This window comes from Delphinapterus leucas, chromosome 1 (assembly GCF_059928025.1).
Source record: "Delphinapterus leucas isolate spDelLeu-1000000601 "Yukka" chromosome 1, BTC_Dleu_Yukka2, whole genome shotgun sequence".
Classification (NCBI taxonomy): Eukaryota; Metazoa; Chordata; class Mammalia; order Artiodactyla; family Monodontidae; genus Delphinapterus; species Delphinapterus leucas.
Genome location: NC_143129.1, coordinates 172,422,320 through 172,546,211, shown reverse-complemented (window position 1 = coordinate 172,546,211; position 123,892 = coordinate 172,422,320). Strand labels below are relative to the sequence as shown.

Below are 123,892 nucleotides of genomic sequence, written 5' to 3'. Positions count from 1 at the left end.
ATGTTGAAATACAATCAGGAAATACATTTTTTTTGTGTGTGTGTGGTACGCGGGCTTCTCACTGTTGTGGCCTCTCCCGTTGCGGAGCACAGGCTCCGGACGCGCAGGCTCAGCGGCCATGGCTCACAGGCCCAGCCGCTCCGCGGCATGTAGGGATCTTCCTGGACTGGGGCACGAACCCGTGTCCCCTGCCTCGGCAGGCGGACTCTCAACCACTGCGCCACCAGGAAAGCCCGGTAATACATTTTAAAAACTCTTGTGACATAGTAATCTTTTTCTTTAAATATTAAATATCAAGATCGTGAAGCAGGTCAAACAACTACTGAAATGTAAGCAATGAGGAGATATTTCAAGAAATCCCGCAACTATAATGTGTATGAAAATATCTGTGATTCCTATTGGTGACAGAGTGAAAAGTACTGCTAATTCTCTGGTTTGTTGCCTACATTCACAATGGGGAAAAATGCTTAATTTTGGCAGTATATTAGTGAGAATAAAGTTATTTCATTCCCTTCCAAGTTGAAGGGCCAGTGAATTCCATTCAGAGATTCTTTTAAGTCCATTTAACACAGGATAAGAACCCCTGGACTGGATACTGTAATTAAAGTGATTCTATCATCCAATATTTTCTGAGATAATATTTCAAATATTCACCCATATGGTCCTCCTAAGTATTGTAAGGAACGGCACCAAGAAATGGAGGAGAGCTTAAACAAGCTTTATTTGGGAACGCTCCCGGGCGAGGTTCACTGGTCCGAGTGAAAGGGGCCAGAGAAGTCGCGCCCGGGCGAGGGTTTGGGCAGAATTTATAGGGGAAAAAGGGAAAGGGGTGTGGTGAATCCGGGAGGGCGCAGGGTATTCCTTATTTGGTGGTCTTTTCGGGTATCGTGGCAATATCTGGTGCCGGTCGCATCAGTCTTGGGACCGTTAGTCCCGCCCCTCGAAAGGCGGGAAGGCTGGGCCGGGTGGAAAGTCTCCAGGTCAGTTTCTGGAACTGGGTGGTCCGGAAAGTTTCGGTCTGATGCAACCTGTGAGTCTAATTGCGTTCCCCTGCCTCGGGCCAGTTGGCCTTACAAGTATACTACACCTTTTCAGACCATATATCTTGATTTTTTTGAATTGGAAAATATGGTCATCTGAGCTTTGCATTTCAAAAACAACTGTGTGTGTGTGTGTGTGCATTCGTGAATGCAGTATTATACAGATATTTGTTGTACGCCCTCTACATATAAATCACTGTGTTGAAAGTAGGAAATATAAAATGAATAAAACAATCTCTGTCCTCTGAGAGCTTACATTCTAGCTGACAAGTCAGGACAAGTATACAAATAGATATAATAAAAATGAGTTGCTAGGGAGAGCTCCAGCTATATCTCTTAACCTTTTTTTTTTAAAACTAGCTGTATTTTTTAGTAGATGTTCTTTTATTTTATTTTATTTGTCTGTGCTGGGTCTTAGTTGCGACATGTGGGATCTAGTTCCCTGACCAGGGATTGAACCCAGGCCCCCTGCATTGGGAGCGCAGTCCTAGCCACTGGACTACCAGGGAAGTCCCAGTAGATGTTCTTTATTACTTTGAAGAAGTTCCGTTTTATTCCTAATTTGTTGAGAGTTTTTTAGAATGGATGTTGGATTTTCCCAAATGTTTTTTGTCTATTGATCATGTGGTTTTTGTCCTTTATTAGTACAGTAAATGATTTTGGATTTTAAACAAATCTTGTATCCAATTTGTTTTTGAGCTTCTCAGATGTGTAGATTAGTGTTTTCTATTAATTTGGGGATTTTTTTGGCAATTCTTTCTTTCCTTATTTCTTCTTTTTTTTTATACAGCAGGTTCTTATTAGTCATCAATTTTATACACATCAGTGTATACATGTCAATCCCAATTGCCCAATTCATCACACCCCCCACCCCCACCCCCCCGCAGCTTTCCCCCCTTGGTGTCCATACGTTTGTTCTCTACATCTGTGTCTCAATTTCTGCCCTGCAAACCGGTTCATCTGTACCATTTTTCTAGGTTCCACATATATGCATTAATATACGATATTTTTCTCCTCTGACTTACTTCACTCTGTATGACAGTCTCTAGATCCATCCACGTCTCAACAAATGACCCAATTTCATTCCTTTTTATGGCTGAGCAATATTCCATTGTATATATGTACCACATCTTCTTTATCCATTCGTCTGTCGATGGGCATTTAGGTTACTTCCATGACCTGGCTATTGTAAATAGTGCTGCAGTGATCATTGGGGTGCATGTGTCTTTTTGAATTGTGGTTTTCTCTGGGTATATGCCCAGTAGTGGGATTGATGGATCATCTGGTAATTCTATTCTTAGTTTTTTAAGGAACCTCCATACTGTTCTCCATGGTGGCTGTATCAGTTTACATTCCCACCAACAGTGCAAGAGGGTTCCCTTTTCTCCACACCCTCTCCAGCATTTGTTGTTTGTAGATTTTCTGATGAAGCCCATTCTAACTGGTGTGAGGTGATATCCTCATTGTAGTTTTGATTTGCAGTTCTCTAATAATTAGTGATGTTGAGTAGCCTTTCATGTGCTTCTTGGCCATCTGTATGTCTTCTTTGGAGAAATATCTATTTAGGTCTTCTGCCCATTTTTGGATTGGGTTGTTTGCTTTTTCAATATTGAGCTGCATGAGCTGTTTTTATATTTTGGAGATTAATCCTTTGTCCATTGATTTGTTTGCAAATACTTTCTCCCGTTCTAAGGGTTGTCTTTTCGTCTTGTTTATGGTTTCCTTTGCTGTGCAAAAGGTTTTAAGTTTCATTAGGTCCCATTTGTTTATTTTTGTTTTTATTTCCACTACTCTAGGAGGTGGATCAAAAAAGATCTTGCTGTGATTTGTGTCAGAGCGTTCTTCCTATGTTTTCCTCTAAGAGTTTTATAGTGTCCAGTCTTACATTTAGGTCTCTAATCCATTTTGAGTTCATTTTTGTGTATGGTGTTAGGGAGTGTTCTAATTTCATTCTTTTACATGTAGCTGTCCAGTTTTCCCAGCACCACTTATTGAAGAGACTGTCTTTTCTCCATTGTATATCCTTGCCTCCTTTGTCATAGATTAGTTGACAATAGGTACGTAGGTTTACTTCTGGGCTTTCTATCTTGTTCCATTGATCTATGTTTCTATTTTTGTGCCAGTACCATATTGTCTTGATTACTGTAGCTTTGTAGTATAGTCTGAAGTCAGGGAGTCTGATTCCTCCAGCTCCGTTTTTTTTCCCTCAAGACTGCTTTGGCTATTCGGGGTCTTTTGTGTCTCCATACAAATTTTAAGATTTTTTGTTCTAGTTCTGTAAAAAGTGCCATTGGTAATTTGATAGGGATTGCATTGAATCTGTAGATTGCTTTGGGTAGTATAGTCATTTTCACAATATTGATTCTTCCAATCCAAGAACATGGTATATCTCTCCATCTGTTGGTATCATCTTTAATTTCTTTCATCAGTGTCTTATAGTTGTCATTGTCATTTGTCTCTAGGTATTTTTTGATTTCCTCTTCAATTTCTTCAGTGATCTCTTGGTTATTTAGCAACGTAGTGTTTAGCCTCCATGTGTTTGTGTTTTTTACGTTTTTTTCCCTGTAATTCATTTCTAATTTCATAGTGTTGTGGTCAGAAAAGATGCTTGATATGATTTCACTTTTCTTAAATTTACTGAGGCTTGATTTGTGACCCAAGATGTGATCTATCCTGGAGAATGTTCCATGTGCACTTGAGAAGAAAGTGTAATCTGCTGGTTTTGGATGGAATGTCCTATAAATATCAATTAAATCTATCTGGTCTATTGTGTCATTTAAAGCTTCTGTTTCCTTATTTATTTTCATTTTGGATGATCTGTCCATTGATGTAAGTGAGGTGTTAAAGTCCCCCACTATTATTGTGTTACTGTCGATTTCCACTTTTACAGCTGTTAGCAGTTGCCTTATGTATTGAGGTGCTCCTATGTTGGGTGCATGTATATTTATAATTGTTATATCTTCTTCTTGGGTTGATCCCTTGATCATTATGTACTGTCCTTCCTTGTCTCTTGTAACATTATTTTAAAGTCTATTTTATCTGATATGAGTATTGCTATTCCAGCTTTCTTTTGATTTCCATTTGCATGGAATATCTTTCTCCATCCCCTCACTTTCAGTCTATATGTGTCCCTAGGTCTGAAGTGGGTCTCTTGTAGACAGTATATATATGGGTTTTGTTTTTGTATCCATTCAGCAAGCCTGTGTCTTTTTGTTCGAGCATTTAATCCATTCACGTTTATGGTAATTATCGATGTGTATGTTCCTATGACCATTTTCTTAATTGTTTTGGGTTTGTTGTTGTAGGTCCTTTTCTTCTCTTGTGTTTCCACTTAGAGAAGTTCCTTTAGCATTTGTTGTAGAGCTGGTTTGGTGGTGCTGAATTCTCTTAGCTTTTGCTTGTCTGTAAAGCTTCTGATTTCTCCATCGAATCTGAAAGAGATCCTTGCCGGGTAGAGTAATCTTGGTTGTAGGTTCTTCCCTTTCATCACTTTAAATATGTCATGCCACTCCCTTCTGGTTTGTAGAGTTTCTGCTGAGAAATCAGCTGTTAACCTTATGAGAGTTCCCTTGTATGTTATTTGTCATTTTTCCCTTGCTGCTTTCAATAATTTTTCTTTGTCTTTAATCTTTGCCAACTTGATTACTATGTGTCTCGGTGTGTTTCTCCTTGGGTTTATCCTGTATGGGACTTGCTGCACTTCCTGGACTTGGGTGGCTATTTCCTTTCCCATGTTAGGGAAGTTTTCGACTATAATCTCTTCAAATATTTTCTCGGGTCCTTTCTCTTTCTCTTCTCCTTCTGGGACCCCTGTAATACGAATGTTGTTCCGTTTAATGCTATCCCAGAGATCTCTTAGGCTGTCTTCATTTCTTTTCATTTTTTTTTCTTTATTCTGTTCTGCAGCAGTGAATTCCACCATTCTGTCTTCCAGGTCACTTATCCGTTCTTCTGCCTCAGTTATTCTGCTATTGATTCCTTCTAGTGTTGTTTTCATTTCAGTTATTGTATTGTTCATCTCTGTTTGTTTGTTCTTTAATTCTTCTAGGTCTTTGTTAAACATTTCTTGCATCTTCTCGATCTTTGCCTCCATTCTTTTACTGAGGTCCTGGATCATCTTCACTATCATTATTCTGAATTCTTTTTCTGGAAGGTTGCCCATCTCCACTTCATTTAGTTGTTTTCCTGGGGTTTTATCTTGTTCCTTCATCTGGTACATAGCTCTCTGCCTTTTCATCTTGTCTATCTTTCTTTGAATGTGGTTTTTGTTCCACAGCCAGCAGGATTGTAGCTCTTCTTGCTTCTGCTGTCTGCCCTCTGGTGGATGAGGCTATCTAAGAGACTTGTGCAGGTTTCCTGATGGGAGGGACTGTTGGTGGGTAGCTATCTCTAACCTTTTAAGATGAGGTAACACAGCACGGCGAGATGAGTCCACAGCCCTGCCCCGTGACAGACCAAATCTGTGGTCTGACTGGTATGTCAATGAACAACATGCTTTTGCTTCTTAAAACAATTACAGGGCACCAGAATATTCAAACTGAAGCTTTGACTTTTACCACTTACAACCTGAAATAACAAAGAATGTTTAAAATTACCACACCTTTTATTGGATCCTTAGATTAATCTTCATCTTGCTTGTCCCTTTCATGATTCTAAAAGAAACAGTCTATTCCTCAGACTCCAAACAAGATTACATCAATTCAGCCTCTTCAAAATGCCTTCATTTGCTACTAACAAGGTTAAGCCATCCCAGACACAGTTTGAAGTCACACACAGGGGAAAGGAAAAAAGAAATAATATAGAGGGACTTACCTGGTGGTACAGTGGTAAAGGATCCGCCTTACAATGCAGGGGACGTGGGTTCGATCCCTGGTCAGGGGACTAAGATTCCACATGCTGTGGGCCAATTAAGCCCACATGTGACAACTACTGAGCTCACACGCCTCAACTAGAGCCCGCGTGAGGTAAACTACAGAGCCCACGTGCTCTGGAACCCATGCGCCACAACTAGAGAAGAGGAAACCTGCACGCCGCAAGTAGAAGCCCACGCTGCAAGGAAAGATCCTGCATGCCTCAGCGAAGATCCCATGTGCTGCACCTAAGACCCAACGCAGCCAAAAATAAAATAAATAAATTATAAATGTCTGTATTTACCATTTTCCAAAATGATAGTGCTCCAATCAAGACTGGCCAGAGCTGAACACTGTCTCTCATTTTTACCTCCTAGGATTATGCTTCTTTTAAAAAATAAATTGCCATATGGGTGGCTTGCAATAGCTTGTAGTCAACTTACCCCAAGGCCTGCTTTATCACCATTTTTGTGTGCCTGCTTTATCATCATTTTTGCATTTGTTCTTTTGAAGATTATCCTAGCTGGCCCAATGGGTTCCCTTCTAATTCTCAAATTCATCAAGCTGTTTTAAAGTGGAAAGAGTGTTTCTTCATCTCAGTGACACAACGTTTTAAACAATAATCACTACCATTTATGGAGCTCTTACTGTGTTCCAGTGTTTTACAAATACTGTTGCTGATCCTCTCATGAAATTTTAAAGGCTAGTAATATTACCCCATTTTATTGAAGAAACAAGGCTCAGGGAGGTTAAAACATTTGCTCAAAGCCACACAGCTGAACAAAGACTCAAACCGAGTTGTTGTGTTTTTTTTTGCAGTACTAGGGCCTCTCACTGTTGTGGCCTCTCCCGTTGCGGAGCCCAGGCTCCGGACGCGCAGGCTCAGCGGCCATGGCTCACGGGCCCAGCCGCTCCGTGGCATGTGGGATCTTCCCGGACCGGGACACGAACCCATGTCCTCTGCATCGGCAGGCTGACTCTCAACCACTGCGCCACCAGGGAAGCCCTCAAACTGAGTTTTGAGCTACTTCATCAAGCTCCTTTTCAATTAAAGTCTTATTGTTGGCAGATTCTTCATTTGTAGAGGTAGACATTTTTATCAGTCAAAAACCCATCATTGTCAATCTGATGAATAAGTTAGAAAATACTATTTAGAGCCCAAAGCAAACTGTGATATAAGATAATGAGAACATTTTCCTTATGTGCTTTGCAAATTGGCTCTGCAATGCAGTTTGAACATGTTCTGAGAAATGACAGTATCTAAGAACAAAACTGTGGACTCACAAGGTCTCAATATTGAGGAGCAACAACCGTTTGGGTAGCTTTGCTAGAAAAGAAAACATCCCATGGAGATTATACCTACATAGACTTCATGATACTAGTTAGCATTTTAAAGCATTTGCCATGCTATCTCATTTAATTCTCACAATATATGAGGCAAGTACCAAAAGGTATCATCTCCCTTTTGCAGATGAAGAAACTAATTCCCAGGTCAGAGTTGAGACTCAGACTCTGATGTAACTCCAAATTCCAGTCTCATAATCATTATCGTACACAGCCAGAAGAGATGAATGAAACCCAGTAAAGTTAAACCTTTGTCTTTTTAAGCCTTCATATTTCCAAACCTGAAGTTGGTAGTCTCTGATTTTGAAATTATTTTTGTCCTTCTTTTTAAAATGAATTCTCTGCTCTCCTTGGGTTCTGTTGAGGGAATATAGAAAAAGTGGGGGAAAAAAGTGAAAAAGAAAGTTAGCAAAATGAGCTCTCCTTTCCAACCTTCCATTTCATCAATCAAACTCAGGAAAACAAGAATTGGACTTCCCTCGTGGTGCAGTGGTTAAGAATCCGCCTGCCAATACAGGGGATAGGGGTTCGAGCCCTGGTACGGGAAGATCCCACATGCTGAGGAGCAACTAAGCCCGTGAGCCACAACTACTGAGCCTGCACTCTAGAGCCCATGTGTCACAACAACTGAAGCCTGCAAGCCTAGAGCCTATGCTTCACAATGAAAAGCCACCGAAATGAGAAGCCCGCTCACTGCAACTAGAGAAAGCCCAGGCGCAGCAACGGAGACCCAATGCAGCCAAAAATAAATAAATTTATTTAAAAAAAAAAAAAGAAGAAAACAAAAATCAGGAATTCCCTGGTGGTCCAGTGATTAGGACTCCGCGCTTCCACTGCAGGGGGCACGGGTTTGATCCCTGGTTGGGGAACTAAGATCCCGCATACCACGTGGTGTGGCAAAAAAAAAAAAAAAAAGAATCAACTTTCAAGTTCAATTAGGTTTGTTAAGTCCAATTTAAGAGTGATGAACACTTGGTCTTTGGAAGAATTTAACACCACATTTTCCCGCTTAGCAACAGCAGGATTCCCTGGAGACTCACCATCAGCACCTTGGTGCATCTACCCGCTAACACTGAACTCTGCAGCCGTTAAAGAGACTGGCACAGGCGGTGGCAGCAGCTGCCACCTAAAGTCCAGAAGTCAAATTCTAGGAGACTGTTGAACATAATATTTGGTCCACTGAGTTTTAATTATTTTAAGGCTTCCCTATAGGCAGACAGAAGAGTTATGTGTGACAAACCTTAGGAAGTGTTACTGTAAGCTTTTAACCAAAATCCAGTAGAAATCTACGATTATTACCCATATACCAATATACGTTATACTGTTACACAAATCAGATTTAACAGGGATTGTGAGTCCTGCTCCCTCAGTATAACTTACTTATGTTTGTTTTGTTTTGAAAGTGCAATAAAATAGTAAGGATTGATTATAAATAGACTACGTGTGTATAACTAAACTTTCATTACCTTTAAGTTAAAATAACCATTAGAGGAAGGGGGAAAGTGCTCTCTAATTATCATTAATACTAACAGTAATATAATACCTATGCTTGCGTGGAGTTTTTCCGTTTACAAAGAGTTTCAAATATAGTATCTCACTAGACATCTGCTACATTTGGACATCTTGAAATGTGTCATGTCCTTTGCCCTCTGACCCTCCTCTCTGGATTTTTCTCTGGGTTCTGTAATACTCCTCTCCTCTGCCCATAATTACCTATTGGTGCTCCCAGGATTCCATCCTTGATGCTGCTCTCACACTCAATCAGGGCCACCCCATCCACTTGCATGGTTTTCACTGCTCATTTCCATACTCACTATTCCCATTTCTTTATCTACAAGCCCATTTGGGCTCCTGAGCTCTGGACTCATATTTTCAACTACCTGCTGGGCATATGAACATGTGTTTGGATGTAACAGGTGCTTCAAACTCCTCAACAAGTCTCTAAGGATGGTTTTTATCTCCCACTATTTGCCCCCTTCCTCCCTGACCTCCACCCACCCCAGTCTGGTTCCTCCAGTATGCCAACCGCTGCCTAGCACCTTACATTTGCTCTTTGGTAAACTAAGTACTTAGAACACTTTCCTCCAGATATCCTGACAGCTCCTTCAGAACTCTGCTCTAATGTCACCCCTTTAGAGAGTCTTGACCATCCTGTCTAAAATAGCAGTCCCCCTTCACTCCCCTTCCCTTACTCTATTTTTCTTTATTGTACTTGTTACCACCTGATGTTATATATACCTTTGTTGATTGTCCATCTCCCCCACAGAATACAAGTTCAACAAGGGCAGAGTCTTTGCCTCATTCATTCCTATGCCAGGTACATTGTTGGTGCTCAACAAATTTTTGTTAAATGACTTAATTAATTTCTATTCTTTATACCCACCCCAGATTCCTCCTCTTTGTGTGTTCTGGTTCCATCCATAGCATACTCGTCCATCCAACAAATTACTCACCTCAGGAATCTGGATATCATAGGTTCTGACTCCTTATAAGTCACTGGTAAAAACAGTTGATAGTATGCCTGGAGGCTAGGACGAGGAGTTGAACAAGAGTACAAATAAGGGACTTCCCTGGTGGTACAGTGTTGAAGACTCCACGCTTCCAATGCAGGGGTGTAGGTTTGATCCCTGGTCTGGAAACTAACATCCCACATGCAGCATGGCCAAAAACAAAAGCAGATGAAGGCTTGCCCCCTTCTTTTCCTGTTCTGGCTTTGTCCTATTCCAGGAGGGCCCTCAGGTTCACGTGTGGCTGCAGGTCCAATCTCTGTCCATCCTCCCAAACCAAGGGCTATGGGTACACACATGGAGATTGGTTTGCCCTCAAGAGAACAAACTTGGGGAAGAGGCTTGAAGTGGGCTGTCTGGGCAAAGAATTCCAAGGTCCTAGATAGTTGAGGTTTGTGATCTAGAAGGGGAGGGGGGACAATGAGCTCTAGATGGGCACATCCCCTTGGCCTAGTGGGGAAAGGTGCAACGTTAAAGTGCAGGGCTCAGGGAGATGGCCCTGTTGCTCTGGTATAATGGCAGTACTACCTGGGCTAAAATCCAAACTCCAATAGAGTGGACATAACCAAATGAGGGTGAAGTCTAGAAAGCATTCTTCTTCCCTCCCTTGCCTAAACACCAAAGATTGAAGTCTTGTAACTCAAGAACTATCAGTATGGAGATTTAGAAAAGGAAATCTTGGGTAAAAATCCTATTAGAAAACAGGACTTCATCAAAATTTAAAACTTTGGTTCTTTGGGTTTTTCTTTTTTAATATAAATGTACTTATTTATTTATCTTTGGCTGCGTTGGGTCTTTGTTGCTGCGCATGGGCTTCCTCTAGTTGCGGGGAGTGGGGGCTACTCTTCGTTGTGGTGCGCAGGCTTCTCATTGCGGTGGCTTCTCTTGTTGCAGAGCATAGGCTCTAGGTGCACGGGCTTCAGTAGTTGTGGCACGTGGGCTCAGTAGTTGTGGCTCACAGGCTCTAGAGCTCAGGCTCCGTAGTTGTGGCACATGGGCTTAGTTGCTCCGCAGCATGTGGGATCTTCCTGGATCAGGGCTCGAACCCTGGCGGTTCAGAATCAGGCGGATTCTGAACCACTGTGCCAAGAGGGAAGTCCCAAAACGTTGGTTCTTTGAAAGGCACTGTTAAGGGAATGGAAAGCCAAAGACTAGGAAAAATATTTGCAAATCATATCTGATAAAGGACTTGTAAGCAAAATAAAGAACTCTCAAACAAAAGATCCAAAACTTTCATTAGATTCTCAAAGGAATCTGAATCCTCCTGAAAATATTAACAACTATTGGCTTATGTGCTCAGCTTGGAGAATTTCAGAGGTTGACCAACAGCCAAACCTGCAGCTGGGAACTTAGAATCCTGCCCAAGCTTCCTGTATTGAGAGCTTGCCTTGTAACATGTCACCAAAGTTGCCATGATGTCTAATCTTAGATAACTCTCCAAAGATGACAATGATTCAAGTACTGGAGCGTGAGGGGCCGGTGACTTTATCCCAGCTTTACCTTGGGAGGAGGTGTCTTAGTTGGGCCACATTGCCTTTAGGTGCCTTTTTTCTCTTGCATTAGGCCTCACCAGATATGCAATGAGAGAATATCTACCGTTTCTACAGAATTTCTTTTACAAATAGCTTGTGCAGTGACAAATCAGAAATAAAGTCACCAGTCCTGAAGAAGGGAATGAAGTTTATATATATTCTCCTCTCATTTATCCAAGAAATATTTGTTGCCTGCCTACTCTAAGTCAAATATGTTGCTAGGGGCTGAAGATACAATGATGAGCAAGACAGTGATTTCTTCAAGGATATCAAAGTCTAATGGAGGAGATGAAAAAGTGAACAGGCAATTACAAAATGAATAAAGTACTTTCAGTGGGATAATCCCAGGGAACACTGAACAGGAACACCTGATCCAGTCTCATGGGATCGGGAAAGGTTCCCTAGAAAAAGTTAAGTATGAGACCTGAAGGATGAAGAGGAGTTGACCAGAAGAGTGGAGAGAAAGAGATGCAGCTTGAAGAGCGTTGCAAGTACAGGGAAAGTGCAGAGAACTGAAGCTGACGAGGGCAGCAGAGGCCAGATCTTGATGACCTACAACACACTGTATGCTGCTGGCAATGGAAAGCATGAGAAAGTTTTGCACAGAAGAGTGGCATGAAGGGATTTGCCCTTCAGAAAGATCATTCTAGCTGCAGCAAGGGAGAATAGATGGAAGGGGGTTGAAAATAGATGAGACTCATTAAGAGGTTGTTTCAGTAAGCAGGATGTGGCTTGGTGATGGTCTGAATAACTGCAGCTAATATTTTGAGCCCCATTATTTAATTTAATCTTTGCAACTCTGTGAGATGGATATAATTACCATTTTACAGATGGGCAATCCAAGGAACAAAGAAGCTAAGTAACTTGCCCAAGGTCACAGGATAAGTGGTGGCAGTACATAGAGCAGGTAGACAGATTTGAGAACTACTTAGGAGGTGGTATGTCATAAGACTAATTATTGAAGACTAATTATTCAACTAATTTTCATTATTGATTTTGGGAAGGTGGCTAAGGGAGAAGTTTTCAAGTATGATATGCAAGTTTCTAGCTTGGGTGACTATGCCATGACTGAGTTAGGAAATAACATGAGAAGCAGGTGAGGGGGGATGGTGATAGAACAAAGTGGTAAATTCAGTTTGGGGTCTGCCTGGGTAATTTCCAAGTGGAGACCTCTACAGAGCAGCCTCAGGGGCTGGTGTGAAATTCAAAGTGAGATTTTGATGTTATCAGCCTCAGTCTCTGCCAGAGGGAAAAAAAGCACCTTTGAAGAAGCTGAAAATGATACAAACTTCGAATATGAAGCATTTAGGAAAACAGATAATACAATGGGATTCACCATGAAACCGTTTTAGGTCATTACAGGGTAATTTTCTTCTATTCATTTTACTCAACTGTTTTTCACTAACAACTTTTTATTTTCTCCAGTCCTTTTCTCTCCACTAATTTTCTCCCCTTTGCCTATTCACATATCACAGTGTTCTCTGTCCTTAAATGAAAACCTTTTCCATTGCTTTATTTCCAGGGACTTATTCCTTACTTCTTTTCATACAGTCTTATCTCTCATCTTCACAAAAAGTTTGAAGTAATTTCAACTGGCTGCTTCTGATTCCTTATCTTCCATTTATTTTTTTTTTACATCTTTATTGGAGTATAACTGCTTTACAATGTTTTTTTTAAGATTTTTTTTTTGATGTGGACCATTTTTTAAAATCTTTATTGAATTTGTTACAATATTGCTCCTGTTTTATGTTTTGGTGTTTTGGCCGCGAGGCATGTAGGATCTTAGTTCCCCGACCAGGGCTCGGGCCCACACCCCCTGCATTGGAAGGCAAAGTCTTAACCACCTGACCACCAGGGAAGTCCCACACTAACAACTTTTTATCTTGAAGTCTCCTATAGATAAGCAGGTCCCAGTCGGCTACTCCATTACAGAGTTAGGTATCTAACCAATGCTTCAAAGAGGTGCATTTCTCCCAGGGCATAGGAACTCCTTTTTCAGCAGGAACACTAACCTTTGAAACACTAGGGAACCATTTAACAAATTATCATTTCAGTAGACTCAGCGGGGTCCTAATGGGCTGGAAGCACAGCCATAACAAAGGGCTAGCCTCCTAGAGAAAATTCAAAGAGGGAAATCTGCCCCTACTATAATAATGGCGAAACATTAACATGTTAAATGCCCTGAAGGAGAGGTTCCTGGTGAATTTCTCCAGCATTTTCCTTAAACTTTCCTACCCAGAAATAAAAAATGCTGAACATGTTGAAAGGAGAAAAGGAGTTTTAAAAAATGTTTACAGGAGCTCCCTGGAGGTCCAGTGGTTAGGACTCCCCGCTTTCACTGCCAAGGGCACGGGTTCGATCCCTGGTCGGGGAACTAAGATCCCGCAAGCCATGCGGTGCAGCCAAAAAAAAAAAAAAAAAAAAAAGGTTTGATAAAATCTCTTTCTTTTTCCAGTCTTGGCGATAGGGTTAATTAAAACTTTTCTTTCATATTTGTATTTTTCCCCGATTTAAAGCACTTCCACTCCCTACCTCTGCCTAGACTGGCTTTCCATTTAAAAAAATGTTTCGGAAGATAAACTTATGTGTAAGTAATTTGAAAATCATAGCCACACCATAGCAGAACATAACCACAGCCTTAGGCAGACTGCACAGTCATGTCATGAATATAGAGCCTTTGTTTCTAAGACGTATCTCTGTTCTGGGATCCTAATACTAATTTAATAGAAATTATTTTAGTATCCTTAACAGATACTCAAAAATATCTCCTTAAAGCAATATGGCCTCCTCTCATTTTTCCGTTAGGATTTTTGTTTGTTTGTTTCTGTTTCCCTTCTCCAAAGCTAATGAGTTACCCATAACAAATATTTCCATGTTGCTTTGCCACCAGCCTAATCTTCATAGGGAACTGTCCAGGTTTTTGCACTTGCCAAATTTTGGCAATATCCAGAGGGCTCACCAATATGTGAAGACACGGCATTCCCAAATTCCCACAAGAACATCTGTACAAATGCATCAATATAAAAACAATTGTGCCCAATTTTAATAAATCTGATGAAAAGCCGTTTTATGAACTGGTACTGGATTACTAAAATAATTCTCAGCTTTTTGATTTTAAAAGTTATACTTTTAATTACAGGATATTGTTAGAATAATACAGATACAGATAGACACAAGATAACTGTGACCAATACCATAAGGAAAACTGCTGTACATACTTACTTGTTCACTCACTCTCCACAACCATAGAAAACAGGCACAATGTGTTCAGGGTGTGTGCAGAAGCAGCCAGAGACTTGGGAGCAGAAGGCATGCAAAAAGCTTTAGCAAAGAGAGACTGAGGCATAACTTCACACAGAGTTCAACACAGCAAATGGGCAACAATTGGCAGGAAGAGAGGAGACAGAGCTGGTCCGGCCCTTGCCCTTTTAACTTCCCAACTGAAGTGTACATGTCTGGAGAGATGGCTGGGGCACTCAGAAGCCAAAAGCAGCAGAAAGAACAGCTTGGGGGTGGGGCAGGGGAGTAGGGAAGGAAAAGGGGGTGAAATAGGTCATGGAGATGCTGTCTTCTTCTACAGCCACTCTGAAGCTGATGCCCCTAGTGGCTCACAGAAACAACAGGAGAACTTTGATATTCATTAAAACCACCAGCAACAATGATACGGGAAAAAGACATTTGAGTTTAGTCATCAAGAACATGTAAGTCATTCAACAATTAAAATATGAATATCCAAAGTCAGCTAAATTTTGTATAGAACAAAAAACATGCTCCCTGCCCAAGTTTGTATTTAAATAAGAGTGACAACATAAAGACATCTACTTGGTGGAGTGGTTTTTCATTGTTACTTTCGAGGTTGTGTCATTTGCAAGGGATGCAGACCCACGTGGTTGTGGGTCATAGTAAATCACTATAGTACACTACCCAAGGGAGACCACTGGCTCCTTTAACGCCAAGTCCCAAAGAGCTATGGCAAAAGTTTTTCAAATGTTACAACACTCACAATACAGTAGAAAAAACGTGGGGCAGGCTCAAAAAATATATATTCCTCACTCTAGTCCCATCTCCTGGGCATCAGTTCCCTCCCACTCCCACCCCCAAATGCTTGGATAAGCATCAACATTTGGGATATTTCTTAGTTCCTATTTGGGCTGAGATAAGGAGAACTGACAGTACTGGGCTTAAATTGGGTCAACTCTTACATTAACCACTTAAATCTGTAGGCTGGGAGAATGGAAACACATTCCTATCTAGTTTTATTAATTCCCTGTGACTAGGCCAAAGAGAAGATAATTCAGTCTGAGAACAGGACAATCAACCTATTTGTCTGGTAATAATCTCCAACTGACCGATACATATAAGCAAGTGCTTCGTTCTGTACAAAGACAGATCTTACAGGAGAGTACACATTACAGCACTAGTGTTTCAATTTTTTTTCATAAAGAATGAAAAAAAGGACATTTCTCACATTGGAGTTATGTCTGTAGTTCTGTCACATGATCAATATCACCCAAGAACATGCTAATTCAGTGTGAATTCAGTTTCTATTGGAAAAACAATACGAATACACATTTTACATGTACATACACATGCCCTTATGTAAGCTAAGATAAACACTGGGATGTGGCCCTTATCAAATCCTAGAGTTAGCAGTATAGGGAGAATTGATTTTAAAGGGTAGAGGGGAAAGAACAGAGAAATGACCTGCATTCCTTGGGAAGGGACTCTGTGTTTCCTTCCCTGAAGTGGTCAATTCCACTTGCTCCTTACACTCCACCATCACTTACGGTCCTATCTTTCCTTGAAGATATTTTCCCTACAATATTCCCTACAGTGATCCCCGAAGAAAATTAATACATTCTGATTAATGGCAATAACAGTGGGCATCTCTTGCTAAAGTCACCACTGTTGATGAGTCCTTGGTCCCCAAACCTGTGTCTCATTTTTCCTTTTAATCTGTATCTTCAGTTAGCTTCCACAAACATGAAAGCTTTAAAAAAGTTAATTAGAAACAATGAGGCAAAAAATTATGATCATTGCCTTCATCATGCAGAATCCTGCTCTTAGGAAGACAGAAAGATACAAATGCATGAGCAACTCTAGGAGAAAGCCCTTTGAAGGGAAGATGTGTGTGCCCAGCTACCATGGTGAGTGAATAGGTGTGGCAATTCAAGCAAAGTCTCTGGTTGTCTTTTACCAAAGTAGCTGTGACCACCCTATCACAGGTCAATATTTCCCCTAGCATAGTTCTTTGGGCCAAGGATGGGAGAAATTACTTTTAAAGATTTACTCCATTTCCAGGCCTGAGCATTTATCAGCATTTAGCACCTGGTCTTCAGATTTCCAGTTACTTGTGGGGCTGATTTTGATGAAATAATTCATTAATATTGGGTGAATAAAAATCACTATTTTGGAGGAAGGAATACCATTCCCAAAGCCATGGATCAGAATTTCAAGTGGCTTGTCTTCTTCGATGTTCTAAACTGTGGCCCACAACAAGGAAATTCAGTACAGTAAAAGCAGCTCAGTCTTGAGAGAGCTCTTTGATATCAAATAAAATTGTACCTTCAAATGAATCATTTCTCAGTCGTAATTACAGGACTTAGTCAGTGTGAACTCTCTTATGTTTAATGAGAGCTGAGCTCCGGCTGAAACTCTTCTCACATTCGGTACATTCATAAGGCTTCTCTCCCGTATGAACTCTTTGATGTGTGATGAGGTTGGAGCTCTGGGTGAAACCTTTTCCACACTGCACACACTCATAGGGTTTCTCTCCTGTGTGGGTTCTCTGGTGTTTAATTAGGTCTGACCTTTCACCAAAGCTTCTCCAACACTCGTTGCACTCATAGGGCTTCTCTCCAGTGTGAATTTTCTGGTGTGTGATAAGATGAGAGCTCCGGCTGAAGCTTTTCCCACAGGCGTTACATTCATATGGCTTTTCCCCAGTATGGGTTCTCTGGTGCTGAACCAAGTGTGAGATGCGGCTGAAATTCTCCCCACATTCATTACAGTGGTACGGCTTTTCCCCTGTGTGGGCTCTGCGATGGCGCACAAGGTCGGAGTTCTGACTGAAATTCTTCCCACACTCATCACACTTGTAGGGCCTTTCCCCCGTGTGGACACGATAGTGTTTGATCAGATCAGATCTCTCACTGAAGCCTCTCCCACATTCGTTACATTCGTAAGGCTTCTCACCTGTGTGGGTCCTCTGGTGCTGAGCTAGGTGAGAGCTCCGGCTGAAGCTTTTCCCACACTCCTCACACTCATAGGGTTTTTCCCCACTGTGGGTCCTTTGGTGCTGGATTAGGTGAGAGAGCCGGCAGAAACTTTTTCCACACTCGTTACATTTGTGGGGCTTTTCTCCAGTGTGGATTGTCTGATGCTGAATGAGGTGAGAGCTTCTTCCAAAACTTTTCCCACACTCATTACAGTCATAGGGCCTCTCTCCAGTGTGTGTTCTTTGATGCTGAATAAGGTGGGAACTCCGACTGAAGCCCTTTCCACATTCATAACACTTATAGGGTCTGTCACCGGTGTGGGTCTTCTGATGTCGATTAAGGTCTGAGATCTGACTAAAGGCCTTTCCACAATGAGAACATATATGATATCGGATGCTTGTATGGACTTCTTTGTGGACAAGCAGATCAGTGACTTGTTGGAGAGGATAGCTTACCCACTCTTCTGCTGTTAGATCTCCCCATTGTCTTTCTGATCTATCCCTGTTTTCAAAGGCCTCTTCACTTTCAGGACTGTCCTCAGTATTACCAACAGGTCTTTCAGATGCAGTCCCAAATTCCACATCTTCACTAATCTCTTGCTTTGGATTCACCTCGTTTTCACTCCTGATTTCAAAATCTGTAATAAAAGGTGAAGAATAATACTGGTAAACACACACAAAAATTATCTACTGTGTGCTGGGCACTGTGCTAAGTTCTTTTTTTTTTCTTTTTTATTAATTAATTTATTTTGGGCTGTGTTGGGTCTTCGTTTCTGTGCGAGGGCTTTCTCTAGTTGTGGCAAGCGGGGGCCACTCTTCATCGCGATGCGCGGGCCTCACTATCGCAGCCTCTCTTGTTGCAGAGCACAGGCTCCAGACGCGCAGGCTCAGTAGTTGTGGCTCATGGGCCTAGTTGCTCCGCAGCAATGTGGGATCTTCCCAGACCAGGGCGCGAACCTGTGTCCCCTGCATTAGCAGGCAGATTCTCAACCACTGCACCACCAGGGAAGCCCCATGTTTTAAGTTCTTTATGTGAATTACCTCAGCCACCCTGAGAGCCAGGCATTATGATGATTTCTACTTTATGAATGAGAGATTCAAGGCCCACAGAAGTGACTCGCAAAAGGTCATAACAGTAGTAAATGGTGAAACTAAGATTCAAATCCAGTTCTGTCTGATAAATGTTCATGCTCTGTATCACTACAGTTAATAGTTCCTTATGAATATTGTATATGTTCCTGGTGTTTCAAAAGAAGAAAACCATAAACAGAAAATATAAAAGACTCTAAATTAGAATTTCTAAAAGCCAAAAGCCTAGATATTTTATATGTGAATGAATGTGTGTGTATGTGTATGTTCTTGTCAAGCCTTCTTCATTACCATTATATAATATTTACTAAGAACCTACTGGGTTAGCATGGAGAAAAACAAATTTTTATCAATCTATATCAAGTCTCGGTTGACAAGAAAAATGACTGCCGAATGTTACCTGCTACTTTTCAGTGGCTTTTTTTTTTTTGGCCGCGCTACGTGGCTTGCGGGGAACTCCACCAGGGATCAAACCCAGGCCCAGCGCAGTGAAAGTGCAGAGTCCTAACCACGGGACCGCCAGGGAAATCCCTCAGTGGCCTTTTAATGAAAATAGAGGTGGGAAGGTTGGAGAAGGCAAAAGAGATGCCTGGCTCAGAATATTCTTGGCATTGAGTAAGTAAAGACTTTAAATGAAAATCAAAATATACAAAGTCACTGTCTACAAGAAACTTTCTACCAGACACTGCTTTTTCCAAGTTGTGTTTCTTGGTACACTCTTCAGAAAGAGATTACTAGGTATGCTGGGAGAAAAGGGTCCAGGGATAAATTAGTTTGGTAAATGGTGCATACAACATCATCTTCTTAGAAATTAAAAATGCCTGATATCACATTAAAGGTTCTGAAGAGTCTTGAGGTAAAGAAGCCTTGTAAACATTATCTAACCCACTCCCAAACTTATATGGGCAAGAAATATATATATATATATATATATATATATATATATTTGTGTGTGTGTGTGTGTGTGTGTGCTTCCATCCTTCCAAAATGTGCTCCTTGGGCTGGACCACTGACATATAAATTCACATTTCTTTAAGATTCTCATTTCTTGCTTTTGTTGGATTAAGTGGAATATTTGGGTTACTGACTACAATAGATCTGGGTAGATAACTTCACTTCTGGCTGCATTTTGAAAGGAAGGATCCAAGAAAGTTGGGACATCAGAGAGAGCCCAATTTAAAAAGGAAACCCTTCACAGTTTGCCTTTTGTTTGTTAAAAGCTATAGGAATAAAGATTTCAATAAAAAGGAATAATCCCAATGAATGGCAGATGTCCTAGTCAACCATACATGATTGCTAACTTCTGTCAAGTCCTAACAGGAGACAAAGTGAGTCAAAAGGCTTTCAGCTCAAGAATACACTGTTTATTCTAGTTACACCCAGACCAAAGGATATCTAAGAGAAAAGACAGGTTTGCAGACCATCAAAAAAATTAGCTTCCCTCTCTAATAGAATTTGTGATCTCACTTAGTTCAGGATTCTTCTGGAACAGCATCATCTGACACACTCAAAACCCATGATCAACTCTGAAATGTCTCTAGACAAGTACCTGCTCTGGATAAATAAAGGACCTGAGTCAAAGCTACAGCTCTGAAGCCAAAGCAAACACAAAAAGGTGGCTTTTGCCTTCCCATGAACCTGGGTCAGAACCCCTTTATCTTCTAGTAAAAGCACCATTTACAGGGGCATTTATATCCTGGCAAGCACCATTATGTCAGACCTGTTTGGTCAGTGATCTGTACAGACAGGCTGGAGAATGGCAAATGACTCAGGGCGCAAGAAATCTGAGTGTTTCTAAAATGTGCAGGAACGATCTTTCATTTTAGACCATATGACCTTGATATTCCCGCATTCAAAGATCTGCCTGAGGACTCAACTCAAGCCAAAATCCAATTAAGAGCTTTAAGAATCAACTAACTAGGTTGTGTTGACAGAGCTAAGGCATTTTTGACAGTCTCAAAAACGTGGGGTGGAGAAAGATAGAGAATACTTACCTAATGAGACAACATTTCCATAATTCTCCTGCATAACATCCCTGTAAAGGTCCCTTTGTGTAGGGTCCAGAGGTCTCCATTCTTCCCGGGTGAGATACATGGCCATATCTTCAAATGTCACAGGTGCCTGAAATCACATATCGCTTCCTCAATACTTGGTATCTAGGAGGTTAGTACCAGTTTTTCTTCTCGAAATTAGAGACATGGCTAGAATTGTTGAGGAGGCAAAAGGTATTAGGTCTGATATGTAGAGTCCAAAGGAGAAATAAACAAGCAACAAAGAGATGTGGTAAAGGAGAGAGCAATTTATGAGCTGATTGCTTTGGTCCCATGGCCAGATAACCCTGCCCCACTCCGAACCTTACCCTCTAGCAGTACTTTTCTCAATACAACTAGCACCTACATCATTCCATACCTTTACCCACAATGTTCCTATTTTCTTGGAATATCTTTCTCAGGGTAGTGAAATCCTACTGTTCCTTAAGGCCCTGTTCCAGCACCGACTGTTCTTCAATGCGCCCCATCTCGCTGCTCTGCTCCACCCTTACCTCCCTCCCACACCTCAGATAGAATTAATACTCCCACTTCTTGGTCCCCACAGCATGTTGCTCCTACAGAAAATAGTGCTCTTATCATGTAGTTTCATGGTTAACCGGGTGCATCTGTCTTCCTACTGATTGTGAGCAGGCAGGGAGGGCATGCCTCATGCATCTTTTGTCTCCCCAGTATTTAAAGGCAAACAGCAGGTGTTCAGTAAATGCTTGTTTGTGGCTATACTGTTCTGATACTGGGTCTCTGGAGGCAGAATACCGAAGCAAGCGAATTACTAATCTCAGGGAATTTCCCACAGAGATTCGCGGAGCAAAGAAACGCAGGAACGAGGCGGGTAAGCACAGGCAGGGTCCGAGAAGCCACCCCCGGCTTACCTGGGACCCAGCCATGAGCAGGGTGGCTGCCATCTCGGGCTCAAGGATTCGCCTCCCAGGAGAGAGAAAGCAGGAAAAGCAGCTAGCAGACAGCGCTAAAGGAGGCGAAAAGCAGGGCGTGAGGCACAGAAACAGGCCCTGCCCACTCCCGGGGTCTGGAGTTCTGGCCGCCAGGCGACTGGGGAGGGCCCTGAATCCGGGCCGGGTCACTCTCCTCCCTGACCCTCGAGCGCGACCCGCCCTCCGTGTCTCCGCCACCAAGGGGTGGAGGCTCCCGGAATTACTAAGACAGCCCCCTGGCTCGGTCCCTCCCGGGCCGGGGGTCAAGCCGACGCTGTCTCAGGGAGGAGGCTCTCAGCCCAGCCCACAGAACGCCTCTGCTCTTCCATGTCGAGGCTGGGCCCTTTCCGGCAGCTGCCTCAGCCAATCAGCGAGCGAAACGAATACAAGGCCCGCCTCTTGTAGCACGGCCGAGCACCTTTATCACGCCTGAGCCCGCCCCCGTGGCCTGTCGGGAGTTGGAGTTCCATTCGGGCGTACAAAGGCCAGTAAGAGGCCAAGAGCCACGGAGGGAAAAGAACAAAAGGGTGAAGAAAAAAGCACGTCCTCCTAGCCAGGGCGGAGTATCTTCCGCTCTCCTCTCTTGGAGACCACAGCCGGCTTAAGCCAGGGAGGTTGCCTTGCTTCTCTTCACGTCCCTACAAGCTTATCTTGAGTCGGATCTTAACTGCGACGTCGAGCCTAATTTAGGCGCTGGCCTGTGTTGAGTTCAGCTGGGATTAGCTCTCACTTGACATCCTAGGCCTGAGAGGAAAGCAGCAGCCGCCCACTCCCCAGGGGAGACTCAGCGGGCGCGCTGGAACTTTGAGCTCCACCCACGCACTACATCACCCAGCAGCGACTGCGGCATTCTCACACTGCTACGCAGACTACAACTCCTAGGGGGCAACGCGCCGCCCGTCTGCCAGCAAGTGTGGTCCGCGGCTGGGCCAGGCTTGTGTGCCGGCTCCATCGCTGTTAACCCTGTAGGGGCGTCCTTCTAAGGAGGGCGCTCCGTGAGGGGCAGGCTGAGTTGCGCCTAGCGGAGGGGACGCAAAAGCCGGAGGGAAATCAGAAGCGAGGGTGGGGTATAGGGGCGCGTAAGGTGGAGCGAGCCAGACCCCAGGGTTGGGAAGGACAGTCCTTATCATCCCTGAGGACTTGCCTGCTAAAAGGGTTCCTGGCGGCCTCCCGCATCGATGGGATCGTGGGCCTCTAATGGCCCACGCCCGGCGGACCCTTAGGTTGTTAGCAGTCCCTGACCAACTGAAGGTGGGAAGCCGAAAACCCGAACTGGGAACGAACAGACCTACCTCCTGGCCCACAAAAGATCCGCTAGGTCGCCGGCTCCAAGATCCAAGAGGCCTCAAACAGATTTCAAATCCGCAGGCAGAGTTCTCTGAGACTACAGACGTTCGGAAAGATTCTGGGGGTCACTGGCAGATCCTGTCTATCTCAGATCTGCAGGTAGATCTCGAATCCGTAGACGTGCAGGCAAAGCCCAGAGATCGTAGGCGGATCCCAAAGACTCACAGATTCCCGAGACCTCAGACTCTCAGACAGCTCAGAGAAACCACAGGCTCATAGGCAGATTCCTGAGACCACAGCAGCTAGCCAAGAAACACCACCAGCAGCTAAGCTACATTCAACTGGAGTTCTTCCGAACGGAAGGACTTGCAGCCTTCCCTTTCCCCAGCCAGGATGAGAAAATTAGACAATGGAAGCCGAGCACTAGGGAAAGCAGGCATTCTGTGCGGGGAAGAGCTCTGAGCTCGCTGTAGCCTTGGAGAGGGAAGTGATGGAAAAAGAATATAGCAGCTTATTAGGGACTCCCACCCTCTTCAAGTTATAAATATCCCCAGAACCTTGGCTACGTGCCCAGAAGCCTGTTGTCTCTAACTGTACAGGAGACTTCTCTGCCTGGGCTGGGAAAGGGGCTTTTCTTTTGTTTTGCAGATATGTCCACCCACTCAGTGACTTGAATTTTTTTCTTCAAACGTGACTCTAGGCCATGCTTTTATTAGTGAGTGTCCTGTTCCCAGTGCCCAGTTATTTATGGTTAAATTACTCAAGTGTCTAAAAAGAACTAAGACCCTACCCAGCCATGAGGCAGACTCTCCCACGCCCGCTCCTCTTCTCACTCCCAACTGTGAGGCAAGGGATTTTTTTAGATACCACAGAATTGTACCATCCTACCCCATCTAAAATTAATATGGGAACCACAAAAAGTAGAATCGCAGAGGGTCCCCAAGAGGCAGTGTCCTGAGTGGGAAGTGTGTGGGCACCAAGGTCAGAGAGACCTGGGTTGGAATCCAGGCTGTGTATCCCTTGGAAAGACATTTACTCTCTCCAGGCCTATTTCCCCTTCTGTGAAATTGGGTAATCATACCTAAGGTGGTGGTGAGCAGTAAGTGAGATGACTTAAAGCATTCGACACAGAGTGAGCACTCAGGTGATAGTCGGTATTATTATTAATCCTGCCTTTGGTGGCAGGAGAGACTTTCAGAAAGGCCTGTGGATATTTTCACTGGCTCAGAACGTCTGGGCAGTCAGAGTAGCTGGATAGCTTTGAGGATCTGCTGATGACTGTATTATCCATAGTGTTTCTGCTGAAAATCCAGAGGGAACTGGAAGTTGGGCCAGTTAGTCGGGTTCAAGAAAACTGGCGTATTGAGCCGAGTAGAGCAGAGGTACTTGGGGCTGCCAAAACCCCAGCAAGGTGAGGCCTTGCACTCCCAGGGAAACCTCTGGGACAAGGAAGAGGGAGATCGGTTCAGACTTTGGCCAAGTAATTGCAGGTTTCTAACTGGGCCGAAGGTGAGGTGAGTGCCTGAGCCCCTCAGCTCAGTGGGGCTCCCTTTTCATCCCTTCTCTGACAGATTGCTTTGTAAACTTTCTTAGGCCTTTTCTTTCCCCTTGTTCCAGAGCTTTAAGTCCTTCTTTGTCCTCTTGCTGTTCCTTTTATTCCTCAGGCCTGCCTGGGGGCAGGACGACTCTCCAAGCCCAGCTTGGCTGCTTGCCTCCTTCTGTGAGTAAGTGCTTTTCTCTTTCTTCACCTGGGACCCTCCAGAGGCTAGAGGAGAAGAGGGGCGGAGAGCAGATGGAAAGCATGAGTGCATTTGGTGCCCCTGGGTGGGGGTGGCCCCTGAGTGGGGAAGAGAGGGAGGAAAGACAGTGGGTGAGGGATTTCCTGTTGCAGCCTTCAGCTGGACTCAGAGTTGGGGGTCACTGGAGGAGGAGGTGGCTTCCTGCCCCATTGTTCAGGACTTCATTGTTTCCCAGGAATACTTATTGTGTGTGGGTTTTCAATAACCAACTTGGAAAGCTGTGTTTGTTACCATTATTCAGCAAACAATGCGCACCTACTGTGTGTAGAGGCAGCAGTACAGCCTACCACTGGGGAAAGGGGCCAGGAGTACCATTTCATCAGGGTCTCCAATTTAGGCTTTTGACATTATCTCCAAATGGGGTTTTACATTATGTCAGATCCACTGACCAATTTGATCAAAGAGCCTCCTTGTATATCCTGAAGCTTTTTTCTTATTAACAGACCACTGTGCCTGGGGAGCACTATTAATTATTATATTTTAATAAATCCTATAATTATCTTGTGAGCAGCACAGTTATAATTTTTTGTATTGGAAGCATTCATTTGCTAGACATTGAAAAATATGCCTCAGTATTTGAGATCTTGTTTTGTTATCTCCTCATTTTCAAATATACCAGGAACACTGAAAAAGAAAAAATCAGGGCTTCTCTTTACCCCTGCTCAGAGCCTCATCTCAGCACAAGGAGCTGGGGACATGGGGGGCACCCTGACTTAAAAACAGTTATTGCAGTCCAACTGCTAGAGCATTTGGAGGAGCTAGCTAGTGGGCTTCGAGGAGGGGCAGGCTCACAGCTGCGGGGGCGGGTAGGGGAGGAGTCTTCACAGAGGAGGTAACTTCGGAGCTCGCTTGCAAAGACTGTAGGAGTCTCGGAGGTGGAGAACGAGGCGAAGGAAAGCATTCCAGGCTTCGAGAACAGCATGTGCAAAGTCACGGAGGCGTGAAAGGACAGAGCGTGTTCCAGAATGGTCAGGATTGGGTATGGTTAGAGGGAAGAGTATGGGGGTGGAGAGGCAGGGGGAGGAAGCAGAGCGGGGACAGTCTCTTATGTCCCTTTGCCTGCCTGCCTGTTTGTCTCTGGCTTTGGCTGTGGATCAGCAATGCTGGTGATGAAGTGCAGATTGGGGGGGGTGGCCTGGGGTGAGAAGAGCAGATTGACTCTGCAGGAGGAGAGGGGAGTGGCCAGGATTGGGACGCTCTTTATGACCTCATGCATTTCAGCTGGTTTTCTCCTTAGAGAGTCAACATTTTCAATAATGTAAACAATTGCATTAAAAATGCACAACAAACTTATTTAGTATTGTTTAACCTATTTAAAGGCATCAAATAGGCCTGTATTCACTGAACATATTTACTGTCTCTGTCCTGTACTGGCACTGTGCTGGGAGTTAGGATACTGCCCCCTCATAGTGACTACAGGGCTGCTGTGAGGATTAAATGTGAGAATGGCTGCAAAACGTAAAATGCACGGGCACAGAGGAGGGCCTTGTCACACAGTGGCCATCATGGTTGTAGGAGAGGTAAAATGCATTACAGATGATTTTTCACCTCCCATCTGTGAGGTGAAATCATGTTTCAAAGTGCATGAACGGAGGCCCAGGTTCAAGTCCAGATTCTGTCTCATAGAAGCAAATTACTCTCTGAGCCTCGGTTTTTTTGGTTTGTAAAAAGAATATAATAATACAGTTCATAGAGACAGAAAGTAAAATAGTGCTTGCCAGGGGCGGGGGAAGGGGGAAATGGGGAATTGTTTAATAGGAATAGAAGTTCAAGGTTTTTTTTAAAATATTCATTTTATTTACTTATTTACTTGGTTACATTTTATTTATTTGGTTGCGCTGGGTCTTAGTTGCAGCAGGTGGGCTCCTTAGTTCTGGCTCGCCGGCTCCTTAGTTGTGGCATGGGGACTGTTAGTTGCGGCATGCACGTGGGACCTAGTTCCCTGACCAAGGATCGAACCTGGGCCCCCTGCATTGGGAACGTGGAGTGTTAACCATTGCTCCACCAGGGAAGCCCCAGAAGTTCAGTTTTGCGAAATGAAAAGAGTTCCTGGAGATTGGCTGCACAACACTGTGGGTGTACTTAACACTACTGGACTTTATGTACACTTAAAAATGGTTAAGATGGTAAAGTTTTTGTTATGTATATTTTCTCACAATTTAAAATTTTTATTTTTTTTTTAAATAAATTTCTTTTATTTATTTTTGGCTGTATTGGGTCTTCGTTGCTGTGCGCAGACTTTCTCTAGCTGCGGTGAGCGGGGGCTACTCTTCGTTGTGGTGCGTGGGCTTCTCATTGTGGTGGCTTTTCTTGTTGTGGAGCACGGGCTCTAGGCGCATGGGCTTCAGTAGTTGCATCACATGGGCTCAGTAGTTGTGGCGCACGGGCTTAGTTGCTCCGTGGTGTGTGGGATCTTCCCGGACCAGGGCTTGAACCCGTGTCCCCTGCATTGGCAGGCGGATTCTTAACCACTGCACCACCAGGGAAGCCCTCCCACAATTTTTTTTGCACACAAGTTCATTTAATCTAAAACTCACCAGTTCTCAACCCACAAATTTTTTTAAAAAGAACCTAGTTCAGGGGGTCTGAGGATTAGTTGAGACAATATAAAGTACCCCTATACTCATAACAATAGCTAATGTTCACTAGTCAGGTACTTTGTGTCAGGTATGATTCTAATGAATCCTCACAACAGCCCTATGAGCTATGTGCTATTATTACCATCATTTTACAGATGAAAGACGAAGGCATGGATTTACATAATGTGCCCAAGATACCCAGATAGTAAATGCTCAAAAATTAATAGATATTATTTTTTTAATTAATATTTATTTTGGCTGCGCTGCGCCAGGTCTTCGTTGCAGCACGTGGGATCTTCACTGCAGAATGTGGGATCTTTAGTTGCGGCATGCGGACTCTTAGTTGCAATATCCATGTGGGATCTAGCTCCCCGACCAGGGATTGAACCCAGGCCCCCTGCGTTGGGAGTGTGGAGTCTTACCCACTGGACCACCAGGGAAGTCCCCTTAATAGATATTATTGACACTGTCATAGAAAGGAATTATTATCATTATCATGGTAGAATGCACTGTAATTATTGGCATTTCACAGTGCTGTGGGAGTTCTGAGGAACCATCTCTTGTGGCCAGGGTTATCAGAGAAGACTTCGTAGAAGACGTGTATCTGAGGTGAGCCTTGAAGAATGGGTAAGATTTGGACTGGGGTGGAAGAGGGGGAATCGGAATAGGCAGTCACAGTTGGGAAGGGCCATCAGGTTTTCAAGAACAGGACAAATACCTCCCTTAGGCTGGAGCATGAGGGGCAGCAGGGGTGGAAGATAAATCACTAAAGACAGGCAGATGGAAGGGAACTTTGAAAGTCAGACCAGGTATAGCTGGCGAAAATCCACTGAAAATGATTGGGGGAATGATGCTCAGAGCCATGCATGGCTCATGCAGGTAAGGTAGGGACTGTTTTTGTTTGCTTTGTTTATTTGTTTTTGTTTTTTGGCTGCACCACGTGGCATGTGGTTTCTTAGTTCCGAGACCAGGGACGGAACCTGCGCCCCCTGCATTGGAAGCGTGGAGTCTTAACCACTGGACGGCCAGGGAGGTCCCGGTAGGGAGTGTTTCGAGTTGGGAGACCAATAGAAGGCCTTGGCATCAGCTGGAGAAAAAAGAAGACCTGAGAGAAAATGTTGATGGTGATGGCAATGGAGAGAAGGATTGGGTAAGGGAGAGACTATAAAATGATAAAATGAAGAGGGCAAGGGAAAAGGCTCAAAGATGGTTCTAAGTAATGAACTAGTTGACAAATAGAAAAGACAGAAGAGGGGATTTAAGAAAGAGAAGATGTGAATTCAGTTTGTGATTAATTGTATTGAGAGGGCCAGTGGGGTACTTGGAGTAGATATCCAGATAGGCACTTGGTGACTGAGGTCTCAAGCTCAAAAAAATAAAAAACCTCAGAGCTAAAGACAGAAATTTGGTAGTCTGGATGAGACTACTAAGAAAGACTTCTCTGTAGTATTTCAGGTTTCTGTAACATTTGAAATCCTCTTTTAAACTGGTCATAGGATCTTTTTTTTTCTTTACATCTTTATTGGAGTATAATTGCTTTACAATGGTGTGTTAGTTTCTGCTTTATAACAAAGTGAATCAGTTATACATATACATGGTCATAGGATCTTGACTCTGGTTTTCAAGGTCATTTGGCCCTAACATTCCTGGTGAGACCTTCTTTCCTCCATCCCAACCATGTTGCTTCTCTGTTTCACCTAATGTCGTCTTTTTCCTCCTGTAAAGTAGCAGCAATCTCCCTCCCCCTAGGAAGCCTTTCAGGGAGGTAGAGTTAACACTAACTCCCTTGAAGCTCGCACCCTCTTCATCTTTTTTTTTTTTTTTTTTTTCCTCTTCATCTTTGATATTAGGGAGGCGATGGGGTTAAACCATGTATTCTGGCCAACAGCATGTGCAAAGCCTGTGTGACGAGGAGGAACACAGCACGGCCAGTGTGGCTGGAGCATAAAGTGTCGGGGAGAGGCAGAGGCCAGCCCTGCAGGGCCTTATAGGCCCTGCCAAGAGTAGCGGGAAAAAATGGAAGGTTGCAAATGGGGGTGATGGAGTGGTGGGGCAGGGGCTGTAACATGATCAGACTCGCCGTTTTGAAAAGCCTATTCTGGTCAGCGCAGTGGACAGCATGAACTGGAGGGGGTCCTGGGTGGACACAGGAAGACCAGTGGGGAGGTACTGACGCCTGCTGATGTGAACACAGTCTGAGGCCTAGTCACGCTTTCTGTGTCCTTTTGCGAATGTAGATGTGTACTGTATAGATGTGCGAACTGGAGCCGACTTGTTCTTCTGCTGTTTAATCTGAGTCATCTCCTTTGTAAACAGTAAGGTTATTGAGTTTTGTATTTTTTCCTATGCTGTAAATCCTTGTGACACCGGGAGCACAATGGACATTTAGACTGTGACTATTGAAGATCGCCCCAGAGTGGCATATTTAAAAAGCCCAAAAGTAACATTTATTGATATTATTATATTAATAGTGGTTGCTATTTTGTTCTGCTTTTGATCTCTAGACGTTTGGATGGAGGATTAGATAATGCAGAGAAAAATCTGGATGTCTCAGACAGTACTCCTCAAGTGTGGTCTGTGGACCAGCCGCATTGGCATCACCTGGGAGCTCGTTAGAAAAGAAGAAAATCTCAGGCCCCACCCCAGACCCACTGAATCAGAATCTGCGTTTTAAGATGATCCCCAGGGGATTCCCACCTATATTACAGTTTAAAAAGCACCTAGGTATCTAAGCAACATCCTTCTATACTTCTGTGGGTAATATTCATACCTCAGGCTTTATCACACCCCATCTGGTGTGGAAGTCTCTACCTGTGGCTTCTTCCCCTGCCAGGCTGGGAGCTCCTGGAAGGTAGAGGCCGAGCACTGTGTATGGCCCTGGATTTCTCATAGCATAAAGCACAATGACAGGAGGCAGGAGACCTGGGTTTCCGTCCTGGATCTGCCATTTATGAGCTGTGTGTGTTGTATCTTCTGTGAGAGGATTTTCAGTCCTTCCAAAGGACCCACCCCAAATCTGACCGCTGAAAACCTGGAGATGGTGGCAGGTTTCTGTACACAGTTTATTTACAGGCTTCATCTACAGGAGGAGGCACTTGGGTAGAAGGAAGAAAGTGATAACCAATTCCGCCAGGGCACGTAAGAAACTTGGGCTGAAGTTACCCCAACAGCTACCCTAAGTGTGAACCAAGGCAGATGGAAACTCTATGAAGCAGGCACTAGTACCACTCCCATTTTTGATGGGTAAGGAAATGGCTCAGAGAGGTTAAGTGACTTGCCCAAGCTCCCAGGAGTTCACAAGCTCTTACGCGTTAGTTATTTTAGAAAACACAGTCCAGGAGCCTCAGCCTGGGGCTGCTGGAAGGCCAGGGACAGTCAGCGACTGAGACCCAGGACAGACCCACCAGACCCGCCCCCAAGGCTTTTCCAGAAGGTTCCAGATTTGCCTAAAATTCCTATCAGCTTAAAAAGCAAGCCAATTTCATCACGGGAGAAACACAACAAGGGCCCTTGTGCACTGCAGACTTCCTCTGTAGCTCAGGCCACAGTAGAGCTGTGAGGAACGCATTGCCTGGGCCTGGATGGGTTCCAAGGCTCAGGACCTCCCAGGGGCCACCAAACTTGGCGACCACTGTACACTTCACTCAGAAACCCTCAGCTCAAGATGATGTGTCCCCTGCCTAGAGGGACCAGGTCTGGAGTCCTCAAAGGCCCCCAAACAAGCTAGGAACAGGGAATAGCAGAGAGTCTGGGAAGAGATGAGGAGTGGGGAAGAAATCTTTCTACACGATGTGGAAGTCCTATCTGCCTAAGCCAAACCATGAGCGAACTGTTCTGCACGTGTGATTCACGGTGGGGTGGGTAAGATTTGAGTCGGTCTGGTGGTTTCCAACTCAGAAAAGGCCAAGAGGTTCAGATGTGAAGGAAGGGACTCAAAGCAAAGGTCTACCAGTCACTGTCAAAGATACGGCACCTCAGCTCTGAGGCTCTGAGTTTCTACAAGAGGTCTGTCAACAGGGACTAAGCATTGTACCCCAATTAGCCTCCCCCTATTAGTCAATCACTATTAATAACTGATTATTAATTTGTAAAAGAATTCTCCCTCTGATCCCTAATGCCCCATTCAGAGTTAAGTACTTTTCTTCGTTTTAATTTTTATTTTTCTCCAGTTACGATGGCTTAGTGCTTTCTCTTTGTTCTTCCTCACCTTGTTCACTGAAATCCTGGCTGGTGGTTCTATCAGCAGAACTACAAAACCAAAAAGGCAACAGTGTTTTAGAACTTTCCTTGCCGTGACTCAGGGAGGCTAGAGGCAGGTGGAGGGACATGCAAAGGAAGGTGGGGTCTGGAGCCACACAGACCAGAGTCCGGATCCCAGCTCTGCCATCATTAGCAGTGTGACCCCGAACAAGTCACTCATCTGCATAATGGGATCATAATGCCGATCAATGCAGAAAAGCATATCAAGTAATGAATGGAAATTCGATGGCGGACATGCAGTAGGCTCTCAATTTATGGTCAGAAATAACACCGTGATTATGACTAATAGCTTGGTTAGACTTTAGATCTCCCACATGGCAATGGACACTACCTGAAAATTTTGTCAGAAGCCATGTAGCTGCCACCTCTAGTGGGACCTGCCTCTCCAACTTCCAAATTCCAGTTTCTCTCCAGGAATCAGGGAGGAGGAGCTGGGTTTGGAGCTTTTGCCCAATAGTAACACAATAGCTACAATTGATTGAGCACTTACTCTGGGCTAGGCGGCATTAACGTATATTAACTCATTTCATCCTCACAGCCACCCTGTGAGATAGGCACCGTCATATCTCTTCCATTTTCGCAGGTAAAGAAGCAATTCAGACAGGTTAAATGACTTGCCGAAGCTCCCATAATACTAATAGGTAACAAACTCACAATAATAAGAATGGTGGTTTCTATGTACCAGGCACGTATGTGCTCAGGGCTTTTTTGTATGGCTGTACAGCTTGTTCACTGCACAAGAGAGCTTGGCCAAAGGGGCAGGTTGGGGCTGAAACTCAGCCCCTGCTCATTGCCAAGCTCTGTACCCTGGTGCAAGGCTGTGTCTACATGGAGGCAAGGACACTTCTTTCTAATTTGACAAAGATACCACATGAGCTATCAGAGGCCCTGTTAATTCTTTATGTGTATTACCTTCTCAATCCTCAAAACGGCTCTGTGGGCTAAGTATTCCCACCCTTATTTTATAGATGAGGAAATCCAGGCCTAGAGAGTTCAGGTCATTTAGCAAAGTCACCTTGTAAGTCATAAAGCTAGGATTTGAGCCTGATACCAAAGCCCATGCTCTAAACCAGTAGGCCATTATACTGGCCCCATCCCTAAGTGCTCAATAAGTGAATAAAAGAAAAATACATAATTGTCTGACTTTTACCCTAAAATACATGGCAGTTCTTATGAGGCCCCATGGCTGTTGAGGCCCTACATAAAGTTGTAGAAAACTCAATCGATCAGGAATGTGGAGTACTGTCTTTCGGTGCTCGAAACTCTGTGACTTTATGCTTGTTAACCATTTCAGTAGCTCAATTTCCTCATCTGAAAATGAGAGTAATATTATAAAGGAACATTTCTCTTAGTTGTTGCAAAGTGTGTGTGCATATGTAATAATCGTCACATCAACCATGGGAGGAGAGTGACACGCTCAGGGTCACCCAGCGAGTAGGGCAGAGCGGAGACCTGAAACCAGGGCTCCTGACTCCCAGTCCCATGCTCAGTCCTTGCTAAGTACCTTACAATTTTAGGAGCACCTGCAGCCTGCCCGGTGGCCCAGACATTACACAGCACACATGCAAGTCAGATGGTACTGTAACCGTACATTAACCATGTGACCACACTCAGTTGTTTCAGAAGACGAGGCAGGAAGGAGCACTGTGAAGGGAGTCTTTGCTTGGCTCCCATGCCTGAAAACAAAACCGCTGCCTTTGCAGGGGCTGGGGCCCACCTGGGTTACAGCCTTGGGTAATGTAAGGCTTTTCCAGAGCTGTTCTAGGAGGGGAGGATGACCTGGGAGCGTCTGGGGGCAACGCTGTCTCCTCATCCCTGGCTGTGACCAGGTCCAAAGGAAAGACCATCTGTGGAACCACTTTGCAGAGAGGCGTGGTCCAAATGCAGAGTGCTATTGTTTTTCCTCCCCTCTGTGGATCCCAGGAGGCTGATTCCATCTGTGTTCGAATGACAGACTTGCCCTTCCTGTGATAAAATGCGGCCTGCTGTCCCCACCCCAGCTGGGTGCTTTCCAAAAAAAAACATGCACATACACATGTACAGTGTCCCCACCTCCCCAAAACAACCCACCACTATCTCCAGCTCTGCAGGCCTGCTCTGTGGAGGCTGGCAAGCCCCCCGTGTATGAGGCCCCTTTTGGGCTGTGGGCATCCTACTCCTTATGTGGGCAGCATCTGTGGATGACAGGGAAGGAAGAAAGATACAGATACAGATAATACAGACCTTCCAGCGATTGCCACATTCATTGCATAAGACAAAGGTAGTCATGGGCTCATCAGCACTGCGTGTCTGCACCTGAGAGAAAAAGAGAGCAGGGACCACTCATGAAGTCACTTTCCTGCTCTAGGACCTGCTATGGCTCCCACTGTCTGTAGAAGGAGGTCCAAATCCCAGAGGCTGGCACCATTACTCCCACTCCACTTTGGCAATTCCCTTATCACTAAGAATTCCATTGTGTATTCATATGTTTTCCATCAGCTCACTTCCAGTATCTCCCTGGCTCAACCTGACCTTTGCACTCTCACTCTTTGTTGTTGATTCTTCCGAACTGATCTGTCTTCTCTTGCTTCAAGACTCATCTCCTACTGGAAAAATGAACACATCCTATTGGATGTACCTCTCTGATCAGAACTGAGTGAGCTGGAAGCAACCTTAGGGATCATCCAGTTTGTTGTTTATTTTACAGGTGGAAGAACTGAGACCCAGAGAGGAAAAGGGATTTGAAGATCATTGGGGATATTTAATATTGTTTTCTAGTTTCTCATCCCCTTAACCAGACCATTCAGGCGCAGAAACCAGGTTTCCCACAGCAAATCCCTGGTATTTCCAGATTTAACAATTGCTGTTCTGATTTTCTGCAGCCAACCCTGGATGGCCATGACATGTAGCAAGTTGTTGCTTTGTGGACACTCAGCTATGAACATGTCAGCTGGAGTCTGTGGAGCGGGGGGAAATCCCCCTGCTAATGGGTGAGTCCAGCAGTGGGCCAGGAGGACACAGCCTAGCACAGCCTTGTCACTGCAGAGCAATGACACCTGAGGAAGGATACCACTGGGGTCTCTCTGTGGAGAGAGAACTTTGCGAATGGGCATTTGACTTCTGGTGGGAGGCGATGCACAGGAGGCATGTCACTCCACAGGGAAACGTGCTTGGAAGGGAGCAGGAACTTGCACACACATCTCCAGATTCCTGAACTAGAATTCTCCAAGAGACTCCTGAAGGGCAAGGCTCACTATTTCTGCTGTAGCCACAGATCCCCAAGGGCAAGGTGCTCTGATAAATCTTGCTTGAGAGCAGATGGGGGAACGAACAGAGTTCTAGAGTGACAAAGCACCAGTTAGAATCCAAGAATATTGGTGCCCCAAGGGCATAACACATACAACCCAGAAACAGCTTTTAAGTCTCAAAGAAGAGGCCTCCACAGCCTCCCACGGCTCCCCATGCCAGGGCAGTGGTCTTCACCCTTACCTTACGACTCGGGGCTAAATCCCTTAGGCTTCACTACCAAGTTGGCTGTATTGCAGGCAGAAAGGTCTGGATCTGGGTTTATTAACATCTCTGCCACTGTCTTTGCCACTTTAGACAAAGCCGCAAAACTTGTCCCCGTCTGGACCTTGGCTTCCTTGTGTGTAAACTGAGCGAGCAGAGTTTTTATTGCTAAGTTCCCTTCCAACCACTTGTGACTGTACAGTTGTTCTGTGCCCTGTGAGTCTGGTCCCTCTTATTCTTGCTTCAGGGCAGGCCAGAACACGCTGGCCAAGCCTCACAGACTCAGATCTGGGTGCTTCTGCATGCATCTTTTCTAGAAGCCACAGATGTATCATGTTGGTGTACCAAGACTTGCCCTTCTCTCTGCAGCCAGGGTTTTAGCCCTTTCTCCCCGCTGGCTTGTCCCTAAGCTTCTCCTGGCCCCTGTCACCTCCTCCCCCACTGGCCCCTCCCCCACCCCATACCTGGTTATAGGTGCAGTTCTTCTTCTTGCATTTGCTGCACTGGAAGAGGTCGGTGGTGGTGCCGCCTGTCTTGGCCATCTGGTGCTCACGGATGGCCTCTTGGGTCATGGCGTTCCTCAACTCCCTCAGCTCATCACTGGCCATTTCCTGGAGAGAAATGAGTCTGCCCTTCAGGGCCAGGGAGCCCCAGGAGCCCTGGCCCTGTCCCAGCTGGGAAAAGCCTTTATCAGAAGAGTCCCCATTCTGCCTTTGGGTGGAAGGTCAAACTCGGGTGCTCCAACTGGGCCAAGTACAGTAGGGCACATATAGGAGGGTACAAGGCAAACAGCTTCCCCCAGGATCAACACTCTTGTGTACATCTCCTCAGGTACTCTTGTGTACCTTCCTGCTTAATCTGACTTGATTACTGACCACCTGATCTATGATGTTCCCCTTGTCCTTCCAGTCTGGACTTGACCCACTGCCCCTCTGAGCTGGGATCCCTGCCCGGCCAGGCCATTCTGCCTGGTGGGAACCTTGGTCTCGACTATTCATGACTTACTGCTGTTAACCCCACCCAAGCAGGACCTGAAGCTCCTGGGTTCACACAACTAACTGCTCACCTGTGATTGCATCATGGAATATCTTCTTCTATAAGTTCCTACAGAACAGAGCCTCCTGTCTCTCGTCAGCTCACTGTAGGCACTTAGTGTCTGCATTATCCAGGTCCTCCCCTTTTCTGTCCCTCCCCTGGCCATTTGACTTGCCTTGAACGTCTTCCAGAAGAGAGCAGAGAGGGAGACACTCAAACTGGAGAGAGCTCTAGTTAGTGTTGGTTTGGGGGGAGGAAGATGGCTGAAGCTAATTTTTTTCCTTTTTAAGATTTTTTTGATGTGGACCATTTCTAAAGTCTTTAATGAATCTGTCACAACACTGCCTCCACTTTTATGCTTTGGTTTTTCGGCCGAGAGGCGTGGGGGATCCCAGCTCCCCAGCCAGGGATGGAACACACACCCCTTGCACTGGAAGGCAAAGTCCCAGCCACTGGACCGCTGGGGAAGTCCCGAAGCTAATGTTAAAAGATTTGGGGAGTTCCCTGGTGGTCTACTGGTTAGGATTCAGTGCTTTCACTGCTGTGGCCTGGGTTCAATCCCCGGTCAGGGAACTAAGATCCCGCAAGCCATGAGGCACGGCCAAAAAAAAAAAAAAAAAAAAACAACGAAACTTTTTTTTTTTTAAAGAGGATCTGGCACTGGCTAAACATTTTAATTATTGCCATCTAGCATGACCCCTTGAACTGTGGAGAACAGAGTTGGTACAAAGGTCAAACGAATTTAGTATGCTGACTGCTACATTATAACCACTTGGGTTTCTTGACAAAATGCAGATTCCTATGAATCCAAAACTCTAAGGGCAGGTCCAGGAATATGCATTTTTATTAGTGCCCCCAAATTATCCTAGTACACACACGAATGTCCTACTGTGTCAAATTCAAGGACTAGGTCCTAACCAATGGCAGGGGTATATACAAAAACAAGTCAACCCCAGGCCATATAAGCAAAAAGCAGCTGACTTTAATGTTGGGGGACTTTCCAGAGCATAATACATTTATTCATTCAAAATGTATTGGATGTCAATTTCTTGAATGCCTTTCACTGCACTGGTGTGCTGGTAAACTGGCTTTGGCTGCAGTGGTGGCTAATTTGTAGCATTTACCGATTTCCACGGTGTAAACACTCCCACCATGGCCATCTTCAAGCTACTAATGTGATATAACTGAATGCAGAGTTGGGAAGAGCTACACATAATCATCTCTCTTGAGCTGGTAGGAGCTGGCTCCAGCCTACCACTGCCTCTAAGCCCTAAGGATTCAGACCTGATTTGGTTCCTGTCCCCAGGTAATGCTAATCTAGTAGAACAGCCAAACATTTAAGCAAGATTGCAAGATAGTGTAGGAGGTACTAAAGCAAAGGTATACAAAGTGTAGGGAAAGCCCATATGGGGGCAGGTAGGCTCATTAAAGAAGCTGACACCTTCACCAGTCTTGAAAGATAAGCAGGACTTCCTGAGGGGGATGGCACAAGAGAATGATAGGTGCCAGAGATCAGAGGACAAGAATAACATGTTTGGGGGAGGGTACTCAGTGTGGGTCAAGGTGAGCAGTGTGGGAGACGTGGCTGTGGGTCAGACTGTGCCAGCTGAGAAATAAACAGGAAATCAACTACGCTTCAATTAAAAAAAAAAAAGAAAAGAAAAGAAATAGAGATCAGGAGAACTCTATCCACTTACCAATCCATTTACCTAATTCTTCCTGCCTCATTTAGGAGGCAGCATCAAAGACACACGGGGTCAGTACAGTAATATAGAAAATAAGGTCGAAAATGAGGAAAATAAGTGTAGAGATGACACTGGATCTTCACGTCATGTACAATGTGAATTTGCTAAATATTTGTTGAGTACTTATTGACACACCAGGCACTGGCTTTGACGCTGGGAACAAAACCCCTCTCCTTGTGGGCTGCCAGTATGTCCACTCAACAGCTCTAATGGGTATCTCAGAATCTGCCCCATTCTTTGAATCATCTGGGTTTGAGAGAAAAAGAGAGGAGGAAGAATGAGGGAATCAGGTGGACCAGGAAAGAGACATAAAAAGGGAGTTGGGGAGACACAGGCGGCAGAGAGGGACGTCTACTCACTCACACAGGCATCAGCTGCCCCAGGCTCTGCCTGACGGGAGCCTCTGGCCTCTGAGCCACCGCATAGCAGGCAGCCCAACCCCAAGCTATTATTTTTCTTTTTTCTTTTTTTTTTCTTTTTTTTTGCAGTACGCGGGCTTCTCACTGTTGTGGCCTCTCCCGTTGCGGAGCACAGGCTCCGGACGCGCAGGCTCAGCGGCCATGGCCCACGGCTCACGGGCCCGGCCACTCCGCGGCACGTGGGATCCCCCCCAGACCGGGGCACGAACCCGTGCCCCCCGCATCGGCAGGCGGACTCCCAACCACTGTGCCACCAGGGAAGCCCCATCTTTTTAAAAATATTTATTTATTTGGCTGTGTCGGGTCTTCGTTGCGGTACACGGGATCTTCATTGCGGCACGTGGGATCATGCACTCGTGGTGCACGGGCTTCTCTCTAGTTGTGGCGCATGGGCTTAGCTGCTCTGCAGCATGTGGAATCTTAGTTCCCTGACCAGGGATCGCACCTGCACCCCCTTCATTGGAAGGCGGATTCTTTACCACTGGACCACCAGGGAAGTCCCTGTTATTTTTCTTCCTGGAGCAAAAATGGTCCTATATTTCTTTTTTTTTTTTTTTTAAGAAATTTATTTATTTGGCTGCACCAAGTCTTAGCTGCGGCATGTGGGATCTTTTAGTTGCAGCACGCGGGATCTAGTTCCCTGACCAGGGATCGAACCTGGGCCCCCTGCATTGGGAGCACAGAGTCTTAACCACTGGACCACCAGGGAAGTCCGATCCTCTATTTCTTATAAAAGCTTCCTGCCTAGAGCAAAAGTTGACCCCAGGAAGGAGGGCTCCTGGGCCTCCGTTGCCTGGGTTGCGGGCAGGGGGCTCCTCAGCGGCTGGCATTGGCAGTCCCTGTGGAGGGCGTGATGCAGTCCTGGCTTGCTGCCTTTGGCCTGGTCAGCCTCTTCTTGGGCCTGTGTTGATCACCCGATTCTCTTGCCCTGTTCTAGTGAATAGTCCTTGGATGGGGCCAGACTTGGCCGGTTCCTTTGCTGAGACTTCTGGGGCCTGTCTTTGTCCTAATTCAGTCACCCAGCTCTGTTCTGGCCTCCAGCTTCTGGGAACTTGCTGGGTTTGGCTCACACCTGTGCCTACACCTTGCTCTTGGTTCTCCAGGGCCTGGTTTCCCAATGTTTCTGGAACTGCCTGTAAGACAGTCTCTTGATAGCATTCCCACGACACACACACAAAGAGAAGCAGAGGGACCCCAGAGCCACAGGGTGAGGGCCAGAGAGAAGGAAATGCAGGCTGGATTCCCATCCAAGTCACAGCTTCACCTCACAGGGAAGGATAATACTCTGTTAAGCCAAGTTGCAATTTGTAACTCTGGGTATATGTTGTTATTTGCCTAAAAAGAGCATATATTTTAGATTAAGCCAAAAGATATCCCTGTCCACCTGTGCCAAGTTCCCCATTTTATCCTAAAGCCAGGGCTCTTTGTAAAATTTTGGGTATTTGAGGAAAGCAGCAAACCCTCTTCTCAGAAAAATGTACACGTACATATTACATAACACACACAGCACGCACCTGCATACACTAACCACAGACACCACACACACACACGCTACATCACACAAACCACACGTACATACACATCATGCACACCATAAACACACAGAGGCACACTCTTGACAATAGTTTCAGAGGGTTCCCAGACACCCCAAGGCACACCCAGACTCCAGGACGTCAGTGCGTTTCCCCTCCCCTTCTCTGGGCCGCTTGGATTTAGTAGCGCTTTAGCAGTGCCATTGCCACGTGCTTGCGGGGAATCCCCTGAGTTAGCTCTGGCAGCAAAGAGCCACTCATACCTGAGGGTGTACAAAGGTCTTTCCAAGACAGAGACTCTGAAATAAACAGATCTGGGATCAAATCCTCATCATCACTTATGAGCTGAGGGTGGCCTCAGTTTTCTCAACCACAAAATGGGGATAATATTTCCTCTTTGATAGCACTGTGATGAAATGGCCAGTGAATGGGCCTAACATATACTAATTCCTGGGAGGGCTTTACTTGCCTTAACCTTCTAAACACTTCACATGTGTTAACTCATTCAATCCTTCATGGGATAGCTGTTATTACTTCCACTTTACGGACGAGAAAACTGAGACACAAAGGGGTTAACTGGCTGGTCTAAGATCACACAGCTAAGTGGCACAGGCAGAAGTCAAACCCGGGCAGTTCGGCCCAGGCCCCGAGCTTCTAACCACTGCACATACTTCCTCAAACAGGCTTGTTCCCTTTACCTTCCCTTACTGACCCCTTCAAACTGGGTCAATCCTTCCCTCCTGTAAGCTCCCGTGGTGGCTCTGTCATGGCAGCCACCACCTCTGTATCATATGTATTTGTATACATGTCTGTCCCCGCACCTTGGGCTGTGCTCCATGGAGTCAGGGACTCCGATTCTGGCTTTGGCCCAGAGCTGAGTAATGGGATATAGGACTGAACGAGGCAGAAGAGGGAGGCAGATCACAAGGCAGGGAGGAGAGGGTGCTCCGGGGCCAGACAGCTTGGCTCCTGGCATCGACCTTTTCTAGCTGTGTGCACGGGCAGGTCACTTAAGTCCTCTGAGCCTCAGTATCCTCGCCCATAAGATGGAGATGATAAACATTTCTGTCTCGGTTGGTGTGAAGCTAGAACTGGCCAACACACCGAAGCGATTAGCACAGTGCTGAAGACATGGTAGCTGTGTTCACTGTCCTGATGGTCCAGGGGCCCTGAGGGATGGGGAGTCTTAGATGGTCCGGCTAGGGAAGCCCCTGGTTCATCACTGAGTTACAAGCCACTGCCTCTCAGACTTGGGCAAGGCTGGAGGGGCCCGGCCCCTTGTCCCACCACACAGAGGTCCCGGCCCCTACTCTCACCTCTGCCGTCATCTTGGCAATGAGCCCAGAGGAGATGGCCCCGCTGAGCACGTTCCGCCTCAGGCCGGGGTTCCTGGGGTCCTTGAGGTTGCTGATGCGGCTGCGCACGCGGTTCCGGTACTTCATATCTGTGCTCTTGAGCTCCTGGTAGATACGTGACATAGTCAAGGGCCGGCCAGCCACTTGCAGAGGAGCGCAGAAGGACGGGGAGCCTGTCCCTGAAGGCCGAGGAGCTGCAAGGCCACCTCTTCCTTTCCTTGGACTTTTACAAGTGGTCAGGCACCTTTGTGGCCTCTGACTCCCCAAGTAGGGGGTCTCACTTGGGCATTTGGGGGCTGCATATCAAGGAAAGGAAATAGCCTCCAAGGTGACAGCAGGTCATCTCAAGCACTGTGGTGTCAGGGACCCCAGGAATGGGCAGCCTGGGTTTGTCTGAGCCTCTTGTGTGACCTCAGGTGAGTCCCATGACCTCTTTTGGGCCTCGGCTTCCTTATTTATAAATAAAAGGCCGTTATGAGGATTCCGTGAGCTAAGCTGCATGAGGCACTAGCGTGGTGTCTGGGGCATGTCAAGTGCTCAACATTTAGGGGCTAAGATGATAGTGATGACGATAGCCTCTAGTTTGAAAGGGCCTCTGGAAGTTGTTAAGTCCAGCCATCAGAGGAAAACATAAGATAAGATTAGGGGCCACGTGTCTAAGGCTCCAGGCAGTATTGCAATAAAGAAATCGTTGAGTTTTGTTTACTCTGGTGTTGCCAACATATTAGAGCATAGACCCACCTGCCTGCCCCTCCTCCCTTTTCTCTGGGAATACCTATCGTGGAACCCACTTTGGGAATTGCTGGTCAGAGTTACTTTGCTCATTAATAGATGAAGAAGATGAGGCTTAGAAAGGGTGCAGGCCCTTGCTCAAGGTCACAGGGCACATTCCCAGCAGAGCCAAGGCTGGAAGCCAGACCCCCTCCTAACCGTAATGCTCTCTCCACTCACCCCGCAGGAAGTTGCCCCTGGCCACCGACCACAGTGAGTTATCTGTCCAGACACTGCATCCCAGACAGGCCTCCCCACCCCCCTTCTCCATCCTCTGGAGGACCTCAGGGAACAAAGCCACATTTTCTTGGTCTCCTAAGCCAAGAAGAATCAGGAAGATGAAGCCTTTGCTGGGAAAAACCATATACAAGAAAGAGAACGTGGGGAATGTGGGAAAATGGACACAGCTGGCTTTCTCAAAGTGGCGGGAGGGAAGGTGGTATTATTTATGTTTTCCTTGATTGTTGTTTGCACAATACAACGATGAAAAGAAAGAATATGCCCTAATCCATTTGAAAGCCAAAATATTTGTTTAAAAATCCGTGTTTGAGATTCTTGGAGGTGGGGATTTGCTTGATATGTGGGGACAGCAGGGCTGGCAATCCTTTCATCAGCCTCTTCCTGAGTCTGCCTCCATTTCCTGAGGTCACAGAGGGGGATGAGGTGGAGTGCAGACCTAGGGATCATAGGCCCCCACCCCCAAGACGAGCATATGTGAGCCCCACGGCTGCCATGTTAGTCCTGGGTTGCTCCAAAGAGGTCAGATCTTTTTTAGGACATAGAGCTTTCAAGCCCCCAAATTTATCCTTCCCCTGACTTCCCACCGCCTAAGAACAAAGAGCTAAAGCGTTGGTGCAGCTTTGATTTCCTGTCCTTCAGAAGAGGGTCGTTCAGAGGAGGGAAGGCCAGCAGTGGAACTATGGACTGGATCATCCACCTTTGTCTCAACTGGGCTTGAAGGTGGAGGGACCTGCTTGGAGGGACAACTGTTTGGGAGAAAACAAAGATGAAGCTCCTGAGAGTTCTGATACCTCATGTTCTGTGTTACTGAATTAACTGGAAATTATGAAAATGTACTTGGAGAGGTGTTAGATTAGCTCAAGAAGTGCTGGTTAATAACTAAATGATGGCGGAGGGAAACTCCCAGATATGTTGAAAGATGATAGGGTGGTTCTCAGGCAGGAGATGGAAGCAGGAAGTTTGTTTTCTGAGATGGCCCCTGTACCTTCCCAACCCCAGCTGAGCCCCTAGGTAGAGCCCAGAAGGCCAGAAAAGGGCCTTAATGGGACACTCAGACCCCTGTTCCCTGGGGATTCTGTTCCCACCCTCCATACCTTTTTGATATGCAAAGCTTTGTCTCCAGTAAAAGGAATTCCATGCATTCATTCAGTGGGGCACAGTGTGGAGGGATTCCCCCTCCAAAACAGAAATCTTGGGAATTCCCCAGTGGTCCAGTGGTTAGGACTCCACGCTACCACTGCAGGGGGCCCGGGTTTGATACCTGGTCAGGGGACTAAGATCCCTGAATGCTGTGTGGTGCGACCAAAAAAAAAAATCTTTCGGTGCAATCGGCCATATCACATGGTAGTCACCTCCTCTGTCTAGACAAGGCTGCTTTCAGATAGTGGAAGCATGGCGCATAAGGGAAGAACTCAGGACATGGAATCCAAAGACCAAGGTTTTCAGTTCAGCTTTGATACTCAGTAGTTCCTGAGCCTCAGTTTCCTCATCTGTAAAATGGGAACAACAGCCTCTGCCTCACAGAGATTATTGCAAGTATTAACAGAGATAGGAAGTGTCAATTGCCCAGGACACAGTGCCTGGTACATATTAGGGGGTCAAACATGGGAGCTGTTATCTTCAGAGGAGGAAGAGAGGGAAGGGCTGAGCACAAGGAATGCTGTCCTCTCTCCCTGTCTCGACTCATTGACAATGTCACAACCCAGGCACGTCAAGACACAGCCTGAGGACTTCCCTGGAGGTCCAGTGGTTAAGACTTCGCCTTCCAATGTAGGGGATGCAGGTTCGATCCCTGGTTGGGGAGTTAAGATCCCACATGTCCCGTGGCCAAAAACCAAAACATAAAACAGAAGCAATATTGTAACAAATTCAACAAAGACTTCAAAAAATGGTCCACATCAAAAAAAAAAAATCTTAAAAAAAAGACACAGCCTGTCTGAGCCCTCAGGTTCTACAGTCACATTTTCTGAGCTCAAATCATCCCAACTCTGCCACTACTATTGACTGTATGAGCTTGGGCATGTAACTTAGCTGCTTTTAGCCTCAGTTACCTCATCTGTAAAATGGGATTAATCCCACAGGGAACCTACCTTGTGGGATTGTTCTCAACGTGAAATGATGTACTGCTCGTAAACAGCTTATCAAAAGGCCAGCAGGTGCCAAACTTAATAGATGTTAGCTAGAATTAAGAACTCAGGTTCAGGGGCAGAGCAGGGGCCTATGCCTGAGTCCTTCCACTGCCCACTCACTGTCCTGGATCCCTTGTACTTGGGAGACCTGCCGCTGGACAGTTCAGGCACCCACAGCCCTGGCACAGCTCAAGGATATGGTCTTCGATTTCTGATGCCATCTTGTCACAGTTGACCCCATAGTCCTTGTAATCGTCTGAAAGAGATTCGGGAAACACAGACATCAGCTGGAGATGACCTTGGCAGTGAGGCCTGCTTGGACAGGGGACTCTAACATCCTGTACCACTTTCAGGGTGCTGAGAAAGACCACCTCTCCCTGACCTTGGGAAGCCCTCCCTCCCCCGTCCCTGGCCCAGGCCCTCTCACCGTCCGCCTTCAGGGCTGCAGAGAGCATCTCCACACACTTGTCCCGGACAGAGTCCCCCGTGAGATAGCAGGGTGCCAGGACGCAGACAGAAGGGGCAAAGGTGGGGCTCGAGGGGCTGCTGGGTGTTCTGGGAGTCTCTCCTTTCGATTTGCCACTGTTTGATCTGAGGATGAAAGTCAGTAATAGACATTTTGACATTAAGTGAATAAAGCATTTACTGAGCACCATTCTAGATGTTTTTATGGATGATCTCCTTTAATCCTCATAAAAACCATATGAGGAAAGTACTATTTTTTTTTTTTTTTTGGCTGCACAGCATGTGGGACCTTATTTCCCCGACCAGGGATCGAACCCGAGTCCCCTGAATTGGAAGCGTGCAGTCTTAACCACTGGATGGCCAGGGAAGTCCGGAAGGTACTGTTTTAGGCACTTGACAAGGATCATCTCATTTAATATTCCTAACAGCCCCATGAGGTCTGTACTATACGTAGCCCCATTTTAGAGTTATATTTTAAAGTGCATTTTAGAGAGATGCATTTAAAATAATATGACAGGTCACATATCTGGAAACCAGAAGAACCAGAATTGAAACCCAAGAGGGTGAACTCTGGTACCCAGGCACTTAGCCAACCACTGCGCTCTACTGAGAGCTTACAGAAAGTGTAACGATGCCAATAACTCTATCATCCACCAGGCACCATGCTAGCTGCTCTCTCTATCTGCTCTCACAGAACCATCTATTCACTCATTCAATAAATATTAGGCACCTATTTTCCAGGTACTGTGCTAAGAACAAGGGATAAAGCAGACAAACCAGAAAAGTTCCCTCACTACAGTCCAGTGAATAATGCATTTGCCACCACTTAAGAGAATGGTCTTTAACCATGTGCCAGGAACTGTGCCAGGCACTTTAGGAGCATTTTCTAATTTGATCCTCACAGCAGTCCTTGGAAGTAGATACTGTAAATCACCCCCATTTGCCGATGAGGAAACAGAGTCACACTACTGAGATCTGCCTAAAGTTACAACGCTAAGATTTGAACCTAGATCTACCTGATTCCAATGTCTATGCTCTTGACTCCTATGATACACTGCCTAAGAATGATCCCATTTTGGTTTTGGCTTAAAAGACCACAAATATATATGAACTGGAAGGATAACCATGTGTCTTAGCTCGGGCTGCCATAACAAAATACTATAGACTGCGTGACCTAACAGAAATTCATTTCTCACAGTTCTGGAGACCGGGAAGTCCAAGATCAAGGCGTTGGTTTATTTGGTTTCTGGTGAGAGCTCTCTTCCTGGCTTGTAGACAGCCTCTTTCTTGCTAAGCCCTCACGTGGTGGAGAGAGAGCAAGTGAGCTCTCAAGGTGTCTCTTATAAAGATGCTAATCCTATTGGATCAGGGTTCCACCCTCATGACCTCATTTAACCTTAATTACCTCCATAAAGGCCCTATCTCCAAATACAGTCAGATTGGGGGTTGGGGCTTTAACATATGAATTTTGAGGGATCACACATATTCAGACCATAACACCATGTTAATAGCAATTATCTCTCTGAGATGGGATTATAGGAGATTTTCATTTTCTTCTTTCACTTATACATATTTTCTAAGTCTTCTATAAAGAATATATCTATTGATACTTTTGTCATGAGAAACACTTTTTTTGTTTGTTAACATCTGACAATCGTGAATGGTCCCTCTGTGCTGATGGCTCAGACCAGAAGCTTCCTGTCTTCCTGTTCTCAAGAAGCCACCAGCAAAAGGTGGAAGCAACCCAAGTGTCCATCAGTAGATGAATGTACGAATAAAATGTGGTATATAACACAATGGAATATTATTCAGCTATAAAAGGAATGGATTTCTGAAACATGCTACAACTTTGAAGACATTACGATAAGTGAAGTAAGCCAGATACAAAAGGACAAATATTGTAAGCGGCCACTAATATGAAGTACCTAGAGTAGTCAGATTCATAGAGTAGAATGGGGCTGGGGGAGGGGAGAATGGGGAGTTATTATTTAAAGAGTATAGAGTTTCAGTTTCAGATGATGAAGAAGTTCTGGAGATGGATGGCGGTGATGGTTGTACAGCAATATGAGCGTACTTAATACTAGTGAAGATGATGCTGGGATTCTGAAAAGTCAAGCCCAAGAAATTGTGTCTGGGAGTGAGGCTGGCTGAGTAGCTCAAGCTTCCATGTGTTTAACACCTGGGGTTACAAGAGAATCCCATCTGACAACTTGCTGAACACTGATCAGTGTGAATTCTGCCGTCTGCCTCCTCGTCCCCCAACTTGTGCTATTTGTCCTAACCTTGGATCCCCTCTGTCACCATAGATACCCTTGGACCACTGAGAGTTCTGTGTTCTCTGGAGCCTTGAGGTTCCTCAAAGGTGTCTCAGTGCTGCCACAGAAGTGGGGTGGTCTGAGGAGGGAAGGCTCTCCCCTTTTAAGGTTTATGGGTTTTTTTTTCATAGTTCCCCAACCTGAGATTGAACCCAGACCCAGGGCAGTGAAAGCACCAAGTCCTAACCACTGGACCACCAGGGAACTCCCAAGGTTTACATTTTGAATTCCCAAAAATTTTGTCCAAAGGGATTCCCTAGCTTTTATTTTTTTTTATGCAGTTTGAACTTTACTCTTCTAGATTAATTTACCCTGGATTCTACCCAGCTCTGTCTGACAAGTGGGTTGCCTGGCAGCAGAGCACAGGGAGGGACAGGGAAGCTGAGATCCAACCAGCTCTCTCCCGTAGTCAGATTTCAGCGGGAGTAAAGGTGTGGGTGCGGGAAGGCTGGGAAGGGTATAAACTCTAAAGTCTAAGGGCTGCCTGCGACCAAAATGAATCCCCCTGCACCCAACCCTGGTCTCAGTCCCTGGGCTCTCACCTGCACAGGCACAATAGCCCCAAAGCTGGTCTCCTCTTGCCCTCCTTACAATCTATTTGCCACACAGCAGCCTGGAGGGTTGCTGATCCCATCGCTCCCCTGCTTCTGACCCTCTAACAGCTTCCAATCATTTTCAGCATAAAGTCAAACTCCTCACCATGGCCTCCTACCCTCCCCTCTACATCTGGCCCCTGTCTCCCCTTCTGACCTAATCTCATGCCCTACTCCCCTCACAGTTCACTGAAGTCCCCCACTGCACTGCTGCTTTCTGTTTCTTAAATACACCTATCACTCCCACCACAGTGCCTTTGCACTGGCTGGTCCCTCCTCCTGGAAGTCTCTTCCTCCTCCAGCTTTTCCTACAACTGATGACTGGTGCTTTCCCACCAGGCAGGTCTCAGCTCAAATGTCACATTCTCAGGGAGGCCTTCCCTGACCACCTCAGCCAAGCCGACTGTCCTGCCCTGTAACTCTCTAGCACATGACCTGATTTCTTTCATTCACAGCACTTATCCAAGTCTAAAATTAACTTGTTTATGTGTTTATAAACACTGTCTGCCTCCATCTCCAGATTACAGGTCCCAGAGTATGAGGACCCCATCAGCTGGTTCGCCACTGTCTTCCAGCACCTGTGACAAGGCTCTAGGTAGACACATGATAAATCTCTGTCAAATGAATGAATAGATGAGGAATTGAGGGAGTTGGCCACAAAGAGATGAAAGGCACATCCAGGGCTCTAGACAGAGCTGAAATGGGCAGGGGCAGGTCCTGTTTGGAAAACCAGCTGCCCCACTTCTCTAGGCTTAAGAGAGGGATCTCCCTCTGAGCCACCGTCTGTCAACTCCCACAGCCTGGGCCAACCCATCTCCTACAGCTGGGATGGAGCCCCAGATTCTTCCTGGTGCTGCCCTTCACTGACCTGTGTGCCCATCACCACATCCTCAATGTCTAGCACTCACCAACGGGGAGCCACCAGGAGTCAGTAGCACACTGTTTGGAAGGAGGCATAATAGTAAGAAACATTAACAGCAGTTGTCATTTTGGGGACAGCCACACTGGGATGGTATATTTATTAAGAACCCAGGCCCCAGAGTCAAACTCCCAGGTTCAGTGTCCGACAGCACCACCTAGTAGCTATTTGACCTTGGGTCAGTTCCTTAACCTCTAGGTGCCTCAGTCTTCTCACATGTAAATGGAGAAAACAATAGTACCCACATTACAGAGTTGCTTAGAAGAATAAAGCACCTAAGGGAGTTCCAGACACGGACTGCTTACAGAGATTGCCACATTAAGTGTGAGTATTATTACGAAGCATTATGCATCTATTGAGCACTCGTTTGGGTTAGGGATGGTGCTAAGCATTTCGTTATCTCATTTGATCCTCACAGTGACCTTGAGAGGTGGGGTCATAGTTATCCCCATCTTACAGTTCAATAGACTGAGGCTCAGAGAGTTGAACTGACTCTCTCAAGGTTATCCAACTTGCAAATGGCAGAGTCAGACCACACATCTAGCTCTGTCTTCCAAATTCTTTTCAACACATCTCACTGTGTCTCTAAAAAGCGCAGTTTTCCAGAGTCCCCTTACCTGGACTAGGCTGGGCGGCCTGCTGTATTTCCCCCCCCCACCCCCGCACCTTCCTGGCAAGGCACTCCCAGCCTTAGTCCCTCCTCTTGGCTAGGAGCTGGCTGGCTGGCTGGGATTCGTGTCTGGACGGCATATCAGGCAGCCACGCTCACTTTGCTTTCAATGCACATGATTGGGAACTGCGCCAAGTTGCAGAGAGGGCATCATCGGCGGGGGCGGGAGTGGGGGTGCTGGATTTGTCAGCAGCTTCCTTCTGCTCCCCGGATGTGGCAGTGCCAGCACCAGCCTGTGGTCTGACATCACCGATTCCTTAAAAAATCCTCCTGCCCCAGGACAGAGCAGAGGCCCCTGGAGGCCCGTCTTGCTGCTCCTATGCGCCACCTCGAGGGCATTTTGGTTACTGCACCACCACCTTGCCGAAACTGCTCGGTGGGGGGAAAACAAAAGTCAACCGATTAAGACAAATGGTCCCAAGGGCAGCTGGCAAAGCGCAACCTTATTCTCTGTCACAGTGGTGGCCTTTGTGGTCTGTCCCCTGGTACTCCAGCTACAGTTCCCCGAGCACCATGCTCACTCATACTGCCACACCTCTGCATGTGCCATTCCCTCTGCCTGGGATGCCCTCAGTTGGCTTGTCTACCAGGCAATTCATCTTTCACTTCTCAGCACAAATACTCTCTCTTCCCTGAAGTCTCCTTTGAGACTTCAGGGAAGTCTCCAGTCATGTTGAGATACTGTGTTCCCAGTGTGCGTTATATCTTCGAAAAACAAGCATTTTGGTGTCTGCCTCCACACTAGTGATTAGCTGTGTGAAGGCAGAGATCATGAGTTTATATCTTTGCCTGGCTTTAGAGGCCAGAAACTGGTGGGCTACAGATGTGTTTTGTTTGCCCTACTGTGTCTTAGAAAAATCTGAATATGTTGCCAATATATAAAATTGGGTGTTTCTTATGAAAATCGAATTGGCCAGCTTTCTTTAAAAAATTGGAAGGCATGGCACTCTGGGCCTGCATTTCCATAAAAGCATCAACCAGCTGGGGTTGGGTAGTGGGTATCCCCTTCAGACGGGCAGATACTCTCCACTAGTCACCCAGTGTGTAAACATGCCCTTGACCCCTGCAGGATGTTGAGTTTGCAAGAAGGTGCTCAACAAATATGCTTGCTGAATGAATGAATGAATGAGAAAGATAAAATAGAGAGGTAGAGAGTGCAGGAAACAGTCTGGGGAGTGGATAAAGTGAATTCACAAGACTTGCTTCTCTTCCTTTGGGTTGCCCACCCCCAATACTGAAACAGCAAGAAATGGCACAACTACTGGAAGGCCAAACATACTCTGCTTGACTGACCTTCAGAGAAAGAATGCATTATGGGAAGGGTGCCAAGAGACTTCCAGGCCACAAGGCAAAGTAAGGAGAGGAGCCTGAAGGTATAAATCCTTACACAAATGCCAAATGTATTTATTATAACATCGAACCCAGAAATGGGTTAGTGCTCAGTGCTTCATTTTCGGATAGGACAGTCCTTCTTTATGCAGGGCTGTCCTTCACATCCGGGACATTTAGCATCTCTGGCCCCTGCCTACTCAATTCCAGTAGTGCTCTTCTCCTCCCTCCCATTATTACATTATATTATAGACCAGATGTTTGTGTCTCCCTCAAATTCATATGTTGAAGCCCTAACTGCCAGAGTGATAGTATAAGGAGGCGGGGCCTCTGAGAGATAATTAGGTTTAGATGAGGTCACGAGGGTGGGGCCCCATGATGGGATTAATGCCCTTATAAGAAGAAGAGAGGGCTTCCCTGGTGGCGCAGTGGTTGAGAGTCCGTCTGCCGATGCAGGGGACACGGGTTCGTGCCCCGGTCTGGGAGGATCCCACATGCCGCGGAGCGGCTGGGCCCGTGAGCCACGGCCGCTAAGCCTGCGCGTCCGGAGCCTGTGCTCCGCAACGGGAAAGGCCACAACAGTGAGAGGCCCGCGTACCGCAAAAAAAAAAAAAAAAAAAAGAAGAAGAAGAGAGAACACAGACTGAAAGCTCCCTCTCTCCGTCATGTGCAGTCACAGCGAGAAGGTGGCTGTCTGCAAGCCAGGAAGAGGCTGCTTTAGAACCAGGATGATGCTGGAGCCTCAATTCCTAGGCCTCACCCATGGCAGACGTTGCTAACTGACTACAAAACTCCTTTCTTCTGACGTAGGATGCAGCCTCAGATTCGCTCTCCAACCACTCCAGAGAGCCTCCACTCAATGGCTGGAGCTGGCACTCGGCTGCCAGGGTGGGGTGATGCAACACAGCAGCCCCATCAACATCCCGGACCTGTTTTATCTTCATGAAACCTTAAACGACCTAATATTTGCGCCTCTTCTTTTCTTTCCAATGTCAGTCTTACTGGTGCGTTAGGCCTAACATACCTGGGCAGCTCCCACACATGCTCCACTAGAAGCCAACACCCTTACTACTCCCTCTGGTCATCCCAGCATCCAGTACGGCCCCTGGACCTTAATCATTTGCCTTGATAGACCTCTAAGCCACTTCCTGGCCTGCCTTGCTCTCCCCTCGCCCTGCTTCTCCTGCTCTGACCTCTGACCTCCCTCCTGGACGACAGTTCATACTCCTCTCTCCATCCACAATCTCTCCTTGGTGATCTCATCCAGGTTTGTGGCTTCAAATGCTATCTACACATTAATGACTGAAATTTATATTTCCAGCCCAGGATTTCTTCCTGAATTCCAGCCTCGTTTAAGCTATTGCCTATTCAACTTCTTCACCTGAATGATTTATACACCCCTAAATCCAACATATCCAAACCTGAACCCTTGATCTCCCACCTCAAGCCTGATGTACACACAGTCCTCCCCATACCAATCCATGGCGACGCCATCCTTGCAGACGCTCAAGTGAAAAGTCCTGGAGTCATCCTGACACATATTCTTCTCTCGTACCCCACATCCAGTCCGTCAGAAAATCCTGACCGCTCTCCCTTCAGAATATACCCAGGGTCCCCCACTTCTCCCCACATCCACTGCTGCCACTCTGATCCAAGCCACCATCATATCTTGCCTGAATTATGGAAACAGTCTCCTGGCTGGTCTGTCTGCTTCTGCCCCTGGCCCTAACAATCTAGCACAGCAGCTAGAGGGATCCAGATAAATTCGGTCATAGAATTTCCACGCTCAGCAGCCTCCAGTGGCTCCTGTTTCAGTCCATCTTCCAACTCCCCCCCTCGCTTATTCACTGCGGACCCACTGGCCACCTCACTGCTCCCTGACCCTGCCAGGCACACTCCCACTTCCGAGCACTTGGTTTGCCATGACCCCGATGTCTGCCAGGCTAATTCCTTTAATTTCTTTCACCTCCTCAACGAGGGCTCTCCTGACCACTGCAGTGACCATCCTTCCCCAATCCCCCTCACTCTGCCCTATTGTTTTCCATAGCATTTATCACCTTTTGAACCATCGTGTGATTTACTTATCATATGTATTACCTGTCTCCCCCATGAGAAAAATAGGCCTCATGCCTGTGGGGATTTTTGTTTCTTTTGTTCACTGCTATATCCTTGGCACCTAGAACAGTTCTTGGCACATAGTGGGCCCTCAATAAATATTTGATGAATGAGTGACTTGATGATTTAGGGTAGACACCCTAACCAGTTCTGCCCAAGCCCAGAGATCCCAGCCCAGGTACAGTCTCTCAAGACCCGTTCTCATTGGGTTCGACTTGACCTTGAGAATGTTCCCCAAATAGTGATGGGGCAATAGTGATTGGTCAGCCACCCCAGTGAAGGAGCCACACCTCTGATTCAGAGGCCCACCGAGTCTTACTGTGTGGTCTTAGAAATCAGAGGCAACATAAGATATGACGTTTCCTCCTCTCCCCTGCCTCGGGCTTCCTCCAGTAAAACAGAGAGAGACAAACATGCTGAACAGGACTGCTGGGGTGGAGAAGTCCATGGTTGCCTTTACCTTTCCATCGATGGTCTTTTTGGAGAGGAGGTGGCCGAAGACTTGGAGTCCACAGAGTCTCTCCTGAAAGAAAAGAAACTGGAGATGAGATACTCTCGTAGGCTAGCATGAGTACTGGTCTAGAGAGCTCAGAGGCTGGAGAGAAGGCATCCTGGAGCCAGGCCTGCTGCGCAGAGGATGACGAAGCCCACCTGGGCCACAGCTGCCCGGGAGTGAGAGCTCCAGGAGGTGCTGGCTGGTGACCCTCCCCTCCCCTCCATCAAATGAAGTAATACGAGGGAAGGAAACCAAGATCTGCCAAGCACCTAATACGTGTCAGATATGTTACATGTGTTACGTCATATGTTACTAATTATTAATAACTAATTCTCAGCAGGCCCTTCCTCCTTGCTGACAGGCAGGACTTGGCTAGCTGGAATCGATGGATTGGAATTCCTGGGATTGTCAATTCTCATGAGGAGCTGGAGGAGATCAGCTTCAGACTCTCCTGTGGGCACCTTAAGAGGAGGAGAGAAGCACGTGGGCCTTGGAGCTAGAAGAGCTGGGTTTAAAACGGCAAGTGAAAAAGCAGGATACAGGACTTTGCTGGTGGTCTAGTGGTTAAGACTCTGTGCTTCCGAGGCAGCGGGGCACGGGTTTGATCCCAGGTTGGGGAAGTTTCGCATGCCACACCAGTGCGGCCAAAAAGAAAAAGAAAAAAGCAGGGCACACATTTAGATGCATACTGTGTCTTAAGTCAGGCAAGAAAAGTAATGCTTAGGAGGGGAAAAGATGAAAAGAAAATACATCCAAATGCTAACCATGGTTATATCAGGGTGATGGGATTAGAAGGGAAAAGTTTCCCCCCATTTTCCAAAATACAGGTAGCCAGTCTTTATACGGTAGAATGCATTTTCCCCTTTTTTTGGTTTTATCATTTTAATCTGCTTGTAAATTGTAACTCCCCATGTCACCCAGCTCTCCTTTTTATTTATTTTTAAATATTTATTTATTTATTGATGGCTGCATTGGGTCTTTGTTGCTGCACGTGGGCTTTCTCCAGTTGCAGTGAGCAGGGGCTACACTTCATTAGAGTGTGCAGGCTTCTCATTGCGGTGGCTTCTCTTGTTGCGGAGCACGGGCTCTAGGCACGCGAGCATCAGTAGCTGCGGCACGCAGGGCTTAGTAGTTGTGGCTCGCAGGCTCCAGAGTGCAGGCTCAGCAGTTGTGGCACATGGGCTCAGCTGCTCCACGGCATGTGGGATCTTCCCAGACCAGGGCTCGAACCTGTGTCCCCTGCATTGGCAGGCGGATTCCCAACCACTGCGCCACCAGGGAAGTCCCCCAGCTCTCCTTTTAATTCCAGCACAAGTATCACCTTCTAACAGACTATTTGTTTACTTATTTTATGCATTGTCCGAGCACCTCTCATGTAAATTTCGAAAGAGCAGAATTTGGTGGGTTTTGTTCACTGTGGTGAACGCTGTCTCTGCTAAGCCCACATCATTCCTTGGGCACTCCTTCTCCCAAGTCCACTGGGGCCCAAGGGCTTCCTCCTGCAAAATCCCCTGGGCCTCTGCCCCAGGGAGTTCTCCATGCCAGCCAGCGCCAGCAGACCGGTAGGCAGGAAGTGCTGGGGAGTTAGCCCCAGGAGCAGCCCTCAACCAGACACGTGGAAATAGGTGGGCAAATACCCCAGCTTCCTCGGCCCTCCAGAGGGTGAGTTGAGGTGTGTTCTCCACTGCTCTCCAGCGGGATGTAAGCCCTGGTGACCCAGGGCAGTTACCTGCCCACGAACGCACCCTGTGCCAGTTCCCTTCCCTTCCCTGTCTCACTTCCTCACTCCTCTGTCTGCATTTCCTGAAATCACTTCCCAAATAAGCCTCTTGCACTTGAATCCGTGTCTCAGGGTCTGCTTCTGGGAGGCCCAACCTAATATATTCAACTGACCTCTCCCGAGTGAATAGAACAGTGCCTGGCACACAGTAGGTGCTCTATAAATGTTTGTTGCTGAATGCTATGAAGTCGAACAGTAAAGAAATATTTTAAAAAGTGGAAAAAGAAACCTGCCCAGAGGTAACAACTGTTAGGTTTAATGTCCTTCCTTCCAAATCTTTTTCTACACACATACAAACATATATGACATTTATCATTCTAAAAAGGGAGGCAACGACGACTTGACTTGTAATCCCAGTCCTGCCCCTGGGCAGGTCATGTTCTCTGAGCATCGGTTCCCTCATCTGTCAAATGGAGAGTAAAGGACCTATGTTTGGGGGCTAGCTGGGAAGAAGAATTTAGATCATTAACATCCCTACAGCAATTCCCACCACAAAGCTGTCCTCCATACTCCATAATCCTAGGTATCTGATTTCTGGTCTTCCAGATTATGCAAGGTTCCTGCATGGATTTCCAGCTCCCATCTCATCCTCCAGGTGGTCCGGGAGACAGTGGGTGAGGAAGGTTCAGGGGCCAGCTCTAATTATCCTGTGGACCAGACTCATCCAGCTCTGGACCTTTGCCCCAGCTTAAACACAGGGAGACAGCAGAAAGGGAGAGCGGCAGAGACCCTCCTTCACATGCCCCTCCAGTCCCGCACGGGGCCCTGGGAGTTCCTCTGCAGGGCTCCTCCCCGAGTGCCCCATGGGGATGGACAGGTGCAGGCAGAGCCGGAAGCTGAAATTCTTGCAGCGGGAGAAAGGAGGGAAGATGTGAGCCTCTCCCCACAACTCCCGAGACTCCCCATTTTCTGGCCCTTCCTCATTGCTTTTCCTTTCAGAACAAACCAGAAATATTCCGCAGTTTTTGCAAATGATTATGAAAACTATTCGGGAACATGAGAAAATGCCTAGAATACACTAGGAAGATAACTGAACAGGGATGTAATAGTTTGTAGACTGCCTACAGGAATTGGGAAATTATGTATGTAAGTAGATCAGGACAGGGAGGGAAGAGAAGAAAATGAAAGCTGTTTCGTTTGTCAGAAGTGGCAAACTGTGAAGAAATATTTTAAGTTCTTACTTTACATTTTACTAATGTGGTTATACTGTTTATATAATAAATAATGATAATGAATTGTCATTAAGAAAACTAAAAAGAAAGGAAGTTCATCAACTGAGCTGAAATAGGACCCCTGCCCACTAGATTCTCCCAGCAAGGTGGGGGGACCACTGTCTGCTCAGCCATGGTGACAGCTTCATCTCATAGCTCCAGCTGTGAAAAGTGAGCTGGCATTAACAATTCAATGCCCCAGGATGTTGTTATCTGTAAAATGCTGGTTACAACACAGTACATACAGTGAGGTCCCAATTTTATTAAGAAAATACAACTCTCTATGTTCTTAAAAAAGATGAGAAAGATATACATCAAAATGTTAACAGTGTTATTTCTGTTATTTTCTTCTTGTGTTTGACTTTCTAAACTTTTTATAAAAATGTGACTCACCGTTGAAATAAATATATTATGTGAAAATGCTACAAAATAGAACGTAGAGTTTAATTCCATTTTATGAATACAATAAGTATTTCATGGGTAAATGCATAGGAAAAATTCTAGAAGGATATATATATGTGTATGTATACACACACACACATGCACATACATTTTATATATAGTGAGATAATGACGCTTAGGCCATAATACTGAGTCTCAGAGTCTAAGGGTGTGTGTAAGTGATTAAGTTCAGCCCAGAATTTGGCTTTCTGCTTTCCAACCGTCTCCTTGCCATTACCTATTGTCCTTGTAGGCCTTTAAAAGAAATCCCTTTGCTGATCATTCAGTGGGATTTGGGGACAGAGTAAAAGGAAACACCTGTGTTCAGGCTGCCATCTGTTCCCAGACGTCTGCACTCGCTATTCCACAGATTAGTCCCGTAGCCCATTTGGTCTCTTCAGCCTCTGTCTTTCAACTACATCTCACAAGATCCTGAGGCTTCATTTGCTAAGGTGCTCAGAACCAAACAGTGGCTCCAGACATGGCCAGACCAGCCAGAGCATGAATTTTCCACAGGGGACTGCAATGGTACAGCCGGGCCTAGCAGTATTCAATAAATGCTCACTCCATGCTGGGCACGGTGGCTCACAGGATCCCTGGCAGCCAACCTTCTAACCCGTTTGGGAAAACCAAACACACCATGTGAAAAGTTAAATGCCAATCAGGATTTCTCCAAGTGGGATATAACTGCAAAATTAGCAAAATGAAAGGAATAGAACATACAAAAGATTACACAATCATTTGACAAGTATTGCATTTTAAAAAGCAGACTATAAAATTGATGATGACTATAGAAAACAAAGAGAAAATAGAAAGAAAAAACATATACCAAAATATTAATAGTGATTGTTTTGGGGTGGTGGGGATGTGAGTGATTTTTTTTCCTACTTTTTATTATTTATTTATTAAAATTTATTTTATTTATTTATTTTTGGCTGCATTGGGTCTTCACTGCTGCATGTGGGCTTTCTCTAGTTGCTGCGAGCAGGGGTTATTCTTTGTTGTGGTGCGTGGGCTTCTCATTGCGGTGGCTTCTCTTGTTGCAGAGCATGGGGTCTAGGCACAGGGGCTTCAGTAGTTGTGGTGTACGGGCTCAGTAGTTGTGGCTCGCAGGCTCTAGAGCACAGGCTCAGTAGTTGTGGTGCACGGGCTTAGTTGCTCCGCAGCATGTGGGATCTTCCCGGACCAGGGCTCAAACCTGTGTCCCCTGCATTGGCAGGTGGATTCTTAACCACTGCGCCACCAGGAAGGCCCTAAAAGTACTGTTGTTCTGATTTCAAAAGCAATACAGAATCATTGTGAAAAAAACAATACAGATGAAAAAATTTTATTGTAAAAACAGATGAAAAAATTTTATTGTAAAACATAGAATATGAAGCTCTTCTTAATTACAATCACACAGATACAATTTTGTTTTTTTAAAGATGGTTTCATTATTTTTTCTCATTTCAAATTGGTACATATTTATTGGGAAAACATTAGGAATACAGAAACTTGCAAAAAGAAGAAGAGGGACTTCCCTGGTGGTCCAGTGGTAAAGAATCTGCCTTACAATGCAGGCGGCACGGGTTCAATCCCTGGTCAGGGAACTAAGATCCCACATGCCGCGGGGCAACTATGCCCGCGTGCCACAACTACTGAGCTCGCGCACCTCAACTAGAGCCCGCGTGCCGCAAACTACAGAGCCCACACACCCTGGAGCCTGAGCGCCACAACTAGAGAGAGAAAACCCGCACGTCATAACTAGAGAGAAGCCCGCGCACCGCAACGAAAGATCGTGCCTGCCTCAACGAAGATCCCGCATACAGCAGCTAAGACCCGATGCAGCCAAAAATAAATAATAAATAAATCTTTAAAAAATTACATCTTAAAAAAAAAAAAAGAAGATGAAGAAAAAAACCTCTCAATCTTACCACCCAGAAATAATCACTATTACCATCCTGGTGTATATCCTTCATGTCTTTTTTCCTATGCATGTACATAAAATTCACTTAATTAATTTTTATAAAAATGGAATCAAACTATATAGTACACTATATAGTACACAACTTCACTTAATACTTAGTGAATATTTTTCCACGTCATTAAATATTCTTCCATTCTCTCCATGGGGGCCCTGTTGGCATTTTGAACATAATAAATGGTTCTTTGGTGTGTAGGACTATTCTGTGCATTGTGGGAAGAGTAGCACGGAGCATTTCCTCTGCCCCACAGTTATTTTTACAACTAAAAATAGGAGTAGTGTGGTGGAGGTATATCTTCCTCCTGGTCAAGAAACACTCCTCTTATAGCATCATTTCCTAAAAACACTTATTTCATAGAATTATAATAAACATTCATTTAAAAAGCATTCAGAGGAAAAAATGTTTCAGAAATGTCACCTGAAAAATGTTACACACAGAACATAACATCTGTATGTTTAATCTGATTAATTCCTTAAAATGAATACCCTGTAGTGGATATACTTGGCAAAAAGTGTATGTACATTAAAAATGTTGGTATATCACGATACTATCTGTATTATCTAGTACCATCAGGTACCATTCAGTGTTATCTAGTCTCACCCCCTTATCTATTAGATGACCCCCTCCCTAAGGAATTAAGTGATCTTTCTAGTCACACAGGGAATAGGTAGGACTTACTAATCCATCCATGAAGGCTTTTATCTACTGTCATGGATAAGGCATTTGGGTCTATCAGAAAGTCATGCATTTTGGGGGACCCTGGCTGGGGTGGGCAAAGGGGAAGGGGCACGGTGTTGAGACCTCAGCAGAGGTCTGGGGGCCTGACAGACAAAGATGGGAATCCCACTCTGTCACATAATGGCTGAGTGATATTGAGAAAGGCCCTGCTCCCCAACCTTCAGCTTCTGCGTCGCAAATTGGCCATTTGAATAAAGAGCCAACAAAACACCTTTCCTTCTCTGTGGACAAGTTCCTAGCCCCATTTACCTGGAACCCTGACAAAGGTGGAACGTCAGCTGTACTACTAGTCGGCGCTGCTTCTAGTGCAAATGAGTGCCGATTGGTAAACTGTGTCTACACAGGAAGGGCTATGAAAGGACTATAAACGATCAGTGGAAAACCACGGCCTTTGGGCTACCCTGAGTGCAGTGGTCATTGCTCTTGTAACTGGTCATTGCCCTTGCTGGGATCCTGGACGCTTTGTCCATGGGACTGTTATAAGATTTAGGACGTGGGGCTCCTGCCCATCGCGGTCTCGTTCTCGGCACCTGAGAATGTCACCTGGGTGGGCCGGAGAGTAGCTCTGGACGCTGCGTGGTCCCCTGTGAGAGCTCTTGGTGATGAGAAACACCTGAGGCTACCCTGCTGGCACAGTGCATCTCCTGTCCCTGAATCCTTCTAGGCAAAGCCTATGTCAGGGATGGCCTGTTTGGGTCTTGTGAGTCTGTCTGGTTGAGCCAAGAAGACCCCCAGAGGGGGCGCTGTAGGAGATAATAACAATAACCACCTCCTGGTGTGTGAGGATTAGATGAAGTTATATAAACAGAGGTGTTGCCATAGGATGTGACAAGTGTCAGCTCCCTTCTCTCCATCCCAGAAAAAATACCTGTCTTTGGGCTCTTCCACTCGTTTTTTCCTTGGTGGAGAAAGGCTTGTCTCTGGCTTCCAATCTGAACAGCCAAGCCCTTTTTCCTTCTTCTTTGCTTTTACTCTTTCCTCTCCTTTTTCTCCTTTAGGAGGTGCTGGGGAGTGTAAAAACAAAATGGTAACATTGTTCCTTAACTCTCTGTCTCAGCCCAACCCAGGACCTGGGGAAGAAGGAGCAAAGGTCAGGGACTGAGATAGCCTCCACCTCCCCCAACAAATACCCGTTTAGAAACAAGCGCGTATCCAATATGCACATGTGTGTGCAAACCGAAGCTCACACATGGGGACAGAAAGACCTTTGCACACACCTATGCACATATTCATATCAATGTGTATATACAGATATGTACAAACACACAAGAACACAGATATATATACATAGGAACATGTACAGGAAAACCCACCCATCTACAAATCTCCCACTTGTTTAGACAAGAACTGGCAGTCCCACTAGAGGCCATCTGTCACTTATCAAGTCATTCAACAACCATACACTGAGTGCCTGTTATAAGCCGGGCACCGTCCATCCAGGCGCTGGGAGGAAAACTTGGCCCAAGCGACCCTGCCCCTCTCACCCAACAGCTGCTTCCACTTTCTGACGAGGACTTTGGCCAAGGACACCGCCTCCTTGTCAGAGCAGTGCTTGCGGACCCCATTCACGGCAACTCCAATCCTGGTGGTCTGCAAAGCGAGAGGGTTAGTGGCTGGTCTGGGAATTAGGACCCACTGGACTGGCTGCCCTAACTGGCAAGACCTGCCCCAGCTCAATCACCCCCTTCCCCTGGCCCAGCTTCTCCCCAGTCCCAGCCTGGACCTGTGGCTGAGGTAATAATCCTGACCTTATAACTGAGGCCCTGACCTGCTGTCCTGAGTGAGGTCAGTGCCCAAGGCCCAGCGCCCTGCAGGGATGGGTAACTGTGGCTCTGGTGAAAAGCTGGAGCAGTGGTGGTGGGTCTGGCTGATGACCAGGACTCCTCTCCATTCTCTGGCCCCTGGTGTCTTGGAGTTCAAATTTCAGCTTAAGACACAGCTCTGGCTACTACAACTTGGGTATTGCTGATTTTTCAGGGCCAAGAGCTTCTGGTAAAGTTTGGGGGCTACATGGGTAACACATGGAGGATCTAAAAATGGGGGGCTTTTCCCTCTCCCTGAGTCACTGGCCTCTTGGATCCCACAGGCCCAGGGCCTTGGGAATTGGGGTACACAAGGAAAGTAAGTCAGTCTTTCCCCCAGACCCAGAGGCCCCGAGGGCTTAGAAGCTACCCTGCCATCATCTAAAGGCCTGGATTCCCACCCCCAGAGTACCTCAAGATCCCATCCTGCCGCCTTCCTTTCAGAAATTCCTCCCAGACCCCATCCTTGGAGGGTTCCCCCCAAGGGTCTTTCCCTGCCCCACTAAGTCACCCTCCACTCCAGGCACTGCCCATCCCCACCCACCTGGAGTAGCTGGATGGACATCTGCCAGCTGTTCAGCTTCTTCAGAAGGTCGAGGGCCCCTTCCTGTGGGAGGCCACAAGGTGAGGGCTGAGGCCCGTGGGGTCTGCCCCAGGCCTCTCTCTGACCGTTGTGTGGTCTCAGTGGGAAGGAGGGTGGCAGGAGGTAGGGAGGAGGCTCTTCCAGTGACAGGAGACAGGCAGCCAAGTGGTCGAAGAATAGAAGGAGAGAAGGAAAAGCTTCTGCCCAAACCAGCTCTCTAACTTCACCTCCCACCACCCAGCTGGGTTCAAGCCCCTCTGAGCAAGGGTCCAGCCCTACCCACTCACCCTGACCCCTAGCCATTGGTTCTGCTGTTCCTTCCACTGGGCATTCTCTTCCCTTCCCCATCTCTTCCTCTAAAATTAATTGCTTCATGGCCTATTGCTTCTGCTTTTATGTCTGTATATGCCTCCCCTCACTTCCCAACTGGGAACGTCTGTAGGTTGAGGACTGTGGCTTTTTCTAAACAGCTTTATAGAGGTATAACTGACATACAATAAAACGCACATGTTGTAGGCTACAATGTGATGAGTTTTGACATACATATACTCCCCTGAAACCATCACCACAGTCAAGATAAGGACATAGTCAGCATCCCCGACATTTCCCTTGTGCCCCTTTGTCACACATCCCTCGCTGCACCCCCAACCCCTCTAGATGAGCTTGCATTTTGAAGGATTTTATAGAAAGTGACTGTAATGGAATTTCGCATCTGGCTTCTTTCACTCTGTAATCATTTTGAGATTCATGCACATTGTAGCACAGATCCACAGCTCCTTTTTATTTCTGAGTTGTTTGCCATTGCCTGTATATACCACAATTTGTTTATCCATTCACCTGTTAATGGGACTGTTAGGTAGTTTCCAGTTTGCAGCAATTACAAATAAAGCTGCTGGGAACGTTCATATACAAGTGTTTGTGTGGACATGTACTTTCTTTTCTCTCCGGTGAAGAGGACTGCTTAATCTCTGAGACCTCCGGGTTCAGCATCCTGAACTCATCACTCAGGGAGCATCTCCCTGAGTGAATGAATAAAGCAGAAAGCAGAAGGCAGGGGGGGAGAATGGGAGGGGAAGAAAGGAGACTCGGATGTGAAAAGCTGTTGGCTGCCAGGCCCTGAACAACCCCTGACCCATTTCAGCCTTCTCTTTCTTTCCACCCACTTCCTAGAAGCCAGCCCCGGTCTCCGGTGCTGAGATGGGTTCCCTGGGGAGCAGCAGCTGACTGTGTTCTGTATGCCCGAGTCCTGGTCCCACTGTGCACTGCCAGCCACCAAGCCCCTCCCTATTAGTCTTCCTGGGCCACATCCCAAGAGCTGCCCTCTGTCAGTCCTCAGCCTCCCTTAGAACTTGGGTTCATAGTCTGTTTTCCAAGGTGTGACCTGCGGATGTGTGCGCACGTGAACTTGTGGGCATATAAGCCTGCATCTATCACTAGTTAAAGGCTTATTATCTGCTGGACACGGTTCTAAGTATTTTACATGCATTATCTCTTCTAACTGTCTCAATGATCCCATGAGGTAGGTCCTATTACTATTCCCATTTTTACAGAATCATTATCCCATTTTCAGAGAAGAGAAATAGGAACTGAGCTGGGATTCAAACTCAGGCCCTTTGGGTTCGACCCAATATACAACCAAGTAGGTAGGTATGGACATAGGTCTGGCTAGACGTGTGCAATCATGAAATATCAACATGGGTAAGTGCAGTGGTATGTGGGTCAATGTTTAACAACAAGTTCTCAAAGGAAAAAAACTGATTTGTAGTGTTTGCCCATTTCTGTGGTGTCAATACTCCTCCCATGGCCAATGTCAAGATACCAACATGCTGTGACTGACCTGAAGGAGGTATTGGGAAGAGATATGTGATGTGAAACCATATTGATATAACAGAAGTAAATAACCTCCAGACCATAGATGACAGTAAAATGCAATAAAATAATAAAGAAGTGATGATTTTGGAGTATTTATGACCTTTGTTTTTTTTTGTTTTTTTTTTTTGCTGTACGCGGGCCTCTCACTGCTGTGGCCTCTCCCGTTGAGGAGCACAGGCTCCGGACGCGCAGGCTCAGCGTCCATGGCTCACGGGTCCCAGCCGCTCCGCGGCATGTGGGATCCTCCCGGACCGGGGCACAAACCCGCATCCCCTGCATCGGCAGGCGGACTCTCAACCACTGCGCCACCAGGGAAGCCCTATGACCTTTGTTTTTAATATAATTTATTTAATTGTAAACGTATAATTTAATGTTAAAAATAATGGCTGTATTTAACAACTGGCTTGCAAAATTCCTGAAAGTTCAACAGTGTTAAGCCAGTTCCAGCTCACCACTGGGCGTGTGCCTCTGCATATCACACTGTATAACTGGGTTATGTTGGAGAACAGCCGTGAGCCTGGGTTGTAGCTGGACTCACAAAGCCTCGTGCAAATGTTGCCAGCTGTGTCTCTCTGCATGCACGAATGGGATGTTCAGCCAGCAGTATCTCTGGTCCAGGTGGGGAGCTGCTGTGTGTACGCTGCTCGAAGCATAATGTGTTTATTTGTCTTTGAGGGATGATGGCCGTGTCATAACATGTCTGAACACGTAAGTGTGGCTGTCTGCTAAGTTTGTAGATTTGCATGTCGGGGTGTAGCTTATTGTGTGTATGCACACGTGTAGGCATGTGTGTAGTTGTTTTTGTGTATCCTTCTGCAAATATAATGGTTAGTGTGTCAGTCATACCAGGGTCAGTAACCACGTCTTTTATGTAGTTATGTTCATAGTTGTGTGTGATATATGTTCATATATTGTGTGTGGCTGCATGTATGTAGTTATGTTTGTTGTGTGTGATCATGAGGATGTTTGGCTGTAAGTCTGAAGCTGTTACAGTTGCTGCGCGCTCCCAGCATCTGACAAAAGCTCTAAGTTGCTGGGACTTCAGTAATTGGCAGTAAACCCCGGGCCTGAGCTGCAACGTGGAAGATCCGTCTTATTACAGGAAGTGTGTCCTCCTCTCCCTAACCACCACTGGGCGGGCCCACTTTCGCTCCCAGAGCAGGCCCCACCTTTCTAGGTCACATGCCCAGAGCTCTGTGCCCACCCAGATGCTGCCAAGAACCCAGGCGCAGACGTGGCTGCAGACTGGCTCTGTGCTACAGGGACCCTGAGGCCAGACTTGCATCTTTCCTGGAGAAAGCTCTGGGTACTTCCACAGGAATCCTCGCCAAGGGACACCATTTCCTCTTCCCATTTCACAGAAGAGGAAATCGAGGCCAGAGAGGGAAAGTAGAGTGGTGGGTCTAGGTCCATAAAAGGAGTGAGGGGAGGCCAGGGCAGGTCCCTTCCTCCTCAGCCAAGCTGCCTTTCTCAGGTCTCCTAAGCTGCCCCCACACCCCTCACGCAGAGGTCCAGAATCTCCTGGCCCAAACTTGGGATCAGCAAGGGGCAGGGCTGGGATAACACATCTACTTGAGTTGGAATTTGGTTCAGGAGCCCCGGGTTGGGCTCTGCCGCCCCCAGTTGAGCCTGATGACTTGAGGCTCAGTTTCACTGACTTTGGAGCATCCTGGAATGGGGGCTCCCAACACTCTGCAGGTTTGTGTGTTTCCTCTGGAGGAAACAGGTTTGTGTGTTTGTGTGTTTCCTCTGTTTCCTCTGGAGGAGTCACTCTCGAAGCCTTCCCAAGCACCAGTCCAGGTCTTCCTAAGGGTTTCACATCTCTTCCACCCTCACCACCACCAGCAGAGACAAAAATCCAGTGACATTCCTTCCCAGGAGGTAGGTAATCTCATCTTCTTACAGATGAAGAAACTGAGGCTCTGGTCTTCATATGGACACCAACTCATTACTGCCCATGTCTACTGGAGAGCTCCCTGACACTCCATGGATCCAGTGACCTCTCCCTCTTTCCTGCTCTAAAACCACCCTTAGGGTCCATCCCTCTCTCAAGCTCCTAGGATTACAGGATGAGCTGGAAACGCAGGTCCTGCTCCAGCATATGCCTACAGATGGTGGGAGGAGGAGGGCTCTGGGACAGGGCAAAGTGAGGGACCTGCCTGCTGGCCTACCCTCCTCTCTCTTCCCTTTCCTGGTGAGCTCCAGCCCTCTCCGTCCCAAGGCCAAGTTTGCTTGTCTAGGCAACAGGGCGGCAGCCAACTTGAGGCAAAGATCGCAGGGAGGATCAAACATTAACTTCAAGTCGGCCCGCGCTGAGGGCTCCTGGCACTGAGCGCTCAGGGATCCGCAGGTAAGGCCTCCGTCTCTGATTCCCCGCAACCTCCGGGCCCCTCTCTCCCCCGCCCCCGGCCTCCTCCGCCCCGCAGCCCAGGCCTGCAGCCGGTCCCCCTTCCCCCGCCCCGCGGGCCCCATGGGCGCAGCGGCTGCCCGACACCTGTTCGGCCCCCGCCCGCCTGGGCCCCAACCCTCGGCCAAGGAAAGGGAGAGTTGCAAACAGAGCAGCTCCTGGAGCCTCAAGCTGTGGGGTTCCGGGATCCGAGGCCCTTCGCTTTTCTCCGCCAGATCCACTCCCGGGGTGCAGCGTAGACGCGGCTCAGCACCCCTCATCAGTTCAAGTTTCTTTGCCCCTTCTCGGGTCACCCAGGATTTTGTTTTCCCCAGTCTCCGGCTCCCCCGTCCCGCAGTCACCGCCGCTCCCTAGGCTTTGCACACGCCGAGTCCCGGGGCTTCGAAAGTCCTTTTCCAGCTGACGGTCTCTTCACTCTCTTTCCCGGGCCCTGCACAAGCTACCCAGGGGCCCCAACCCTGCAGGTCCAGGCGTACGTGCACAAGCCCAGTCTCTGGGGCCGGCACGGTCCACCCCGGAGCCCCGGGCCATGCACACGCCCACCCCGAGGTGCCAGCAGTCCCCAAGGGGCGCTGAGCCCTGCCCCGGCCGTGCCTCCCTCCGGTCCCCGAGTCCCGCACGCGCCTCCCGGGCGTCCAGCCAGCACGGGCCCCCGGGACTCCCGGGCTCGCACGCGCCGCGCCTCCCGGGGGCTGGGGCTCTGGCCCGAACTCTGCAGCCTCACCGTGTTCTTCCTGGCCACCATCTTCTCCAGCTTCTTGGCGATCCTCAGCAGCTCCTCTTCCTGGCCCATGTTGGCCCGCGACGCCCGGCGGGACGAGGGGCGCAGGGGCGGCAGCCGGGTTTCGGGTGCAGGAGGCGCAAAGGCTGAGGGCGCGCAAGCCGCGCGGGCCCCAGACGCACCCGACACACACGCCTGGCGGGGGCGGGGCTCTCCCCCCACACCCCCTCGGCCGCCTGCCTCCCGGCGGTGGGGGAGGGGTGGCATGCACTAAATATAGACTTCAAGGACTCGCCGGGGCAAAGATTGCCCGCGCCCGCCAGTCGGGCTACCCGAGAGAGGGACGAGGCTGCGAGAGCGGGCCCTCCACCTCGGGCCGGTCCTGGGGCGCCGGGAGCTGAAGGGAGATTTGGGAAGGAGGGCTCTCTGGCGAATGGGGAGGCCGTCGTCCCTGGCCACAAGAGGCTGTTGCGGCGAGGAGGGCACCCGAGGGTGCCCTGGGAGCTTCCAGAATAGTTCTGGGCTCCCGTGTCTCTGCACCGTTGCAGCTCAAAGCCGGCCGACCTAGTTCATGCCTATGCCCAAGTGGAGGCAGTTTGGTATGCTTGAATCACATTATTTTGCATGCTCATTAAATCCAATTCTGTCCTACCCTGTGCTCAGTATTCGTGCACACGCGTGTATCCAGGCCCACTGTTGCCCTCAATTTTGTTTGTTACAGTGAGGTTTTGCATTTCTAACAAGCTCTCCGAGTGCTGCTGGTCCCACGGACTACACTTGGAGTAGTGAGGGCTTGGGAAGTTCTTAAGCGCACCAAACTTTGAGAAATCCGTGTCCAGGTGCATGTGCCCCTTATTTAGTCGGGGTCAGGACACTGCCTCCCCAGTGGGATTGGATCTGGAAGGGAGGAAACAGAATCATGCCTCCACAGCTGTGCACACATCTGTGTTCCTGTGGAAGGACCTTCCAAGTGTCCCCAGCAGACCCAGATCCCTTCCTAAACGTGAGTTTAATTGATAGAAAATGAACTGTGTGTGTGTGGAGTGTGTGTGTGGGTGCTTATGGGCCTGGAAGGGAGGCATGAAAAATGGTCCGCAGTGTGTGGGGATGGGAAGTTGTGGCTTGGAGTGTTCAGTGAAATCTCCAGACTTTCCTGAGAGAAACTTAGAGAACCTCATCCTGCATCACAGGGTGGACTCACCTGTCTTCTGATGACAAATTGAAATTAACACAGAGTGATCACAATTCAGGCATACAAAAATGGAGTCCGATTAAAAAAAACAAATGGAGTCCGGTAGCAGTTGAGGATCTGGTTTCAGACACATCTCTGCATCACTGAAAGCCTGAACTTTCTTTGAGCTGTACCAGATCCATGGACATCACCAGAGTGCTCAGAACAACACTTGCCAGCTGCAAACCTTATGGTCTCAAGGTCTCCCGTTGTAATTATGCAACCATTTCGGACCCCAACCAATCCTTATTAAATAAGCACCTTTACTTCTGGCCAGCTCCAATTGTAATTCTTGACAAAAAACTCCTGTAACTAACTGTAACCTTGCGGTTTCTGTCTTTATAAGCCTCCCCATTTTGTAGTCCTGCAGAACACAATTGAAGAGCTTCTTTATATATATATATATATATATATATATTTAATTATTTTATTTATTTATTTATTTTTGGCCCCCTTGGGTCTTTGTTGCTGCAGGAGGGCTTTCTCTAGACCCGGCGAGCGGAGGCTACTCTTCCTTGCGGTGGCTTCTCCTGTTGCGGAGCGCAGATTCTTAACCTCTGCACCACCAGGGAGGCCCTGAAGCGCTTCTTGAATCTGTGTCTCCAGGAGTGCAGTGCTAGCAAACCCCAAATAAGCACCTTGTTTTTCAATCAGGTCTCCACTTCTAAAATTTTGGTTAAATCTTCTAACTATGCTGGGACCAAGGTAGGAAGGGGTGGGTTTCTCATTGATTCAACAGATACGTATTGAATGTCCAAGCAATGAATAAGACAGACCCAGTCCCAGCAAGCTTGAGACTCAGTCTATGGGTAAGAAAAACCTTAAACAAATACGTACACCATCAATTCTGTGTTATCACAACTGAGGTGAGGGTCAGGAAGAAGTAGAGGATAACTTGCAGACATCTGAGGGGACTTGCACCATTTGGGGTGTTATGTTCTCTGAAGAAATGAAGTTTAAACTTTGGGTGAAGTGCTGAGTGGGAGTTGGGGGGAGGAGGAGGAGAGTGTTAAAGTAAGAGAAGAAGAAACATTTATACATATATTTATTGAGCACCTACTAGGTGCCAGAACCTTTAGCCCTGAGCATCCTGAGAGGTACAAATCAGTCCTCCTGGAGTTCCGAATGTGCAAACTTGGGGAAGGGAGGGTGCTTCACGTGTCGGGGGTTGAAGGAAAAACTAGTGTGGCTACAGCACGGCGATGAGAGGGGTGTTCGGAGGGGAGGGGCAGAGAGTCAGAGGTGGGTGGGGCCTGACCATGAAAAGCACTGTAGGCCGCTTTTAGGAGGTTAGACTAAAACTTCTTGGCCAACCCCCAAGCAAGCCCCTCTGGGTTGAAGAGACAGCTCTCTGCAATTACTTAGGATTGCCTTTTAGAAAAAGCAGATTTGAGTTTCCTCAAACTTCCACCCAGCTCCCACTGTGAGTTGAGTGACATCAAAAGAAGCCAAGACTTCAGGGCTTGAAGGACCCTAAGAAAACATCAAGTCCAACCCTTTCTTTGTACAGATTGGAAGACTGAGGCCCAGTGAGGCCCAGGATTGCCCTGCTCAACCGTATCAGACACGTCAGTACCCTCTACATCCCCTCTGCCTACCCATCCACCTTGGAGGTCACCAGCAGGCAATTCCTGGACACACCTCTGACAGCTTCCTGCATCTCTCTGACTGAGGGCTTCAGGGCAGACTGGAAGTAGAGAATTAGGAATTGACACCCCCAGAAAGGACCCTTGAACCAGCGAGAGACCAGAGTTGGTAGTAAATACACCAATTTCTTCACTCCTGATGGGATAACTTGATGGCACATTCCTTTTTTTTCCACATCCCTACTACCCATTGTGTTTCCTGGGATCACCTCACAAATAAGCAGGGACTGTGGCAGAGTTAAACTGCAGGTCTCCAGACTCCTAGTCCAGTGCTCTTTCCTCACACCAGGGTTTCTCAACCTCGGCACTATTACCATTTTGGACTGGATAATTCCTTGTGCGCAGGGGCTGGCCTGTGTATTGAAGAATGTTTAGCAGCATCCCTGAACTCTAGCCACTAGATGCCAGCAGCACCCTCCAGTTGGGAACAATAAAAAATGTGTCTTCCTTGTCAAATGTCCCCTGGGGGAAAATCACCCCTGGTTGCAAACCACTGCTGTACACCAGGCTGTCCCTCTTAGCAGGTCTAGAGAAAGAATTCCAAGCCCTAAGAATCCCTCCCCTTCCCGACGGCTCTTCAGAGAACATAAATGAAACCACTGAAATTTACTCTGAAAAATCTTTTATTAGAGATGAGTGAAATAACAAGACACTGGGGGCTCTGAAGACAACCTCGCTCCTGTGGGATCACAGACCTGTCAGGTCTCCAGGGTAAACGGCGCAGCCTCCCGGTCCAGGCTGCTGCATTGGCCATTGGCATCCTCTGGCCTCCCCTGTCTGTCCTGGTCCATCCCTGCCAGGGCCCAGCGCCCAGGGCCTATAAAGCTGACCTGTTAGAGACTGATGGTGGCTTAGGTGTATCTGTTTTCCAATATGGGCCTGAAAGCGACGGTGGAATTTCTGGCGCTGGGAAGTAGAACCTTTAAGTCTCCACCCTCCATTTCTATCACTCTCCTTTCTCCTTTCTTGGCCCTTTCCTGCCCCGAGACTGGAAGATTCCTGAGTTGACTGACAGAAAGAGGAGAGAAGTGAGGATAATCATTCCAGACTATTCCTTTCATTCTTGCTAAATCAAGGAGAGTAAGCAAATGGGGGTGAACCCTCCTCTACTTCCTGGCTGGGAATCTATTATAACAGAGGTCCCCAGCAAGGCTCTGCTGTCCCTCAAAAGGAGTGATATTCAGAATATTTATTTAACAGCCAGTACAGCATGGGCACTGAGAAACCAGGATGGATACAGGCTGTAGACAACTGCAGTGCTATTCAGGTGTAAGCCAGCTGATTGTCAGTCTGCCCCTAGGCCCAGGACCATCCTCTGGAATCTAGCCCTGTCCATTTCCAAGCCTAATTCGAGGGACCGGCTGCCCAGAAAGGGACCACATCTTTAGGACCTTTGTCTTATTCCTGTGACATCTGCAGTGCCTAGCACAGGAATGGACAGAGCCAGAACTCAGTCAAAGAATACTAGGCTAGTGAATGGCTGAGAAGACAGTCCCTAGTCTGGCAGAATCCCTGGCCTGCAGAATAATGAAGGCAGGTTAGAGCCCCCCAGACTGATGGAAGAAACACAGTCCTGGTCTGATGAGGGACTGGAGGTTCTGCAGTTGGAGCTGGGTCAGGAGCACTTGGGTCCAGCCATAGGGCTCCCTGGTCCCTGGCAGGTATGAGATGGAGACAAACTGCCATCAGCCCTAACATGGAGGGGCCCAGTGTCCTTGGCAGGGGCGTGGGCCCATGTCAGGGAGGAAGGCCAGCCACAGAGGCACAAAGGACAGAGGCAGCAAGACCCCAGGGCATAAACACCTCAGCTCCCCAGTCTTGTGGGCTCAAGTCCTAGCTCTGAATGCTGGCATCCAGCATGGGGGTGATTCAGGCGTGCAAGGGCTAGTAAGGAGCTAGTCTTGCAAAAGCTGCACAGAACTTGCTGGGAGAACCCCAGTCCTTGAACCGTCTCCTTCAGTGAAGCCGACCTGGGAAGAGAAGGATGAAAATTGACATTTCTTAAGCACCTGTTATATACCAGCTGTTTATCTCACTCAGTTTCAAAAGGTCCTATTGTGGGAACATGAAATTATCCCTATTTTACAGATGAAGCTGAAGCTTGAAGAAGTGAAGCCACTTTTCCAAGACCTCCACACTTCAAAGCCCAGGCTCTTATTATCACACACGTCTCAACAACAGGCATCAACTAAATGCTGGGTGATGGACACCTGGTTGTAGACACACATTTGTGTCTGGTACCTGACTCTGACAGACTGAGGATGACGATTCCCTAGAGAGACCCAGCTCCTTCCATCCCCTACTCTCTCAACACAGACAACCAAGGCCAACCCTGACAAATCCCCAGGGGAACCAGGAACTGAGATGGCTTCCTTCTCGGCACAACTGCCTCTGTCCTATGCCCACTCCCAGTCTCCTCATCTAAATATGTATGATTGTGCGAGACTGTGATTCAGCAGGGAGAAGCTGGATTAAGGATGACAGCTCTTGCCTTGTCCCTGTCACATCCCTCTATGCCTGGAAGTTTCAGTGGATTCCAGGAGACTCCCGTATAAGAGGAGAGCTGTGCAAACCAATGGCTGGTACACGGCCACCCTAACCCTTCCTCGTCTGCAGGGAGTGCTTCCTTCTCTGAGCGACCAGCCTGGCTGACACAGCTTTGCTCACCCTCCTTTGGGGAACAGTCAGAGCTTGGGCCTTGTCACCTCTGCCGCCTCTCAAGGCCTGGGCTCTCCCCAGCTGCACCCATCCTGGACTGGGGAAGGAGGAGCAACAGGACAGGGACTGGGCAAATGATGGCTGCCCCCAGTCCTGGACAGAGGTCTGCCGCCCTAATACACTTACTCCTGACCAGCTCTGCCTCCCACGTACCCTTTCACCGCCCTTCAAACCACAGTCCCGGAGTCTTACCGGCATGTTCCTTCTGGGTAGAGGCTGCCGGGCTGAAGGACAGTCCTCTAGGCTCCGGCCCCCCCGCCGATAGGAGCGAGTGCTCTCAGAGCTGGAAGACAGGGAAAGGCCAAGGTGACCCCTGCACCCAGAGAGCCCCTTAGAGTAGGGGGAAGGGCTCAGGGATAGAGCAAGGCTGGGGGCTTGGACTGGGTGGGTAGAGAGTCCACGAGGCCCCCAGGCTGGGTGCATCACAGGCCCCAGAGGCCCAGAACTGACCTCCACACTGAAAATTTCACCATATCTATTCCCCAAACTCCAAACTGAAAGGGTTTGCAAGGAAGAGAGGACTGGATCCTGGGCTGGGGGTGGGGACAGAGTGAAAACCCCACTGTGAACCTCTAGAACAAGCCACAGTTGGCACTAGGCCTTCGCTCTTCCAGCTTCAGCAGCCTGAGCCCCAGACTCCTCCCCAGCTCTCCAGGCCAGAGGCAGGAGCAGGTGTGTGAAGGGGGAAGGGGTCCAATCACCCTCCACTTATGGTCTAGCATTTCTGCACTGTTCATGGGCCTCAGCGCTAGAAGGTATCCCAGGCTACAGGCAGGCACCGTTTAGAGGTGGCGAAGTAAATGGATGCTCAGAGAGGTCAGGAGACTTGCTGAGACTGCACAGTTGGGCTTTCACCAACCTGAACCTAACAGGGGGATACATCTCTGAAGGGGTGGTTCCAGATGTCAGGCTGGGTCGGGAGGGGCCCGGGGGCTCCCAGAGGCCCTCTTCAGAGCTGGGTAGGGTTTGGTTGGGACCCCCAGGTTCCACGGGGCTTGTGAGACTGCAGGAGGAGGAGGCTGGACTGCTCAGGTTCTCAGGGACCCCAGCAGACTCCGAGCTCAGGCTGGGAACTTCGGAACGATCTGAAATCAGAAGTGATAAAGCCTGTCTTTATCACTTACTCTGTGCTCAACTTCAAAGCAGCTTTTGGCCTCTGGGATCTATCATGGTTCTCTCCCAATTCCCCAGCTCTCATCTACCTGTCCAGCACTCTCCTTCAACTCTTCACCATCATGCTTCAGTCTCATGGTTCATGATGTTCATTCCTGATGGCCAGGGCCACACTGACTAGCACTGTTCACTTCTGCTCACACCCTCTCCTCGATCTGGACTCTCCTGCTTGTCCCTCAGGCTCAGCTCTGATGCTGCCTCCACCAGGAAGCCTTCCTAACCCCCCCTACCAATCCCAGCAGGAGACTCTCCCTCCCTCTCCCGAGTTCCCAGAACAAGCCTGTTCATTCATTCAACAAATAGTTCTTGACAACAGCCAAGCACTGTGCTAGGTGCTGGAGAAATAGTAGTCAACAAAACTTGCTTCTGTCCTTTTGGAATTTATCTTCTATGTCGCACTGTGCCTTATATTATAATGAATTACATTCCAGTTTTTATCTCTCCCACTAGACTGTGTCTCAGTAGCCCCCAAGGGACTCAAGACAGTGCACGCTTAAAAAATGCTTCTCTCTCTTTTTATTTCAGTGAAGCATTGAGGAATTTGGAATAAGACGGACCTGGGTTGGAAGCCCACATCAGGGACTTAGGTATGGGATCTTGGACATGTTACTTAACATCTCTCTTCCTTTACCTGTGCGGGAGATGATAACCCCTACCTGACAGGTGACAGTGAGGACAGTATGGACTAACACAGCACTCTGAGCTCAGTGCTCCAGCACATAGCAGGCCCTCAATGAATGGCACGAGAGCATTTTTCTGGGCAGCCAACCATACCTCCACTGGCATGTCCCGCACGCCCTTGGGCCATGGTCCGAGAAGGGTTTTTGACCGGCAAAGGTGGGGGGCAATCCTCACTCTGGATCTTAGGGGCAGCTGGTCCCAGGCTGGCGATGGTCTCGTAGGTCTTGTTGCTGATGTCCAGCCTCCCACTGGCCCAGCGGACCTGGGCTGGGGGCTTCAGCGGGCAGCGCTGCTGGGGCAGAAGTGTGGGAGGGAGGATGCCCTTGGTTCCTCCAGCTCAGCCCCGCCCCTCCCCACATCAGGTCCCATGTGGACCTGGAAGACCATCAGGTCTTCCCTTCGGCTGTCTGGAGGCCTGAGAGGCGAGGGCTGGGACGCACCTTCTCTTCCTCATCCTCCTCACTGTCAGAGCCAGGCTCTGTGGAGATCCCCCAGGGGTAGTCCAGGTGCAGCGGGAAGGCGAGGGTCCCAGCATGGGCCTGCTCCAGCTGCCAAAAACAAAGCCTTGGCAGTTCAGAAGGTCAGGGGCTCAGCAGAGAGATAGAAAGGGTCAGGGGCTCCCTCTCCTTCCCTAGACCTCACCAGCTCCTCACACTCTTTGTGCTGCTTCTTCCTGGCTATGTCCAGAGCTGTCTCTCCTGCCTCGTTCACTGTGAGGGATAAAGTCAGGGGTTGTGGTCAGGGTCAAAGAGGCATTATAACTTAGAGGTTAGGATGAGCCTTTGGGATCAAGATCGTCTGGGTTTGAATCCTGGCTCTGCTACTCCCTGGCTGTGTGACTTTGGACAAGTGACTTAACCTCTCTGGGCCTTAATTTTCTCATCTATAAAATGAGTATGATACTTGGAACTACTGACGAGGTTGTTATGAGGATTAAATGAGTTAATATACATAGAGCACTTGGCACATTACCAGGTACACATTAAACAGTAAATCATAGGATTACAAGCACTATTATTCAGATTCAGTTAATGTTTATTTGTCTAGGTACTTTAAGAAACGTTGTTTTATTTTATCCTTTCAGCAGGTCTGCTAGGTCAGTGGTATTATTCCCATTTTACAGATGAAGAAGCTTAGGTTCGAGAGATGAATGGACAAACCCCAAAGTCACAAAGGTGGTCAGAAGCAAGCCAGGATTAGAACCCAAGTCTGTGTGCAAAGTCCATGCTTGTTACCAGTGCAGGAAGTCCCCCAGGAGGGGTAGTCAGGAATGGGAGTCTGATGGAGGAGTTGTTGGAGCCCCACCTGTGCCAAGTGAGGCTCTCCCTTTCAGCAGCAGCTTGAGACAGTCGGGTTGGTTGTAGAGAGCAGCGCAGTGCAGGGCGCTGTTCCCGTCAGCAGCCTTGGCATCCAGGTGACCACTGTGGCGGGGTGTGGGGGGGTGGGTCAGGGAGGAAGGAAGGGAACAGACAGGTGAAGGGGTCAAAGTCAGGGGGAAAAGAGAGAGAGGAAAGGAGGGAGGAGAGGGGGAGAAGAGGAAGGCAAGGGGAGCGTGAGGAGGTGGGCAGGGAGGTTCTCACCCGTTTTGGATGATGAAATCCACCAGGGGCAGGGAGGCCTGGTTGGTGACTCTGACAGCCAAGTGCAGGGCGAGCTCTCCAGGTGCCTGAATACATGTCCACACCTCTGAGTTTACCCCAGTTCACCTGCCCCCCAATATTACCCTCTTAAACTCTTGCTGCCCCCTGACACCTCCAGATATGAAGCTGCCAGAACCCCTGAGAGAGGAAGCTGAATGCGGAAACCTCATGTTTGGGAGGAGGATGAAAGGCCATTCCTTCACTGCTTCCTTCAGTGGTTCTACCTCCTCCTCCCCAGTAGAAGGTGTTTCCCAAACTTGGTTCTTGGCCTTGGACTCTTCTCTCTGCCCCCAGAGACGTCGAATAACCTCAAGCTTTCAGTTAACACTCACGTGTAGGCTGCTCCAAATTCTTACCCCGTCTAAGTGCTACACCCACCCTGCCCACTGGATAGCCCACGAGATATCAGGCAGACAGCTCAAAGACATGGCATCCAATTTTTGATGTCCAATCAGTGTCAATTTATTCCTTCAAATGTCTCTGATATCCTTTCCCCCTTGGCTCACGTGATGTTTGTTACTAGAATCACCAGTGCAATAGCCTTCCTTGCTCTGACCTGACCCACCCCTCCCCATTTCTAAGGCTATACAAGGGAAAAAAAGATTCTAACGTTTATCGCACATATATTATGCACCAGGCCCTTTCATACGGGACTTAATTCTCACTTCAACCCCATGGGTGCTATCATTAACCCGTTTTACAGATGAGAAAATGAGACTCAGAGTTCAGTAAACTGCTCAGGATCACACAGCTAGGAAAAGACAGAGCCAGGATTTTGGCTCGGGACTGCCTGACTTAAGTTGTGCTCTCTCCCATTTACCCCTCTGATGGGTGCGGTTTGAGCAGATGTCAGAGGTGGGGCAGGGGGGAGTAACAGCCAGCCCTGGAGGAGGACTGGGGCGTGCTAAGTGTGGCTGGGTTATAAGTGGCCCTTGGAGAGGGTTCTCACCTGCCCCTCAGGCCCCGGCAGTGGCTGTCCAAAGTCCTGCCCATTAGCGAAGGCCTCCAGTACTGACAGGAGGTCCCGGTTACAAATGGCCGTCCAGAGTCTCTGAGGCTCGGGGGTGGACCGCCGGGCAAACCTGTGTTCCACATACTTGGCCACGATATAGTCCCTGCGGGTGCTCCTGTCAAAAATAACCGCGGGATGTCAGAGCAAGGACCGTTTCTACTCAGCTGACCCTTGAAACCACCCCACATGTCCTGGACTCTTCCAGATCTGAGGCTCCCCTCTCCCCAGACTTCTCCCTGGGAGCCGGGAAAGCAGAATCCCCCGGCCAGAATCTGCCCCCAGCTGAGAATCGCCTTACATGTCACTCTCAGTTGAGGGTTTAGGGCCGCCGTGCGAGGGCAGCTGGGCCTCCATGACCTCATTGAAGCGAGTGTTTCCGATGTTCAAGGCCAGCTGGGTTCGCGGGAAAGCAGTGGGGGTAAGACGCGGTGGTTAGGACAGCGCCCCCTGGAGGATTGAGCTTCCAGAGGTCCCGCCCCTCAGCCTCCCTCCTGGTCCAGGCTCGGCTCCGCCCCGCCCATCCTCTTTTTGGCTCGTCTGGGTCCTGACCCAACTTGGCCCTGCCTCACCTTGGCCCCGCCCCATCCGACCCCATAGGCTCCAGCTGAGTCCTTCGGGCCCAAGCCCCGCCCCCTCATCAGACCACGCCCCTGATCGCCCTCCGGCCCCGCCCCGCCCTCACCAACAGCTCGGAGGGGCCCAGCAGGTCCAAGGTGAGGGACTGCATGCGTGAGAAGCGCACGCCCAGCTCGCGGTGGACGCCGGAGCACTGGATGCAGGTGAGCACGCCCAGGTTGGTGCTGAGCCAAGTGGGGTCTGCAAAGTAGGGCAGCTCGTGCCTGGAGGCGCGGGCCCCTCCCCTCCGTTTCCACCTCCCTCCTCGTCCGGCCCCACCTGCAGCCCCGCAGTCGCAGCACTGGCCATTCCCGGGCCTGCTCTTGACCTCGGCGATGAGCAGCTTGGTGAGGTCCTGGGGCTCCCCGTCCAGCCCGGCGCCCCCCCAGGGCCCCGGGCCGCCGCTGGGCTCCCCCAGAAAGGCACTACTCAAGGCTTCGTCCTTGCTGTTCTGCAGCACTGACACCCACCTGCAGAGAGTGCGGCGTGGCGTGGGCATGACGCCCGCGGTGGTGCGGTCCTGTATCGGGCCGGAGGTTGCTCCCCTGCCCCCACCCCCAGGCTAGCCGTGGGGGCACTCACGCCTCACACTCATGTTCGTCCTCCGCCTGGAAGTGGTATGTCCTGTTGTCTGTGGGGAGAGGGGCGTTGTCTGGCTCACAGAAATCCTGCTGTCCTTGCTGCCCTGGGCCTGGGAAGCCCTCACCCCCACCGCCGGCTCCAGACGGAGGTTTTGTTCCTTGGGGCCAGGCTCTGCTAAGCTACAGTGGGCGGGTAATGACAGTGGCCAGCAGAGGGGGCAGTTTCTCAGAAGAAACCTCCAGGGTAGGACCCCAAGAAGGCCCTCTGTGTGAAGCCCAGCTTCCAGGGTCAGGCGAGGTTTCCCAGGGCACAGGGCCCCCCTCAGCTCACGGGCAGAGGAGCCTCTGAACCTACGGCCCCCTCCCCTCCCAGCCCCACAGCCTCCCTTCGGGTCTTCCTGCTCCCCACCTCTCCCCCTCGTCCCCCAGCCCGCACCAGCTGCCAGATTGCTGGGCCAAAGGTTCCGCTCAAATCACGCCACTTCCCTGCTCCAAGGCCTCCCATGGCTCCCTCCTGCCAGGAAATAAGGTCCAAACCTTTAAGAGGCGGTCCCAGGCTTCATCTCCCACTACTGCTATGGGAACCCTGCACCCTGTCTAAACTGGAGGACCCACTCTCCTGGTTCCATGCCTTTCATCTCCTGAAACATCCTCCCCCAGACTCTATGTTCTGTGTCCTTCAAGGCTAAACTCCGAGAAGGCTTTCCTGATTCCTCACAGCAGGGCAGGCCTTCCCTCACTCTAACATATCTTTTTAAATTTTATTTATTTATTTATTTATGGCCACGCCGCATGGCTTGCGGGATCTTAGTTCCCTGACCAGGGATTGAACCCAGGCCCTCGGCAGTGAGAGCGCTGAGTCCTAAACACTGGACCCGACAGGGAATTCCCCGCTCACTATAATCTCTGATGGTGCTATATCTGCACCTCTCTTCTGGACATTCCCCATCACCTTGCAGTTCCGGGTCCCCACCTCACAACCCTGCCAGACAGAGCTCCCTGAAGACCAGATCTAGGTCCTTCTCAGCCTGCGCTGGCGCTCATGAAAAGCCTGTCACCAAGACCCCAAAAGATGAAAACTGAACATTTTAAAGTAATAATTTTGAAAGCCAAATTACCCAAATCCATTTAAATATGCTTTACAGAAATAATCATATTTAATGTGGGGTGTGGGTGCATTTTAATGTTTAATGTGACATGGGGTGAAGCCTCTGAAAAGTGTCCAGAGCTTAAGGAGTCTTATGCCTGCCGTAGCAACTATTTGATAAACACATGTGGAATTGTACACAGGCCCCTAATTGGAGCCTCCCAGGAGCTGACAGGTCTCTCAGAGAAGCCCTGGGCAGTTGCTGGGTAGGGGGCAGGGACTACTCACGGGTCACCAGGTCAAAGCACTTTTTCTCCTCGGGGTTTGGCCTCACTTGGCACGTCAGCAAGGTCAGCTTCACTGGTGGCCGGTTTATCTGTGCGAAGTTGGGAATGGAGGATGTACATGTTACCCTCTGGGCCTCCCAAACTCTTAGGCTTGTTTCCCAATCTGTTAAATGGGCATAATAATCGTGTTCCAGTTTATGTCTCCCCTCTCCTAGCACCTCAAGGATGTGGAGTGTGAGGCTTTGGATCCCTTTCTCCCTCCCACAGGGAGTCTCCAGTTCCCTGGATCCAGGTTTGCAACCAGTCTTAGAGGGAGGGTTTGACATCTGTCTGCTCTGAACACCAGGAGGAGAGGACCTATCATGTCCTGAGACCCCCCCAGCCCTCCAGGCCTCACCGTGCTGTGTGAGATGGTCAGGCAGCCATACTTGACTCCACACTTCCTTTTCTGCCAGACTCTTCGAATTCTAGGGCCCAGAGGGATAGAAAGACAGTCACTCAAGGCTCACACCTAATTCCCCTGTATCAGTGAACAGAGTCCTGGACCAGGACTCACTTCTTCACCTCTTCTGTCCCGTGACCCCTATGCCCCTCACTCCCTGGGCTCCCTTCTGCTGGAGGGGACACAGCCCTGCCATTAGGAAGCTCCCAGTCAGACAGCCCCACTCCCTAGGAATCTTTATTCTAAAGGGGCACGTGACCTTGGCCCTCTGAGACCTTCCAGTCTGATGGACGAGACAGTTCCCAACCTTAGGGACCTCCTAGTCTGAGAGGAGGAACAGGTTCTTGACCACAACAGATGAATTATGGTTAAAGACAAAGCAAGATAAATATCGAGCCCTCAAAAATAAAATTAGCAAATCCATGATCAAAGCTACTTGGCACTTTTCCTGTAAGAGGTAAATATTAATTGGTTTAACAAAGGTATTCTTCTCTGATAAAAACCGATGAGTAAGTAAAAAAATTAACGGATTCCCATAAAGGCCTTTGCATTTCACAGACTGATTTTTTTTTACAACAGGGAGCAGGGCACAGTCAACAGTTTCATTTCCAGGCAGTCAATATATTATAGAGATTACGGGTGAGGCCATGGAGACTGTCTAGTGCATAATAAGTGCTCAGAAATTGTTCGCTGCTGCTATTCTTCTTCTTTACGTTAAGAACAACCACCAACTTTAGCAGAAATTCACGAGCCCAGGATTCTGATGATTTTGCACTGCCAGAGTGGAGGGTCCTGGAACCCTCAGGGTCTACACAGATGATAGGGACAGTCCCTTCAGGCAGCTCACCCAGCCCTATCATTTACTGGCTGGGTGGCTTTGGGCAAGTTACTTGAGCTCTCTGAGTCACTTACCCATCACTTTTCTTGTACAGAAAGCCCACCTTCTCTGTCCCAAACTGCTTGTTGCCTTGGTGCTGGTGGATGCTGTAGCCACCTCCTGAGTTCTTCCGGCTCAGAGTCTCCTGTTCCTCGGACATGCAAAGGAGACCTCAGGGCATGTGGGTGGGAAGAGCCCCAATCTGCAGGGGTCTCACTCAGGGAGACTTCTCAAGGGGACGCTATGGGGTCTTCCTTCTCTCCCTCCCTCCAGGGTGGGCCTTGGGAGTGGGCACTTGGTTGGGTATGATTCAGGGGCTGACTTCTCTGCTCTCAAGCTGCAGCGTCCCTCGGAGGGAGTCCCGGAGCTGGGTCAGCTTCTGTAGCTCCTCCTCCTGGGCTTGATGCAGCTATGCGACAAAGGGCAGGACCCCATCATCAGCCAGCAGATGTGCCAGGTACAGAGCCCAGACCCAGAGCAGCAGGGCAGTAGCCGCCTTGCTCTCTGGACAGAAGCCAGCAATTCCACGGCCACAGATTCTCCCGGAAGGACAGGGGACTTGACCACAACCTCAAGGGTGAGGCCCAACTTACTGCGTGTACTGAGGCTGCCAGCTTCTCAATGAAGGGGGACAGGCTCTGAGCAGCCTTCCAGCCATCTTGGAAAAAGCTAAGGGTGTGAGGCCAAACAAGGGACCAGAGAGAGAGATGAAAATGAGAGGGGAAGTGTGGGAGAAGGTGCTCTAGAGATCACAGGGCACCTGGGGGCAATATAGTGTGACGGCCACGAGCAGGCACCCCGGAGTCAGAGTGTCTGGGTCCAGATCCCACTTCCTAGCTGTGTGACCTTAGTAAATCTGAGTCTAAATTTTCTCATCTATAAAATGGGGATACTAGCAGTAGCTGCTCACAGGGGTGTGTGTGGGGTACGTAGTGCTTGATACGTGGTGAGCATTCAATAAAGAGCAGCCGTAAAAAGCATTACCAGTGAGGTACAGACGCACACGGAAGCCTCAAGGGTCTGCCAGAGCCTGGGGATGGCTTTGTTCTCGGTTGCCTGAAGGGTCAAGGGGCAAGCGACTGTGGGGATGGGGGTGGCACATGGGGAGAAACCTACTTGTGCTGGGCGTGGAAGAACTTGATGAGGCTCTGCAGGAAATCAGGACCTTGCTTCATCTGGCTCTCCCCGGCTTTCAGCAGATACTGGGGAGAGGGCAGGGAAAGGTGTGTGATGTGAGCAAAGCTGAATCCTGGGCTCAAGGGGCTGCCGTCCCCATCCCAGGCTAATCCTTTTGGCCATGACTGGACCTTGGTGACCCCTCAAGGGCCATCTGGCAAGGACCTGGGCTGAGACTGTGACTGGGACCCCGGGGACGTTCAGGGATGCAGACAGGAAGACACATCCCACCCCTCCCTCGGCCTGGGGCACCCCTTACCTCACACATGTGCAGCTGGAAGACGCGTCGCTCTCTCTGGGTGTCCTGCGCCACCTCCCCGGCACTCCCTCCTGTCACCCTGGCCCGGTCCCTCTCCTTCTCCAGCCTGGCCCTAGGCCCCCAGGAAAGAGAGGCCTGAACAACTCTCACTATCCCCTCGCATGGCCCACCATCCCTACATGCTCCTGTCTGTACGGGCACACGAGAGTGAGGGGACCCTCCTCTGCGCAGCTGTGTGGTGGGGCTGGGGTACAACGGTCAACAGTGTGGATTCAGGGAATGTACAGGCTGGTGAGGGGGGGAGTCAGCCCCGTGAATCAAATCACAGCCTTGAAGAGAGCAATGGGAGAGTAAAATGGGGGATCCGACCTCATCCAGCTACTCAGGAAGTGATGCTGGAGCTGGGATCTGAAGTCAGAGGAAGCTAGGGCTGGGTGGGAGGGTCAGACCACGGGACAGCCCAGAGGCAGGAGAGATCAGGGCTCACAGTGGAGACAGAGAGGGAGGTGGTTCCACGTGAGGTAAAGAGAGGCCAGACCACGCAGGGCCTGAGTCAGACCGTGTTGACGTTCTTGGTCTTTATCCCAAGAGCAATGGGAAGGAGTTGATGGTTTCTAGGCAGGGAGGGGATGGGCTCAGATAGGGCCAGGTGGGATTGGGGGTAACCGGTTCTGATTTTTCTGGAAGGGATTTAGGACCATGTGGGTTAAAAGACCACAAGGTGCCTTCATTCTTCTGAGCCATGGAGCTTCCCATTTAAAGCTTAAAAAACCTTGATTCTTTTCTTTGTAGGTGAAGACAGAAAGCGCTTCCCATCCTGTAGCTAAGAGTAACCTGGGCTTTCTCCCCTAAGGATCTCGGAGTTGGTGGCTTCTCCTGTTTGTGGATGGGTGGAACTGTGTATAAATGGTTTCCTGGAAATCCCACACCCATCAGACCACCCACTTCCAGCCAGGAGAGTATTTCCAAATCTGGGGCTGGACGCATGAGACCGTGAATCCCGTGTAAAGGAGACAGCTTGCGTATAGTTTTGCTCCCAGTGGGTGCCAGCCCTGAGCAAAGAAAAGAGACACGGGATAACCTTACATCTGCATTACTTCCCCTCTCCAAGCCCCAGTCTCCTCATCTCGAAAATGGGGACCTCTATCTGTACCCAGATGAGATAAAGTATGCAAAAGACTTAGCAGACAGAAGACACTACAGTATAATATTATAGGCCCCTTTAAGCTTCAGTTTTCCCATCTGTAAACTGAGGAAGCAATGACCCAGACTGAGTTCTCAGGCCCCTTCTGGTTCTAAAGTTCTAGACCTTACTGTCGTCAGACCTCTGGAATGGTGTTTATTTGCAGAATCTGTCCCTGAGACCCAGAGGGCAGTTTCTCAACCTTGGAACTAAAGACATTTTGACTAGATAATTCTTTGCTGTGGGGGTCCTCCTGTGCATTGTAAGATGTTTAGCAGCATCCCTGGCCTCTGCCCACTAGATGCCAGTAGCATCTGCCCTGTTGTGACAACCACAAATGTCTCCTGGGGGTGCAAAATCACCCCTGGGTGAAAACCACTGCTCTAGAGCAGAGTTCTGCAGGGTTTTTGTGTGTGTGTGTGTGTGTGTGTGTGTGTGTGGTTTTGTTTGTTTTTAATGGTTTAGGTTTTCCTTTAGGTTTTCCCTAAAGCTTTGTGATACCTCAAGAGGGAATCTGTGGCAGGGGAGTGGAGTTAGGTGAGGACTGACCCTGTGAACGGGCCTGGGGGTCAGGGCAGATGCTTTTTTGGGATCTGAAGATGAGCAGCAGAGAGAGAAGTGGTGGCCAGGCCTGAGCAACAATAAGCCTGGCAGCTTGCTAAGGAGGGCGGGAGACTGAGGGGGCAGAGCAGCTGGGAGAGGGCAAGGGCAGCTCCCATCTACATTGTTACCATATCTGCAAAAAGTGAGAGGGACTTCCCTGGTGCTCCAGATTTAACAGACTCTGCGCTTCCACTGCAGGGGGCATGGGTTCGATCCCCGGTGGGGGAACTAAGATCCCGCATGATGCATGGCATGCACCCCCCCAATAAGTAAATAAATAGGGAGAAATGAAAAAATAAGCTAAATATTTATCAACAGGAAGTAGTTAAATAAATGATGCTATGTGCACATATAGGAATACTATGCAGCTGTTAAAAAGGATGGGGGAAATCTATATATACTGGCATGGAAAGAAGTCTGCTCCAGAGTATATGGACAAAAAGGAAGCCACAGTATAGTACAGTGGCTAGAAATGTGGATTCTGGATTTGAATGGCAGCTCCCTCACTTACTTAATCTTATAAATCTTTCTAAGCTTCAGTTTCCCCATTTCAAATAGGAGACTAATACTGCCTAGTTCTCAGATGATTTAGTGCACTGGAAACATTTCGTACAGTCCCTGGTGTATGGTAAGCCCTCAATAAATGACAGGATTATAGTAATAACTTGATGATTCCCTTAGATAATTTATTTTTATTTATTTATGCATTTATTTATCTATCTATCTATCTATCTATGGCTGCTCCATGTGGCTTGTGGGATCTTAGTTCCCCGACCAGGGATTGAACCTGGCCCCCAGCAGTGAAAGCGCTGAGTCCTAACCATTGCACCGTCAGGGAATTCCCTAGATAATTTTTTTAGTGCAGCATACCTCCTATTTATTTATTTAACATTTTTTTATGCAAGGTCTAGTGGAGGTTAAAGGACAGAAGCTACTTAGCTCAGGATGAAGATAAGCTGTGAAGTATGATACATGGCCTTGTGAATTACCATAGCCCTGTCCCTCAGCCTCAGCTATGGTAATTTACAAAGATTTCCCTACAAAGTCTGAAATAGTCACCTGAAATGACCTGATACACCTCAGACTAACAGCTGGGAGTGCTTTCATTCCACCACACACAACCCCACACAGAAAATGGCAAATCCCATTCCCTCCCTGTCCTCAAAGTATGACCAATGTTTCATAAACATTTCAAATGTTAGGAATATTTTTATTTTCTTTGAGTGGAGTTGCAGCAGGAATGAAAAGTGCTGAAAGGCTAGTTACTAAGAAGACAGAGATAACTGGAGGAGGGGACCACAGCCACAGTCTAACACTATTCAGGGGATGAGGAACAGGTACCAGTGGAGTGAGGAGGTCGGGGGGAGGGAGACGGGAGAGGAAAGGAATCAAAACGAATCATGCATCTGCCAACCTGACACCTTGAACCACCTCTCCTGTGATGCCTTTTCCAACCACCCTTCCCTCCACCCCAAAACTGCCCGCCTGTTCTGCCACCTCTGTGCTGATGCCTTCATCATAGCACTGTCACTTTGTATTTTCATTATTTTGGGACCCACCTCCCTTCTTGCTTACAAACCAGTGGGATCCACTAAGGCAGGGATTGTGGTGATATTTTTCCCTCACTACTTACCTATAAATTGGGGATAATAGCACCTTTCCCTTCCAAGATGAATAACCAATGACAGACGCAAAGAGCTTATCACAGCAGTTGGCACAAAGGAAGCTCTTAAGTAAGTATAAGTATTAGCTGCTATTATTAATAATTATTTTTAAGTGCTAATTTTGTGCTGAGTGCTCTGCTAGGCCCTTCACACACTAAAGCAATAATCTCATGAGGCAGGAATCATTACTCCATTTTACAGATAAGTCACTTGTCCAAGGCACACAGCTGCTAAGTACTAGAGGATCTGAACCCAAGTCAGCCTGATGCTAGAGCCTCAGGGACAGCAGTGGTAACAAACTCTGTGGCTCAGATTTGTTCCATCCCTCCTTGCCTGCCTGGTTCCCCCAGCTGGTGACAGTCACAGTGTCTTTTCTGATAGATCACGGTCAGGGACTATTTTCCAAAAGATGAAGCTGAGATCCAGAGAAGGGAGGTAATTGCCCAAGATCCCAGGCTGGTCGGGGAAATGCTAGGAGCAGAGGTCTGGGCTTTTGCCTCTGAACCCCTTGCTGTGTTATTCTGGCCCCAGTTCTGGCTCAGAAAGATGGCCAATAAGTACGTGTTGAACTGCAGTGCCAGGTGCTGTATATGCACTGCACTTATTTCATCTCCACGTCAACCCTGCAAGGTATCGTTGGCCCCATTTTTCAGGTGAGGAAACAGCCCTGAAAATGGAACAGCCTAGATAACTGTGTCCCCTGAATAGGGCCTGGGATGCCTTCCTTAGCAGCCCCAGGTGGAGAGGGAGACCCCCTATATGAACAACCAGGGGGTGAGAATCCCGGTGGTATTCAACAGATACTATCAGGGCCCTTGGGCCCTTGCAGTTGCTGCCCAGACTGGTTTGGTTAAGAATGAGTTTGGAATTACACAGCAACGCATGGCTCGCTAATATCTAGCTATACCTGGAGCCCTCATAAAACGAATGTACACAGACACCTGTGCCAGGACATGTAGCTCGATCTATGTTATAGAAGCAGGAGCCAGGAGACCACTGGAAGAAGAAGGCCAGACTCAGAAGTCCTGGGTTCTAGCCCAGGTCCTATCGATAACTCACTGCGTAACCTCAGACAAGCCCCTTTCCCCATTATCACACACAGTCTTTTCTTTAAACGAAACCTTACAGGCAAGATCAATATATCAATCTGGTAAAAGCAGAGCTACTTGGGGAAGGTCAGCAAGGTAGGGCTTATTCTTTCTATTTAGTAGATGATGCCCTGAAAGGCTAAAAGGCTAAGGGCTTAGTCAAGGTCACTCAGGAAGATGAAGACCATGTGATCACACATCAAATCATAAAGAGAAAGATCACCTGCCTGCCTGTCCACACCCCTCCCTAGGCCTCTGATGAGAACAGATGGCCACGCTCATCACAGCTCCCACACCCTTCACCACAAGATCTACACCCACAGCGGGAGTGTAGATGGAGATCCTCGTTGGTGGGGAGGAGTTTCGGCCTCCTTCAGACCCAGGGAGTTCCCCATGGTGCCGGGAGCTTGAGGAACAATAAAGCTCCAGGATCTACTTCTTGGAAGGATTTTACAGAAATAATTATGGGTGGGAGCAAGGATTTAGTTCCAAGGATGCTTCCCCAACAACAGGGGCAGATTAAATACATTGTGGATTATGCATATGTTGACACACAGTGCACCCATTTAAGTGACGTTGTATAAAAATATGTAATGATGTAGAAAGATGGTCACAATGTATTTTTAAGCAAAAAACCCCCAGTATGATTATTATGATCTCGGTTTTGTAAAAATATTTCTTTATATATAGAAAAATGACTAGAAAGATGTTAATACTTTAGGCTTGGAAATGAAGGATCTTCTTCCTGGTTTTTGGTAGTTTCCCCTCCCCCCGCTTCCCCCTCCCAACCCCCTGCCTCAACATGCCACTTGTGGGATCTTAGTTCTCCGATCAGGGATTGAACCTGGGCCACGGCAGGGAAAGCACCGAGTCCTAACCACTGGATCACCAGGGAACTCTCCCCCACCCTCCACTTTTTTAAAATGATGAAATTACAGTGCTACACACACTATGTAAAAAAATTCTAACAATAGAGAAGTACTAGATATTCCCCCACATGACCCTCATCTTCTCCTAGAGATAATTAAAAATGTTTCCTCTTCTACTTCTCCATATTTTCTAAGTTATTCATAATGAACACATATTGCTTTTGCAAAATGCAAGAGAAGCCAAAATTTTACAAAGAAGAGCAAACGATGCCCTGAGGTACAGGGGGCCCAGCTGGGTCCTGGCAGAGGGCTGGGGCCAGGACCTGGACAGAGTTTGGCAGGCAGAGCCCGAGGGGTCCCTGCTCAGGGGCAGTTGGTTACTGGGTACCTGGGACTCCCTCTGTCTCCCTAATGTCCCAGTAGCTAGGGAGAAATCTGGAGTATTGTGTGTTGCACACAAGAGGCCCGGGTATGGCCTTTCATCCTCTGTGTCCAGCTAAATGTTTATAGATACTGCCTGGTGCTGCAGAAATAGGATCAACGAACGTGAATCCCAGCTCTGCCTCTGCCTAGCTATGTGGCCTCGGGCAAGTAACTTAACCGCTCTGAACCTCTAATTCCTCCTCTGATAATTGGGATACTCATATCTCCCTCACAGGGCTGGGTGAGTGTGAGGATGGATGTCTGGCACATGGAGGTGTTGAGTAAATGGATGCTCCTTTCCATCTCTCTGCCCATGTCTGGCACCACTGAGCAGATGAGTCTCTGAGAGCAGCAGCTTGGGGTCCCTTCACAATAGCTCCCCTTTAGTCATCTCGTGGTCCAGCCCCCAGACTCCCGTCAGGCCTGGGCATAAACCAGCCCCCATAAACATTTCTAGAGAGCGAGGTGCCATGTGCTTCTGGGTGACGTGCCCTGGCAGCACTTAGGTTCTTCCCCATATCCAGCCTCCCACTGCAACAGAAACATTGCTCTCCTGGACAAACCATCCTGGCTGCAGCCACTTACATTTTGGCTTCGTAGTCCTTCCATGCCTTCTCCAGTTGCTTTTTAGAATCCTGTAGTTCAGAAAGAACAATTTGCCCAAAGGGGCTCTTGGGGTGTGGAATCTACAGTACACTTTGCTACCATTAGGGGGACCCTGCACTTGCATGCTCCCCTGTGCTGCTCAGAGCCACAATCCAACCCCCCGCTGCCCACATAGCCCTGACTGCAAACCTGACCCCCCCAAAATAGACCCAACCAACCCCATTTCTCAGAGCTGAGCCCCTTCTTCCAACTGACCTCTTCCCGCAGTTGCCAGTAATCTATCTGAATTGGTAGGCTCAGGCCTAGGGTATTGGGGAGATTTTGGGGGGTCTGCCCTGAGTCCCCTCCCTTAGAAGATGGAGATCACCATGAGGAAAAGGATGGAGGATAAAGATCAGAATCCTCCCCTAACTTTACCCCACTGTTTTCTCCTGCCTGGTACTTGCTCACCCTTTCAACAGGAAGGTACAGGTGGAGGGACATATGCACAGAGAGGCTAAGAAGTCTACCTGAGGCCACACAGCAAGCCGGAGAGACCTGGCTTATCCCTGGCCTAGTTTGCCTGGGCCTCATCCAGCAGGCTGCTCACACCCTTCAGAACAGCCCCCCTGCCCCCACCCCTAAACTTCCAAGGTGCCCCAGTCTACCAGGCGAAAAAGCTGCTGGTCTGGTTTGGGTGGTTCCCGGGGCGAGGAGGAAAGCCTCTGCGGGGAGAACCTCTCAGGGGCCTTCTGGGGCAGACTTCCCAGGGAGATTATTCTGTTACTCTCTTTGAGTTCTACTTTGCCTCTAGCCAGGAGCTGCCTGCTGCAGAGAGAGCAGCCAAGCATGGGAGTCAGGAGGCCTGACTCTCACACTGGCTCCTCCACTGACCAGCTGTGTAAACTGTAAGCAGGTACCAAACTCCCTGAGCCTCAGTTTCCTCAACTGCAAAATGGGGATAACAGCACCTACAGGACCCCCGCCTCATTGGGTTGTTGTAAAGGGCCCTGGAAGACAGTAAGTCAGCCATCCTAGGCTCACCCCAGGGCCAGGTCCTCCTGTCATCCTGAGGGTCAGTAATGTGGGGTCAGCACACCCACTGTGACAGCCTCGCTTGGCTTCCGTCCTCAGCCCAGCCTTGCCTCCCCTGTCGTCTCCTGCCCACCCCTGTCTTGCTCCATCCCACCACCTCTGCACTCCCCCTGCTGCCCATGTGGAAACTCACCTGTCGCCCGTCCCTCAGCTGCCCCTTCAACAGACTGTCCAGGGGGAAAGAGACAATGTTGTTCAGGTTCTGAACCTGGAAAAAGCAGAGACCCCCATACCCCACCTTGGGTGACTGTCCATCCAGCCCCAAGGGGCTCAGGGTACGGTGAAGCATCACAAGGCCAAGGACAGCACTGGGGTAAAGGAGGCAGGGGAGAGAAAGACAAGAAGGTGAAGGAGTACAAGGGGTGGCGGGGTCGGCCTCCTGTGGAAGCTCTTCCCCTCCCCTGACTAATCCGCCTTATCACCTCACTGCTCAATCCATGGCATCCATGGTCAGCCTGTCTTTGTCACTTTGCCAGAGGGACACTCTCACCTCTCCTCTCTGACCCTCTGAGGTCCACCTGTAGCGCCATCTGTTGTTTCTGTCTGGCTAGTTCCTCGACTCCTTTTATAATGTGGGGAACCCATTCCCTATGGTCACAGGGGGTGAACACAGGAGTCAGAGCTGACCAGAGTGCCCCACCCTCCGGCTACTGTGATTGGATCAGAAACAGGCACATGACCCAAGCCAGCCAATCAGGATACTTCCTGGGACTTCTCTGCCAAAGTCACGGGAGAAAGATTGTCTTTCTTCTGTAAGGTGTGAATCTGGGCCTGCCCACTGAGCAGAGACAGAGAGAAACACTTTAAGAGAAAGAAAAGGAGCCTAAGACCAGCTGCATACCTGGACTTCCCATTACAGGGGCCAGTGAATTCTCTTTTTAAAAATTAACCTAGGGAATTCCCTGGTGGTCCAATGGTTAGGACTCAGCACTTTCACTGCCAGGGCTGGGTGGGCCCAGGTTCAATCCCTAGTCAGGGAACTAAGATCCCACAAGTTATGTGGCGTGGCCAAAAAAAAAAAAAAAAAGATTGAAAGAGAGAAAAAGACATATAAAAAGAAAAAAATTAACCTAGTTTGAGTTGAATTTCTGTTATTTGGCAACTCAAAACAGCCTATCTAATATTTCAGCCCACCTTTCAAGGTACAGCTCGGGCCTCCCCTCCTCCAGGAAGCCTTTCTGACTACTTTCTCCTGTGGCCTATCCTGACCTCCCCTTTTCTGAGCCATGGCAGCCCTAGGCCTCTGACCCAAGCCACTGGGTCCTTGAGTTTGTGCCACACTGCTGGTCTTGCTTGGTGTCATTTCACATCTCAGTTCCTCGACTAGGCTGTGGCTCTCCGAGGCAGTCTGACTCTTCCCTGTGTCACCAGCCCCTGGTACACCACCCACCACTGAGGAGACGCTCAGCAAACACTAGTTTGACTGAAACAAGGGGAGGAGAGGTAAAGACAAAAGATGTCACTGATTCAGTTGAACCCAAACACTGTTAAAGGCCTCTACGTGCAGGACAGGGAGCGAGGCAGTGCTACGCAAAAAGACAAAATGATGACAGATGGCAATATTAGCTAATGTTAACTGAGCACTACCCTGGAGCAGGCACTTAACTTGCGAAATCCTCATCACCACTCTGTGAGGTGGGGACCACTGTTATCCCCATTTTACAGATGAGGCTTGGGCAGGCTGAGGCACTTGCCCAGGGTCATACACCTAGTGAGCAGCAAAGCAGGGATTCAAGGCCTGAGTCTAAGCCTGAGGTGTGGGTGCTTGATCACTAAGCAAACTGCCTCGTAGAGATGATGTGGTCCCCGCCAGCCAGGAAGGGCCCTGGGTGGAACTTGAGCCACGAAAGCTGGGCCAAAAGCTATGAAGCCTAGAGGGAGACAGGCTTTCCTGGGAGGTGGTACAGCCAGGCTTGTGCTCGGATGCTGGGTTCAAATCAGCTGTGTGACCTCGGACAAGGTGCTTAACCTCGTGTCTTAGTTTCCTAGCCTGTACAGGGGTGGACAATAGTAAAAACAACCCCACAGAGCTGTGCTCCAGGATGAAATGTTAACACATGTGAAGTACTGAGAACATGCCTGCACCAGGAAAGAGCTCATGTCTTGGGGTAGCCTTGAGGCGGGGACTTGGCGGACAGGGAGGAGGCCATCTCAGGAAGGAACCTGAGGCCACTGGGCCACGTGCAGGAGCTGAGAGGCTTGCCGAGGCAAGGCACGTTCTTGCCTTTGAGGACAAAGCAGGTATGGCTGGGAAAGCAGAGGACAAAGAGGGTGAAGGAGAGGCAGTGGTGCAAAGACAGGAACCCGAGCCTGCCCTCCCTTGAGTGAGGCTCCTCCCCACTGTGAGACCCCCTCTGCTCCTGGGTGCTCACCACAGAGGAGAAGGAGGAGGGCAGGGAGGGAGGGAGAGAGGGGAGAGGAGACGCCGGCCGGAAAGAAGTCAGAGAGGAAGAAGAATGCAAATAGGAGGTCAGAACTGGGAAGGGGGACTTCCCTGGTGGTCCAGTGGGTAAGACTGCGCTCCCAATGCAGGGGGCCCGGGTTCCATCCCTGGTCAGGGAACTAGATCCCACACGCACGCCGCAACTAAGAAGTCCGCATGCCGCAACTAAAGATCCTGCGTGCTGCAACTAAGACCCGGCGCAGCCAAAATAAATAAATAAATATTAAAAAAAAAATAGAAGAACTGGAAAGGAACCTCAGGTCATGGGTCAGAGGTCAAGGGAGACTAGAGGTCATGGGAAACCTGAAAGAAGGGTGGAAACCAACCCTTTCCCAGTCGGGTTTTTTTTTTTTTTTCCGTACGCGGGCCTCTCACTGTTGTGGCCTCTCCTGTTGCGGAGCACAGGCTCCGGACGCGCAGGCTCAGCGGCCATGGCTCACGGGCCCAGCCACTCCGCGGCATGTGGGATCTTCCCAAACCGGGGCACGAACCTGCGTCCCCTGCATCGGCAGGCGGACTCTCAACCACTGCACCACCAAGGAAGCCCTCCCAGTCGGCTTTTTAAGTCACTGATTAGATTTGCCTGAGCCTGGGCTGAGGCTGAGTGAAAGAGGAGCAGGGCCTCACCAGGTTCTTGAAGAGGGCGGCCACCTCACGGGTGAACACGGCCAAGTTCAGGAAGCCGGTGGACAGCTCGTGACTGTTTTGAGACAGGTGGCTGTTGCCCAAGGACTCCACGGCCTCTCGGTACTGCTCCTCGTTCTCCACGTGCCCTGTGGAGCAGGGAGGCGCAGAGTTAGTTCCAGGCTGGAGCTGGGGAAAGGGCTGCCTCGCCAGGCTGGCACCAAGCAGGCTCACTCACCGAGGCCGGAGCTATGGATCGCCCGCACAGCCTTCTTTATTCTCTGTAGGATGGCCTGGTCTCCTTCCAGCATCTGGAAACAAATGTGGACAGAGGTTCAGGGATGCTCAGCCGGGAGGGGTGCCTGACTCTGCGATCCCACCCTCCAAACACACACATAGTTCCCTTCCTAGGGTACCCCTGCACCCCAACGAAACATAAACAGGCCACCCTCCCCCACCCAGACCACATGGGAAGCCACAGACCAGTCACACCACACCAGGAACGCCAGGCTTTCCTCCTCATGCGGGACAAGTAAACATAGCAATTCCAAGGCACGTGGCATAGCGGGGTATACCAGGCCAGGGTCTGAATCTCGGCTCTGGCACTAACTAGTGTGTCAACCTAGATAAATCTGTTCGCCTCTCTGAGCCTAGGGTGCCTCTTCTGCAAAATGAGGATGACACTACAGAGCTGCTGAGAGAGTGATTTGACGAACACATACACGACGCTTAGCAAAATACTAGAGGAAAACATGGACATCTCTATAATCTCGAAAGACTCAGATGGGGAAAGACTTGTTCCCCAAACCCCAGGCTCAGTAAGCAGCCACGTGAGGATAAGGAGGAAGAGGCTGGGACACCATCGGTGGGAAGTGAGATGAGGAGGGTAGAGGTGGACACTCAGCCCCCCCTGGAGAGAACTGCTGGGACATCAGGCAACCCCAAATTCCAGGGGTTGCAGAACAAACAGCAGACTGTGGGGAAGCCAGAAGATGTGACAGCATCACGTGCAGGAGTCACGTGCCCCGGGCGGCTCAGCCCGGATGGAAACCTCCCAGACGCACCCCTCTTTCAGTGGGGTATAGAAGCTGCCAACCTCATGAAATGCAGAGTTAAGTGGGAAATTATAGAATTAGGGTTGCAAAGGGCCCACAGAGCCACAGATGAGGAAACTGAGGCCAAGAGAGGGGTGGGTCTTGCCTAGAGTCAAATAGTGGGGAAGCGGCAGAGCTGGGCTTCCAGGGGGTGCCCTAGCACAGCGCTCCATCCACACACGATGGCTGCACCCTGACCCCAGCCCCCCCTATTCTGTCCAGTGACGATAATGGGATCAAAGTTTGATCGCCAAAGAGTTACTTCAATGTGGCAAGAGTTAGCAAACATTTGGAATGGTATCTGCAAAGATTCTAAACCAAACTCACAGGAGGACAAGCACAAGGCAGTCCTTGGAGGCAATGCAGAGTGTTTTCAGACGCCTTGGGCACACGGGAAGCCTCTGGAGGGAGAGGGGTCTGGTTTTGAAGCCCAGCTCCATTGCCCAGATGCTGTGTGACTTTGGGCAAGTTGCCTATTCTTTCCGAGCTCCCTGATTAGCTATCTGTAAAATGAGGGAAATAATGCCTACCTCTCAGGGTTATTATGAGGACTGTATGTATGAGATGATTCACATAAAGGGTTTAGTTTGGTGCTGAGCACAGAGTGTGTCCTAAATGAACAGTACCTCTGATTGTCAGCAGTTGCTCCTGATGCTAAAAAGTACCCATCAAATTCTGGGTACTTTTCCTCCAGGGAATAGAAACCTAACAGTCTCTCCCCTGAGTATGACCTTGAGACACTTTCATGTTTGGGACCAGTAGAGGCCCATCCCAAAGCTGAAGAAAGAAAGTTGAGGACTTGGGGAGATTGGGGAGAGGGGGCCATAACTGACTCAGCTAAAGAACTAAGACGTTTCTATCTGAGAGACAAAGAGAAGAGGGGAGAACACGAACATGTCTGTAGCTCCCAAAGAGCTAGACAGGGAAACACGTGTTTGCCAAAGCCCTTGACTCCCACCTTGAAACTTGAAAGGGAAAGATAAGAGTTGATTAACTTAAGGAGCTAGGACTCCAAAAGACAGTGCAGGTTAAAGATATGAACAAATTCCAAAGAGGTTTAGAAAACTCCCTAGAAGGCAGATCCATGTGCCTAGCATACAAAAGGTGCTCAATAATTGTTTATCTAAATGAATGATGGTTTGCAAAGCCCTGGGACACAGACCTGAGAGGTCTATGTCCATGCTCTAGATACCCTTTGGGGAGTCTTCCTATCCCATGACACCCATTCTCTGAAAACCCCTCTACAGTTGGGCCCTTGCTGCCTTGTTTGTCCTAGCCAGAGTTGACTGGGCCAGGCTTGACACCTGACCTAAGCTGGGCCAATCAGATTCTCTTTCCAAGGAATTTGGAATCAGGCTCTGGAAAGCTAGCTAATTGATTGGAAGTGTTTAAGCAAAGGGAAAAGAACAAAGTAGATGTGTAGAAAGAAGCAAATGAGACCCATGCTGCCACAGAGAAGCGCAAGAGAAGAGCTGCCCTGGTTTCTGGCAACTTTCCAGGTCCTTCACCCTCAGAGGCCCTTCCATACTTCCTGTCCTTGGGCCTCCATGAAATACCCCTGAACCTAGCAAACAAATTCCTTTACTGCTTAAGCTAGTTTGAGGATCTCTCTTCCCTGCAGTGTAGCAGAGGCTGCAGGTTGGCTCCCAATCCATTCTTTCTTCCTCCTTAGCAATTAGGACTCTGACTTTTCAGATGGCCACTTGGCCACTCACAATAAAGACTACATTTCTGGGGCTTCCCTGGTGGCGCAGTGGTTAAGAATCCGCCTGCCAATGCAGGAGACACAGGTTCGAGCCCTGGGCCGGGAAGATCCCACATGCTGCGGAGCAACTAAGCCCGTGCGCCACAGCTACTGAGCCTGTGCTCTAGAGCCTGCAAGCCACAGCTACTGAGTCCATGTGCCACAACTACTGAAGCCCGTGCACCTAGAGCCCATGCTCCGCGGCAAGAGAAGCAGCCGCAATGAGAAGACCGCGCACCACAACAAAGAGTAGCCCCGGCTCGCCGCAACTAGGGAAAGCCCGCGCGCAGCAATTAAGACCCAACACAGCCAAAAAAAAAAAAAAGAGAGACTACATTTCCCAGCCTAACTTGCAGCTAAATGTGGTCATGTGACAGTTCTAACCAATGGTATGTAATGGATATATCATTTGTTAGCTTCCAGAAAGTAGTTTTGAAAGGAAGGGAGGGGACTTTCCTGGTGGTGCAGTGGTTGAGAGTCCGCCTGCCAGTGCAGGGGACGCGGGCTCGAGCCCTGGTCCAGGAGGATCCCGTGTGCAGGGGAACAACTGAGCCTGTGCACCACAGCTGCTGAGTCTGCCTCTGGAGCCGGCGAGCCACAACTACTGAAGCCCATACTCTGCAATGAGAGGCCACCGCAATGAGAGGCCCACATGCAGCAACGAGGACCCAATGCAGCCAAAGATAAATAAATAAAATAAATGGATTTATAAAAAAAAAAAGGAAGGGAGGGATTACACACCTATTAGGATGACCAAAACCCAAAACACTGACAACACCAAATGCTGGTGAAGATGTGGAACAACAGGAACTCTCATACATTGCTGGTGGGAATGCAAAAGGGCACAGCCACTTTGGAATCCAGTTTTGCAGTTTCCTACAAAACTAAACATACATTTACCATATGATCCAGCAACTGCTCTCCTTGGTATTTACCAAATGAGTTGAAACTTATTTCCACATAAAGACTTGCACATGGATTGTTTGTAGCAACTTTATTCATAACTGCCAAAACTTGGAAGACAATGTACTATTACTTAGTGCTAAAATGAAGTGAGCTATCAAGCCACAAAAGACATGAAGGAAACTGAAATGCATATTACTAAGTGAAAGAAGCCAATCTGAAAAGGCTACAGACTGTAGGATTCCAACTATATGACATTCTGGAAAAGGCAAAACTATGGAAACTAAAAAATCAGTGGTTGCCAGGAGTTGGGGGAAGGGAGGGATGAATAGGTGGAGCACAAAGGAGTTTTAGGCAGTGAAACTATTCTGTATGATACCAGGATAGTGGATACATGTCACTATACAGTTGTCAAAACTCATAGAATGTATAACACCAAGAGTGAACCTTAAGGGACTTCCCTGGCGGAGCAGTGGTTAAGAATCTGCCTGCCAATGCAGGGGACACGGGTTCAATCCCTGGTCCAGGAAGATCCCACATGCCGTGGAGCCACTAAGTCCGTGTGCCACAGCTACTGAGCCTGCGAGCCACATCTACTGAGCCCATGTGCCACAACTACTGAAGCCTGTGTGCCTAGAGCCTGGCTCTGCAACAAGAGAAGCCACCACAATGAGAAGCTGGCGCACTGCAATGAAGAGTAGCCCCTGCTTGCCGCAAATAGAGAAAGCAACGAAGACCCAATGCAGCCAAAAATAAATAAATAAATAAATAAATTAAAAAAAAAAAAAAAGAGTGAACCTTAATGTAAACTATGGACTTTGGGTGATAATGATGTGTCAGTGTAGGTTCACTGATTATAACAAATGTACCATGCTGGTGTGGGATGGTAATTGTAGGGGAGGCTGTGCCTGTGTAGGGCCAGGGGTGTTTGGGAACTCTCTATACTTTCCACTCAATTTTGCTGTGAACCTAAAACTGCTCCAAAAATAAAGAAAAAAAATTAATAAAGAAAAGAAAAGAAAAAAAAGGAAGGGAGGGGTGTCCTGTCATACTTTTCTCCTATCTAGAATGCATTTGTGAGGTCTAGAGCTCAGGCAGCCATCTTGCACCATGAGGTAGAAGCCCCACGTTATGGATGGTGGAGCAACAAAGTAGTAGCCTTGTCCCTGGTGACTGTGGAGCCACCCTATCAACTTTGGACTACTTATCTATAGACGTCTTTTACATGAAAGAAAAGTAAATGTCTATCTTATTTGAGCCACTGTTATGCTAGGTATTCTGTCACTTGTAGCTGAACCTAGCTCTTACTGGGACAAGCAGGCAAGTCATCCTAATCACCCACAAACTGTCCCTTGATGCCCTTGTCAGAAATGTATCAGGAAATGGCTTCCTGGCTAGATACCATTCCTGCCCCTACTGCTCTTAGCAACCAAGGTTCACACAGCTATTCATTCATTCATTCAACTAGTTATTGAGTGCCTGCTATGTGTTCGCATCCTGAGTAAGAGACACAATCTCAGCTCTTAGGGACACCACCATCTAAGGGAAGAGCAAGACAAGTAAATAGATATTTATAATGCAATGTGATTAGGGTTATAATGGAAGATGGACAAGGTACCTCAGAGCCCAGGGAAAGCAGAGCTGTGTCTGCTCAGGAGGAACAGGGAAAGCTTTAAGCTGTGGTGCTTGGCTGTGAGCACTGGACTAAGAGGCTGCGCTGTGACGTCGTGTGGGGGAGTACTAGGTATAAATGGTAGAAATGCTAGAGGAGGGAGGCTCGCTCTGGGAAGGATGGGCAAGGAGGGGATCATTCATTCATTCATTCATTCATTTCAACAAGCATCTCCTGGTGCCTATTTTATGGCCCCTTCCTTCAAAAGGCTCACAGACATATAAACACAAAGTGTCCGAAGGGGAAACAAAGAGGGGGGAATTCTAATCACCCTTTTCTCAAGAAAATATTTGAAAATCATTCGAACTGGGGTATAAATGACTGATAACACCTACCCTCTATGATACAATGGGGCAAAAATTTAAGCTAAAGAAATACCGTTTTAAGGAGAAAATTCAGACCAGAGCCTGGGGATGGGAAGGGATTTGGAGACAGGCACAGAGGTTTTTAGAACTCCAGTAATGAGGCAACCATAGCACGATGAGTCCCAAACTACGATTCTAGCCCCAGTCTCCCGAAAACTATCTCCCTGGGTGATAGTAGTCCAGCCAGATCTCTAAACCTCCCCTTCTTTAAAATGGGAGAAAGATAATATCACATGGGGAAAAAAATCCATTCTCCACTTAACTCACAGAGTTACTGTGAGGCTTAGATGAGATCACAGACATAACAGCATGGTGCCAAGGCTTGGGGCATTTGGAAAACATGAGTATGATTTTTACTGTGATTTGTTTTCTGCCTCTGTATGAGATCAGCCCTCATTCCTCGTGCCTGTGACTGGATAGGTTAACAAAACCCCAAAATCAGCCTCTAGACTCAGGGAGTCCTTTTAATCCCCAGTAGTCAGTGATTCTCAAAGTAGGGTCAGCAGCAACAGCTTCACCTGGGAACGTGTTAGAAATGCAGATTCTTCAGCTGAATCAGAAAATCTGGAGGTGGGGCCCAGCGATTTGTGTTTCAACGAGCCCTCCGGGTGACTGCGACGCATGCTCCAGTTTGGGGATCACTGGTCTAATTCCACCTTTCAGAGATGCAGTAACTCATCATTGCTAAAAGTATGAGGCTGGCCCCAAACTACCTGGTTTTGAATTCTAGCTCCATTTTCGTTATTTGCTATGTGACCTCTCTGTGCCTCAATTTCCATTCACGAAATGAGGATGATAATAGTTTCTACTATATAGGGTTGTTGGGGAGACTAAATGAACTCACATAGGTAAAGTGCTTAGAACATTATTATTTGATTGCTAATGATGTTATCCATTGCAAAATTAAATGGAATTTGATTTAGGAATTTCTCAACTTTCCTTGAGCTAATTAAAGATACCTCCCCCCACCCCCATGACCCTGCTCAGCAAGATGTGGGAACCACAGGTACAGAGGGACTGCAGTGAAACCTCTGTCACTGGGCAGACACAGAATGCAAGATGTTACATGTCCTGAGTGCCTGTGTAAGGGCTCTGGGCCAGGCTCTTACTTGTCACCCTCCCAGCCACCATTTGAGACAGGCATCACCATCTACATTTTTATAGATGAAGCTGTCAGGGGAAGGAATATGTCCAAGTATGTCCAGGTCACATAATGCTGAACAGTGGCAGAGTCATAACTTAGACCCAGGTCTGGTCAAATCCAGGGCCAATGTTCTTTCCATAACACCAAGCTGCCCCACAGAGGTTAAGGGACACGGCTTCTTTGACCCTGGGACTGGATCTGCCTCTGAGCCTGAATTTCAGCTCCACCATCTCTACAATAGCCCCTCAACATCCCCTCACACAGGAAGGGAGGAGGGAGGGACAGAGGGAGACCTGTCCAAAGAAAAGGAAGTTGACAGCAGTGTCAGGGCCCCAACTGCAAATACTCCAAGGGCTGTCCTACTAGAGAGAGAACAGGTTTATTGAAGTTGGCCCTGAAGAGGATTTCCAGGACTGAGAGGTAGAATTAGAGACACAGAAACAGATTTCAGCTCAAACACAGGAAGAAGTTCCTAAGCAAGAATAAGTGACCCTGGAAGGAGTGACCTTGAAGTATTTAGGGACTTCAGGTGGTAGAGCATGATTCAGGCACCAGATTTTGGATTAGTAGTGATGACCATTTAGATTTCTCTCAAAGCTAAGAGTCCATGCAAGAGCCTGGGCAGGCACTGGGCAAAGGCAGGTGAAACTCAGAGTACCAGGGACATGTCTGAACTTGGAAAACCAACTGGAGTCCTTCGGGCAGCCTTGCCTGGCTAGGCCTAGACAAAGTCTGAATTCCAGTTGGTGATACTGCCCTTTGTGCCCCGCCACCCCCTACACACACACACACACACACACACACACACACACACACTGTGCTCTTGCTCTCTGCAGGCAAAAGATCATAGATGGCAGCACTAGGGCCATGCCCAGCTGCCTTGCTTGGAAGGGCCTTCTGCATGCCCCCTTCCTGGGTCAGGATTCATCAATAGGAGCCATTCTTCATTCCTGTGATTTCTCAGAGCCAGCTGTGGTAACCATGGTGACCCAGCCCAGGGGGCAGAGCTGCTAAAGCTAAGGCCTTGAGAGCTGCAGATTAAATTTCACCATTAGACATTCACTCTTTTGGACTATTATAATACAGGGCATGGGCACCCCTTTTTGTGGCATCCCATGACCATTGGAGCCATCATTAATCAGTCACAGTATTTTTCCCACTGACTCTGGTTTTGTTCCATCATTTTGTTGAGGCAGCTCTTCAGGTAGCCTCTACCAATTAAAGTAGAGTTCACACAGGAGAAGAAAACCAGTTTCTAGCTTTGTTTTGGACCATGATGTTGTGCCTTGAGAGACTAAATCACAGAATATTGGAGATAATCTAACATTACCTCCTCGTTTTACAGACTGCAAAACAAAAGCTCAGATGAGTTTCTTGCCCCAGGTCTCATAGGAAATGCAAACAAACTAAGGAAAGAATACAATCTAAAACTTGCACAGGGCTTTACAGTTTGTAAGGTAATTTGACATCCACCCTTTAAGACTCGTAGCATCCTGATACGACAGTCATTGCTTTTATTCCCATCTGGCTGATGAGTTAGTGAGGCTCAGAGAAGTAAAGAAAGTTGCCTGAGCTCACACAGCCAGGAAGTGGCCGAGATAGACCTGGGACAGTTGGACTCTAACTGTTGGACTCTAACTCCCTTGTTTATTCCCAGTCTGTGGGCCCCAGGCCCTGGAAATCCAAGGAGTTACTACCATGGCCCTATGAAGGCACACTTATATAGAAAGCACTACAGACCAATAAAAAAGTCTCACGAATTAGTATGACCACATTCCAAATATGAATGCAGCTGTTACGATCAATAAGACACAAATCTTTAAATGTATTTTTGAATTCATGGTAGCTTTTTGTCCTTTTCCATATTTCTTAATCCATCAATCAATCAATCAATCAAAACTAAAAGTACAAGTGTAAAGAAAAGGTCAGTGAAACCTTGACATTAAAAAGGATTCCTTCTGTCATAAAGAACAGACTTGTGTTTGCCAAGGGGAGAGGTGAAGGAGGGATGGGCTGGGAGTTTGGGGTTAGCAGATGCAAACAGTTATATATACAATGGATAAACAACAAGGTCCTAGTGTATAGCACAGGGAACTATTCAGTATCTTGTGATAAACCATAATGGAAAAGAATATGAAAAAGAATATGTGTATCTCTGTCTCTGTCTCTCTCTCTCTCTATATATATAGATAGATAGATAGATACGTATAACTGAATCACTTTGCTATACAGCAGAAATTGACACAACACCGTAAATCGACTATACTCGAATAAGATACATTTTTAAGAAAGGGGGTCCTTCTGTGAGGTGGCAGAATCCGGGCTCCTTTGATCTTTGATGTCCGAGAGAAGATGAAATTATATGTACTACATGTTAACTGTGAAAAATAAAATACAATATTTTAATGAGCAAACCAAGTTACACTTCAAATATTTAACGAAATGACAAAAAATGCACAGAAAACCCTGGGGCTTTTCATTTCTAACTGCTGATTTATTTACAGAAAGTGCAGAAGATGGAGAAACTCGTTAAACCGCACCTGGGGAATGCAACAGTGAACACAATCAGTTGATGTGAAACTACAGAATAAGCCACTGGTTTGTTTTCCTGTGGACTACAAAAAACGAAACCAAAAATGATGGAGGGGGAATCTTAGGAGCCTGAAAACACCCATCAACAAATGGACTTCACTTGAATCCTGCTTTTTAAAAAATAAACTGTAAAAGAAGTTAGGATAATTATGAGGCAACTGGAAATTTGAAAACTGGATAGTTGATGATTTAGGGATTATTATTAATGTTTCGGGGTACGAGAATGGCATCCCATTTTAGTTATGTAAGCAAAAAAAGAAGTCCTTACTGTTTAGAGCTATGTACTGAAATATTTAAGGCTGAAACAATATGACGTTTGGGATTTGCTTCAAAACAAGATGAGAGTTGGGGAAGAAGGTTGGGATGGGCATGGGGCAGGACTGGGTTATGAGCAACTGGAGGTTCATCATTTTGTTCTGTTTTCTGTGAATATACCAAATTCTCCACAAGAAAAAATGAGGGCTAGTAGATGAAAACATAAAATTGGCAAAATAATAGTTGTTGAATCTGGGTGAGTCTACTTTTGTGTTTGAAAATTTCTACAACGTGAAGTTAGTGAAAGAAGACAGGGGGTTCCTATGTTCAGAAAAGTTGAAGACCACTGCACTGTTACCTGAAACCCCTTGACACCTTAGTATATGAGCGGGCTCCTTTCAATGGACAGCTGTCTGGGCACAGCTTTTGATTAGAGGAATGGGATGGGAGAGAGTGGGGTTTGGAGAAGTCAGCCTGAGAGAGGCAAAGGAGGGCAAGGGCCAGGCGGGAGGGTCCTTGAGGGGCAGACAGGAAGGGCTTAAGGCTGACATGCTGGCTAAAGGAAGGTGCACAAGCTCTGTTGCTTAATTCCAAAGAGGGCACGTAGCAGAAAGAGCACAGGATGTAGAGAGAGGAGACTGGGGTTCTATTCTGGACCCAATACCAAGACCCTGAGCAAGTCTGCAATCTCTCCAGTCTCTGGGCCCCAGGGTCCGCATCTGCAAAATGGGAACAATAGTCAGTGCCGTTCCAGCCACCTCTCACTGGGAATCGAATCAATAAGGACTGGCTAAGTTTGTAGCCCTTGCAAACGTGAGCTGTCCTGTTCACATCATGCTCAAAGTTTGCTTTTGCTCACCCACCTGCCCAATCAGCAGATCAAAAGAAAGCAGGGAGTCCCACAGGGCCCTTCGTGGGTGGCCAGCAAGGAGGGGCAAGGGTGGGACTGGGAAGTACTCTCTAGCATCCCTCCTCCAGGCAATCGCAGCTCAGCTCTACTCCCTGAACAAGCATCTCCCCTGGAACCTCAAATCTGCAAGCCTGCCCCTCTCCACCCAGTGGGGTAGAGTGAGGGGCTGGGGCAAGGTCTCCAACAGAGTCACTGGCACACAGTAGGGGCTCGTCCACACATACTGAGTGTCCGGCTGTACCTTGCCTGGCCGTGAAGGTGCTGGGAAGAGAGGGAGGTCAGGCTGGGCCCTGCCCTCAAGGTGCTCACAGCCCAGTGGGGAAGACAGAACATAGACAAGGATGTGCTTGCCAAGGGCTGAGGAGGCCTGGGTGAGGCTGCAGCAGAAGAGAAGCCTGTGGGGGGCACAGACCAGGAGCGCCCACCCCACCCTGGGATGAAGTGATGCTTCACCAGAGCCTTGAAAAATGAGGAGACACTGGTGGAGCAAAGTAGGACAGGGAAGGTGACTCTAAGAGGAGAGAGGCGCCTCGGTAAAGTCCCCGGGTAGGAGTGTCAGCACATTAGGGGAGCATCCTGGAGCTTATGGGGCAGGCACCTACCAGCGCTGGTGAGGAAGCGGTGAGCAGTGAGGCCTCAGGCTAAGCAGGGCCCCGAATGACCCTCTGGGAGTCCATGCTCCTAATGAGAGGCGAGGGGATGCTTTTATATCACGGCCACATGCCAGGCTTCTTCTAAGCACCTGACAGACTTTGCATTATTTCACCAAATCCTGTCAACAACCCCAGGAGGTTTTACAGATGAGGAACCTGAGGCCCAGGGTATGGCATCTGTCCAGCTCACATAGCCGATAAGTGGTAGCACCTGGGCTCCAGCCCAGGGTGTCAGGCTCCAGAATCCATGCTTTTAACCCAAAACTCTAGGTTTTATCCCACAGGCGATGAGCTCTTGCAGGGTTCTGAACAAGAGAGGAGTGATTCAATAAATTCTCATGGTAGATGGGACTGCCCCAGCGGTCCAGTGGTCAGGACTCTATGCTTCCGCTGCAGGGGGCACAAGTTTGATCCCTGGTCAGGGAGCTAAGATCCTGCCAGCTGTGTGGTGTGGCCAAAAAAATTCTTGTGGTAGAAAGACTGACTCTGGGGCTCATCTGCAGACCCAGGCCAAGTGGGAGAAAGGGGGTGCAGCCCTGAACCCCAGGCTCGACTGGGTGACGGAGAGCACAGCCCAGCCCAGCCCAGCTCAAAGCAGATGGCCAACAGGAGACATTCGGATTCCAAGCTCCCAGGCTGATCTGATTACATGAATCCAATCGCCACCCCACTTGCTAAGTGCTCGTTTTATTTTTGTTACCTTGTTTATTCCTGTGAGATAGTTAATATCTTCCCCATTTTACAGATGAGAAAACCGAGGCTGGGGGAGGCGAGGCAACCGGCTCAGGGGCATGTCAGTAGCTCTAGAAGTGTAGAGCCCTCTGCCTCCAGAGCCTTCTCTCACTATCACACCTCTCTGAGCCCCACTTATCTCTGTAAGGATCACTGTGAAGATTAAATTAGGTCACATTTTTTCTAACGGTGGAAGTCAGGCATCTTCAGAAGCAATGCAGAAACACTTTGGGGGAAGGGAGGGGAGGCACTGAATTTTAGGCTTGCCTCTGCCATTAGGCCCTCTGTATCCCTCTGAGCAAGTTCCTTCGTCTGTGCCTCCGTTTCCCCACCTATACAATTCAGAGCTGACAGACATGACCCTTCCAGGTCAAAGCTCTGGGACTCAGAGGCGGGGTTAATCATATCCTGCAAGACTGCCCCAACCTCAGCCACCAGCAGGAGCAAAAGTCTCCAAAGGGTTTTCATCTGGATAAGCCCCCAGCCCCAGCCCCCAAGAGTCCAGGCTGGGACAGTCAGGAGGAGCTACACTGCAAGGCCTGCAGCAGGACCTGGGGCCACCCCGGGTCGGCCCTGGCCCCTGGTGTGACCTTGAGCAGTCTCCTTCCCTCCCTGGGCCGACTCCCTGTCTGGAACGAGGGGTTGGGCGGTGACGTGGAAGGCTCCTGCCAGCTCTGACATTTATTATTTCAGGATCCCTCAGTCTCTCGCTGTTTTCCTTCCTGCGCTGCTGGAGCCTGTGGCGGGCTGTGCGCCCCTTCAGTTGGGCCCCTGAAGCCGTCTCCCCAGCCCGGGAACCCAGCCAGCCCTGCCAGCTCAGCCTCAGCAGCTGCCCCTCGCAGCATGGGGGGAAGCTGGGAGCAAGAGGGGCTGCAGGAAGGGAGCCGCACCCTCTGCGTGTGCTGAGGCCTCCACAAACCCCAAGTTTCCTGGCTGGGATTTTCCTCGGGAGACTGCTCGGCGGTGATGAGCTAAGAGACCAAGAACTCTGCAGTAGGATCGGTGAAGGTTCCCATCTGACCCCTGGCCCCAAGCCCTGAATTCCACCCAACCCTGGGGAGAACCAGCCTGCCCTCCTGGACACAGCAGCAGAGGGCCCCACGCCACCCATCCTCTGGGTTTCCTTGTTGGCCTGGATGAATCCCTCCCTGCCCCAACTCGATAGTCATCATGAATCCCTTAAACCAGGGGTCCCCAACTCCCTGGGCCGCAGACCAGTACTGGTTCTCGGCCTGTTAGGAACCGGGCCGCACAGCAGGAGGTGCGGCTCCCCGTCGCTCGCATTACTGCCTGAACCATCCCCCCGTCCATGGAAAAACTGTCTTCCACAAAACCGGTCCCTGGTGCCAAACAGGTTGGGGACCGCTGCCTTAAACCCCAGTCCTCCCCAACTCTGCAGTTTCCTCAATGTGCCACGCTGTTTCCAGCTGCTAGACCTCTGCCCAGAAAGCCTTTTTCCCATTCTGCCTAGTAGACACTCCACCTTTCCCTTCTCAGCTTACAGGGCACCCCCTCCCCATCACAACAAAACTGACTTTATGCCACCCTGTGCCCACTACAGCCTTCTATCAGAGCATTCGTGGCCCTTATTTACCACGTCTGACTCTCCATGGCGCTGAAAATGCTAAAAGGGCAAGGATTGGCTCATTTGCCTTTATAGCCACAGCACCCAGCACAGGGCCTGGCACATGAGTAGCAGTAAATGTTTGTGGAATGAATGAGTGAGTAAATGAATGAATAGATACTAGCAAGGCCCTGTGGGAACACAGAAAAGGCAGCAGGGGTTAAGAATTCAGGACATCACACTGTTCTGTGGTCCAAATTCTACTTCTAATACTCTTAGTTGTGTGACCTGCGGCAAGTGACTTAGTTTCTCTGAGCCTCCATTTTCGCATCTGTCAAATGGGATAATAATAGCACTTATCTCATGAGACTGAATGTGATCGGGCATTTAAGTACCTAGCCCAGTGCCAGGTATACAGGGAGGGCTGCATGATAGCCATCCTGCCCAGCAGACATCTCTGTATTCCCAGGCCCTGCGACACATCCCCAGGCAGCCAGGGGAATCACCTGGGGTGCTTAAAAAAATAAGGGTTCCAGAGCCTCACTTCAGACCTGTTAAGTCAGAGTCCCTGGGGAGGAAGAAGAGGAGTGAGGGTAAGGCACTCGAGTGTGCTTTGAACTGCCCAGGCCCAAATCCTGGCTCTGCCACTTACTGCTAGCAGAGTTGCCCAATTTATCAAAAATAAATACAGGACATGCAGTTATATTTGAATTTCAGATAATCAATGAATAATTTTTAGTATAAGCATGTCCCATACTTTGCATGCACATCCTGCATGTTCTTTGGCAATCCTGTTTACTGGGTTATTTCATCTCTCTGTGCCTTTGATGGGGATTACATGAGTTAAAATGTATATGGGAAATGCCTACAACACTGCCTAGTGTGTTTGCTATTCCTATTTTTATTGCTTTAAAAGCAATCCAGACGATATGGAAGAAACTTGAAAACATTATGCTAACTGAAAGAAGCCAGACACAAGAGTCCACATATTGTAGGATTCCACTGACATGAAATGTCCAGTATAGGCAAATCCATAGAGACTGAAAGCTGCCAGAGGCTGGGGGAGTGACAGTGGGGAGTGACTTCTTTTTTTTCTTTCTTTTTTTTTTTTTTTTTTGCAGTACGCGGGCCTCTCACTGTTGTGGCCTCTCCCGTTGCGGAGCAGAGGCTCCGGACGCGCAGGCTCAGCGGCCATGGCTCACAGGCCCAGCCGCTCCGCGGCATGTGGGATCTTCCCGGACCGGGGCACGAACCCGTGTCCCCTGCATCGGCAGGCGGACTCTCAACCACTGCGCCACCAGGGAAGCCCGGGAGTGACTTCTAATGAGCACAGTATTTCTTTTTGGGCTGATGGAAATGTTCTAGTATTAGTGGTAATCATTGCACAATACTGTGAATAAAGACTGCCGAACTGTACACTTTAAAATGGTTAAAGTGGTACATTTTATGTAATATGAATTTTATCTCTATTTAAAAAAAAATCTACCTAAAAGCAACCCAGGGGATTGTAATGTGTAGCCAGGACTGAGAATGGGGTAGGCTCTCAACGAATGTTTGATGAAGAAATGAATGGATGGGAGAGAGGAGAGAGCAAAGGGCAGAGCAGAGGGGAGAACCTGCCTTGTCCAGATCTAGGCTCAGCTATTCATTCCCGGACACCCACAAGGTACACAGATTTCTCTTTTTGCTCTGGTGCCAGGACTGCACAATTTTAGTGTTTACTCACAGTAATTACCTCATCCCTGTTGCAATTATCTTCCCCTTTTCTCTGTGGTTCCTAATCTATTTAACCATCCTATATGCAGGCGTACTTGTGTTTTTAGTAAAAGGGAATTAAAAAAATGAAGTATCTGTTATGCGCCAGGTAGATGCTAGATGCTTTACATGTAATCCCCTCAAACAACCTCATAAAATAGTGATTACCACCCTGATTTGCAGATGGGGAAACCGAGGTTCAGAAAATTCAAGTCATGTGCCCGAGGTCACACAACCAATAGGAATTCAAACCCAGGTCTGCCTGACTTCACTTATGGGACAGTCTCCACAGATCTCAGCCACCCCCCTCTATGCTGTGGGCTGTCAATCATCTTTTCATGGGCACGAGTCTTTCTTCCCAGATGGGGACCTTGTCCTATCATCTCCATCCCCTCAGAACCCACCATCTCGCCTTCATACACAGCAGGTGTTCAATAAATAGTGTTTAATGAATAACTAACCTTAAGGGGGCATGCAATAGCTCACCACAATAGTTTTCCCTCTGAATACTCATCAGAGTTGCCTGGGAACCTTCTAACTGTTCCCTTGCCCAGGCCTCACCCCTGGGAGATTCTGATTTGTAGGTCTGCATGGAGCCAACAGCACCTGAAGTTCTTAAAAGCTCGGTCAAGGTCAAAACCCAGCCCAGTTAGAAAACCTTTAGCAGCTGTTCCCAGCTCAGACTCCTGTACCCTGCACAGTGAGGCCCACTCTCTGACCCCAGTGATGCCCACTCACAAAGTTCCCAGGACAAAGGGGGCCCAGGGCCCTGCCCCAGACTCTGGAGATCTCATTGTGCCTCCGTGGGCTTCACTGCCTTCATGTACTCTGGGCCCATCAAAGGGACTTTCTAGCAAAGATGAATTGCTTTTGAGGAAAGCATTTTCCTTCCGCTCTGGCCTAAAGCTCCAGTTTCTGTCCACAAATATGCCACCTCGGTGGCCAGAAACAGCTGAATACCAGGCAAGGAAGTCGGGCTCAAAGACGGCCATTTGGGGAGGTGAGGAACCTTTGTGAGACTGGGCTTGAGGCTGACACTCCAGGAGGACCCTGTGTCCTTGTGCAGAGGCAGCCTGGAGTGGGAAGAGGCTGGGCTCAGATGGAGCTGTGTTCTAAGTCTGGCCTGGAAAACCCTCTTGGCCCAGGTCCCTGGCCACCATCCCATGTCTCTACTTCCCTTCTCAGGAATAATTCTTACCTGCCTCCTCCTCAAATCCAGTCCAGGCCAGTGTGGAAGGGAAAATAGCACTAACTCTGGTTTGTTTTTTTCCCTAAATCAGTTCTCAAGGTCATCAAGGACCTCGGTGTTGCCGACGTCAGGGGTCGTGTCTCTGTCATTTTCTTATGTGACCTCTGGACATCTAGGCAGCATCCGACAAAGCTCAGCGTGGGGCTTCCCTGGTGTCACAGTGGTTGAGAGTCCGCCTGCCGATGCAGGGGACACAGGTTCGTGCCCCGATCCGGGGAGATCCCACATGCCGCGGAGTGGCTGGGCCCGGTGAGCCATGGCCGCTGAGCCTGCGCGTCCGGAGCCTGTGCTCCGCAACGGGAGAGGCCACAACAGTGAGAGGCCCGTGTACTGCAAAAAAAAAAAAAGCTGAGCATGGCTCCCTCATCGAAACATTCCTCCCCTGGCTTCTGAGGCACGGTCCTCTCTTGATTTCCTTCCTTCCTCATTGGCAGCTCCTTCTCAGTCTCCTTCATTAACTACTCTTCCCATCCTAATCTCTCGATCCTGAGCTCCCCAGAGCTTGGGCCCAGGTCCTCTTCATTCCTTTCCTCGGGTGATTTTATCCACTCCCACTTCTTTAAAACCAGCTAATGCACTATACGCATTATGTGGTTCATGGACCACCTGCATGAGCAACTCTTGGGGGTGCTGGTTAAGATGCAGATTCCCGGACACCCTCCTGCAGGCTGGTGAACCTGCCAAGGACATTTGTTGTTTTTAAAAATTAATTAATTATTATTAATTAAATAACAATTAATTTATAATTAATTATAAATTAATTATTTATCTTTGGCTGCATTGGGTCTTCGTTGTTGAACGTGGGCTTTTCTCTAGTTGCGGTGAGTAGGGGCTACTCTTCGTTGCGGTGTGTGGGCTTCTCATTGTGGTGGCTTCTCTTGTTGCGGAGCACGGGCTCTAGGCGCATGGGCTTCAGTAGTTGTGGCACACGGGCTCAGTAGTTGTGGCTTGCAGGCTCTAGAGCGCAGGCTCAGTAGTTGTGTTGAACGGGCTTAGTTGCTCCGCATCATGTGGGATCTTCCCGGACCAGGGCTTGAACCCGTGTCCCCTGCATTGACAGGCAGGTTCTTAACCACTGTGCCACCATGGAAGTCCCAGACATTTGTCATTTTTGCCAGACTGGTATCTGAACCTCTCTCCTACATCTGGGAAACCACTTGCTGTGCAAGTCTCAGCAGAGTTTGCCTCCTACAAAAGCTGACGAGATCAAATTCATGCTTTTCCAGACTCCTTTGCAGCTAGGGTACAGGTAAGTATGAGCTAGCCTTGGCCAATCAGAGGCACTCACTACAGACTTTGAATCAGGAGCAGAGAGAGTGGAAGATCATTCTTATACTGATGGCAACAGCTGTGAAGGTGCCCAGTCCCCAGGGGACGGTGGTGGTATATGCTGTGGCATTTAGTGTGAGGCAGCAGTGTCCTCGCCAGACTGGCTCAGTGGAGTGATTTTGGCTGAGATCCCCCCTGCTGCCTCGCCCCAGTTCTCTAGCTTCCCAGAAATCCTGTGAACTACTGAATATTCCCTTTCAGTGAACTCCTCTTCTGTCTAAATCGGCTCAGGTTGGTTTCTGTTACTTGCAATAAGAAGCCTAAGTAAGAAACAGCTACTGAATTGGACTCTCTGGGAATGATGCCAGGTGATTCTTACACAGATCCGAGTTTGAAACCCACTATCTCAATGCTGACAACTCTCAAATGTGTATCTCCAGTCCACCCACTCCTTTGACCTCCAAACTCATATATCTAAATGTCTTCTTGACTTCTCCACTTGTATGTCTCAAAGACCTGTAAGATGTAAAAACAGAATTCTTGACTCTCCTCCAAACCTGTTCCTCTCCCAGATTTTCCCTTCCTAGGAAGGGGCAATGGCATTCTTCCATTAGGAATTTGGGAACCATTCTCGACCACTCCCCACATGCACTCCATCAACAAATCTTGATGCTACTACTTATAAAATACTTCTAGAATCTATCCACTTCTCCACCAACCACGGCCCTACCCACAGCACCATCATCTCTTCCATGGACGACTGCCGACAGCCTCCTTGGGTCCTCTCCTGCCCCCTCCAATCTCGTCTCCACACAGCAGCTGATATGACTGTCCTAAAATATAAATTGGATCATGTTGCTGGCCTGCAAAATAAATAAAATCCAAACTTGCCACCAGGGCCTACAAGCTTGAATATGATCTGGCTCCAGCCTGCCTTCCCAAACTCATCTGTTGTCACTCTTCCATTTGCCATCGCTATGCTTCTGCTCCTCTGGCCTCCTTTCAGTGTCACAAATACTTTAGGTTCTTTACTGACTCAGGGCCTTTGCCTAAGATGTGCCCTCCAACTGGAGCACCCTCACACCATTATTCTCTATTAATGCTCCTTTTCAGGTTTCTTCTTTTCTTTATTTGTTACTCCCATTGATATTTTCCGAGCTCCTACTATGGTGCTGTGGTAAATACTAGGGATAAAATGGTGAGATAGGTTATTTTCTCATGGAAGTCAAAATCTAGTGAGAAATCAGATTTTAATAAAGTAATTATGCAAATAAATGTAAAATTTATCTAGGATGTGTGCTGCAAAGGAGAGAGACACACGGTGCTATTAGGGAGAACTGAGCTATAGAGTAAATGTGGAAAGGCAAGTTAGGAGGCCAGTGCAGTGTTCCAGGGGAGAGGTGACGGTGATGTGGACTAGGGTAGCGATGTAGAGAAGTAGATGGACGGCAGAGATGTTTAGAAGGTAACACTGATGAGCCTTGGTGAGGAAGGGTGCATGTGGAGTTTCTGGCTTGCTTACCAGAAGAGAGGGAGGGACCACTCTCTGAGAAAGGAACACCAGGATGGCCAGCCTGGGGGGGAAGTCATGAATGTGGCTTTGGACACATTGAGATGTCCAAATGAAACAGCTGAGTGAGCAGTTGGACATGAGGGTCTGGGCTAAAGGTACAAATGTGTGAGTCACCTGAAGATGGAAGAGGACTGAACCCATGGGTGTGGATGAGATTGCCTGGGGAGAGAGGCTAGCATGCCAAGAGATGAGGACCCAGGACCAAACCTCAAGACAGGCCTGGACAGGGAGAATGAGCCTTCATGACATTTATTACACGTGCAATTGCTAACTTGTTTGTTTACCTGTTTACTGCCTGTCTTCCCCAGAAGACTGTAAGCTCAGTAGAGCAGGGACTGCGTCTCTTTAACAAGCAATGTGTCTACCCAGTGCCTAATACAGGGCCTGGCATGGAGCAGTTCCCATGCATGATGCTGGCCACTGTGTCCCTCGGCAGGGCCAGCCTCATCCATTCCTTAGATAACATGGTCTACACTGGTTTCCACTGTCCAGCAAAAAGCCCAAATGCCTAAATGACATTCAAGGCCCTCCAAGTCATGCTGTACGCCCTGAGCTCTCCAATCCATCTTTTTAATTCCACTACATCTGAGCTTTCCAAACTGGGGTTCCTTTACACCTGAATAACCAGAGGCACAAAACAGGATGAACACAGTGCCTCTCCCTGGAGCCTAGATTGTGCCAAATGAAGAGAAATGGCCATGGACACATGGGGGTGCGGGTGGGGACTTTCCAGGCCCTGCTCCTTTTCTCCAAGACGTGCCCCCTCCCACAACGTAGGTCTCTGTGGCCATGTTTCCCTGCCTGAGTCGATCCCTCCATGACCTCTGCTGATGAAACCCGGGGTGGGGACCCAGCTTCTGGAACTAATCCAGAAGCTGGGCTGGGCCATCAACCTCTCTGCCAGGAACTTGGACGCAAGACTGGCTTGGTTGCCTTTAGATGCTGGACCAGTGAGGTCACGTGAATGTGGGGGCTGAAGATGCCTGACTTCCCCAGAAGACTGTGTGATACCCTTTGGGGCCTGTGTGATGACAAGTGAGCAAAAGCACTGTTTAGCTGTGCAGAAAGAAACAAGAGGCAAGAGACAGTGGGAATGAGGAAGCAGCTGCCTTTGTTCCTGATGATTTCCCAGATTCAAATGAGGCCCTGGTGAGGCCCGGGTGAGGTCTACTTTGAACTACTGTTCTTCAGTCCCATGAGGCACCTCTAGATCCTTAAAACAAATTTCCCTTCAACATAAGCTTTAGAGGGTTTCTGTTTCTTGCAGAAAAAAAAAAACTCTAAGATTACATAATTTTTATTATTTTTTGCAAAATAAAAATGTTATTATTTTGGTAAAACAAACATCAACACATGATGAAGCAGAATGGAAAATTCACAAGAATATTAAGAATTAAGAATGAAATCCTTTCTAAAATAAGATTCAAAAACACTAAAGTCACAAAGGAAAAGATAAATCTGACTCCAATGAAACTTAAAACTATGCATTCTAAGACATGATACCGACTTAGGCAAACATTCCTCTTAACCACCACCCCTTTATTGATAATACATTTTCTCTGAGGACAGACATTGGGAAGCATGCACATTTCCATAGCAGTTACCTCTGGGGAGAGTACAGGAATCGTGAGACATGGTCAGAGGTGACTTTAGTCTTTTCTGTTATGTATTTTAAATTTTTAATTAAAAATCAGTATGTCTTTTGTTCAATTAAAACTTCATTAAATCTCAAAAAATATATATAAAACACAAGCCTTTGAAGATCCCCTGTTTGTGGTGGACTGCTTCATCCAAGACCCACTGGGAGATTTAAGTTCACTAGTAGTTTGAGACACATGATATAGCATGAATTCTCAGCACTGTCACAGTGGCTTACTTGGTTCCTGAATATGCTTTCTTCCCATCTGTCTCCAAATTCACTCACTTGTCCTCTCCACTTAATGGAGTTCTTGCATCCTTCAAGACCTATCTGGAAGTGTCACCTCCTCCAGGAAGCTCTCCCTGACTGCACCAGTCCTCACTGCTCTCTCTCTCCCTCGCTCCACTGGCCTCTTATAGCACTAACCATACCTTCTCTGTATACCCTGGACAGGCTCCTGGGGTTCCACTTATCTCGCTAAGACAGGCTACATCTCCCCAACCAGCCAGCAAAGCTGAGCAGCATCTTTATGTCCTTGGTGCCTAGCAGAGAAATGGCATGGAGAACTGACATAGCACAGGCCTTAAAGTCAGACAAAGACACTATGTGGCACAATGCAATTGCCTTAACTTCCCTGGGCTCATTTTCACCTGTGTTATTGTGAATATCAATGAGATGATGGATGTAAAGGGGCTCAGGACAGGAAGACGACGGTTGACAGAATGATCATCTGACTTAATACTCCCTCACATTTGAGCAGCTTTTAATTAAAAACAAAAAACATTTAACAACCCAGAGAGGTAAGCAAGGAAGGTAAAATAGGGTGAAATTTTAAGGGTGAAATAACTAAGGTTCAGAGAAATTACATTGGGACTTTAGAAGGAAAGAGAATAGGACCAGGGGTTAGAACATTTGGGCAGAAATGCCAGTTCTTCCACTACCCAGCTGTGGGAGCTTAGATAAGTCTGTAGCACTCTCTGGACATCAGTTTTCCCATCTTAAATGAGAGAGTTCCTAGGTGATCTCTATCTTAAAGGGTCCCTCAGCACTGACATTCTAGCTTCCTGTAACCTGCCCAGGGTCCTTCCTAGCAGGACTGCAAAAAAAGACTTCAAGTCCCAGGACAGAGTCCCTAGTTACTCCCAGGAAACCAGCTGGGACTGGAACACTTGCTTTGAGAATCAGTCAAATTTTGATTCTGCCAAATGGAGCTTCAAGCCTGGGGGTTAGTCATGCCCAGAACTGAGATCGGGGTAATGACAGCATCAAACTACATGTAAATATAAACACAAATGCAAAGCCAAACAGGAAACCTCAGGAAAGTCCAATCCAAAGGTCAGATTCTAACTTTTGAGGCACTGAAATGCTGAAGAGAAAAACTGTATTTGGGTGTCAGAAACCTTTCTATTGCAAAAATGAACCTTTGCGCGCACCAAACTAAAGTCCCAAAGGCAAAGGAGACTGGGTTTTGTCTGGCCTCACCTGGGGTAAAGCTGAGCCCTGACGGGAGTCTGCTGTGGCCTCCAGATCCATCCTAAGGGCTCTCTCCCCCAGGCACGCACAAGTGCTTACACACACGAAGCCAGGCAAGGCCAGATGCACGGGCATAAATGGGCATTTCTGTCCCTGAAGAAGGGTTCATAGTACAGCCCTTTCTCCTGATCCTGCTCTAACATTTTAATGAACAACCCAGAGAAGAGTGTGAACTGTGAAAGCCCTAAGGATGCTGATCGTACTGACCTCTTCCAGGTCACAAGATGAAGACAAACCTCAGGAAGCTCTCTCTCCTCAGGATGAGGCTCTGAGGCAGTTTCCCTGTGAGCCTCCAGTAAAATACAATCTACATTCATAGGCGGTGGACTGTAAGCTACTGGTTCTGCCCAAGGAAGGAAGCCAAAGCTTCTTATTTTAGTTAAAACATGACCCCCACTATATGCAAAGCACTAGGCTAGGCTCTGTGAGAGAAATGAGGACAAAAGAGATCCAGTCCCTATCTAAAGAGGTCTGTCAATTAACCCCATAATCATTCCACTAATCAAAATGCATGCCTTACATACATGGCCTCATGTAATACCACAGTCCTGTGAGGTAAACATTATCCCCATTTTATAGATGCCAAAAGTGGGGCACAAACAGATCAGGTCACGTGCCCAAGCTCACACAGCTGGCAAACTGCAGAGCCAAAATTTGAACACAGGTCTGCCTTCCCCAAAGTGGGTGATCTTTCCACAGTCCTCTATCACCCTTACCAAGTGATACACACAGACTGTGGGATGGGGGTTCAGACTGCTGCGGAGAGGAGGAGAAGAAGAGATTTCCCAAGACATTGGCCCAGGGTATTATGAACTATAAATCTTTGTATCTACCACACAGTAGGTGCTCAATATTCTTATGGTGAAGGATGGAAGGTGAGAGCTGCTGTTGAGGTCCAAAATGCCACCCCAATTCAGGGCATCTTCTGAAAGGGAGCTGCAAAAACACATTATTCTCCTTTGGCCCAAAGCCTCAGGGTGTCTGCCCTAGAATATTCCTGCAGAGGAGGCCGGGGAAAGTGCAGCGGGTGTGAAGAAAAGGAACTAACTCCAATGAGCAGGGGAACGGGGTGGGGCAGCCTGCAAGGGCCAGAGAAAAGGCCTGGGATGCATTTCTGGAAAAGACAAAGAGGAGAGGGGAGGGGAAGGAGACTGTAAACTTGTGAACAGCCTGGCCAAGGTGAACCCCGGCTCCTGGCGCCTTCTCATTCGCATTCATTCCACAAACACCGGCCAAATCTCAGAACCAGCAGTCTGGGGGAGGGCGCCTCACTGCTCACAGGGAGAAGTTAAGTTCAGGACTGAGGCTGGAAGGTCTGCTTCGCAGAAGCGGAGTGACTTGGGGGACGAACTTGTGGGGCTCCAAAGATGAAAACCCAAACAGATTCAGTGAGGCGCTGAACAAACCCACAAGCGACGGCGCGGCAGGTCACGAAGAGCACTGGGGGTATGTCGCTCGACCTGTGAAGTCTGTCGTCGAGGTGACCTCGAGGACCCCCAAATGGTCCCTCGGGCCCTCCCCCAAACACTCGACGGTGAAGACGCAGATGTTTGAGATGCACTCTGTTCTCACAGCTCTAGGGAGGGGGAAGGTTTCTGGGGCGCGGTAAGGAGGGCCATCGCAGTTCCGGTCACGCCTGTGAAGGTCAAGGCGAAGCCCTGCCGAGACCCCAGACCCCTCCCGCCTCGGCCCCCTCACCTCCTCCCGCGCCAGTGCTGCCCCGCGGCACCGGGGCATCTTGGCGGCGAAGGCGGCAGCCCCGGCCGGGGAGCTGAGGTCCTCTGCAGTGACGGCCAGGAACTCTGCGACGCTGAGCTGCTCGGGCATGGCGGGCGCGTGGTCGGGGCGCCGGGGCTGCCGGAGTGGGGCCCGGGGGTCGCTCGCCGCAGTGCTCTGGTCCGGCCTCCCAGCCCGCCGCGGGCGCCGTCCTGGCCTCCGCGCCGCCCCGCCCCCTCCGCGCCGCCCCGCCCCCGACCGCCTTTGCTCTTCACAGCCGCGTCCCCTCTCGTCCTAGGAGCCCAGACCTTTCCCACTCCACCCGCTTCTCGGCCCCGCCCACGGCCTTCCAGTCTCGCTCCCCACCTTAGCCTGGACCGCCCGTTCCCCGGCCCTCGCGGGCCTCCCAGTCCTGAGAGTCCCACCCCTGGCCCCTCGCCCGGCTCCTCGGCCCAGCCCTCTGGCCTCCCATCCCCAGAGAGCTCCGCCCCTGGTTCACTGCCCCGCCCCCGGCCCATCGACCCATCCCTCTGGCCTCCCATCTCCAGAGAGCTCCGCCCCTGGCTCACTTCCCCGCCCTCGGCCTCTCATCCCGCTCCGCGGCCCCGCCCCATGCCTATCTGCAGGGTCCTTTGGCCTCCCTTTCTTAAAGCTGCCTCTCTCTCGGCGCGTCCACGGCTCTGCCCCTTTGTCCCGCTCCCACGCCTCCGAAGTCACCCTGCCTCCCAAAGCCTCGGTGCCCTATCTCCGCATCCCTCCTTAATGCGCCTTGCGTTTCTCTCTCCTACCCATTAGTTCCTAGTCCTCATGACCTCACCCCTTGAGCTTCACCCTCACACAGCCCCTCGTCTCTCTCCCAAGCCCGGGGTGGTGGCGGGGAGGATCTCGGTGCCCCGCTCCGCCCCGAGTCGCCCACCCCTCCCTTGCTCGGCATTCCCCGCTCTCGGCCTCTGCTCCGCGTGCAGCCAGGGCCGCCCAACCGCCCCTTCGCTCCTCCCCTAAATAGTGTGCCCCGCCTCCAGGGTCTTTGTGGCTCGGCGCCTCGGATAGCTGTGTGATTTGGGGAAAATTACATCCCTTCTTGGAAACTCAGTTTTCTTCTCTGAAAAATGGCAAGTCTAATGCTCACTTGGTTGTGATGTTACGAGGAGGGAACCTTACACGTGCGTGTACCCAATAGGCGCTCAGGAACTGGCTCCCTCTTATCCGGCCTTCTCACCCACACCTTCATTCTTCCTGGGCTCAGTCTCCTGCATTTCACTCCTCAACCTGGCTCACCAACCCCACCGGGCTAAAGATTGCCACTCCTGCCCACCCACTATCTTCTGCCTCTTGGGAACTACCTACATATTTGGGTGGATGAGGGATGGTGCTCAGGATAAAAATCCACTTAGATTTAGTTCTGGAGCCTGAAGTCCTCTGGAAAATATCAGGGAAGCACTGCGGTGAAGAACATTGGCTTTGGAGTCAGGTAGGTCTAAGTCCCCATCCCGGTGCTGCTGTTGACCAGCTGTGTACAAGCTGAGTAAATTGCTTGCTTCTCTAAGCCTGAATTTTCCACCTCTTGAAATGGCCTAATGGTATTTCACCCCACTAAGTGACTGAGAGGATTATGTAGTTTGCGTGAAAAAAAAACCAAAAACTGAAAAGATATACACTGAAATATTTCCAGCTGAGGATGTTATGAGTAATTTCTTGTTTTAGCTAATCTGTCTATCCTAACATTTTGGTAATGAATTTATACTATTTGTGGAATAGAATTCAAAGTTGGAAAAAATGTGTACAGTCTGGTGGAGGAGACAGGACCAATAGGCTGTGAAATACAACTCTGGTTCACCCCTCAGTCACCCTTCAACCCACTCTAGCCTGTTTTCAGCCCGAACTACTGCAAACAGTAATTTCATTTTTTGAAAAAGGACCATTTTCCTCGGTGGTCCTCCTCCTCTCTGACTGCTCCTTCTTAGGGCCCTTTCTGAGGTGCACTTCCTCTGCGTGTATCTTAAATGCTGGACCCTCTGCTCTTCTCACTCTACTCAGGCTTCCTGAACACCTTCATCCACCTCCACCAGCTCTCTTTACACCATTGGTGTTGATGTCTCCTGTATCCGACTCCTCTGTAACAAATTAATGCAAACTTGGTGGCTTAAAACAACACATATTTATTCTCTTACAATCCTGGAGTTCAGAAGTCTGAAGTGAGTTTCACTGGACTGAAGTCAAGGTATCAGCAGGGCCACACTCCCTCCAAATGCTCTAGGGGAGCATCTGTTTCCTCACCTTTTCCAGCTTCTAGAACTGCATTCCTTGCATTCTTTGGCCTGTGGCCAAGTTCCTCCATCTTAAAGGGCATCTTGCTTCTGTGTCATATTACCTTCTTTTCTGTGGTCAAATCTCCCTTGATCTCCAATTTATAAGCACATTTATGGTTACATTTTTGGCCCACCCAGATGATCCAGGATAATCTCCCCATCTCAGGAACATTAAATTAATCACATCTGCAAAATTCCTTTTGCCATATAAGATAACATTTACAGGTTCCAGGGATTAGGACCTGGGTATCTTTGCGGGCCATTACTGAGCCTACCACATTTTCCAAGGCTGAAGATCTATGTATCCAACCATTTATAGGATGGTTTCATGTGACTATCTCACAGACAGTCTATATGTCCAAAACCGAACTGGGCATCTTGTACCTCCCTTCTGGTCCCAGCTCCTTCTCTCTGTCCCTGTCTTGGTGGAAGGCACCACTGTGCACTCCCTGAGGATCATCCTCCCCAACTCCTTCCACCAACTTACACTCAATCATTATCACTACCTCCTGAATGTCTCACAGATATAGCCACCTTCTCCAGCTCCTGGCCAACCCCAGTCCAGGCCACACTATCTCTTACCTCCTCACCAGTCTCTCTCTGTGTCCAGTCTTGCATATCTGATCTGTTGCTCCCCTGGTTAGAACTCTTCAATGGCCCCCATTGCCCTCTGGATGAAAGACAAACTTTTTTCATGGCTACCTGGTCCTGCATGATCTTTTGCTCCTGCCGTTTTCATTTTCTTCCTTACCTCTCACCCCTCCTTTCCTGCCATGAGCCAAGCTCTCTCATTATTCTTCCTTCTGCCCATAACACTCCCTGACCTCCTTTCAACGGCTCAAATCAGATGTAAATTCCTCCAGGAAGCCTTCCCCAATGTCCTTCTTGGAACTCCCACAGGACCCGGTATCCCCTGCCCCAGCACTTCTCACTGAGAACTGTAATCACCTGTTTGCTGGTCTGGGTCTCTGGCCCACTTATTTATTTATTGAGCACTTACTATGTACTAGTCACAGTGCCAAGGGCTATACAAGCAATAGCTCACTCAATATCCACAACAACCCAAGGAGTCGGGGAACATTATTCTTCCCACCTCTGTGTTATAGGTGGGAAAACCAAGGCTTAGAGGGGTTAATTTGTATAAAGTCAGAATGAAAATATAACCAAGATTTCAACCAAAGTCTGCATGACTCCAAAGCTTTTGTTTTATTATTAAGCACCAAACTATGCTACCTAACTAGAAAATATTGCCTCTTATAAGTACATATACATGTTCCATATATTCTCTCCTATAATTAAAACATGCCACCAACCACAGGCAGAATACTATCATAATATCTTGCAGGCTAACAAATTATTACTGTTTTGTAAAGCAACTTCTTCAATGTCAAATCCTTTATCAGATACTCAAACCAAGAGACACATACTGCTGAGGGTGGGCCACTTTCTGAAGCATAATTTTTATTTCAAGACTTCTGGGAGAAACTGAATAATAAATGGTAAGTAAATTACACTATTATTTGGAAATAAGATAAACCCAGAGCTATATCGGGGTAGGTTGCAAAATTTTTAGAGAAAACATGTGCCTTCAAGGAAATTTCAGTTGCTTCTAGGTATTTCCCCAGACCATCCTACATAAACATTCACTTTACTAAGGCTATTTCAAGGAAAGAATTTGAGACACACTACTTATAAAACTGTTGTTTCTAGGTCCCTGGACCAGCCAGTGCAAATCCAGCTCCCTGGAATTCACTTGTTCACTCAATAAACATTTATCAAGCAGTTCTAGGTGTATTCCTGAGTGGAAAATGACAAGTGGGGAGGCTTTGGATACAAAGGTGGGCAAGATATGGAGCAGTTCTCAGGGAACTTGTACCCAAATAATCATACAATGCAAATTATAAATGCCCTTAACGAGGTATTAGGGAATTAGGGGTGGGGAGGGGAAAAGAGTCCTTTCCCTGTCTGGCTCAGGGAAGATGGGGCAGCTTCAGAGAAGAACGGCACCTGAGCTGAGCCCTGAAGGACCTGAGGGAGTTGGGACAGAATGAGCAAAGAATAAAACAGTACAGAAAAGTCCGTTCCCATCAGTGTGGGAGCGGCTGGGCCTGTGAGGAATGACCGCTGAGCCTGCGCGTCCGGAGCCTGTGCTCCGCAACGGGAGAGGCCACAACAGTGAGAGGCCCGCGTACCGCAAAAAAAAGGTAAAAATCCATGTTTGATGTACCTAATGCAAATACTCTCTTTTAGCTTCATAACATTTATTTATTTATATTATTATTTTTTAAAAAATTATTTATTTAATTAATTTATTTTTGGCTGTGTTGGGTCTTCACTGCTGTTCGCGGGTTTTCTCTACTTGAGGCGAGCGGGGGCTGCTCTTCGTTGTGGTGCGTGGCTTCTCATTGTAGTGGCTTCTCTTGTTGCGGAGCACGGGCTCTAGGCACGCGGGATTCAGTAGTTGTGGCACGCGGGCTCAGTAGTTGTGGCTCACGGGCTCTAGAGCGCAGGCTCAGTAGTTGTGGTGCACGGGCTTAGTTGCTTCAGGGCATGTGGGATCTTCCCGGACCAGGGCTTGAACCTGTGTCCCCTGCATTGGCAGATGGATTCTTAACCACTGCGCCTCCAGGGAAGCCCTGCTTCATAACTTTTAAAATAGAACCTCTTAAGATAGCTTCTCTTTATTTCTGCCTGCAACCAGTAGTATAGAGTCTGGAGCAGCTGCTTGGACAACTGTTCACCAGCATCATTGGATTATTGTGCTTGATTTTGGGTCATGGGCAAACTGCCATCTGTCAAGAGGAGAATCCAGGATGTTGCTGGGACTGAGCAGCAGGGAGGGTGAGAAATGAACTCAGAGTGGCCCTGGAGGCAGCTCCAAGGAGCCAGTGGGCAGAGCAGTAGGAGTTTAGGAAGGAGGCCATGCCTGTACTCTGGTATTCTCTTAAACTACCACTGATCAGGCTTTTGCTCCCACTAACCACTGAAACTGCTTTCATCAAGGTCACCAGAGACCACCACGGTCCTGGACCCAATAATCACTGCTCAGTTCTCACCACGCATGGCCTCCCAGGAGCTTCCTCCATGCTACACTTTCTTCACTTGGCCCCCAGGACACCACACTATTTTGATTTTCTTCCTCCCTCACTGATGCCTCCTTCTTGATCTCCCTTTCTGGTTCTTCCTGTACTTTGTGATTTCTTAACACTGAGGACCCAGTCCTTGGTCTTCTACCCCCCTACCTCCATGCTCACTCCCTTGATGATCTCATCCAGTCCCATGACTTTAAATACCATTTAGAGCCTGATGATTCCCAAACTTATAACTCCAGCCTGGACCTCTCCCCTGAACTCCAGATTCCCATATCCCACCACCTCCTTGACACTCCCACCGGGAAATCTAATAGTGCATCTTGAACTTAATATGTTCAAAGCTGAGCTCCTGATTTCCCTTCCCAAACCTCTTTCCCCACATCAGGAGATCTGTTGGCTCTTCCCCCCAAATAGATTCAGAATCCACCACCCCACATCACTGATCCAAGCCACATCGTCTCTTGCCTGCATTCCTTTGGGTGCCTTCTGATTGGTCTCTCTGCTTCCACCCTTTGCTCCTCTACAGGCTATTCTCAACAGAGCAGCAAGTGAGCCTTTGAAATGTCATGTCAGGGGCTTCCCTGGTGGCGCTGTGGTTAAGACTCCACCTGCCAACGCAGGGGACATGGGTTTGAGCCATGGTTGGGGAAGATCCCACATGCCGTGGAGCAACTAAGCCCGTGTGCCACAACTACTGAGCCTGCGCTCTAGACCCCATGCGCCACAACTACTGAAGCCTGTGCACCTAGAACCCATGCTCCGCAGCAAGAGAAGCCACCACAATGAGAAGCCCGTGCACCGCAAAGAAGAGTAGCCCCTGCTCGCTGCAACTAGAGAAAGTCCGCGCACAGCAACGAAGACCCAATGCAGCCAAAAATAAAATAAATAAATAAAAATTAGAAATATGTCATGTCAGATTATGTAGTTTTACACCTCAAAACTCTCTAATGGCTCCTCATTTCACCCAGACTAATAGCCAAGTCCTTGCATGGCCTGCAAGCCCTATATAATCTGTCACTCTCTGACCTCATCCACTCTTCCCCATGTTCTCCACCTCTGTTCCAGTCACACTGACGTCCTTGTTCCTTGAATGCACTAGGCACACTCCTGCCTCAGGACCTTTGCACTGGCTGATCCTCCTGCCTAGAATGCTCTTCCCCTGGATATCCACATGGCCAACTCCCTCTCTTTTTTTCAAGTCTTAGCTCAACTGTCACCACCTGACCATCCTATTTAAAACTGCAATCTCCTGCCTCTTCTGCACACTCTCGATCACACCCTGCTCTATTTTTCCCTATTGAGCACCTTTTAATACTTGTACCTTTTCACATGCTGCTTTTCTTATTGGTTTATTGTTTGCTCCCTCCATTAGAATGTAAGTTCTGTGAGAGTAGGAGCTTCTTTGTCCTGATTAGGGCTTTGTGGGGAACCAGGTTATGTGCCTAGGCTTTGGAGCCAGACTGCCTGGGTTTGAATCCTGGCTTTGCCATCAACCTTGGGTAAATAA

At 48.3% G+C, this 123,892-nt stretch overlaps 3 protein-coding genes and 1 non-coding gene across 10 annotated transcripts; all 4 read right to left on the bottom strand.

Moving 5' to 3' along the window:
• Positions 1–7,597: 7,597 nt before the first annotated feature.
• Positions 7,598–23,157, bottom strand: ZNF436 (zinc finger protein 436). Of its 4 annotated transcripts, XM_030763873.2 has the most exons (4): positions 21,784–21,967; positions 21,500–21,594; positions 20,574–20,700; positions 7,598–18,128 (listed from the first exon to the last, which is right to left on the bottom strand). In XM_030763873.2, the coding sequence occupies exons 2-4, from the start codon at positions 21,530–21,532 to the stop codon at positions 16,876–16,878; spliced, it is 1,413 nt and encodes a 470-aa protein (XP_030619733.1). In that variant the 5' UTR covers positions 21,533–21,594; positions 21,784–21,967; the 3' UTR covers positions 7,598–16,875. The 4 variants fall into 4 exon arrangements, with proteins under 4 accessions (XP_030619733.1, XP_030619734.1, XP_089755411.1 ...); XM_030763874.2 differs by lacking the exons at positions 21,500–21,594; positions 21,784–21,967 and adding an exon at positions 22,852–23,157; XM_089899285.1 differs by having other exon boundaries at positions 20,574–20,780; positions 21,500–21,967.
• A 4,791-nt stretch (positions 23,158–27,948) lies between these two features.
• On the bottom strand, positions 27,949–67,006 carry TCEA3 (transcription elongation factor A3). 3 transcript variants are annotated; one of them, XM_089899271.1, is made up of 10 exons: positions 66,624–67,006; positions 61,582–61,644; positions 60,720–60,825; positions 60,104–60,239; positions 53,066–53,128; positions 44,627–44,790; positions 44,400–44,455; positions 41,021–41,176; positions 35,438–35,584; positions 27,949–33,779 (listed from the first exon to the last, which is right to left on the bottom strand). In XM_089899271.1, exons 1-10 carry the CDS (start codon positions 66,885–66,887, stop codon positions 33,294–33,296), a joined length of 1,641 nt encoding a protein of 546 aa, XP_089755397.1. In that variant the 5' UTR covers positions 66,888–67,006; the 3' UTR covers positions 27,949–33,293. The 3 variants fall into 3 exon arrangements, with proteins under 3 accessions (XP_089755397.1, XP_089755403.1, XP_089755394.1); XM_089899277.1 differs by lacking the exon at positions 66,624–67,006 and having other exon boundaries at positions 27,949–31,472; positions 33,708–33,779; positions 61,582–64,662; XM_089899268.1 differs by lacking the exon at positions 66,624–67,006 and having other exon boundaries at positions 61,582–64,662.
• Positions 38,809–38,881, bottom strand: TRNAG-CCC (transfer RNA glycine (anticodon CCC)). The gene has a single exon. It is a non-coding gene; the product is annotated as a tRNA-Gly (tRNA).
• Positions 67,007–70,095: 3,089 nt separating the features above from the next.
• On the bottom strand, positions 70,096–118,291 carry ASAP3 (ArfGAP with SH3 domain, ankyrin repeat and PH domain 3). 2 transcript variants are annotated; one of them, XM_089899225.1, is made up of 25 exons: positions 116,967–118,291; positions 92,861–92,933; positions 92,626–92,771; positions 89,689–89,763; positions 88,461–88,510; positions 82,046–82,157; positions 81,727–81,812; positions 81,204–81,279; positions 80,933–81,019; positions 80,646–80,755; positions 79,689–79,758; positions 79,293–79,380; positions 77,919–77,967; positions 77,616–77,806; positions 77,404–77,537; positions 77,020–77,114; positions 76,659–76,836; positions 75,650–75,735; positions 75,375–75,490; positions 74,712–74,779; positions 74,510–74,617; positions 74,163–74,361; positions 73,075–73,300; positions 72,408–72,498; positions 70,096–71,467 (listed from the first exon to the last, which is right to left on the bottom strand). In XM_089899225.1, the coding sequence occupies exons 1-25, from the start codon at positions 117,093–117,095 to the stop codon at positions 71,393–71,395; spliced, it is 2,718 nt and encodes a 905-aa protein (XP_089755351.1). In that variant the 5' UTR covers positions 117,096–118,291; the 3' UTR covers positions 70,096–71,392. The 2 variants fall into 2 exon arrangements, with proteins under 2 accessions (XP_089755351.1, XP_022407570.1); XM_022551862.3 differs by having other exon boundaries at positions 74,163–74,358; positions 116,967–118,290.
• Between the last annotated feature and the right edge of the window lie 5,601 nt (positions 118,292–123,892).

Excerpts from the sequence above, each read along its gene's own strand:
- ZNF436 (XM_030763873.2), bottom strand. The coding sequence starts at position 21,532 with ATGGCAGCCACCCTGCTCATGGCTGGGTCCCAG. Across the intron at positions 20,701-21,499 it reads TGCTCATGGCTGGGTCCCAG|GCACCTGTGACATTTGAAGA; the intron begins GTAAGCCGGGGG and ends ATGTGATTTCAG. Across the intron at positions 18,129-20,573 it reads TGGAAATGTTGTCTCATTAG|ATTTTGAAATCAGGAGTGAA; the intron begins GTAAGTATTCTC and ends CTTTTATTACAG.
- TCEA3 (XM_089899268.1), bottom strand. The coding sequence starts at position 61,995 with ATGAAGCAATTAATTTTAGAGGAAGAGATGGGGAAGGGAAGAGAATGC. Across the intron at positions 60,240-60,719 it reads AAAGTGGAAGCAGCTGTTGG|CACCTCCTAAAGGAGAAAAA; the intron begins GTGAGAGGGGCA and ends TACACTCCCCAG. Across the intron at positions 44,791-53,065 it reads AAAAGACCATCGATGGAAAG|ATCAAACAGTGGCAAATCGA; the intron begins GTAAAGGCAACC and ends TTTCATCCTCAG.
- ASAP3 (XM_089899225.1), bottom strand. The coding sequence starts at position 117,095 with ATGCCCGAGCAGCTCAGCGTCGCAGAGTTCCTGGCCGTCACTGCAGAG. Across the intron at positions 81,813-82,045 it reads TCCAGCTGCACATGTGTGAG|TATCTGCTGAAAGCCGGGGA; the intron begins GTAAGGGGTGCC and ends CCCTCTCCCCAG. Across the intron at positions 79,759-80,645 it reads CTGTACAAGAAAAGTGATGG|AATTCGAAGAGTCTGGCAGA; the intron begins GTAAGTGACTCA and ends TCTGGGCCCTAG.